Genomic DNA, 144179 nt, shown 5'->3' on the forward strand with positions numbered 1-144179 from the left:
GGACTTTGCTATAGTCCCACTAGTGCAAAGACATTTGCAGAGCGCGTCTGCCTGCATTGCACACTACAACTCATTCTAACCAAGCCATTATACTAGCAAACACTCAGTGTACCTAGTGGCATCCTATACGTGGCTATTGGACTTTGCTATAGTCCCACTAGTGCAAAGACATTTGCAGAGCGCGTCTGCCTGCATTGCACACTCCAACTCATTAAAACCAAGCCATTATACTAGCAAACACTCAGTGTACCTAGTGGCATCCTATACGTGGCTATTGGACTTTGCTATAGTCCCACTAGTGCAAAGACATTAGCAGAGCACATCTGCCTGCATTGCACACTACAACTCATTCTAACCAAGCCATTATACTAGCAAACACTCAGTGTACCTAGTGGCATCCTATACGTGGCTATTGGACTTTGCTATAGTCCCACTAGTGCAAAGACATTTGCATAGCGCGTCTGCCTGCATTGCACACTCAAACTCATTTTAACTAAGCCATTATACTAGCAAACACTCAGTGTACCTAGTGGCATCCTATACGTGGCTATTGGACTTTGCTATAGTCCCACTAGTGCAAAGACATTAGCAGAGCACATCTGCCTGCATTGCACACTACAACTCATTCTAACCAAGCCATTATACTAGCAAACACTCAGTGTACCTAGTGGCATCCTATACGTGGCTATTGGACTTTGCTATAGTCCCACTAGTGCAAAGACATTTGCAGAGCGCGTCTGCCTGCATTGCACACTCCAACTCATTAAAACCAAGCCATTATACTAGCAAACACTCAGTGTACCTAGTGGCATCCTATACGTGGCTATTGGACTTTGCTATAGTCCCACTAGTGCAAAGACATTTGCATAGCGCGTCTGCCTGCATTGCACACTCAAACTCATTTTAACTAAGCCATTATACTAGCAAACACTCAGTGTACCTAGTGGCATCCTATACGTGGCTATTGGACTTTGCTATAGTCCCACTAGTGCAAAGATATTAGCAGAGCACATCTGCCTGCATTGCACACTCCAACTTTTTTAAACTAAGCAATTTTACTAGCAAACACTCAGTGTACCTAGTGGCATCCTAAACGTGGCTATTGGACTTTGCTATAGTCCCACTAGTGCAAAGACATTTGCAGAGCACGTCTGCCTGCATTGCACACTACAACTCATTGTTACTAAGCCATTATACTAGCAAACACTCAGTGTACCTAGTTGTATCCTAAACGTGGCTATTGTACTTTTGTCTATTCACAGTATTGGAACGATATTTGCAGCACGTCTGCCTGCATTGCACACTCTAACTTTTTTAAACTCAGCCATTTATAGTAGCAAACACTCAGTGTACCTAGTTGTATCCTAAACGTGGCTATTGTACTTTTGTCAATTCACAGTATTGGAACGTTATTTGCAGCACGTCTGCCTGCATTGCACACTCAAACTTTTTTAAACTCAGCCATTTATAGTAGCAAACACTCAGTGTACCTAGTTGTATCCTAAACGTGGCTATTGTACTTTTGTCTATTCACAGTATTGGAACGATATTTGCAGCACGTCTGCCTGCATTGCACACTCTAACTTTTTTAAACTCAGCCATTTATAGTAGCAAACACTCAGTGTACCTAGTTGTATCCTAAGGCTATGTGCCCACGCTACAGGATTTATCGCGGATTTGACGCGGATTTTGACGCGGATTTAGCGCGGATTTGCCGAAAATCTGCAGCACAGCTACTCCCCAGCCATTTCAATGGCATTTTGGAAATGCTGTGCCCATGCTGCGGATTTTTCCGCTGCGGATTTTGCCGCGGATTTTGATGCGGAACAAACTGCAGCATGTCAATTGTTTGGTGCGGATTTGGTGCGGATTTTCTGTTTTGAATGGGGAAAAAAAAAAAAATAAAATCCGCATCAAAATCCGCGGCAAATCCGCGGTAAATCCGCGGTAAATCCGCGGCAAATCCGCGGGTGCGGATTTGCCGCGAAAGTTGCGGATTTTCAGGCAAAAAAATCCGCAGGGACCTTTTACTGTGGACACATAGCCTAAACGTGGCTATTGTACTTTTGTCAATTCACAGTATTGGAACGTTATTTGCAGCACGTCTGCCTGCATTGCACACTCAAACTTTTTTAAACTCAGCCATTTATAGTAGCAAACACTCAGTGTACCTAGTTGTATCCTAAACGTGGCTATTGTACTTTTGTCTATTCACACTACTGCAAATCTATGTGCAGCACCTCTGCATGACAACCTCGTGCTCTGTTTTTAATAAGCTATAATGATAGCACAAAATACTGCCATTTTGTGGCATCATAGAACTGGCTGTTGTATTCCATTAGTGCCCCACTGGTGACAAGCTATTTCTAGCACCTCTACATCACACCCTCATGCACATTTAGCTACGCTAATGTTATAGCAAACTCATGGAATTCATTGCTGCATTTCATAATTCGGAGGGATAGAAAGTCAGGCTTCCTTTAGCTTTTCCTTCTGTTCATAGACAGCATCTCCAAGACAAATTTCCCCTCCACGTCTAAGTGTGGAGAGGCAGCTAGTGCGCATGCGTGTGCCGATGTACCCCAGCTGCAGCATAATTACAGTGTTTCGCCTAGTGAGTATGCTCAGCCTGACTGTGCCATTCCTGACGCTAAGTCTTCATTTCGGGATACAGCGCATGCTCCCACACTAAGTGTGAAAAGCCTCTTTGCACAGGTGCTTGCATTCTGTGCCGGGTCTAAGTCCTGTTTTGTGCCTAGACACCATGCTAAAGCTGATAGTCTTTTTTCAGAGACTGTATTTCATGCTACTGAGCATGCTCAGGCACTTCCTGCATCAGAGACTAGGTCCGGTAATGAACTCTTTGGCCCTGGCCCTGATGTGGGGGTCCCATATAGACCACAGGGCATCAGGTGTCCTCCCAAATGGCTTGCAGAGGCCCACACCTATGACTTGTCACCGCATTATTGATGGTCAGACGATGACTGGTGAGGTGTTTGGGTCATGGCAGCCATGAGGTCATCATTGAAGTTGCGTTTCCAAATAGGACGCTAGTTATGCCACTCATGACGTGTCACTCTGCTTTTGTCTCCAGGAGGTGCATTGTGGTTCACCCTGGTTTGGGGCGGACCCAGGTTATAAAAGGGGCTGGAGCCAACAAGGAGGTGCGCAGTCTTCTATTATGCTCCGAAAGAGCACACCTCCATGTGTTGAACCCATTGCGGCTTTAGGCCAGAGGTAGGCAGGGATAGGGTGGTGGATGCAGGCCACCACCACAGTTGGTAACGCAGAACGGTTAAGACCAGCTCCTGTCCTAACAGTCCTGCTTGTGCAGCCCAGTGGCATTAACAGGCCTGCTGCTGCTGATGCGCCTGCTGTCCACAGGTGTGGCCCCTACGCACACGGTCAGCGTACTCAATGGCCCCTGTGTTGTTAACAGGGAGTTCCTGGGCTGGGTGGGCATGTGGACCCTGTGACGCTAACAGGGCTCACAGTCTCCAGATCCGAATGGCGTCTAACTCGGTTCAGGCTACTATTAGTTTCATAGCCACACAGCTCTGTATCCTCCACCAAACCTTCAAGTTGCCAACCTCTCCTTTTCCAACTGGGAGCACGGTGGACACTGACTGCTGAAGGTGATATATACCTTTCTCTTTCTTTTCTTATTAATTTTTGTTATATAGCGGTCACAGATTATATACCACTTTATCCAAATCTGCCAGTCCCACTGTAACAGATGTTGTTTCTTCAGCAAATGTTACAGTTGTTTAACCACCAAATCCACGGACCCAAATTTTTTTCCCCTTTCCAACACACCTGTTCCCCTTTCCAACAGCATCTGTCCTTTTTCAACTCATTTTGGGATATGACCAAAAGTGCAACTGTGCAGGGACACCGTACTCAACGCCATCTCAGCACAGCAGCCATCCCTCGGTCCCTCCGATGTGGACAAGTAAAAGACCATTTCCTCCTATCCATGACAAAGTGTTGAGATTCACTCTGTGCAGCACTGGTGTTTAGTGGAAAAGTAGATCTAAGATTGCGTACCACATTCTGCAGATACTCCTGTATACGTGCGTCTATTTCTATGGCAGGAATTAGTTCGCCAAATTTTGTCTTGTACCGGGGATCTAACAGTGTGGCAACCCAGTATTCAGGATTACTTCAAATTCATACAATCCGAGGGTCATGTAGGTAGTGCAGCAAGAAGGCGCTCATGTGTCTTGTGCATCCAGGAGGACCAAGTCCTTGGTGTGTTGGTGGCAGAGAGGTGAGAATCGTGCATCCTTCCTCTGCCCTCTACCCACAACCTCGCACAACCGAAATGTGAGCAAGCTCTCACTCATCTGCTGAGTCTTCCATGCCCATCGCCAGTTCGTCCTCCATTTCTTCATGGGCTCCTGCACTTTCATCAACACTTTTTGCTGATACTATGCGCCCTTGTTAATCCCTCTCCCTCACCATGACTGCCGCATAGGTGCCGCTGACCATCTGGACCTCGTAGATCTTGTTATCCCTTCCGCATATGACTCCTCCTGTACTTCCTCCCCTTCCTCTTGTCCCAACACCTGACTCCGAATAATAATTACAGTGTGCTCCATCATGTAGATGACCAGAATTGTCACGCTGAGAATGACATTGCCAGTGCTAAACATCTTCGTCGACATTTCAAAACTGTGTAGCAGGGTGCATAGGTCCTTGATCTGACACCACTCCAGCAGCGTGATCTGCACCACCTCTGGATCAACTTATCCCAGGCTATATGTCTTACCGTATTTCAGCAGGGCTCTGCGGTGCTGCCACACACGCTGCAACATGTGCAGATTCCAATTCCTGCGTGTCGGAACATCGCATTTCCGGCGTTTAACTGCCAGACCCTAAGACTTCCGGAGTGATGAAAGTTGTTGAGCTGCTGTGTGCGCACGATGGAAGTGAGCACATAGCGAGCGTGCCCGCTGCACAAGGACATGTAGGCCGTGATGGTGTTTTAAAAATTGCTGGAGAATTCGGATCAACACGTGAGCCATAAAAGGCACGTGTGTCACATTGCCCTGAGGATGGCCCGCAGCCAGGTTTGCATCATTGCCGCACACGGCTGTTAAGTCACCAACGGAGTCCGCTCCGTCAATTTGTACTCCGGTCGCCAGGTGACAACGTGTTCCTTTCATGAATAGTGCTGATGATGGGAGAGTAGTCGATGCCAGCGGCGCAGGTGGACGCAGGTTATGCTCACCCACTGGGCTGCATTACCTTGACAGATGCAGAATCTCTGGCTGAATGTAGCTGGTGGGTATCTCACAGATGAAATACCATCATTCAGCTACAACCAATGGGAAGACACCACACCCTTTTTTATGCCCATCCTGTCTGCAGACCACTGCCAGACATAGCTATGAACCTCTGGTTAATTTTACCCCCAGTTCAGTTTTATGATTTTGTGTGCTTGTTACCTGACTACTTTTCCTGCTTGCTGTTTATGTACCTTGTTGGCCGATACGCATTTCACCTCTGCTTGTTTTCTGATTAAGTCCTGGCCGTCCCATTCTGTTCCTGTTCCTCAATTAATGTTTTGACCCTGCCTGACTACTATTCTCTGTAATAGCGGTGTGACTCACATTTCCCATACATTTCAAAGTAAAACTTTGACCGCCTGATGGCATTGAGCTCTGCTGCCAGCATAGTAAGGAGGTGTGTGGTAGTCCTTGTGCGCAGTTGCAAGGAAGGGTGGCCTGACCACACAGGGTTTGCGCAAAGGTAGAGGACCCACACGAGGTTGAAGAGGCAGAAGCAGTGTATTAACTTCTACATACAGAACAAGGATTGAAACAACTCGTGGGGACGGCAAGACTTGTACAGCAGACCCTTCTCCATCTCTCACCATAGTTTGCCAGTGCCCAGTCAGTGACATGTAATGACCCTGTCTATGCTTACTGGTCCAAGTATCTGTGTTGAAATGCACCCTGTCGCACACAGATTTTCTCAAGGAAGTGGTGATGTTGTGTGCGACATGCCGGTGTAGCGCGGGCATGCTTTTCTTGGAGAAGCAGTGGTGATTGGGCATCTGGTACTGGGGCACAGCGACAGACATAAGGTCTGTAAAATCCTGTGTGTCCACTACGCGTAAAGGCAGCATTTCGGTAGCCAACAGCTTACAGAGGGATAGAGTCAACCACTTAGCTTTGTCATGGGTCGCAGTAAGTGGCCTTTTATTTGACCACATCTGAGGGACAGAGATCTGGCTGCTGTCTGTAGACGGTGTTGAGTAGGGTGTCCCTGGAAAAATGCAGGTTTGTGAGAAAAGTGCAGGCGGAGACATGATGTTGGCTTCATCTTGCCTTCAGATCTGTTCATCTTGTATCATTTTTAAAAAACACAGCAAGCAAGGGTTACTCCAAGCGGAGTCTCCCTTTTTTTCCAAAAATTGGGCCCCACACAGACACCTTATCAGTGGCAGCACTTGTGCCCTAGTTGCAAACAGGATGTTTTGATTTGCATCAAGCACATTCCAAATCCACAAGCATTTACTCTCCCCAGGATGACACAGGGGTAGTAAATTCCTTCTGGATCCATGACTTGTTCATTTTGATGAACGTCAGTCTGTCCACATTGTCACTGGACAGACGCGTGCGCTTATCTGTCAGCACACACCCAGCAGCACTGAAGACACGTTCAGAGACAACGCTGGCAGCTGGACACGACAAAATCTTCGAGGCGTAACTGGAGAGCTCTTGACATTTTTCTAGATTTGAAGCACAAAAGGAGCAAGGCTCCATTTGCAAAGTCATTGCATCGATGTTCATTTGGAGATACTCCTGTATCATCCTCTCCATCCGTTGACTATGTGTCAGACTTGTTGTCTCTGGTGGCCTTGCAAAGGAGGGTCTAAAAAAATTATGAAAAGATTCCATAAAATTGCTGTTACCAGCACCAGATACGGTCCTACTGGTACGGGTAGACTGTTGAAGATGACGAGGCCGTCCCATGTTTGTCAAGTTACAACTGGGAGAATCACTCCCTTCACCTGCACGGTTGTTTGGTGGAAAAGCCGAGCTAAGATCGAGTAACAGCTTCTGCTGATACTCCTGCATACGTGCGTCCCTTTCTATGGGTGGAATTATGTCACAAAATTTGGACTTGTCCCGGGGATCTAATAGTGTGGCAAGCCAGTAGTCATCATCACTTCTAATTTTGACAATACGAGGGTCATGTTGGAGGTAGTGCAACAAGAAGGCACTCATGTGTCTTGCGCAGCCATGCGCACCAAGTCCACGCTGTGTTTGTGGCATAGAGGTGCTAACCGTTCTTTCTTCCTCTGTCATCTCCCCCCAACCTCTTTCAACTGAAATTTGACCAAGGTCCCCCTCATCTGCTGAGTCTTCCATGTCCATGGACAGTTCGTCCTCCATATCTTCATGTCCTCCTGCACCTTCCTCAACATCTCACCTGCTACCATGCGCCCTTGTTGATCCCTGTCCCCCATGGTCCCATGCCTGCCGCGTTGGTGATGATGAACGTCTGGACCTTGGTGATGTTGTTGTGTCTTGCGCATATGAATCCTCCTGTAGTTCCTCCCCTTCCTGTTGTCCCACCCCCTGACTACGAATAGTGTTTAGCGTGTGCTCCAGCATGTAAATGACTGTAATCGTCATGCTGATAATGGCATTGTCAGCGCTAAACATATTCGTCGCCATGTCGAAACTGTGCAGAAGGGTGCATAGGTCCTTGATCTGAGATCACTCCATCAGGGTGATCTGCCCCACTTCTGCATCTCGTTGGCCCAGGCTATACATCATGACGTATTGCACCAGGGCTCGCCGGTGCTGCCACAGTCGCTGTAACATGTGGAGAGTTGAATTCCAGCGTGTCGCCACATCGCATTTCAGGCGATGAACCGGCAGGCCGAAAGACTTCTGGAGCGATGCAAGTCGCTCAGGTGCGGCGGTTGAACGGCGGAAGTGAGCACTGCAGACAGTTTCCGTGCCCTGGTCAGAAGGCCATCTAGGCCGGGATAGTGTGTTAAAAATTGCTGGACAACAAGGTTAAACACGTGAGCCATACAAGGCACGTGTGTCACCTTGCCCAGGCGAAGGGCCGCACCCAGGTTTGCAGCATTGTCGCACACGGCCTTACCAGGCTGCAGGTTGAGTGGAGACAACCATTTATCAAAATCAGTCTCCAGAGCTGCCCACAACTCAGTCGCTGTGTGACTCCTATTTCAAAGACATGTCAAGCTAAAGACCGCCTGATGCCGTTGCGCTCTGCTACCAGCATAGTAATGAGGGGTGCGTGATTCCTTCTGCGCAGTGAGAACGCTGGTGGCCTGACCAGGCAGGCTTGGGGCGGAGGTGGAGGACCCAGATGAGGTGGAGGATGCAGAAGCAGTGGCGGAACTTGGACAGACAGAGGATTGACACACAAGTCGTGGGGACGGCAAGACTTGTGCAGCAGACCCTTCACCATCTATCACCATAGTTACCCAGTGGCCAGTCAGCGACATGTAACGTCCCTGTCCATGCTTACTGGTCCAAGTATCGGTGGTGAAATGCACCCGTTCACACACAGAGTTTCTCAAGGAAGCGGTGATGTTGTGTGCGACATGCTGGTGTAGCGCGGGCACACCTTTCTTAGAGAAGTAGTGGCGACTAGGCATCTGGTACAGGGGCACAGCGACAGACATAAGGTCTCTAAAATCCTGTGTGTCCACTAGGCGGAAAGGCAGCATTTCTGTAGTCAACAGCTTACAGAGGGATAGAGTCAACCTCTTCGCTTTGTCATGGGTCGCAGGAAGTGGCCTTTTATTTGACCACATCTGAGGGACAGAGATCTGGCTGCTGTGTGTAGACGGTGTTGAGTCGGGTGTCCCTGGAAAAATGCAGCTTTGTGAGGAAAGTGCAGGCGGAGACATGATGTTGCCTTCATCCAAAGTTGGTGCTATCGATGTCTGAGAGAGCTGTACACACTCACTTGTTTCCCCTTCCAAACCAACTGACGACCTACCAAGCAAACTGCCTGTTGCGGTTACAGTGGTGGAAGTTGTGGGTGGAAAAACAGGTGTGACAGCTGTCCCCACAGTCCTAGAAGATGACGAGCGCGCGGATGCACTGGAAGGGGCAGGCGGTGGATGGTTCGCTCCGCTAGGCCGCATTGCAGCACGGTGAGCTTCCCATCGGGCCATATGATATTTATTCATGTGACGATTCATGGAAGAAGTTGTCAAACTGCTGAGGTTTTGACCTCTACTAAGAGAACCATGACAAATTTTACAGATCACATAATTTGGGCGATCTTTTTCTATGTCAAAAAAGGACCTGGCTAGGCAAGGCTTAGAGGCCATGCGACCTGTTGATCCACCCCGAATAATGCTCAGAGGCAGAGTGGTGGCTGAGGATGCAGTTGTAGACGTGCTACCAGTGCTCCGACTGTGTCCAGGAAGGCGCCAGGTTACTTCGACGTCGGTTGCATCCTCCTCCACCGCCTCTGTTGACCTCCTCGAGTGTCTGACTGTGGGTTGACAGTAGGTGTGATCTAGAACTTAATCATCAATTGTTGTGTTTGCACTCCCCTACCCCTCAGACCGAGTTTCTTCTTGCCCTGACCGAATATTTAAGTTGTCATCCCAATCGGGTATCTGCGTCTCATCTTCATCAGTATGTTCCTCATTGCCTATAACCACAGTTGTTGGAAAGGCAGCATTTTGGTAGCCAACAGTTTGCATATGATGAAAGTCAACCTCCAAGCCATTTCATGCCCTTCTAAAAGCATGTAAAACACAGCGAGGGGACTCCAACCACAGTCTCCCTCGTTGCCACTAACTGGGCCACACACACCCCACTTGACTGGCATCGGTTGACCCCCCCTTTTGACAAAGAAAAAGATGCTTTGCATGAAGCACTCTCAAAAATACGCGTGCCTTTCCCGTCCCCTGGCTGACCCAGGGGAAGAAAAGTCCTCTGAGAGCCATGACTTGTTCATCTTGGTTCTTTTAGAGACACAGCGAGGGGACTCCAACCACAGTCTCCCTCGTTGCCACTAACTGGGCCACACACACCCCACTTGACTGGCATCGGTTGAGCCCCCTTTTGAAAAAGAAAAAGATGCTTTGCATGAAGCACTCTCAAAAATACGCGTGCCTTTCCCGTCCCCTGGCTGACCCAGGGGAAGAAAAGTCCTCTGAGAGCCATGACTTGTTCATCTTGGTTCTTTTAGAGACACAGCGAGGGGACTCCAACCACAGTCTCCCTCGTTGCCACTAACTGGGCCACACACACCCCACTTGACTGGCATCGGTTGAGCACCCTTTTGAAAAAGAAAAAGATGCTTTGCATGAAGCACTCTCAAAAATACGCGTGCCTTTCCCGTCCCCTGGCTGACCCAGGGGAAGAAAAGTCCTCTGAGAGCCATGACTTGTTCATCTTGGTTCTTTTAGAGACACAGCGAGGGGACTCCAACCACAGTCTCCCTCGTTGCCACTAACTGGGCCACACACACCCCACTTGACTGGCATCGGTTGAGCACCCTTTTGAAAAAGAAAAAGATGCTTTGCATGAAGCACTCTCAAAAATACGCGTGCCTTTCCCGTCCCCTGGCTGACCCAGGGGAAGAAAAGTCCTCTGAGAGCCATGACTTGTTCATCTTGGTTCTTTTAGAGACACAGCGAGGGGACTCCAACCACAGTCTCCCTCGTTGCCACTAACTGGGCCACACACACCCCACTTGACTGGCATCGGTTGACCCCCCCTTTTGACAAAGAAAAAGATGCTTTGCATGAAGCACTCTCAAAAATACGCGTGCCTTTCCCGTCCCCTGGCTGACCCAGGGGAAGAAAAGTCCTCTGAGAGCCATGACTTGTTCATCTTGGTTCTTTTAGAGACACAGCGAGGGGACTCCAACCACAGTCTCCCTCGTTGCCACTAACTGGGCCACACACACCCCACTTGACTGGCATCGGTTGAGCCCCCTTTTGAAAAAGAAAAAGATGCTTTGCATGAAGCACTCTCAAAAATACGCGTGCCTTTCCCGTCCCCTGGCTGACCCAGGGGAAGAAAAGTCCTCTGAGAGCCATGACTTGTTCATCTTGGTTCTTTTAGAGACACAGCGAGGGGACTCCAACCACAGTCTCCCTCGTTGCCACTAACTGGGCCACACACACCCCACTTGACTGGCATCGGTTGAGCCCCCCTTTTGACAAAGAAAAAGATGCTTTGCATGAAGCACTCTCAAAAATACGCGTGCCTTTCGCCTCCCCTGGCTGACCCAGGGGAAGAAAAGTCCTCTGAGAGCCAGGTCCACATTGTCAGTGGACAGACACGTGTGCTTATCTGCCAGCAGACCCCCAGCAGCACTGAAGACAGGTTCCGAGAGAACGCTGGCTGCAGGACACGACAAGATCCTCAAGGCGTACGTGGCGAGCTCAGGCAATTTATCCAGATTGGAAGCCTAAAATGAGCAGGGCTCAAGTTGCACAATAATGGAATCGATGTTTCTTTGCATATACTCATATATCTGTGTGTCTCCCTCTTTTTCCTTGTCCAGCTGTTTTGTTTTCACATGAGTATATGTCCTTGTCACTTTCCCATGTGTTTGTGTTATGTTGTGAGTTGTTTGTCACCTTTTGGACACCTTTCAGGGTGTTTTCTAGGTGTTTTACTGTGTTTGTGATTGCCTGCCATTGTTTCCTATGGGCTCGAGTTCGGTTCGTCGAACGTTCGACGAGCCGAACTCGAGCCAGACCCCCCGTTCGGCGAACCGCCTCGAGCCGAACCGGGACCGGTTCGCTCATCTCTATTCACAACCCTCCTCAGCTCTTATAAAGAACAACCATCAGTTTAAATCTCAGCTTAAAACGCCATGCATGGCCGGGCACCGATCTCCTGACCTGCATCCTCATATATGCTATGAGGCTGCTGAGGTCAGGTCAGGAGACCCATGGCCAGTCCATGCACTGCGGCCCAAGTGCAGACCGGTTTTCACCGACTGCTGAATGAGCCTTAGGCCCCCTTCACACGAACGTGAAAAACACGAACCGTTTTTTCACGTACGTATTAAAGGGGTGGTTTGCTCCCCGTGTGCCGTGTTTGTGGCACATTCGTGTTCTCCGTGTGTTATACGTAATAACACACGGAGAACGGAAAGTCCCGCCTTACCTGATTATTCCGGAGCTGTCTGTAGTGCTGAATGACAGTGTCCGGCACAGGCCACGCTCCGCTGACGCTGCTTCAGGCCCCCAGTGAAGAAGATGCGTTGTTCAAATTCACTGGGTGTTGGATGCAGGTGACAGCCTCGGCAGAGACTGCAGGGCTGGTGGAGGTGAGTATGTGTTTTTTTATTTTTAAAATGACACGTGTGTTTCTCCAGCGCATGTCATGTGGGACCGCATCCACACTACATCCGTGTGGTACGGGTGCGGACCGTGTGCCACCCGTGCTGCTGGAGAAAAACGGACATGCCTCCGTATGGAGCACACGGGCACACGTCTGCTCCACATGGAGGCACGGGCCAATCGCTGAACACGTGCGTGCACATATACCCATTGATTTTAATGGGTGTACGTGTGCCCGTGTCTCCGGTACATGCGGAAACGGACCTAGCACGTACCGGAGGCACGTGCGTGTGAAGGGGGCCTTAAAGTGAATCTGTCAGCAGGTTTTTTTCTCCCCCATCTGAGAGCAGCATAATGTAGAGACAGAGACCCTGATTCCAGCGATGTGTCACTTACTGAGCTGTTTGCTGTCATTGTGATAAAATCAATATTTTCTCTGCTGCAGATCTAGCAGTTATACAGAGATCATGAATATGCTGGATTACCTGTAGCATGCCAAGTAGTCCTGTAATGATAATCTCCTGCTGATTAACCAGTGATGTTATCAAAATTACACTAAGCAGCCCAATAAGTGACAATCGCTGGAATCAGGATCTCTTCCCCTACGTTATGCTGCACTTAGATTAGGTGTTAAAAACCTGGTGACAGACTCCCTTTAAAGGGGTTGTCAGGTCTAAATCCACAAGTCTGCATTATCAGAATTTGGTTTCAATTAGTTTAAAAACCTGTATGTGACACATTCCCTTAAAGAAAAAAATAGATATACCAAAAATAAATATATACCAAAAAAGTTAGTTTTAAAAAGAAAAAAAAAAGTTAGAATAGAGTAGGGCCCTGCCAAAAGAGTCTACCTGGCTGCGTGTGTGACACGGAGTTCAATGTGAAGGGTTAATGTGTGATTGATGAGGTTGTAGTGCAGAGGTGAAGTTTTTCCAAGAGTGGTGGTGAGACTATGGAAGATTCGCGGGGTGGAGGCGGAGCTGGGGTGGAGGCGGAGCTGGGGTGGGGCCTCAAGGGGGCCCCGAAATGTTGTCAGTATGGGGCCCTGAAATTCCTAGTGGCAGCCCTGCAGTGGTCCCAAGTCTGACAAACAGGTCTCTAATCCATTCTGGTGCTGAGTCTAGTACTGTGTCAGGAGCGCTGACAGTCATGAGCGAGGCAGCCGACTCAAATTCCTCTGCAAGTTATGCATGAACATGCTTTTTGTTGAGTAATGGAGTCTTGCATGGCGAGCGTACATATAAGGCATTAAGATTGAGTGTATTACTTATTGCTTTCTAAGAAACAATTGTATCTGCTGAGTCCAGGTCTTTCTTTAGCTCTCCACAGATGGTCCTTAGCTCTTGGACAACGCTTCTGATAATTCTTTTCAATTCTTTGTCTGAAATCTTTTGGGGAGAACCTGGTCATGGCCTTTTTATGATGAAATTATGCTCTCTACACTTCTGGATTAGGACCCCATCAGTGCTCACTGAAACCTTTAGTAGCTTAGAAATTCTTCTGTAACCAATGCCATCAGTATGTTTTGCAAAAATAAGGTTGCAAATGTCTTGAGACAACTCACTGGTTTTACCGATCATGAGATTTTTTTTGTGTGCCACCTGATAATGGGGTATCTTTTTATAGGCCATCAGTTGACCTAGCTAATATTTTTCATTACGTGGCAGGATTGTATTCTAATCAGTGACAGAGTTCAGAGGCTATAAGGGGCTGCTGATAAGTCTTTGGCTTTGTGATCTTTTTTTTTCCTATGGTAACAAATGTTACAGCACATAAAAGCCTATGTGTCATATGATTTAAAAATGTTGTATTTGTTATGGCAACAGTGCTCTGCGCAAGCGTGAAAACAAAATGGTGGAGTTTAATGTGATATTCACAGCAACTGAGAACAGAGGAGTGATAAAATTCTTGTTTCTGCAAGGAAAGTCTGCAAAAGATATTCATAGTCATATGTTGCAGACATTGGGGGATCAATTCCCTTCATATTCCACAGTTAAGAATTGGGTTGCCAAATTTAAAATGGGCCACTTTAGCACCAATGATGAGGAACGTCCTGGACGACAGAGAGTAGTGGTTGTTCCGGAGATCATCGATGCTGTGCACAATCTCATACTGGAGAATCAACGGATTTCAACTAAAGCAATAGCAAACATCATGGGGATTTCCCGTGAACGTATTTGTGTCATTATCCATGAACATTTGGACATGAGGAAGCTATCTGCCCAAATGTCTGACAACAGATCAGAGAAGCATGCAAGTGAAAACTTCCCTATCCATTTGTCAGCGTTTCCGGACTGAAAAGAACTTCCTGTATCGACTGGTCAGTATGGATGAGACCTGGATTTATTTGTATGACCCTGAAAACAAGGAGCAGTCAAAAGAGCGGAGGCACATTGGTTCTCCTCATCCAAAGAAGTTCTGGGTGCAAAAATGGGCCACTAAGGTGATGGCGTCTGTGTTCTGGGATAAGGAGGGCGTGCTGCTAGAGGACTACCTTCAAAGGGGTTCCACCATCAATGCAAGGTATTGCATTGAACTTTTGGACCAAATGAAGGCAGCTCTGAAGGCCAAAAGGCGCAGCAAGCTGTCCAAAGGAATCTTGTTCCTCCAAGACAACGCCTCCGCTCACACTGCACAAGCGACCTTGGCAAAACTGGCAGAGCTGGGTTTCCAGCTGTTGACCACCCATCTTATAGTACCGCTGCTGCCGATGGGAGTACCCGGGGAAGATGGAGTGGGGCAGCCAGATGACGTTCCCTCCACGGGTAGGGGAGGCCCCGGGATTCGGGATGGTGGAGGTGGAGGAAAGCATGGTGCAGGCTATGCGGGCAGGCAGGACGCAGGGGAGAGCAGCGTACTCACTCAGGCCGGGTGGATGTTGGTGTGACTATTAAGCAGACTTTGACACAGGAGTAAACCAAGTCTCTGGGTGCCGCTGCCCCTCTGGGGAGCTCGTCCGGGAATCCGTCTCCGTTGGTATTGCTAGTGGTCCGGAGCCTGCCTCCATGCACTTGTGTTTAGACGTTTCTGAGTGACCCCTCGGCCTGAAGCTGTCGGGGTCCTGCTCACTATAATTATATAGAGGAGCTGTGCTCTCGATGGCTGACACTTGGGATTTCAGTGGGCCACATAAGGTGGAAAGCCCATATCCCCCTCGTTGTGTTGGTGTCTTCGATCTCTGAGCTCTTGGGGAAAGTTGATAAAGAGACTATCCTCTTCAGGTGAATTATCAGGTTGCGTGAAGCTACTCCCTGATCTAGGGTCGAGTACCCTGCCGTACTCGGTACCGGTCCGGTTACTAGATTTTCCGGTGCCGACCGGTCTCCAAAACTAAGTCTGGGCACCCTTCTCCAATACCCTGCAACCGGGTCTCCGACTCCACCGGTCCCAGACAACCATCTGCAACCTAACCGAAGTCACTCAGGGAGCTACAACTCCCTCAGCTCCTCACTCTCTGAGGGCTACTACTGTTCTCCAGGGAGCTACTGTGATGCCCTGGCAAAACCAGGTAGTCACAGATGACTGTACCTCCCACCAAGGGTACAGGAATTGCATCCTCCTTGGGAATTAACACCATTTTCCACACACAGGAACACCAGCCACAAAGCTTAGTTGCCCCCCCCCATGACAGCCGGGACACACCAGTGGGCGGGACAGGCGGGTGGAAACGCCCACCTAGGGGTCTTGAGGTGACAAGGGGAGGGAACAGCAGAACAAAGAGTTGAGACAGAACAGTCTGACAGTGGAGTTGAGTGGAAAGGAGCTGAAGTGCAGCGTGGTCAGGGTTGGAGCCCTTGGACCACGGGAGAACTGACTAGGTGGCAGACGGCAGAGTAGGGCCACAGGCGACGGACGAAGGTCGCGTGAAACCTGAAGTGGACCGGGGCAGAGTTGTAGCCCGCTGGTACCGACAACGGGAATCCGGTCCGGAGGCCGTGCACAGGCAGGGTACCTGGACCCTAGGACGAGGCAAGCTTCAAGCCCATTGTTATTTGTCTCTTTGTTTCCAGAGAGAGAAGCTCAGATAGAGCAAAACGGCAGCCCAACGCGGGTGATAGGGTGTCCGCCAAGAACCCATTAAAATCCCACTGGTCAGATTTTGCGGGCAACGGCTCCCCCTGTATACAAAACTGCAGGGGAGCAGATTTTTCCAGTTCCAAGCGGGTTTAATCAACACACAACAAGACACGAGTGCAGGAGGAAGGGTCCCTACCTTGCTAACCTGTGTGTGGGACCAGCACACCTCTCCAACGGAAACCGGCATCTGGCCTTGGTTTGCAGTACAGACTCTGTGTGGATTACTCCTAATCGTGAGTACACCGGTCTCATCCGGTCCAACCTGCCGACGGCGCCCCAGCACTGCTCCCCATCTACACCTGGGCCCCAGGACTACACCTCCCATACCCGTGGAGGGGATACCACCTTGCTGCTCACACCATCGGTCCCGGGCACTGGCACCAGAGGCAGCGGCGGTGCCACCATCTGATCACCGCAACCCACGGGTGGCGTCACAAACAAAAACTATCACCCCTGTAAATATCCCCCCTTTTCACTGTTGCGAGGATGGGCGGTTGCGCGAGCCCCGGTTCCGTCATCACTTGAGCCCCCAGACACGATCACGGATCCGAGCGCCCTGAGCAGCCCCTCTGCCGTAGAGCAGCACTCGTCCGCGACAACAAAAACCTGGCGTCATGAACAAGATTCTTACCCCATCCGTGGATGATGTGCGCCTTGCTTTGAATTCTGTGAAACGCTCCAGAATCTTGAACTGCCGCCATCTTGCCCGCCATCTTTGGCGCCAAAACAACAACGCCATCGTCTTCTTCCCCAAAAAGGGCGCGAAGCCGAAGCCCCGCTCCCTAAGAATGCGGGCGGAACCCGGTGACTCCCAAAGCAGGAAGTTGCAAAGGACAGTGGGTCCCGCGAGACTGTTGTTGAAAACCAGGGGGGAAAAACAGGAAGGATGTTGGCGCCCAATGGTAATGGTGGAGCCGCGGCTACAATAGCCATGTAGGATGACGGAGAAGTCCTGCAGGTATTCAAGAAAAAGATATGTACTGTTCTCGCCATGTATGCAATGACCGGCAAGCAGCGTGCGTCCGTGGTGCTTGGACAGCTGACAGGCACAGCCGATCAGGAGGTTGAGACATGGACTGATGAGGAATGGGTCTCCGTACCCGCCATATTTGATAAGCTGCAAGTTGCCTTCGAAACCCGTACGGAGCTACGAATGAACTTTTACTACTGCAGGCAGTGTCCCCAGGACAGCATCCGGGATACGCCCTGAGACTACAAACGACTCTGCATACTCTAAGGGGTACTTTGCACACTGCGACATCGCTAGCGATCTCGATAGCGATGTGAAATGCTAGATTGCAAGTGCGATCTTTCGAGATCGCACATACGTAAAATGACGATCTAGCATTTCACATCGCTAACGAGAACACTAGAGATGTTGCAGCGTGCAAAGTACCCCTAAGGCTAGTAGATCCTATCAACGAGCCAGAGAGAAACAAAATGCTTGTGGAGCAGTTCTTGCAGGGGCTGGGGTCAGCGGACAACCGCAAACAGCTATGGCTGTGGGCCCTGGAGCATCCAGACTAAAGGCCCCGTCACACGCAACAACTTATCTAACGATATATCACCGGGGTCACGGATTCTGTGACGCACATCCAGCATCGTTAGCGACGTCGTTGCGTGTGACACCAACGAACGGCCGTTAACGATCAAAAATACTCACCTTATCGTTGATTGTTGACACGTTCACTTTCAAAATATCGTTGATTGTTGTGGTCGCAGGTTGTTCGTCGTTCCTGCGGCAGCACACATCGCTACGTGTGACACCACGAGGACGACAAACTACACCTTAGCTGCGGCCGCTGGAAATGAGGAAGGAAGGAGGTGGGCGGGCTGTTACGGCGGCTCATCTCCGCCCCTCCGCTTCTATTGGGAGGCCGCTGTAACGCCGCACAAACCGCCTCCTTAGAAATGAGGCGGTTCGCCGGCAACAGCGACGTCGCTAAGCAGGTAAGTCCATGTGACAGCTCAAAACGATTTTGTGCACCATGGGCAGCGATTTGCTTGTGACACACAAACGATAGGGGCGGGTACACTCGCTAGCGATATCGTTAACAATATCGCTGCATGTAACGGGGCCTATAGACTTTGCAGTTGTAAGGGGTGGGCAGACCCCTTACAAGGAGGTGCGGTTTTCCCCCTGAAGATACCCCCGCTGGGGTAGACAAAGCTGTTGATGTATTATGTTGATGTTTTATTGTAATTGCACTGTTTTAGTGGGTTTCCCCTAGAGCCCGGGTGGGACGGCTGTCCCCATAGAAACTGTGCAGGAGGGAGGAGGAGCCGGCAGCTTAGGGGGAAGAGAGAGAAGTGTGTGTGTGTGAGAGGCAGTTGATTCCGGGACGGGGGAGAAGGAACAGCCAGGGGCAGAGTGTGGAGCTGAGTGGGCAGAAAGAAAGAAAGAAAGAAGGGAAGAAGAGAAGAAGTGTCCTCAAGGGTGAAGCAGAATTGGTGTGGGTCCAGTCTGTGTTAGCCGGAGTGGGAGCCTAGGTGAAGTGGAGTAGCCGGGCACATCCCCACTAGAGGAGACAACAAGGAAAGATTTCCCCGGACAGGAATTGTGACCGTGCGCTGCAAAATCCGTGCATTGAGCTGTCTGTGAAACTCTGTGCAATAAAGATGTCGTTTGGTTTATCTGATCCCTGCCTGAAGAGTCTTCCTGCGGCTGAAAGTATGCTCTTTTACACCACACTCTGCCCCACAGAACAATCCCCTGTCCCAAAAGTGACGGCGGAGCCGGGGGTAAGCCTGATAGAAAAAGGGGCCACGACTACAAGCCCCGAGGCACCCCTGGCACCCCGTTACACAGTTTTAAAGGACCAAGCTATAAAGGCTCTGCAGACCCCTGGGGCCAGTGATCCTACATCGTCATCCTGGCCGGCAGGCACCTCCCACCTGCTGGTGAAGCACCCTCTACTGGCCTTACCAGCACCTGCGGTGCCAACAGAGTCCCCAGGAGTTCCCGGAGACCTGACTTCCCAAGTCCAACAGCTGAGCAAAGACGTCGCCAGGATCCTCGAGGCCATGCAGCTACAATCAAAGCCCAAGCCGTCGGAGAAGATCCAGCTCGCCGACAGCCCTGAAGACGTCCCCTGGATGCAGAGAAGGAGCAACAACCGGTATGGACAACCCGTTTGTTACAGGTGAAACAAGACCGGCCATTACTCCCGTCGGCGTCCTTTAAATGAGCCACTCCTGAGGCCAAGGGCCAATCCTCAGGAATAGACCAACAAGGCCCAGCTGATTGGCGTGAGCGGAATGTCGGAGGCCACCCCATCATCTCCCTTACCGTGGATGGGATCCCGACGTTCGCGCTTCTGGATACTGGCTCGCAGGTAACGATTATACCCTATGTACTGTATAAGCGTTACTGGTCTGATGACGACCTTACCCCGCCAGATTCTAGCCTGACTATCATTGCAGCCAATGGACTCCCTATGACCCAAGTGGGGTTTAAGAAAGTGGCTCTTAAAGGGGGGAGAGTAGAGTTAGAGCACCAGGGCCTCAGTGGTGCAGAATGACTTTAGTGACCGTAACCTGAAAATGGCCCTAGGGACCAATGTAATTGAAAATTGAATGGGGAAAGTGTTATACTTGCTTCAACAGCTGTCTGCAACAGCAGGAGTGGGCCGGCAGATGGCTCTGCAAGATCCGAGCCCTCCTGCAGCGGCAACAGGTGAACCTATCTGGTGGAGAGATTGGCGGTGTGTGAGTGATGGATGTAGCACCCCTTGTAGTGCCTCCATGGAGCGAGATGATGATTTGGTGTAGGGCAGCTGTAGGTACCCGAGGACAAGATTATCAGGCAGTGGTGGAGCTCCTGCCTTCAGAAACTGGCCCACAGTTTTGACAGCCAGAGGAGTGATTGATGTCCGGAAGTGGAGAGTGCCCGTGAGTGTGATGAATTGCGGAGAGGAAGAGGTGAGGCTACCTAGATATGCCACTATTGCCAAGCTGTTCACAGTAGACACACATGCCATCCAAGCAGCAGCATCCATTAACCCTACACCCCAACTGGTCAGTAAAAACTCACCAAGCCGGGGGGCGTGTCCGGAACTCCATGAGGCAAGACGCCTGAGTCCTGAGCTCCTTCACCCGGGACTATAAATAGCACTTTTAAATAAGCCCGGAGGATCCGAAATGGGGAAAAAGAAGCCCCCAAAGATGTCTAAAGACCCTGGGACCCCAGCTGCATTCACCATGGACTCCTACCTAACGAGGGAGCCGCCCGTCGAGCAGGAGCAGGAGGAGGCCCGAGCCGGGGAGGCAATTCGGCATCTCTCCCCTCGCCCGACAGCAGCTGCGGAGGAGACCGCACGGGGACTGCCGGTACGTGCTGCAGGGGGCAGAGGGAATGAGGAGCGGGGACCCGCGAGCGCCGGCGAGATGGAGGCTTCCCTCGCGGTCAAGATGGCGGCGGTGGAGAGGACGCGCGGGGACTCACCTGTGGCCCAGCAGGAGTGTGGAGGCGGCGAGCAGGAGAACCCGGAGTACTCCCGATCTCCCAGGCCAGGTGAGCGACAGCCGCTCTCCCTAGAAGCGAGCCCCGGGAATCAAGTGAGGACGGCGGTGATGATGCCGCCCCTCCCCCCTCTGGAGGTGCTGGAGCGTAGCGGAGGCTTGAGCCCTGCGGCCCACGTGGACGCCACACTGAGAATAGTGAGTGGCACAGAGTGGGGCGTAGGGGAGCAGGGGCTGGAGAGCAGAAGCTGTGGGGGAATGGAGGACATTACAGGAGGCAGCGGGGAGGCTTTGGGGAGCACTTATGAGGCCCTGCAGAGTGCCGGATTCCCCGGGCCCCCATGGGACAGTAATACAGTGCCGGGCAGTGACTCCCTGTCTTCTCCACTGGAACCACCAATGCTACATAACGAGACCCTCACCCCTAGGCCCCAGAGACCCCACAAATTAATAAAGGGCCCAGGACCTCGGAGCCCCGGGTCCCCCTCCGATCCTCCAGGTGTAGATGACACCAGGCAGAGGGCCCCGGTGAGGGCAGGGGCCAGCCTTTCCATCACGCAACCTATGAGCCTACCTGCTGAATGGTGGGAGCATGTCCAACAGCTCCCTACCAAGAAGGATTTTCAAACACTCATTTCTGAGGTTAAACATGCCTGTAGATCTGAAATAGCGGCAGTCCGGCAGGATGTCATCTCCATTTCTAAAAGAATAAACCAGCTGGAAAACGACCATACGTAAGCTAGAACAGTCATCTGTCATCTCCAGTCCCAAACCTCCTCTCAGGCTGACGTCATAAGGGAGCTGCAGCGTCATATTGAGGATCTGGACAACAGAGGCAGACGCCATAATATAAGGGTCAGAGGCGTACCCGAGTCCCAAGCAAAGGAGGACGTCATAACAATTTTGCAGACTATATTCAACTCACTTCTGCAGCAACCTCCTGACCACCCAATTCCCATAGATAGAGCGCATAGGGCCTTACGCCCTAAAAATCTGAAAGGGAATCCAAGGGATATTATCTGCCATATCACTGACTTTCAACTTAAAGAAGAATTAATGTTTAAAGCACGACCACCAAAACAAGTGATGTACCGAGGTACCAAAATCCAGTTATTCCAAGATCTCTCGTGGTTAACACTACAGCAGAGGAAGGCCCTTCGCCCACTACTGTCGTCTTTGAAGGATAACAACATTCTCTACAGATGGGGGTTTCCGTTTAGCCTCACTGCACGGCGAGGAGAGAGGCAGGCCTGCCTTCAGGCCCCTGCTGATCTTGAGCCTTTCTGCCGGGCCTTTGACCTCCCTGTTCCAGATTTACCAGATTGGAGTATGCCCCAGCAGATGCCGCCACTTCCTCAGACCTGGCAACCGGCTACTACGTCGCGCAAACGGCGCCCCAAGAGTTCGAGGGAAGAAGAACCTACTTGACCAAGCTCTCACGTGAACTTATGGTTACCTGTAGAAGTTACTTTGTCCTAATGGGTCTACCTATATAGTTCCCCATATCTTTGTGATTTCTCCGTTTTAGAAAATCCCGGGGGGGTTGGGGCCAGTGTGTCAGATTTGTGGAGTTTTGCCACCTACCCACTGGCAGAGTCGTACTAAATTTTTCGCACTCTAGTTTATAGTGCAGGTTATATCCAGTGTAATACTCTCTACTCTGAGTAAATATAAGTCGGCTCTGGTATTGGGATAGTGGGCGGTTAGTTTCGACTGCCGTATACTTATCTCATAACTGAAAATTTCTATTTTATAGTTGAACATAGTTATGTTTGAGTTTGTTATTTTAGGTCTTGGTAAGATCCACAGGTATGCAACTTATCAAAATATATCTGCTATAACACAGAGGGGTTCAGGGGGATTGTCTGCCACGCACACTAAACGAAAGTCTCAGATATTAGCCTCCACACGAGCACACCTAGAGGTCACAGGATGGCGAAGATAATGAGTCTTAATGTTAAGGGGTTGAATTCTGATGTGAAGAGGAGGCTGGTCCTCCAGGAAATGCGGAAGTCAAGGGCGGCAGTAGTGTTCCTGCAAGAAACACACTTTACAAACAAAGGGTCTTTTAGCTTTGCCCGCCATTGGTTTCCTCAATCCTTTCCAGCCACAAACTCAAGGAAGAAAGCAGGGGTGGCCATATTGATTTCCCACAGTTGCCCATTTCAAGTGAGTAAGTGTGAGGCAGATCCGTTAGGTCGTTATCTGATTGTCAAGGGAACTCTGAACGGGAAACGGCTAATCCTCTGTAACCTATATGCTCCTAACGTCAATCAGCTTAAATTTGTTTCATCTGTCTTGGCACGCCTCTCAGCAGATCGGGGGGCCATACACATTATAGGAGGGGATTTTAATATGGTATTTTCGGAGAACGCTGATAAATTACATGCACCCTCACATCCCGTAAGTCAACAGAGATCATCACAATTGTCTGTTGGTTTCCGCAGGCTGATCCGTAAACACCAATTGTATGACCTCTGGAGAATAGACAACCCAACAGCAAGACAATACACCTTCTTCTCACACCCACATAATTCACATAGTCGGATAGACTATTTCTTTGGCAATATCCCCACACTTAGAGCACTTCAGCAGGCACAGATTGGTAGCATCACCTGGTCGGACCATGCTCCCGTATCGATATTTCTGAACCTGACGACTGCCCCCCTAAAGAGAACCCATTGGAGACTTAATGAATCTTTATTAACCAATATTTCCTCTCGAGAATCCCTCCGACAGGCCATACAGAATTATTTTACGGAAAACTCTCAGTCACCTCCATCCTTCCCGCTGATATGGGAAGCTCACAAGGCAGTCATTAGGGGGGAGTGCATAGCCCTCTCCTCTAGGATCAAAAAGGATTCTCAACAGCTCTATCGCCAGTATGAAAAGGATTTACGTTCAGCAGAGGAACAGCTCTGTACCCGTCCCTCTAAGATTCGCTTGAAAAAAGTAATAGACTTGAGATCTAAATTAAAAGAGATTACGCAGGGTCACGTAGAAAAACTCCTCCGGTACTCCCGCCAGAAATATTACGAATATGGGAACAAACCGCACACGTTGTTAGCCAGAAAGCTTAGAGACCAAACGATAACTACTGCCCCTTGCGCGATAAAAGACACTTCGGGTACCCCTCAATATGACCCCACAAAAATGGCCCAATTGTTTCAAGCTTACTACACATCATTATACTCTATCCCCTCGCCATTTCCAATGTCCCAACCAGACAGAGCAAAAATAGTGAATGATTACTTGGCCACCTGTCACCTCCCAAAGTTGTCCCAAGAGGCGGTGGAGGAACTCAATCGGAACATATCCCCAGATGAGATACAACAAGTGATCAAAGACTTGCCAGGTCATAAAGCCCCGGGTCCCGATGGGTTCACTTACCTATACTATAAGACTTTTGTAGAGGAGTTGTCTCCTCACCTAACACACCTCTTCAATCTGTTCATGGAGGGTGTAGACATTCCAAATACATTCCTACATTCCTATATAACTATTATACCCAAAGCCGGTAAGGACCCGATGGAATGTGCGAGCTACCGCCCGATTAGCCTCTTAAATTCGGACCTCAAGATATTCACTAAACTTTTAGCTGAACGTCTAAATAATTGGCTCCCGTACTTGGTCCATAAAGACCAAGTCGGGTTCGTTCGCTACCGTCAGGCGGGAGATAACACACGTAGGATCCTGGACTTGGTGGAGGTGGTGAACAGGGAGGGAGTGGAGGCTCTGCTTCTAAGCTTGGACGCAGAGAAGGCCTTTGACAGGCTGGACTGGTCCTTCATGTTTTCTGTGTTGGGCCATTTCGGACTGTCGGGGCCATTTGTCTCGGCATTAAGAGGCTTATACTCGTGCCCGGCGGCGACAATTCGCCTCCCTCATGCTCACTCAGAATCCCTCCCTATCAGAAATGGAACGAGGCAGGGATGCCCACTGTCCCCTCTTTTATACGTTCTTAGCATTGAACCGCTGGCAGCTCAAATTCGGCTTAACCCAGATATTATGGGGGTCAAGGTTCGGGAAAAATCCTTTAAGGTGGCTTTATTTGCGGACGATGTTTTGTTGTCCCTAACTAACCCTGTTGTCTCCCTGCCAAACCTGCATGCAGTCTTAGCCCAGTATGCTAGGTTCTCGGGATATAAACTTAATTCAGATAAAACGGAGGCATTACCCATTAACATCCCGGAAGTTAAAGTGCGGTCCCTAAAGCAAAACTTTCTGGCGCTCGGACTCCCTGCGATACTTAGGGGTTAAAATAACCCCCAGCTACAAAACAATATACCAGACAAATTTCCCACCCTTGATTCGAGACGTTGAAAATAGCCTAAAGAAATGGTCATCCCTGCAGATCTCTTTTTTGGGCAAAATAGCAGCAATAAAAATGTCAATAATCCCGAAATTTCTGTATTTATTTGAAACACTTCCGGTACGAGTCCCTATGGGGGTGTTGAAAAGAGTCCAGTCAATGTTAATGCAATTTATTTGGCACTCGGGGAGGCATCGCATCCCAGACTCAGTCCTGTGCGCACCTCGTTCAAGAGGGGGTCTGTCGTGCCCGAGCATAGTACTCTATTATTATGCCTCTCATTTACGTACACTGGCCTCTTGGACAACCCTGCCAGCATATAATAAATGGACGGAGATTGAGAAGCTCTGGATGGCACCCTTCCACCCAAGCTCTCTAATCTGGGGCCGCCCTAGTGAAACTCATTCGAGAGACCTTTTGGGCCCAATGGCATTTATAAGAGAGCTGTGGCGGCAGTGCAGGATAAAGTTCCAACTGGCAACGCAGTCTTCTCTACTGACTCCCTTCCTTTTCACTCCACACTTGACAGAGGGCATGAGCCCGGGGGTGGTGGGGCAATGGGCAAAGGCAGGCCTGTACTGTTTCCGTGATATTGTTAACCCGGTCACCTTAAAACTAAAGCCATTCTCAGACCTACGACACCAGTACAAATTACCTCTCAGCCTCCATTTCTCATACCAACAGATAGCGCATTTCTTCTCGACCATCAGAGGGCAGATGGCGTCAAGTCGTCCCTCAACTTTTGAGGCCCTCTGCTCGGGGCGCACTTCAACTAAGGGTTTGATTTCAGCCATCTACAACATATTGTCAAGAGGGAACTCCTCAGAGATAGTGAAGCACACATATATGAAGAGATGGGAGGGCTGGATCGGTCGATCTATATCAGAAGCACTCTGGTCGGTGATATGGACTAGGACATTTCGGTCCTCAGTCAGCACTCTCTATAAGGAGAACCAAGTCAAAGTCCTTATGACATGGTATCACACTCCAGAGCTTCTGCATAAGTTCAACCGCTCATATCCAGATGAATGTTGGAGATGTGGACTTGGGGAAGCTTCTTTATATCATATATTTTGGACATGCCCAGCTATCGGTGGTTTCTGGGAGGAGGTGGAGTCCCTGATGGGTAGATTAGTAGGTAGAAATCTGAGTAGGGATCCGGTGGTATATTTATTAAACGCTCTCCCTTCGTCTTTAAGCAAGTCTGAATTAAAGCTTCTCCTGCATATTCTCACCGCTGCCAAATGTTTAATATCACTATTCTGGAAGAGGGTAGCACCGCCGTCAATCTCGGATCTTTATGCTAGGATAAAAGATGTGAGAAATATGGAGAGGTTGACGGCCCAGCTCCACAATACAATGGACGGATTTATAAAGACATGGTCTCTGTGGGATGATTTTGGGAATACGTTCCAGATTTGAAGCCCGAATAAGTGGGGTTGATTTCTTTCTCCTTTTCAGGGCCGAAGTGTGCGGGGGGATACCCCCTCCCTTTTTCTACCTGACATTACATCTGTGTGTTGCATAATGTAACTAACGGCATACCTGGGAAATGTTTCCTTTACATGTCTATCTGTTTCTGTAAAACTTGTTTAAAAATTTTTTTTCAAAAATAAAAAGTTGAATAAAAAAAAAAAAAACTCACCAAGCCAGTCAGGAGAATAGTGTCAGGAACTACATGTAGGCACTGACTCCACGCCTTCACACCACAAGCAGGGGGTTTACAGGGTAGTGCAAGAGTACGAGCAGGTTTTCAGCAAACACCCGTTAGATTTTGGGAGAATCAAAGGGGTCCAACACCACATTCCCACAGGTGCACATCCACCCATCAAGGAGAGGTATAGGCCAATACCACCTGCACATTACCAGTGTGCCAAAGACATGTTGAGGAACATGAAGGAGGCGGGGGTTATTCGTGATAGCTGTAGCCCCTGGGCAGCTCCGCTGGTTCTAGTAAAGAAGAAGGATGGCACCATGCGGATGTGTGTGGACTATCAGCAGATCAATCAGATCACCCATAAGGATGCATATCCACTCCCCCGTATTGAAGAATCTCTAGCTGCATTGAAGACGGAAAATTACTTCTCTACCCTTGATCTCACTAGTGGCTACTAGCAAGTGTCCGTTGCTGAGGAAGACCGTGAGAAGACCGCCTTCGCCACCCCGATGGGACTCTGCGAGTTCAACAGCATGCCCTTTGGGTTGTGAAACGCACCAGAAACCTTCCAGAGGCTGATGGAGTGCTGCTTGGGACATCGCAACTTCGAGACGGTACTGATATACTTTGACGACGTTATTGTCTATTCAAAGATGTACGAAGATCACCTAGAACACCTTGCCTAGTCTTCGAAGCCCTCTCAAAGTATGGGATGAAGTTGAAACTGTCCAAGTGCCACTTGCTGAAGCCTAGAGTCCAATACCTCGGGCATGTGGTGAGCGCAGAGGGTGTGACCCCGGATCCAGAGAAGATCACTGCCATCCAGAACTGGCCGAGACCTACTACCATCAGAGAGTTATGACAGTTCTTGGGCCTGATGGGCTACTATCGCCGCTTCATCAAGGGCTATACCAAGATGGCAGCTCCTATGCAGGACCTCCTGCTCGGGCAAACTAAGCACAGCAAGACTTCTGAGTTCCCGTTCACGTTGGGTAAAGAGCAAGAAAGGTCCTTTCAACAGATGAAGTCGGTCCTGACCGAAGAGATCCTGGCATACCCCGATTACGGTCTCCCATTCATACTGTATACGGATGCCAGCAACGTGGGATTGGGGGCCGTCCTATCCCAAATGCAGAATGGCAAGGAGAAGGTGATAGCAGGAAGCTCCGCCCATCAGAAAGGAACCCTGAGAACTACAGTTCCTTCAAGTTGGAGTTACTGGCTCTCGTCTGGGCTGTGACAGAGAGATTTAAGCATTACCTGGCTTCTGCAAAGTTTACTGCATATACGGACAACAACCCCTTGACTCACCTGGATACAGCGAAGCTTTGAGCCCTAGAACAACGCTGGGTAGCCCGATTGGCGAACTATGACTTCACCATAAAGTACAGAGCCAGTCGGAAGAACACCAATGCTGACGCGTTGTCTAGGATGCCACACCTGCCCGATGGTGGAGTAGATGAAGATGAGCTGTAAGAGATTGAATTGCCTGCATTCCATTAACCTGATAGTCTGGAAAATACCAAGCACTACAACAGTCAGCAGGAAGCAGCATTCAACCCGTTGCCCCATCACGGTTGGCAAGAAGCAGAAGATAGAGATCCTGCCGTCAGCTTGGTCAAGACGCTGATTTCGCAGGCTGATTCCAGGTTGGAGCCCACTGCCCCAGCAGAAGCACGGAGGCTGTGGAAAAAGAGGAGCCGGTTGTACCTACAGAGAGGCAGGTTGTGCAGAGGACTGATCAACCCCAAGACGCACGAGAGGATTTGCCAGATAATCATACCTCAAGCATACATACCAGTGGTCTTGGAAGCCTATCATGATGGAGCTGGGCACTGCGGCTGGAAGAAGTTGGAGATGCTACTACGGGAGCGCTTCTACTGGGCTGGAATGAGGGAATCCATTGAAGCATGGTGTCCAGATTGTGGTCCCTGTGTGTTAAGAAGAAAGGATGGTACCAGCCAGAGAGCCCCGTTGCAGCTGATCATCACCAATCAGCCATTGGAACTCGTTGCTCTAGATCATGTCAAGCTTACACCAAGCCGGAGCAGGTATACATATGCCCTCACCATAGTGGACCACTACTCAAGATTTATGGTCGTGGTACCCATTAAGGATCTAACAGCGGCAAGGGTCTTTCAGGCGCATTTCTGCAGACCACACGGCTATCCAGAAAAGGTCCTTACGGATCAAGGCCCTGCCTTTGAAGCGGAGATCTTTAAGGAATTCTGCAGTCTGTACGGATGCAGGAAGATACATACTACACCTTACCATGCCCAAACCAATGGGATGTGTGAGAAGATGAACCATCTAGTTATCAACCTGCTCAAGACTCTACCCCTTGAAGAGCGGAATCAGTGGCCAGAGAAATTGCCCGATCTGGTGGATATGCACAACAACATTCCCGTCAGTTCTACTAAGTGTACGCCTGCTTACCTCATGAGGGCGAGGCCCGGGAGATTGCGAGTGGATCTGGATATGGATGTTGAGGTGCCAGAAACCATCTCCCCGACCACAGACTGGAATTCCAAACGTCAGATGCAGTACAAGCAGATTCAAGAATATGTGGAAGAGAATCTGAACCAAAGCTGGAAAAAGCAAGAGCAGCACTTCAACAAACAGGCAAAAGCTGCCCCTTTGTACCAGGAGACGTGGTACTGAAGAGGAAGAGAAGACTGCATAAATTGGATGACCAGTGGGAGAAGCTCCCCTATGTCATACAACCCTCTGACTCCGAGAATCAAAAGACCTATCTCGTGAGTCGAGACCAAAGAAAGACTACAGCTACCGTCTCGAGGGACCAACTGAAAAGGTGCCCAGAACCCCTGAAAGTCTTGGAAGAAGTGCCCACTCTAGTCCCGAGTGCAGAAAGAGGGAAAGAGGTGATCCACACTGTCCTAGGTGACTTCCCAGCAGATTGGCCTATGTAAAATGGGGCCGTGATCGTTCCCGTTCTAACATTCCCACAACCCATGGAAGAGCCAGAACCAGAGAGGCCTGCTGACCCTACACCTAGAGTTACACCTATACCTATGCTACGCACCCGGCGGTCTTTGCCTACCTTACCTATCACCAGGAGTGGGGAACCTGTAAATAGTCTCAGCCCACCGAGCCTAGGAGAGAACTTAGGGTTGAGGAGGTCTACACGCCCTAACCTAGGTCAGCCACCACTCAGATACAGAGAGTGAGTGAAGCCTGTATGCCTGTGTATATAGTAATGTAAAAGCAAATTCAAATGCCAATTAACTGTGTACTTCACCTGATTTACAGCTGTTTAAAAAGTTTACCCTGGTTAACAGTTAAAAACATGGACCATGGTTTCAGGACTGGCGAAACTACCCCAAAAACTTTCTTAGGTCTTGAAAATAACCCCCCATCTACCTTCTTGTTACTCACCGCCAGGAGGTGGCACCCACTGGAGAGGTCGGTTGAAGGAAGGGCCTGCAGTGGAGTCGGCCGAGGCCCAGTCACCACGGAAACCAGTGCCTACCCTCCAGGCCAAAGGGTTCCGGTCCATGGGACCCTTTGGGGTGATACAGGGTGCGGAACTTTGACCCGGACACTAACAAGGACACCCACAGGAGCCCGGAATGGTGTAGCACCTACGACTAGTGTTGACACCAAGGGAGGGTACAGGTGTTTTGGGTGGCAGGACAAAGGAAAAAGGATAGATGGTAACCGTTAAAGTAACGTTTAACACTAGAACTACTGAGGTAGTCATTTTGACTACTTTGCACCATGTATTTCTATTTAGGTGTCACGAGTCCAGTAGTTCTAGTGTTAAGCTATGTGCCTCCCATAAAGGGATGAAATGTTCAAAAGTTTTACTGTTGAAATGTTATTTATGTTGTACCTTTTGTCAGATGCCGAAAAAAATAAACACCGGTGCCGGACAGCCCACGGACGGGCTGTGTTTTACCAAGGAGGAGTGTGACGCCCTGGCAAAACCAGGTAGTCACAGATTACTGTAGACCCCACCAAGGGTACAGGAATCGCCTCCTCCTTGGGAATTAACACCACTTTCCACACACAGGAACACCAGCCACAAAGCCTAGTCGCCCCCCCCCCATGACAGCCGGGACACACCAATGGGCGGGACCAGGCGGATGGAAACGCCCACCTAGGGGTCTTGAGGTAACAAAGGGAGGGAACAGCAGAACAGAGAGTTGAGACAGAACAGTCTGACAGTGGAGTTAAGTGGAGAGGAGCTGAAGTGCAGTATGGTCAAGGTTGGAGCCCTTGGACCATGGGAGAACCGACTAGGTGGCAGACGGCAGAGTAGGGCCACAGGCGACGGAGATCCGGTCGCGGGAGACCTGAAGTGGACCGGGGCAGAGTTGTAGCCCGCCAGTACCGACAACGGGAATCCGGTCCGGAGGCCATGCACAGGCAGGGTACCTGGACCCTAGGACAAGGCAAGCTTCAAGCCCCTTGTTAACTGACCAGCGGGACAAGGTTCCAGGCCTTGTTTCCAGAGAGAGAAGCCCAGGTAGAGCAAAACGGCAGCCCAACGCGGGGGATAGCGTGTCCGCCAAGAACTCATTAAAATCCCACGGGTCAGATTTTGCGGGCAATGGCTTTCCCTGTATACAAAACTGCAGGGGAGCGGATTTTTCCAGTTCCAAGCGGGTTAAAGCAACACACAGCAAGACACAAGTGCAGGAGGAAGGGTCCCTACCTTGTTAACCCTTGTGCGGGACCAGCACACCTCTCGAACGGCAACTGGCATCTGGCCTTGGTTTACAGTACAGACTCTGTGTGGATTATTCCTAATCGTGAGTACACCGGTCATCCGGTCCAACCTGCCGACGGCACCCCAGCACTGCTCCCCACCTACACCTGGGCCCCGGGACTACACCTCCGCTACCCGTGGAGGGGATACCACCTTGCTGCCCCATACCATCGGTCCCGGGCACTGGCACCAGAGGCAGCAGCGTTGCCACCATCTCATCACCGCAACCGACGGGTGGCGTCACAGACAAAAACTATCTCCCATGTAAATATCCCCCCTTTTCACTGTTGCGAGGACGGACGGTTGCGCTAGCCCCGAGTCCGGTCACCACTCGATGCCCAGACACGATCCCGGATCCGAGCGCCCCGAGCAGCCCCTCTGCCGTGGAGCGGCACTTGTCCGCGACACTACTACTCCCAGCTCCTCACTCTGTGGGATCTACTCCTCAACTGACTATGTTCCTCCCACCAGTCTGCCAGACCCCTAGGCGGGTGGCCCTTTTCCAGTTAGACCACTTACTGGTGTGCCTGACAGAGTGTGGTGTGAGGTGTGGTTAGGATTTGAGTGCTGATGGAAGCAATACCAAAAGTTAGGATCCCAGAACCATGGGGGGGTGAGTTCTGCACCATAAGAGAAAGGAGTGCAGTTCCCTGTGACACACTGATAAGGTCAAGGGCGTCACAAATGGACATGTTCATTCTTTAAAAACTTGACTAAAAAATGCAGCTATTTGACAAAACAGTCAGGAAAAAATCCGGAGGTGGTTGTGTGTGTATGCATGAGATTTCAGAAATCTCAGACTTTGCTGAGGCTGTAAAAAGCAGCTTATTAGCATGGATTTGCATAAAACCAAAGCTAAAAAATGCTGCAAAAACGCCCTGTGTTAAGGGTGCCTTAAGGGTGCCTTACACGCTCGATAGCACCCGCCCACGTCACTGTTTCGTCTTGGAGGTGATCGCTGCCGTAGCGTACAATATCGCTACGGCAGCGTCACACGCACATACCTGCTTAGCGACGTCGCTGGAGACACTGAACAATCTCTCCTTTAAGGGGGAGGTTCGTGCGGCGTCACAGCGGCGTCAATAAGCGGCCACCCAATAGCAGAGGAGGGGCGGAGATGAGAGGCCGGAACATGCCACCCACCTCCTTCCTTCCTCATTGCCGGTGGACGCAGGTAAGGAGATGTTCGTCATTCCTGCGGTGTCACACATAGCGATGTGTGATGCCGCAGGAACGACGAACAACCAGCGGCATGCACCACCAACGATATTATGATAGGGAGCGACGTGTCAACGATCAACGATTTTTGACGTTTTTGCGATCATTGATCGTCGCTCCTTTTAGTCACACACGATATCGCTAACGGCGCCGGATGTGCGTCACGAACACCGTGACCCCGACGATATATCGTTAGCGATATCGTTGTGTGTAAAGTTACCTTAAGAGCCACTCTCTTGTTACCAAGATTTTTTCTTGTTAAACGTGTGTCTTATAGTACAAAAATACATTTCATTTTAAAGTAATTTCCCTTGCTCATTAAATTATACAAGTCTCATATGTTTTTTTATACAATTTGTTTATAAAATATATAATTTCTGATGTGAAAAAATGATTTACAACAACTGATATTTAAGTATTCCTTCTTTTTCAAATGTATGAATATATAGTAGTTTTAGCTATTTTAAGCTGTTAGTTAATACAGGGCATAATTGTAGCAACAATATGAGGGATACAGGATGAAAATCAATCCAAGTACAGTGGAACCTTGGTTAACGAGAACAATCCGTTCTGGGACTGTGCTTGTTAACCAAGTTACTCGTTCAGCAAAGCAAGATTTCCCATAGGAAATCATTGCAATGCAGACAATTCGTTCAACAACTTGTTAAATGTCCCATCCTGGTCCCCTATTGTGTCATTCCACACACACACAAGCACGCACGCACGCACACTCACATATTATGCTCACCTTACCTTCCGTTCCATCGCCGGTCTCCTGGGACTTGCTGTTCGCTAGTACGGGCTGTGTATCGGGTAACCATGACGATGAGGGAGGAACTTCCGCACCCAGAGCGCTGACGTCAAAGGCAGGAGTTGCTTGCCTCTGATTGGCCAGCATGCTGCCTTTGAGTAGCATCTGACAGCGGAACTTCCTGCCTCGTCGCGCTGCCTGCCGATACACATCCTGGAGCGGCGAACTACAGGACCCAGGAGGCCGGCGATGGAACGGAAGGTACACATATTATGCTCATCTTACCTTCCGTTCCATCGCCGGCCTCTTGGGTCCTGTAGTTCGCCGCGAGGATTCCTCTCTCATCGCGATGCACCGGCGAACTAAAAGAACCATGAGGCCGGCGATGGGACAGAAGGTAAGGTGAGCATAATACTGTATGTGTGTGCGTGTTTGTTTGTGTGTGTTTGTGCGTGCTTGTGTGTGTTTGTGTGGACTGCAAGAGCGGGTTAGAGCGCGGTGGATGTATGGAACCGGAAGTGTATGCAGTGAGAACTTTGCTCGTACAGCAAAGCTTTCTTGTAAACCGAGTTACAAATTTACAGAAAGCTTTGCTCGTTCAGCAACATTCTCGTTAACTGGGTTACTCGTTAAGCGAGGTTCCACTGTATGTAACAAGATGTATACGTCATGTTGATGATACTGATGATCTTTTTCTCTTTCTGTTCTTTGTCTTTTTGTTGTGAATTATTCAATAAAGAAACATTATACAATAAGATATATAATTTCTACCCATGTGAATTATTTTTGATGGTAAACAAAATATGATTTTCCAGTAATTTAGGTTTCAAAATGTAGGTATGACTATGGCTTCTTCCCTGTATGAATTCTCTGGTGTATCATAATATCCGATATCTGGTTAAAATATTTCCCACATTCTGAACAGTAAAAAAAACTCTTCCCTGTTTGACTGCTGTGGTGTCTAATAAGTTGAAATAGATTTAAAAAACTTTTTCCACATTGTAAACATGAAAAAGTCTTCTCCCTTGTGTGAATTCTCTGGTGTTTCACAAAATATGATTTATCTGCAAAACATTTCCCACATTCTGAACATGAAAAAGGCTTCTCCCCTGTGTGAATTTTCTCATGTGTAAGCAGATAAGATTTCTGCACAAAACACTTTCCACATTCTGAACATGAAAAAGGTTTCTCCCCTGTGTGAGTTTTCTGATGTGTAAGAAGAAATGATTTACGTGCAAAACATTTCCCACATTCTGAACATGAAAATGGCTTCTCCCCTGTGTGAATTTTCTGATGTGTAACAAGATTTGATTTATGTACAAAACACTTTCCACATTCTTTACAAGAAAAAGGCTTCTCCCCTGTGTGACGTCTCTGGTGTTCAACCATATTAGATTTCTTTATAAAACATTTCCCACATTCTGAACATGAAAAAGGCTTCTCGCCTGTGTGAATTTTCTGATGTGTAACAAGATGAGATTTCTGTACAAAACACTTTCCACATTCTGAACATAAAAAAGCTTTCTCCTCAGTGTGAATTTTCTGATGTGTAAGAAGAACTGATTTATGTACAAAACATTTCCCACATTCTGAACATGAAAATGGCTTCTCCCCTGTGTGAGTTTTCTGGTGTGTAAGAAAAGATGATTTACGCACAAAACATTTCCCACATTCTGAACATGAGAAAGGCTTATCCCCTGTGTGATTTCTCTCATGTGTAAGAAGAAATGATTTATGTACAAAATATTTCCCACATTCTGAACATGAAAATGGCTTCTCCCCTGTGTGAGTTTTCTGGTGTCTAAGAAAAGATGATTTACGTACAAAACATTTCCCACATTCTGAACATGAGAAAGGCTTATCCCCTGTGTGATTTCTCTGATGTGTAAGAAGAAATGATTTACGTGCAAAACATTTCCCACATTCTGAACATGAAAAAGAGTTCTCCCCTGTGTGTGTTCTCTGGTGTCTAATTAAGTTATCTTTCCGTACAAAACATTTCCCACATTCCGAACATGAAAAAGACTTCTCCCCTGTGTGAGTTTTCTGGTGACTAAGAAGGTGTGTTTTCTGTACAAAACATTTCCCACATTCTGAACATGAAAATGCCTTCTCCTCTCTGTGAGTTTTCTGGTGTCTAAGAAAAGATGATTTACTTACAAAACATTTCCCACATTCTGAACATGAGAAAGACTTCTCCCCTGTGTGAGTTCTCTGATGTGTAAGAAGAAATGATTTACGTGCAAAACATTTCCCACATTCTGAACATGAAAAAGACTTCTCCCCTGTGTGAGTTCTCTGGTGTCTAATTAAGTTATCTTTCCGTACAAAACATTTCCCACATTCCGAACATGAAAAAGACTTCTCCCCTGTGTGAGTTTTCTGGTGACTAAGAAGGTGTGTTTTCTGTACAAAACATTTCCCACATTCTGAACATGAAAATGCCTTCTCCTCTCTGTGAGTTTTCTGGTGTCTAAGAAAAGATGATTTACTTACAAAACATTTCCCACATTCTGAACATGAGAAAGACTTCTCCCCTGTGTGAGTTCTCTGATGTGTAAGAAGAAATGATTTACGTGCAAAACATTTCCCACATTCTGAACATGAATATGACTTCTCATTAGTATGAATTCTATCATGCCTAACAAGATCTGTTTTCCTGGTAAAATATTTCCCATGCTTGGAACCAGAAAATCTATTCTCCATTGTGTGAATTTTTTGATGTTGAACAAAAAATGTTTTGCGGGGAAAACTATTTCCATATTCTGAATGTGAAATTGGCTTGTCTGCTGTAAAAGCAGTTCGATTTTTAAAGCTTGTTTTGTGACTGTTATTTTTCTTAGCAGTCTGTAATGATTCGGAAGATAAGACCTGTCTGATAGGATCTGAGGATAGATCTTTGCTGTGAAGGCATGATGGGATATCTGGAGTCGTGGCATTTACTTCAATTGTATCCTGTGTCATCTCAAGGTCATCTAATTTAAAAATTGAAGATGTGAGTTGTCTCTCTGTTTTCCTGGTACAGTCATCTGCCAATAATAAAACCAATTATTATTTTTTTAACAAAATATCTTTTAAATATTTTTGAACAATTCTACTTAAAATGTCTATAGAAATGGCACATTAAGAAGCAAAATTGAATTATTCAGTAAGGCAATTACAGTTCAATCTAATAGAAAACCTCATAGCATGAACCAATACAGCGTGGTGTACAACTGTTTGTTCAATCTGCCTCCCATATATTGGAATAAGAAGCCACGAAAAAATATTATGTAGGTGAACATTATACCAATTCCTCATCTCTGAATGGAAAATTAGAGGGTTTCGCATTATAAGTAGCTCATAAATGCATAAAAAGCAACATGGCTCCTATAAACCAATCCAGCAAAATCTGGTCTTTCAAATTCAAATCTCTCTCACTTCTGAGCCTTGTAGTGTGCCCAAAACAGATCAACCCTTATGCGGGCTTCACACGGTACGATCTATCGTGCGATTGCACGAGCGATCGTACCCGCCCCCATCGTTTGTGCGTCACGGGCAAATCGCTGCCCGTATCGCACAAAGTTGTTAAACCGCCGTCACACTTACTTACCTGCTGAGCGACCTCGCTGTGGGCAGCGAACATCCTCTTCCTGAAGGGGGAGGGACGTTCGGCGTCACAGCGACGTCACACAGCCGCCGGCCAATAGAAGCGGAGGGGCCAAGATGAGCGGGACGTAAACATCCCGCGCACCTCCTTCCTTCCGCATAGCCGGGGGTGCCGCGGGACGCAGGTAAGCTGTGTTCATCGTTCCCGGGGTGTCACACAGAGCAACGTGTGCTGCCCCGGGACCGATGAACAACCTGCGAAAATAAGATTAAACAATTTTTTAAAAATGAGCGACGAGTACACGATCCACGATTTATAACCGATTTGGAGTCGCACGTAGGTGTCACACGAGACGACGTCGTGAATGATGCCGGATGTGCGTCACGAAAACTGTGACCCCGACGACACATTGCATGATAGATCGTCTCTTGTGACGCCCGCATTAGACGTACCACACGTCCTGGTTAGGAAGGAGTTTCCGACCTTGGACGTATGGGTACGTCCTGGCAATCATGCAGCCACCATGACAGCGGCGACGATGATCGCATAAAGGTGCCTACAGCCACTCACAGCACGTCACCAAGATTTGAAGCCATGGGGGGTTTCACCCCTCTCAAACAAATTTCATTTCATTGCATTTCAAGCTAATGAAATTGCCTGCAACATTGAGGTATGATCGGTGCAAACACAGCACCGACCATATGCTTGATCCTGGCATTGGTGGTGTCACCAGCTCCAGCGCTGATTAGAATGATCAGCCAATGACGCGTGATCGCTCTTATCAGAAAGCCTGCACGGCCCAGGCTGTTTAACCCCCTAAATGCCATGATCGATATCACTTAGGGGATTTAGAGAAGAATTGCGCTCCCTCTTCCCTTCGATCGGGACCTCCGCAATCCTAAAGCCCCGATCGTTTCACAGTTACCTGAAGTCGTCATAACTATGAAAAGCCTGAGTGATTATACCTGCAGCATGATCACTCAGTCTTTCTCTGTGCAGCCCTGAGGGGTACTTTGCATGTTGCGACATCGCTACTGCGATCTCGTTGGGGTCAAATCGAAAGTGACGCACATCCGGCACCGGTAACGACTTCGCAACGTGCAAAGCCTAGAAGCACCGATAAACGATCGCAAAAGCGTCAAAAATCAGTGATCTGTGTAGTGTCGGTCATTTCCATAATTTCGCTGCAGCGACAGGTACGATGTTGTTCCTCGTTCCTGCGGCAGCACACATCGCTGTGTATGAAGCCGCAGGAGCGAAGAACATCTCCTTACCTGCCTCCAGCAGCTATGCGGAAGGGAGAAGGTGGGCGGGATGTTTACGTCCCGCTCATCTCCGCCCCTCCGCTTCTATTGGCCGCCTGCCGTGTGACGTTGCTGTGACGCCGCATGACCCGCCCCCCTAGGAAGGAGGCAGGTCGCTGGCCAGAGCGACGTCGCAGGGCAGGTAAGTGCGTGTGAAGCTGCCGTAGCGATAATGTTCGCCACGGCAGCTATCACAAGATATCGCATGTGCGACGGGGGCGGGTACTATCGCGCTCGGCATCGCTATCATCAGAAAGGCGATGTCGCAGCGTGCAAAGTACCCCTGACAGCTGTGATGTTCTGCAGTAGTTGGACTGCCCCAAAGAAATTTGCCGTGACGTGGCAGGGTAGCTCAAGAAATTGCAAAATTTGACCGGTGCAAAAGTATGGGCACCCTTATCAATTTCTTTTTTTTTTAAACATCTTTTTATTGAATTTTAACCGAATTTCTTTTACAATCTGCTCTTATACAAAGAGCATTTCATTGATGACATTATAATCAAAACAGTCCCGCCCACCCCTCCCCCCGCTCTGCGTGCGACCAGAAGCAACTTAAAATGGTAACTTATGTAATTGGTATGTGTCCATTGAGCAGTTCAAGAAGGTACCAAGAGGTCTGTCCAAACTGAGATTTAAGTCTATCCTTAAGCACTGTAGCCAAGTTAGGTATAAATAAAGACCATGTTTCAAAGAAACGCTTAGTCAACTTCTCCTTATTCGACAGTGCATCCAGCCAGTCCATTTTGAATATGAACATTAGTTTTGTTTGGATAAACGCTAGAGAGGGTGCTTCAGGATTTACCCAGAGATGTAGGATACTTTTCCTAGTGGCCGAGGCCCAAATAGTTAACATTGCCCTGGTACCTCTCGGAAGACTTTGTTGAGCCTCCTCCAACATGTTAAAAATCGCCCACTGTGGTGTCAGAGCAAACTGAATATTGTATGTGTTTTGTAAGACTGAGTGAACGCTTCTCCATACTCCCTGTATCTGAACACAGTCCCATAAGTGGTGAAACAGGTCAGTGTCTCTTATGCCACATTTAGAACAAGAGTATAAGGCATTTGTGTCCATTTTTGATTGAATTTTTGGAGTAATATATGCTCTATGTAGAATCATCAAGGCCATATCTGTGTAGCTACTGGACGACAGAAATTTACGTTGCAACAGCGTGGCTTGTAAAAAATCCTTTACCTCGAACTCTGGCATGTCTACCTTCCATTTTGCTGGACCTGTTGTTTTCCCCTCCCATGTCCAAACTGTACGCAACATTGAATAAACCTGACTAGTCGAGGACGCCTGGCTTCTTGCCCTCCTAAGAAAGTTATCCACACTTCCTCCTAGATCTCCCTTTGGCTTGTCAACAAGATATTTTTGTGCCAAGCTACGCGCCTGAAGAAAAAGAAAAGGCTGACCCACAAAAGCTGGAAATCGGTGTGCCGCCTTCTCGTAAGAAAGCAACGACCAATCAGGCTCCATTAGATCTGCAGCATAAGCACAACCCTGCATTGACAATGTTTCATAAATCCTCGGAGGGCGACCCTGGAGGAATCTCGGATTTCCAATAAAGGGTTGAAATGGGGAACTTGAAGTGTTAATTTTACCAAGTTTCCTCACCTTCCTCCACGTTTGTATAGTATGCCATAGTGTTGGATGATCCTTGACCTCACTCGGTATTTCCTCGTTCCATAAATGCAGCAATGCTGTTAACGAGACTTGTGAACATAGCTGTTGTTCCAATTGTACATTGGCAAAGTGAGATACTCCTCGCACCCAGTCCACCACATATCTAAAATTTGCTGCTAGATTATATCTGCCCAGATCTGGAAGATTTATGCCCCCCTGCCCCTTTTGGTAATTGAAGCTTGATTAAGCTGATCCTAGTACGCCCCTTGTGCCCCCAAATGAATTTTCCAAAGGATGAATTTAGTAGCTTAATATCTGATTTGCGTAGAAGCAACGGGAGAGTCTGAAATAAGAACATTATTTTGGGGAATGCTACCATTTTAATTAAGTGACATCGGCCCGAAAAGGATATTTTCAGATGTTTCCAAGATTGGAGTAGATGTATTAATGAATTTATAAGAGGCTTATAATAATTTGATATAGTAACAAGGGGTTTGCTGGGAGCTGAATCCCCAAATATTTAATGGACCTGGTACACCACTGGAAGGGAAATAAGTTGTTATCAATTTTACCCGATTTGTACATTGCCAATGCCTCAGTTTTTTTGTAATTTACCCTGAAGCCTGAGTCCTTTCCAAAATTATTCAATGTGTTCATTATCTCTGGAATCGCTTGAGAGGGATTGGCAATGAACAATAAAATATCATCGGCAAAAGCCAAAAGTTTAATTGTTGTCCCACCGACTCTCATGCCCTGAAATATTGCTAAATTATGTAGGGTCCTCAACATTGGGTCCAGAGCTAAATTAAACAATAAAGGTGACAAGGGACACCCCTGCCTCGTTCCCCTCTGTACCTCAAATGGCTCAGAGAATGTATTATTTATAGATAGTCTGGATTTGGGTTCTGTGTATATCATCTTGACTGCTTCGCAAAACCAGGATCCCACCTGGTGACATGCCAAAAGATTATGTAAATAGGCCCAAGAGACCCTGTCAAAGGCCTTGTCCGCATCAAGGCTAACTACTATATGTTTGGTACATCTATGCTTCCTGCTATAAGAGATAGCCCCAATAGCCGTCCTGATGTTATAGGTGATGGATTTCCCGTGCACGAATCCCGTTTGGAAGGGCAGAATAAGATCTGGAATCACTTGTTGTAATCTACCAGCTAGTATTTTAGTAAAGATTTTAAAATCAGAGTTGAGTAATGAGATGGGTCTGTATCCCTCCACCTGTAGTGGGTCTTTTCCTGGCTTAGGTAATACTATAATGTTTGCCTCATTGAACCTGTCGGGAATTATTCTATCTGTGACTATCTTATTATACACTGCACATAGATGAGGACCGATAGAGGCTCCCAAGATCTTATAATATTCGTTACTAAATCCGTCGGGCCCTGGGCTTTTGGCTATTTTAAGAGTGCCAATAGTTTTTACTATTTCTGAAATATTTATAGGGGCGTTTAGTACTACTCTTTGTTCCTCTGTCAAGATGGGCGCTACGGTACCATGGATAAAATCAGCTTCCCCGTCAACCTCCCTCGGTTCCGCCTCATACAGCGAGCCAAAGAATGCCCTGAACTCCTCCACTATTTCCTCATCTTTTGTTACCATGGTACCATCTTTCTTTTTAATTTTGTGGATTCTAGTGGTGGTTCTAAAGGGTTTGGTTAAAGAAGCTAGTAATTTCCCAGGTTTGTTGCCCCATTTAAAGTATTTATGTTTCTGGTAGTCCAGGTTACTAAGTGCCATCTCATGGGCCAAGGTGTCCGCCGCCTCCTTGGCCTCTAAGAAATGTTGTTTTGTCGTATCCGTGTTGTTATTTTTAAAATCTTTATATGCCTGCGTGAGACGTTTTTGTGCTGATATAGTTTGTTCCAGGAGCTTTTTTCTCTTATGGCTGACATATGATATTATCTTACCTCTTACTACTGCCTTGGAGGCAGCCCAATACAAACCAGCGTCCCCACTATGCTCGTGATTATCATTCTCATAAAAGCTCCAGTAGTTTTGTAAAGAAGCTTTGAAATCCTCAGATTGATATAAATATGAAGGAAACCTCCACCTTCTTTCCCGTAGTATTGTGGTAGATAATAACAAATTAAAAGTAACCGGTGCATGATCCGAAATACAGATGTCTAGGATGTTGGAGGAAAGTAAATGTGGCATCAGTGCTGGGCTTAGTAGCCAATAGTCAATCCGTGTATGTAAGTCATGGACATGTGAATAAAATGTATAATCTTTATCTATTGGGTGCTGCATGCGCCATGTGTCTATTAGTCCCAATTGATTGACGAGATATTGCAAACCACTATGGAGCGCCAATAGAGGAGATGGCTGGGGACTTGACCTGTCTAAAATTCCATCATGAGCCTCATTGAAATCTCCGCCTACAATTAAATGAGTCATATCCCAACCTGTGATACTTTCGATCAATCTGGCTCTGAACTGTGGATCAGGAATATTTGGTGCATATATGTTTGCTAAGTTGTAGATAGTGCCCTCTATCTTCACTTTCACCAATAATAATCTCCCCATAGGGTCCTCTGAAACCTCCAGAACTTCATGACTAATATGCTTATTGATCAATATAGCTACCCCTCTTTGTTTTCTCGTAAATGACGCTTCTGCGCATACGGCATATTTTCTGCTGTGAAGAAATGGGTGATTGCCCTTCATCCAGTGTGTTTCCTGTAAGAAGACAATATCGCAATTTAAACGATGTAGATAATTTAAAACTTTTTTCCTCTTAATAGGAGAGTTTAACCCGTTAACATTCCAGGAGCACCAATACAGCGATTTAATCGTGGACACATTTGTGCTCTCTGTGTTAGTCATTTATCCTATTCCAGAAGGAGGAATTAATTGTAAAATTATAAACAACCTATTTGGGTTCCCTCGTCCATCCCAGCGAGTAAACGCGACAACCCATATGAGAGCTAAACTAAAGGTACGCACGCAGAGCCCCCTAACCCCTTCCCATCTAAACAAAAACCTTAATCTAATGCCAATGTCACCTGCCTCTCTGGCAGTCCTGACACTGAAAAAAAAAGGAAAAACAGAATGAACATCAGAACTGTAGCACAGTGACGTCTCCGATTTAAGTGTCTGTGTTGACTGCTGGCGAAGCTCCATTGTCCTGAAGAAGGTAATTTAAAGCCAACTTAGGATCTTCAAAAGTCCAATTCTTTCCCCCTGTAGTGAAGCGTAGAACAGCAGGATACAGTAGACTGAAGCGAATATTTTTTTCCGCCAATAGTTTGCATACTGGATTGAAGGCTTTGCGTCTTGTTGTCAAGGCTGCTGAGTAATCTTGGAACAAAAGCAGTTTAGAGTTATTGTAGGTAAGTGAGCGATTTTTTCTAAATGCTGTCAGCAATCTGATCTTGTCTTGGAAGTCCAGGACCTTAAAAATTACTTGTCTGGGTCTGACCTCTCCATCATTTCGAGGTGGGCCCACTCTGTGGGCCCTTTCAATAGCAATTGGCCCCGACTTTAGATCCAATTTCAAAGCTCCTGGTAGCCATTCTGAAGTGAGTTTCAGTAGATCAGCTTGCCGAACCGATTCAGGGATGCCCACCAACCTTAAATTATTGCGTCTGGACCTGTTCTCAAGATCATCTACCTTGTCCAGCAATACAGCAATGTCCTTATTCCTGCTCTCCAGCAACTCTGAAATTTCCTTTACAGAGTCCTCCATGTCAGAGACCCTCTGCTCCACATCTGTTAGCCTTGAACCCTGGGCAATAACTTGGGTGACTATAACATCTAATGAAGACTGGAAGGCTGCCAGCCGCCCATCAATCACCGGCATCAAGAGATCCGTGATGGCCTTAGCAGTGGCCTGGGGTGGGTCTGTAGTTGCCTCAGGGGAAGCTCCTGGTGATGGGGGTGCATTTTGGTTTTGTCTTTGCGGTCTAATTCCTTTACTTGGTTGTGTGGCATTGCTCTTACCCACAAATTTATCCATAGTAAGAACTGTAAATATGGAGCTTCTTTAGAGATTTTGGTGACGTCACAATAACATAAGCTTAATTACATCTGTGTGGTAAACTTGGCTGTTTCACAATTATTTCCACGCTGTGTATGAGAGTGTATAGATGTTACTTGAAAAAGACCAGTCAGACGGGCAGGAGGCAGGCCAGATGACTGATCCCACTTCTTTTTGTTTTTCACCCTCTTCTATACTGTCAGTGCTGGTGAAGTGGTGAAGTAGGGGTTAATCAAGTTGAGCTGTGATGCACTTCAGGCTTATCTGTCTCTGTTTACTGTTGCAGATTACAGACCTTGTGCAGCAGCCATTTAAGATGAGACCTGCAGGGATGTATCTGCCCCCTTCACAGCCCCCTGTTTATCTCCTGACCTGCTCTCACAGCCGAATGTCTCCAGGGTCTCTCAGCTCCCTCCTCACTCACAGTATCTCAGACGGTGGGCCTGTCCACGGAGCTCTGTGTGACAGGTAAACACAGCGTGCAGTCCTGTTTGCTGAGCTTGCTGCTGCTCGGTGTGACGAGCTTCTAGGACCCCCGGGGACACAGGGGCCTCCCTTATTCTTAACACTTCTTTTATTTTTAATAGGGGTTAAAGTCCTTTGGCACTAGGGTCTGTGGGCTCTGAAGATGACCCTTTATAGCCCAGCTGCTCTGGAGGGAGGCTGTTTGCTGGAGCTGTGGTTCAGAGATGGTTTATATGCTTGAATGCAACTTAGATTAGAAAGACTTCAGGGTATCTGCCCCAATTCTCTCAGGCAGCTCTGCCTCCACAGCCACTCTCCCTGTCAGCTACCTCCAGCCCCTCCGCTCTCTCCTCACAGACTTTCACTATTTCTTCTGTGGCAGGGAGGGGAGTGTGTGAGAGTTCACTGAAAACTATGGCTGCCGCTGGAAGCACTTCAGTCCCCTTCCCTGTCTCCTTCTGGATGTTAGTGCCCGATATTTAACCCCTCTCTTACCAGGTCCCGGGTGCTTTCCGTTTGCAGTGGCACAGCTGCAGGGGGAGCAGGGAGGATGGGCAGCGTTCCTCTGTGCAGCACAGCCCACAGCCTGCAGCCTGGTGCTTTGTGTCAGAGAACTCCTTTCTTTGTGGTGCAGCATACACCTTTCACCTCCAGAGTATCAGGAGAGCCGGGCCTGATGTGCGCCCCTTGTCCTGGCCTTATCCCTGCAGCCTTGAGATGTTAGGATGGGCCTGGATAACGTTTTTGGCCTAGGCTGCTGCAGGAGCTCATGATAAAAGCAGCTACCTCGTAGCTCCGCCTCCCGGAAGTCCCCTTATCAATTTCTTGATTTGAACTCTCTTAACTACTTTTTACTGACTTACTAAAGCACTAAATTGGTTTTGTAACCTCATTGAGCTTTGAACTTCATAGGCAGGTGTATCCAATCATGAGAAAAGGTATTTAAGGTGGCCACTTGAAAGTTGTTCTCCTATTTGAATCTCCTATGAAGAGTGACATTATGGGATCCTCAAAACAACTCTCAAATGATCTGAAAACAAAGATTATTCAACATAGTTGTTCAGGGGAAGGATACCAAAAATTGTCTCAGAGATTTAAACTATCAGTTTCCACTGTGAGGAACATAGTAAGGAAATGGAAGAACACAGGTACAGTTTTTGTTAAGCCCAGAAGTGGCAGGCCAAGAAAAATATTAGAAAGGCAGAGAAGAATGGTGAGAACAGTCAAGAACAATCCACAGACCACCTCCAAAGACCTGCAGCATCATCTTGCTGCAGATGGTGTCAATGTGCATCGGTCAACAATACAGCGCACGTTGCACAAGGAGAAGCTGTATGGGAGATTGATTTGAAAGAAGCAGTTTCTGCAAGCACGCCACAAACAGAGTTGCCTGAGGTATGAAAAAGCACATTTGGACAAGCCAGTTACATTTTGGAAGAAGGTCCTGTGGACTGATGAAACAAACATTGAGTTGTTTGGTCATTCAAAAAGGCGTTATCCATGGAGGCAAAATAATATGGCATTCCAAGAAAAGCACTTGCTACCCACAGTAATATTTGGTGGAGGTTCCATTTTGCTTTGGGGCTGTGTGGCTAATGCCGGCACCGGGAATCTTGTTAAAGTTGAGGGACGCATGGATTCAACTCAGTATCAGCAGATTCTTGACAATAATGTGCAAGAATCAGTGACGAAGTTGAAGTTACGCAGGGGATGGATATTTCAGCAAGACAATGATCCAAAACAACGCTCCAAATCTACTCAGGCATTCATGCAGAGGAACAATTACAATGTTCTGGAATGGCCATCCCAGTTCCCAGACCTGAATATCATTCAAAATCTGTGGGATGATTTGAAGCGTGCTGTCCATGCTCGGCGACCATCAAACTAAACTGAACTGGAATTGTTTTGTAAACAGGAATGGTAAAATATACCTTCATCCAGGATCCAGGAACTCATTAAAAGCTACAGGAAGCGACTAGAGGCTGTTATTTTTGCAAAAGGAGGATCTACAAAATATTATTGTCACTTTTATGTTGAGGTGCCCATACTTTTGCACTGGTAAAATTTTGTTTAAATGCGGATTGCACATTTTCTGTTAGTACAATAAACCTCATTTCAATCCAGAAATATTACTCCATCAGTTATTAGATATATGAAACTGAAATAGCTGTTGCAAAACCCCAAATTGTTATAAAGAAAAAGGTTAACATTAATAGGGGTGCCCAAACTTTTTCATATGACTGTATATACATAAAAATTGTACAACTGAAAACGTCATTTTGTCCAGCAAAAAAACAAGTCACCACAAAAAAACAAATTACCACACCACATCCATCAGCCAAAAAAATAAAAAAACTTATAGCTCTCAGAATATACGAATGAAAAAATAGTTTTTTTTCCTATAAAATAGTTTTTATGGTGTAAAAGTGGCAAAACATAAGAAAAACTATATAATTGTGGTATTGCTACAATTGTACCGATTTGAAGAATAAAGATTCCTTATTATTTTTAACGTTTGGTGAACGATGTAAAATAAAAAACAAAAAACTATTTGTAAGGTGCTGTTTCTTCTAGATTCTGGCTTACAAAAAGTGGAATAGAAAGCGATCAACAAATGTATATATTATTATATTATACTCATTTCGCAAAAAACAAGCCCTCTGATGACTGTCGGCAGAAAAATAAAAAGACTATAGTCTTCAAAATTCAGTGATGCAAAAAAAAACTTTATTTTGTAAAAATGCGGGTTTTTTTTTTTTTTTTTTTTCCAAACATTTTTTATTGATTTTCCAAATTTTATAAAAACCATAACAAAATGAGTATGATTAAAGGGAAGGACAATCAATTGACAGAGTATGCTATAGAAGAATAAAAAAAGGGGTACAACCCCCTCTTGCTAGTCCAGATTGTTCTTCCATGAAAAATGACATATAATGAAACCGAACTAGAAAGTCAAAATAAACCACATGTAATATAGTCTCTCAAATCCCTGTGTCATTCTTTAGTGGTTCCAAAATCAATGATGTGTCTTAATACTTCCTTGACGTCTCGCCTCCTCCTTCCTCTCGAGCCCCCGCTAAGTGAGCCTTAGGTTGCCCAAGCTACCCTGGATTTCATTCAGGAGATACCACTCCGTGTGTATGAAAGGTGTCACCAAGTTATTGATTTCTCCCCGTGTGAAGTGGTGTTCAATAACATTTTTCCATCTTCCAAAGAACGTGGCTGTCTTTTGATCCTTATCCCTTTCCGCTTCCAATTTTTCCAACTTCAGAAGAGCATGCAATTCCCCAATAACCTCCTTTGTAGATGGACCCTCCCTCTGTATCTAGGGTCTTAAGATACACCTTTTAGCTATCATGGCCAAGTCATGTATGATTGCAAATGTCCTTTTATCCCCAGTATTTGATCCCCCTTTGACTCCACCCTGAAAGAAATGGAAAATCCACACCATCAATTCTGGTCTGCAATATATCCCCCCATGTTGTTTGGGCCAACATTCTTACTCGATTCCAGAACCTCTACACTTCCTTACATTCCCAGAGTCCATGTAGCATATCTGTTTTCTCTGTTTGACATTTTGGACAACGTGCATCTCTACCCGGAATATTGAAACCTACAATAGCCCTATGTAAAATCCTAAACTGGGTGTCACTCCAACCCTCGTTGGTGATGTGTTTCCGCATTTGGACCCACCCTTTCAATTTATTTCCCACCACTTCTTGACCTTTCAGTTGTTTCTCCCATGCTAATAAGGTACGACTATCCTCCCGAGATATTAATACCTCCCTAAGTGTTAAATTTGTTTTTGTTTGTTGTTTAAATTTGGGATACATTTACATTTGTAACCTCACATTCCATGAGCTCAGCAATCGGACTTTTGTTCAGTTCCCTTCCAATCTCGCCAAGATCTCTGATTACTCCAAAGTTCAATTGCTCATACTGGATAATGTGAATGCTATTGAGGTCATATTTATCGAGCACATCCCTTCCTGTCATCCAGCGTCTCTCCTCCACATTCATAACATCTTGCATTCTCTTGATGCCCTTCTCTTTCCATCCCAGAAATAACTTGTTGTCTCGTCCCTGAGGGAAATTTGGGGATGCCCAGGGATTTAAATACTTAGACACCTTCCAGGAAAGTCCCAGTTTCTTTCTAACTACATGGTGTCTCGGAATATGATAGAGTTTCTTATGTGACCCTCAGTCCTAGACAATGGGGCGTGGAGAATGGACTTCAGGTCTCATGGTGTTGCGTATTTGTTCTCCATGTCATGATCTGAGTGTCTACTTGTTCCTCTCAACCCGTCGATCACGGGTCTCATAATACACACCAGATTATACCCCCTAACGTCCGGGAAATTGATTCCTCCCTCCTCCACTGACTTCATCAATGTGCGTAATTTTATTCTGGGTTTCCTTCCCCTCCACACAAAATCCGCATATGCTGCGTTGAGGCTGTTAACATCTTTTAGTTTTAATAGTAGCGGAATTGTCTGAAAGGGATACAGCAGCCTAGGAAAGCTCATCATTTTTATCAAGTGGCATCTTGCCAGCAATGGTAAGGGTAAGCCTTTCCATCCCGTTAGTTGTGTTATGATTTTCCTGATCAGCGGGCCATAATTCATTTTATAAATTATTTCCACCGTTCTCCCTATCTGCACTCCCAGATATTTGATTGATGTCTGTGCTATAGGGATCCCACATATACAACCATCTCTCAAATTTCTCCCAACAATACCGTCACCTCCCCTCAAGAACAAGATCTAACACTTCTTTTTGTTTAACTTAAAGCCTGAGAATGATCCAAATTTTTCAATCATGTCATGGGTTTGGGGTAAGTCCACGCCTGGGTTTCCCACATACAGTATCACATCATCAGCGAAAAGCGCTATCTTCATTTCTGCCCCCCTTATTTTGATCCCTTTGAAGCTGTTAGGACCCTGGAGAACTCTAGATAATGGCTCAATTGCCAGGTTAAATAGTAGGGGAGATAGCGGGCAGCCCTGCCTCGTCCCCTTCATCAGGGGAAACACTTCCGACAGGAAGCCCGGGGTATGTATCCTTGCTCCCGAGTTGGCATATAAACTTCTGATGTAAAGTCTCATTTTACCGGTAATTCCTATGGCCTCCATCACTTTAGCTAGCCAGTTCCAATTAACATTATCGAACGCTTTCTCAGCGTCGAGTGTAACTAAAGCAGGTTTTGCCCCTCCCTCGGCACGCCCCAATCTAACCGCATCTACCACTAAGATCGTCTTCCTGATGTTGGTAACCGCATTTCTCCCTTTGATAAACCCTACCTGATGTTCGGAGATTATCCTAGGCAAAATCAGTGCTAGTCTATCGGACATGATTTTGGACATTATTTTTAAATCCTGATTAATGAGCGATATGGGTCTGTAACTAGAGGGGTCATCTAGGTCTTTGTTACCCTTCGGGAGTAATTTAATGTATGCTATGTTGGCATTTCTAGGGATTTCTGTTCCTCCCAGGATTGCATTAAAAACTGAGGTTAAGTTCGGTGCAATTAGATCCCTAAGTGCTTTATAAAATTCGCTATTAAAACCGTCAGGTCCTGGCGCATTATTGGTGTGAAGCTCCCCAATTGCTCTTGTTACCTCCTCCACTGAAATGTCCGCTTTTAGGGCTCCCAGCTCTTCCTCCGTTAAGCTAGGCATTTGAGCTTGTCTTAACCAATCGTCCTCGTCAGTGAAATCATTGTTTCCTGACCCATATAGCTTTTTATAGTATTCCCCCAGCACCTTGTTGATATCGTAAAAATGCGTTTTTAGTGTGATAGTTGCCAAACCTAAAAAACACAATATATATCTGGTATCGCTGAAATCGTACTGACTGGAGGAATAAAGCCGCCTTATCACTTATATCGCAAGGTGAATGGCATAAAGAATAAAGTAGTGAACCTCAAAGGATGAAAACGGGGTACTTCACCTATTATTACCAAACAAAACCCCATAAAATTCAATACTTTATTAATCAAACCAAAACAAAGTGCAAATTAAAAACAATGTTGTTTAGAATGCATATTCAGATCACAGGGATGATTCTGGGCAAATTCCCTATTCTCCCCCTTCCTGACCGCGGGGGTTGGCACCCTATTTTGATGTACGCAGTGGCGCCCCTGCTTGACGTGGACTGACCCTTCAAGCCCTATCCTGACAGTCGTATGAGTGCTGCTGATCACTGTATGGGCCTTCGCATAGTATCTCAGTGAAATTCTCACACATCCATTCAGACACTTCCAAGAGCCTTATATTAGATAGATATTCCAGGTTCTACCCTTATCTATATTAGATCCAATATTGTATAAAACACATAATCAGTTTCTCCAGCCAAAAGGCACAGTCCATGTAGCCTATGTACCAAACTTCTAGATGTCAATCATGAATGGTGTAGCCAAATGACTACTGTTTCGCTACTGCGCGTAGCTCACTGCCCGACGCGTTTCTCCTCCCGGACCATAAATCGAACGGAGGTTCATCAGGGGCTGTCCATAGCGAAATCGCATAGATGGCAGACTGAAACATCAATGTGTCTACGTTAGAGGACTAAACACCTTTCCATAGAGCCAAGAATACAGTATTCCACAAATAATCCATTACTCACATTGTTATTGTGCCATGAATAATCAATTGATCCTCCAATGAGGTGCAATACCTGGCTGTATATTAACATATAATATATAAGTCTATCACATATCTCATTTAAATCCAATAAAATTCCATTTACAGCCGTACTTAGAAATTTCACTGTCCAATTATACACATTTTGTTTGTGCCACAGAACATAAAACGATCCTCCAATAAGGTGCTGTAATTAGCTGTAAACCAATAAAATGCATATACATACATCAGCCCACCTTCTTTTTGGTCAGAAACAAGTACCATTTCCAGTAATACTCACTCAGATGTCTCACTGGGTATACAGGCAGGACGCATGCCGATGGTATGGAGTGTAATGGCGCCTGATTCATTCAGAATGCTGAGTGATTTAAATCTCCCTCCAGGGACAGCGTTATATTACCTCACTTCCGGTCTGTTTCTTAGTGACAAGCACGCTATGGAGGAGGCGTTAACCTACGTCGTCCCTGGTATTTGATTGTCAGCTGATCTCACCCATACGCGACGCTCAATGCCGCACTTCCGGTCTCATCCATCAGCTGTTACCTCCCCTGGTGATCCCGTGGGATTTCCCCACTTCTTGTCTCGGAGGTCAGAGTCTTATTACTCCGTCCCATTTCCAGTCTTTATAGTTAACTGGTCCACATCCTGAAAGGGGCGTTTTTAGACTATTATACTAGCAATCCGCTGCCAGAGAACCGCTCACATGGGAGCGGCGTCATACTACTCCACTTCCGCTACTGGCAGTCAGGACGTGCGTGTACTGAGCACCACGTCATTTTGCCCTCTTTTCTTTTCAAGGGGAACTACATGATTTCCAGTCCTGGGACTCAGAATGAATCAGCTAATCCCTCCTTAGCTATACCTCAGGATTCCCAAAAGGAAGTATCCAATTAGGGATCTACCTGAGACATTCCATGAATTAAGACCTTAATCACCTCCCATTCTATACTATATCCTATTCAATCATATATACGTAACCCCTTCAAGGCTACTTACAGGCTGAACCATCACTCTCTACTCCTCATCCATCTACATGATTTTGACCTCTTGATCTAAAGAGAAGGGGGGGGGGGAGACTCTGTGGAAGAACTAGTCCATTCATTTTGTATAAATCTATTGTCTGAACATTAAGCTCAACCTGCATTTGTACATTTGGTCCTATACAATAAAATGGTAACATCGTTGGCTACCCATTCCCTGTAGCCAAAAATTTGAACACTCTCCTTCGCAGGGAAGGAGACCTATGTGTTTCCTGGATTATGCCCATAGTTATACTGATCATATGAAGCTCACAAAACTCAACTGCTCATTGAGCCCCTCTTGATGTGTGGTTCGCAGCCAAAAGATCCATCGGGTCTCCCTTTGGAGGATCATTTTGTCCCAATCCCCTCTCCTCACAGGGATCAGGATAGTCTCTATGGTCCTAAATGAAAGAGCTCCTACATCGCCGCCATGACAACTATTTATATGGCGGGCAATGGGGGTGTCTCTTTTGTTCCTTACGTCCCCTAAATGCTCACGGATTCTCGTTCTAAACTGCCTTTTAGCCTTCCCTACGTAGTTGAGTGGACATGTATATGTGCAAAGGTAGACCACACCTTCTGTCCTGCAATTGGCGAAGTTTCTGTTTTTGTATGTCCTCCCTGTGCTGAGACTTGTAAATTCTTTTGATGGAGTGATGAATTTACAAAAAGACCACTTCCCACATTTGAAGGTCCCCATTTCTCTAATGTCTCAGGTAGATCCCTAATTGGATACTTCCTTTTGGGAATCCTGAGGTATAGCTAAGGAGGGATTAGCGGATTCATTCTGAGTCCCAGGACTGGAAATCATGTAGTTCCCCTTTAAAAGAAAAGAGGCCAAAATGACGTGGTGCTCAGTACACGCACGTCCTGACTGCCAGTAGCGGAAGTGGAGTAGTATGACGCCGCTCCCATGTGAGCGGTTCTCTGGCAGCGGATTGCTAGTATATTAGTCTAAAAACGCCCCTTTCAGGATGTGGACCAGTTAACTATAAAGACTGGAAATGGGACGGAGTAATAAGACTCTGACCTCAGAGACCGGAAGTGGGGAAATCCCACGGGATCACCAGGGGACGTAACAGCTGATGGATGAGACCGGAAGTGCGGCATTCTGCGTCGCGTATGGGTGAGATCAGCTGACAATCAAATACCAGGGATGAGGTAGGTTAACGCCTCCTCCATAGCGTGCTTGTCACTAAGAAACAGACCGGAAGTGAGGTAATATGACGCTGTCCCTGGAGGGAGATTTAAATCACTCAGCATTCTGAATGAATCAGGCGCCATTACACTCCATACCATCGGCATGCGTCCTGCCTGTATACCCAGTGAGACATCTGAGTGAGTATTACTGGAAATGGGACTTGTTTCTGACCAAAAAGAAGGTGGGCTGATGTATGTATATGCATTTTATTGGTTTACAGCTAATTACAGCACCTTATTGGAGGATCGTTTTATGTTCTGTGGCACAAACAAAATGTGTATAATTGGACAGTGAAATTTCTAAGTAAGTACGGCTGGAAATGGAATTTTATTGAATTTAAATGAGATATGTGATAGACTTATATATTATATGTTAATTTACAGCCAGGTACTGCACCTCATTGGAGGATCAATTGATTATTCATGGCACAATAACAATGTGAGCAATGGATTATTTGTGGAATACTGTATTCTTGGCTCTATGGAAAGGTGTTTAGTCCTCTAACGTAGACACATTGATCTTTCAGTCTGCCATCTATGCGATTTCGCTATGGACAGCCCCTGATGAACCTCCGTTCGATTTATGGTCCGGGAGGAGAAACGCGTCGGGCAGTGAGCTATGCGCAGTAGCGAAGCAGTAGTCATTTGGCTACACCATTCATGATTGACATCTAGAAGTTTGGTGCATAGGCTACATGGACTGTGCCTTTTGGCTGGAGAAACTGATTATGTGTTTTATACAATATTGGATCTAATATAGATAAGGGTAGAACCTGGAATATCTATCCAATATAGGGCTCTTGGAAGTGTCTGAATGGATGTGTGAGAATTTCACTGAGATACTATGCGAAGGCCCATACAGTGATCAGCAGCACTCATAAGACTGTCAGGATAGGGCTTGAAGGGTCAGTCCACGTCGAGCGGGGGCGCCACTGCGTACATCAAAATAGGGTGCCAACCCCCGCGGTCAGGAAGGGGGAGAATAGGGAATTTGCCCAGAATCATCCCTGTGATCTGAATATGCATTCTAAACAACATTGTTTTTAATTTGCACTTTGTTTTGGTTTGATTAATAAAGTATTGAATTTTATGGGGTTTTGTTTGGTAATAATAGGTGAAGTACACCGTTTTCATCCTTTGAGGTTCACTAGTTGAAATTGTTATGGCTGGATTTTTGTCTGGACCCATTGGAGATAATACTTGGCTTAATGATGCCAAGGAAGCCTTTTCTGAGCTGCTCAATGAAGAAACCCCTACACAAACACAGACCCTAAGATCTATCTTCTCCGATCTATTGATTGGATACAAGGAAAACATTAAATCTTGGTGGGAGGTGCAGTCCCTTGAGAACTACATTAAAAACAGTGTTGTCCCCAGAGGCCTACGAATATCCATCATACCTGCCCCAAGATCTAGGTCAGCAGAACTACTGGCAAAGTGGGAGGAGGAATCCATCTCATCATCTGTAAGATTTATGGGGATTCTACTCGAAGAGGAGAAGAATACCCTACAAAAGACTACTGTGAGATTGCAGGAACTCATAGAGACTGCTCTCAAATATAAGACAGAGACAGACTTTGCCAGTAGGGAAGCAACCTTAAAAACCTCAGTTGAACGTTACAGAGTCAGCATTAAAGATAGGAAACATAAGAGATATATAAGGGACCTTAAGGATTTTAGGGATAAGCAGGCATATAACTTCCAGGATAATAGTCGAAACACCTTTCCGAGTGACGTCTCATCCACTGAAGCTGAGTCCTCGGATTCAGAGAATAGGAATAATAGAAATCCCTGAGTCCCAAGAGGATCAACGAGGAGGAGATGGAAGGGAGGCTTTGGAAGAGGAGGGGGAGGGGGGGCAAGATACAATCACAACACACATCAGGGGGGTGCAGATGGCTTTGGGTCATCTGGCTCTGGATTGCCCTCTACATCGGTGGCTCCGCCTCCTCCCGCCTCCTGTTTTTTAGAAAGGAGAGATGAGACCTTACGATCTAAGGGAACGGGGACCACCAAAATCGAACAGGGCCTAAGCAGGATACGGGATGAGAATGGGGTCAGGACACAGGTCATCAATTTGTCAAGTTATGAACTCTCAGAAATCGAGTTATCAGTACTTAGGGCAGGTCTGGGCTTTGTGCCCACAGTAAGATACGATGCTTTTACATGGTTAAAAGACATGAACCTCTTTATCCGGAAACTAAAGTGGAAACAATATTTCGCAGTTAACAACTGGATGAGATGTCAAAAATTGGACCTGCCATCAAATATGATCAATGACTTTGACACCCTGATGGAATTAGAGGAGGAAGGGAGTAGGACGATGGGCGAAGGCCCATTCTCCACACTCAAAAATAAAAGCACAAAGATGCCTCCCCAGGGTGAATATGATAGCATGGAGATATTTTACAAATTGGTGACCTCAGAGCTGATTAAGATTGACCCAAAATACAATCCCGCCCCAGCAAACATGACCAAACAAGAGAGAGAGGCTTTAAAGAATTTGGAAAAAAACCTCGAAATAATTGTAAAACCATCTGATAAAGGCGGAAACACAGTGGTCATGAATACATGTGAATACTTACGGATGTGTCTGACACTCCTAAACGATAAGGACACCTATGAAATACTAAGGAAGGATCCAACTGACACCTTCAGGGGTGAGCTGAAGGAGCTATTAATGATGGCTCGGGATGATTAACTAATTTCTAAAGAGGAATTTGAATTCCTACTCCCCAAACACCCTAAGATCGCAACGTTTTATACAGTGCTGAAAGTGCACAAAGGGCTTGATCCCCTGAAAGGACGACCAATCGTCTCAGGGATCGATGCCCTTTGCCAAAATAGCAGCACGTATATAGATCAAATTCTGCGACCATTCGTAACTGCCTTACCATCACACATCAAGGATACAATGGACCTACTTAGGAGAATAGAGGGTATAACTGTAGAGAAAGAGGCTATTCTAGTGTCGATAGATGTGGAGTCCTTGTATAGTCGAATCCCCCACCAATATGGACTGAGAGCCATTGACTATTTTCTCTCATCTCGTGGAATACAATATAACCCCCACAATAGATTCGTACGGGATCTGATGGAATTTTTCCTGACTAGAAACTACTTCATGTTTGACTCTAGATTCTACCACCAGCTCAGGGGCACCGCGATGGGGAGCCCATGTGCCCCCACGTATGCAAACTTGTTCCTGGGCTGGTGGGAGGATACGGTAGTTTTTAGTGAAGAGGATTCAATATGGAGCCCCCAGATTTCATTCAGGGGGCGTTATATTGAAGATATCATTGTGGTGTGGTCTGGGACCATCTCATTTGTAGATCATCTGAACATTAATAACTTAGATCTCAGGTTAACATACGAGATTGGAGGGGACAGGATTCCGTTTCTTGACATCTTCATCCAGAAAGATGCAAATGGACGATTAAAGACAGATATATACAGAAAACCTAACTCTACGAATAACCTTTTGCATTGGAAGAGTTTCCATCCATTCCCCCTGAAAAAAGGCATCCCCAAGGGGCAGTTCCTGCGAGTACGCAGGAACTGCTCCTTGGCTGAGGACTTTGATAAGCAGTCAAAACATTTAAGAAAGATTCCTACAGAGGGGATACCCATTAGAGACAGTCAATGCGGCCTGTGAACATGCCTGGCAGAGTGAGCGGACAAAATTATTGATTCCGAGAAAAAAGGATGAGGGAGAGCAGAAGACAAGGCTAATTGGCACCTTCGACAACCAAAACAGGAAAATAATGGGGATCCTGAGGAAATACTCAGGGATCCTGCGGAGTGACTCAGATATTGGGGATTCGATTACTAATTTACCCTCCGTGACATATCGAAGGGGTCGAACGATCAGGGATCATGTGGTACACAGTCTCTATACCCCCCTTCAAAAGGCGGGCACCTGGCTAGACAATAGAGAAATGAGGACCTTCAAATGTGGGAAGTGCTCTTTTTGTAAATTCATCACTCCATCAAAAGAATTTACAAGTGTCAGCACAGGGAGGACATACAAAAACAGAAACTTCGCCAATTGCAGGACAGAAGTGTGGTCTACCTTTGCACATGTACATGTCTACTCAACTACGTAGGGAAGACTAAAAGGCAGTTTAGAACGAGAATCAGTGAGCATCTAGGGGACGTAAGGAACAAGAGAGACACCCCCATTGCCCGCCATATAAATAGTTGTCATGGCGGCGATGTAGGAGCTCTTTCGTTTAGGACCATAGAGACTATCCTGATCCCTGTGAGGAGAGGGGATTGGGACAAAATGATCATCCAAAGGAAGACCCGATGGATCTTTTGGCTGCGAACCACACATCCAGAGGGGCTCAATGAGCAGTTGAGTTTTGTGAGCTTCATATGATCAGTATAACTAAGGGCATAATCCAGGAAACACATAGGTCTCCTTCCATGCGAAGGAGATTGTTCAAATTTTGGCTACAGGGAATGGGTAGCCAACGATGTTACCATTTTATTGTATAGGACCAAATGTATAAATGCAGGTTGAGGTCAAAATCATGTAGATGGATGAGGAGTAGAGAGTGATGGTTCAGCCTGTAAGTAGCCTTGAGGGGGTTACGTATATATGATTGAATAGGATATAGTATAGAATGGGAGGTGATTAAGGTCTTAATTCATGGAATGTCTCAGGTAGATCCCTAATTGGATACTTCCTTTTGGGAATCCTGAGGTATAGCTAAGGAGGGATTAGCTGATTCATTCTGAGTCCCAGGACTGGAAATCATGTAGTTCCCCTTGAAAAAAAAAGAGGGCAAAATGACGTGGTGCTCAGTACACGCACGTCCTGACTGCCAGTAGCGGAAGTGGAGTAGTATGACGCCGCTCCCATGTGAGCGGTTCTCTGGCAGCGGATTGCTAGTATAATAGTCTAAAAACGCCCCTTTCAGGATGTGGACCAGTTAACTATAAAGACTGGAAATGGGACGGAGTAATAAGACTCTGACCTCCGAGACTGGAAGTGGGGAAATCCCACGGGATCACCAGGGGACGTAACAGCTGATGGATGAGACCGGAAGTGCGGCATTGAGCATCGCGTATGGGAGAGTCAATCAAATACCAGGGACGAGGTAGGTTAACGCCTCCTCCATAGCGTGCTTGTCACTAAGAAACAGACCGGAAGTGAGGCAATATGACGCTGTCCCTGGAGGGTGATTTAAATCACTCAGCGTTCTGAATGAATCAGGCGCCATTACACTCCATACCATCGGCATGCGTCCTGCCTTTATACCCAGTGAGACATCTGAGTGAGTATTACTGGAAATGGGACTTGTTTCTGACCAAAAGAAGGTGTCAGGATAGGGCTTGAAGGGTCAGTCCACGTCGAGCGGGGGTGCCACTGCGTACATCAAAATAGGGTGCCAACCCCCGCGGTCAGGAAGGGGGAGAATAGGGAATTTGCCCAGAATCATCCCTGTGATCTGAATATGCATTCTAAACAACATTGTTTTTAATTTGCACTTTGTTTTGGTTTGATTAATAAAGTATTGAATTTTATGGGGTTTTGTTTGGTAATAATCATAAAAAATAAAGACAGGTAGATAAAGTCAATTCTTCAACAGCTATTGATTTGTTCATTCTGCCTCTAATAGATCACAGTACGGAGCAGCTCATATTTATCCTGGGCTCTATGCTGAGCGCTTACACCATGATTACGCGTAAGGGTATGTCCCCACATTGAGAAATACCAGGGTTTTGGAAGCTGCGTGTTTTTGCTGGGATCAAAACGCTGTATTGTACTGTACAAACGCAGTGGATGGAATTTATAGAAATCCCATGCCCACTGTACTTTTTTTCCTTGCAGCGTAAACTGACAATGCGGCGCAGCTTCCTGAGCTGCAGCATGCCGATTTATGCTTGCGGAGATGCAAGTGTTCACCGCAGGGAAAACAGAGTTCCACAGCACCCCAAACCCTGATTGAGTGCACGGGCAACTGCGGTCTCCTGCAGAAGAAGACACGCTGCATCCAGGATCGTGGACACATACCCTAAATCTCCACGTTTAGGGGAGGGGGGAGAGGGAGGGAGAGAGAGGGAGGGATAGAGGGAGAGAGAGAGAGAGAGAGAGTGATATGGGTTTAATTGTGTAGTTAGTTACTGGTGTTATCTTGTATTGTATTTGTGTATTATTTAGTACGTTTTTAATATGTTTACATATGTTAATATTATATTGTGTATAAGGCCCGTTTCACACGTCAGTGAAAAACAGTGACGTTTTTCACTGGCATGTAAAACACGCACATGTCCCTGCGTGTGCCGTAATTCACGGCACACGTGGGTTGTCTAAGTGCAATCCGGGCTCCGTTCTCCGTGGCCCGTGATTACACTTAGAAAACAACTCACCTGTGCGCGCTCCCGCTGTCCATGGTGCTGATCGCTCCCGCGGTGCAGCATCCGGCCGGCGCTGACCCCCGCAGCAGCTGCTTCCGGGTCGGCTGTGTCGTGCATCATGAATATGCGCGACAATAATGAGCCGGCTCAGAAGCAGCAGGGAGAACGGGCTGCAGAAGACATCGCTGGAGCCGGGTGAGTTAAAATGTTTTTTATTTTAAAAGCACGTTTTTTTCTGGCACGTGTTTCACGGACCACACCACTGCGTGGTCCGTGGGACATCAGTGATGCCAGAAAAAAATGGACATGTCTCCGTGCGGCAATCACGCACACGCGGGTACGCCGCACGGAGACACGTGCAGTGAAAAATCACTGACGTGTGAGCAGACCCATTCATTATAATGGGTCTGCGTATGTCAGTGATTCTGGTACGTTTTAAAAAAAGCACAAACGTCCCAGAATCACTGACGTGTGAAAGGGGCCTTAAGTGTAGTCTTGTTAGCGAATAAACTTATTATATTTTATTATTACAACAAAGTGTCTGACATCTGCACTTTATTAGGGTACACCAGGTAGCTAGGGAAAAGCAGAAATTGTAAGCGAAAATATACCCTTGGAAATACATACAGTATATCTGTGGTGTGGGAATAGATCCTTTATGCAGGAAGACGGGAATAAGTTATTGTATTTTCCTGCCTTTTTCCCCCTTCCACAAAGGCAAGCTAGCCTTTTATATATTAGCAGGATTATTTCCCCTTTTACATCCGTTATGTCCTGTGACCCTTGTGAAAAAGGAAAGCTTTGGTGTTAAAATATTTTTGTGGTCAAAAATGAATTTTTTCATTTTCACCGATCAAAATTATAAAATTTTGTGAAGCACCTAGGAATTCAAGGTGCTCACCTACCATCTAGATAAATTTCTTGAGCAAGCATTGTTGACCTTAGGGAGATCAACATATCCACTGCGGAGACACCATCACGTGTTTCTCAACGCAGTGATTCTAGAGCAAAGCCCCCTGGGAAGTATGCAAATGAGAAAGCCGCGGAGACACCATCACATGTTTCTCAACGCTGGCAGGAAACTAGCCAGGTCTTTCACCGGGAAGGAACAACCACGGGAAGGGCAGTCTCCAGTCAAGGAGACTACCTATACCAAACATGGTATCCATCCACAGACAGCCGTTTCGGGGTATTTGCCCCTCATCAGTGTGGAGTAGGAATCTGGCTAGTGGGGGCAATGCCTAGTAAAAGACTACTTAAGCAAGCATTGTTGACCTTAGGGAGATCAACATATCCACTGCGGAGACACCATCACGTGTTTCTCAACGCAGTGATTCTAGAGCAAAGCCCCCTGGGAAGTATGCAAATGAGAAAGCCGCGGAGACACCATCACATGTTTCTCAACGCTGGCAGGAAACTAGCCAGGTCTTTCACCGGGAAGGAACAACCACGGGAAGGGCAGTCTCCAGTCAAGGAGACTACCTATACCAAACATGGTATCCATCCACAGACAGCCGTTTCGGGGTATTTGCCCCTCATCAGTGTGGAGTAGGAATCTGGCTAGTGGGGGCAATGCCTAGTAAAAGACTACTTAAGCAAGCATTGTTGACCTTAGGGAGATCAACATATCCACTGCGGAGACACCATCACGTGTTTCTCAACGCAGTGATTCTAGAGCAAAGCCCCCTGGGAAGTATGCAAATGAGAAAGCCGCGGAGACACCATCACATGTTTCTCAACGCTGGCAGGAAACTAGCCAGGTCTTTCACCGGGAAGGAACAACCACGGGAAGGGCAGTCTCCAGTCAAGGAGACTACCTATACCAAACATGGTATCCATCCACAGACAGCCGTTTCGGGGTATTTGCCCCTCATCAGTGTGGAGTAGGAATCTGGCTAGTGGGGGCAATGCCTAGTAAAAGACTACTTAAGCAAGCATTGTTGACCTTAGGGAGATCAACATATCCACTGCGGAGACACCATCACGTGTTTCTCAACGCAGTGATTCTAGAGCAAAGCCCCCTGGGAAGTATGCAAATGAGAAAGCCGCGGAGACACCATCACATGTTTCTCAACGCTGGCAGGAAACTAGCCAGGTCTTTCACCGGGAAGGAACAACCACGGGAAGGGCAGTCTCCAGTCAAGGAGACTACCTATACCAAACATGGTATCCATCCACAGACAGCCGTTTCGGGGTATTTGCCCCTCATCAGTGTGGAGTAGGAATCTGGCTAGTGGGGGCAATGCCTAGTAAAAGACTACTTAAGCAAGCATTGTTGACCTTAGGGAGATCAACATATCCACTGCGGAGACACCATCACGTGTTTCTCAACGCAGTGATTCTAGAGCAAAGCCCCCTGGGAAGTATGCAAATGAGAAAGCCGCGGAGACACCATCACATGTTTCTCAACGCTGGCAGGAAACTAGCCAGGTCTTTCACCGGGAAGGAACAACCACGGGAAGGGCAGTCTCCAGTCAAGGAGACTACCTATACCAAACATGGTATCCATCCACAGACAGCCGTTTCGGGGTATTTGCCCCTCATCAGTGTGGAGTAGGAATCTGGCTAGTGGGGGCAATGCCTAGTAAAAGACTACTTAAGCAAGCATTGTTGACCTTAGGGAGATCAACATATCCACTGCGGAGACACCATCACGTGTTTCTCAACGCAGTGATTCTAGAGCAAAGCCCCCTGGGAAGTATGCAAATGAGAAAGCCGCGGAGACACCATCACATGTTTCTCAACGCTGGCAGGAAACTAGCCAGGTCTTTCACCGGGAAGGAACAACCACGGGAAGGGCAGTCTCCAGTCAAGGAGACTACCTATACCAAACATGGTATCCATCCACAGACAGCCGTTTCGGGGTATTTGCCCCTCATCAGTGTGGAGTAGGAATCTGGCTAGTGGGGGCAATGCCTAGTAAAAGACTACTTAAGCAAGCATTGTTGACCTTAGGGAGATCAACATATCCACTGCGGAGACACCATCACGTGTTTCTCAACGCAGTGATTCTAGAGCAAAGCCCCCTGGGAAGTATGCAAATGAGAAAGCCGCGGAGACACCATCACATGTTTCTCAACGCTGGCAGGAAACTAGCCAGGTCTTTCACCGGGAAGGAACAACCACGGGAAGGGCAGTCTCCAGTCAAGGAGACTACCTATACCAAACATGGTATCCATCCACAGACAGCCGTTTCGGGGTATTTGCCCCTCATCAGTGTGGAGTAGGAATCTGGCTAGTGGGGGCAATGCCTAGTAAAAGACTACTTAAGCAAGCATTGTTGACCTTAGGGAGATCAACATATCCACTGCGGAGACACCATCACGTGTTTCTCAACGCAGTGATTCTAGAGCAAAGCCCCCTGGGAAGTATGCAAATGAGAAAGCCGCGGAGACACCATCACATGTTTCTCAACGCTGGCAGGAAACTAGCCAGGTCTTTCACCGGGAAGGAACAACCACGGGAAGGGCAGTCTCCAGTCAAGGAGACTACCTATACCAAACATGGTATCCATCCACAGACAGCCGTTTCGGGGTATTTGCCCCTCATCAGTGTGGAGTAGGAATCTGGCTAGTGGGGGCAATGCCTAGTAAAAGACTACTTAAGCAAGCATTGTTGACCTTAGGGAGATCAACATATCCACTGCGGAGACACCATCACGTGTTTCTCAACGCAGTGATTCTAGAGCAAAGCCCCCTGGGAAGTATGCAAATGAGAAAGCCGCGGAGACACCATCACATGTTTCTCAACGCTGGCAGGAAACTAGCCAGGTCTTTCACCGGGAAGGAACAACCACGGGAAGGGCAGTCTCCAGTCAAGGAGACTACCTATACCAAACATGGTATCCATCCACAGACAGCCGTTTCGGGGTATTTGCCCCTCATCAGTGTGGAGTAGGAATCTGGCTAGTGGGGGCAATGCCTAGTAAAAGACTACTTAAGCAAGCATTGTTGACCTTAGGGAGATCAACATATCCACTGCGGAGACACCATCACGTGTTTCTCAACGCAGTGATTCTAGAGCAAAGCCCCCTGGGAAGTATGCAAATGAGAAAGCCGCGGAGACACCATCACATGTTTCTCAACGCTGGCAGGAAACTAGCCAGGTCTTTCACCGGGAAGGAACAACCACGGGAAGGGCAGTCTCCAGTCAAGGAGACTACCTATACCAAACATGGTATCCATCCACAGACAGCCGTTTCGGGGTATTTGCCCCTCATCAGTGTGGAGTAGGAATCTGGCTAGTGGGGGCAATGCCTAGTAAAAGACTACTTAAGCAAGCATTGTTGACCTTAGGGAGTTCAACATATCCACTGCGGAGACACCATCACGTGTTTCTCAACGCAGTGATTCTAGAGCAAAGCCCCCTGGGAAGTATGCAAATGAGAAAGCCGCGGAGACACCATCACATGTTTCTCAACGCTGGCAGGAAACTAGCCAGGTCTTTCACCGGGAAGGAACAACCACGGGAAGGGCAGTCTCCAGTCAAGGAGACTACCTATACCAAACATGGTATCCATCCACAGACAGCCGTTTCGGGGTATTTGCCCCTCATCAGTGTGGAGTAGGAATCTGGCTAGTGGGGGCAATGCCTAGTAAAAGACTACTTAAGCAAGCATTGTTGACCTTAGGGAGATCAACATATCCACTGCGGAGACACCATCACGTGTTTCTCAACGCAGTGATTCTAGAGCAAAGCCCCCTGGGAAGTATGCAAATGAGAAAGCCGCGGAGACACCATCACATGTTTCTCAACGCTGGCAGGAAACTAGCCAGGTCTTTCACCGGGAAGGAACAACCACGGGAAGGGCAGTCTCCAGTCAAGGAGACTACCTATACCAAACATGGTATCCATCCACAGACAGCCGTTTCGGGGTATTTGCCCCTCATCAGTGTGGAGTAGGAATCTGGCTAGTGGGGGCAATGCCTAGTAAAAGACTACTTAAGCAAGCATTGTTGACCTTAGGGAGATCAACATATCCACTGCGGAGACACCATCACGTGTTTCTCAACGCAGTGATTCTAGAGCAAAGCCCCCTGGGAAGTATGCAAATGAGAAAGCCGCGGAGACACCATCACATGTTTCTCAACGCTGGCAGGAAACTAGCCAGGTCTTTCACCGGGAAGGAACAACCACGGGAAGGGCAGTCTCCAGTCAAGGAGACTACCTATACCAAACATGGTATCCATCCACAGACAGCCGTTTCGGGGTATTTGCCCCTCATCAGTGTGGAGTAGGAATCTGGCTAGTGGGGGCAATGCCTAGTAAAAGACTACTTAAGCAAGCATTGTTGACCTTAGGGAGATCAACATATCCACTGCGGAGACACCATCACGTGTTTCTCAACGCAGTGATTCTAGAGCAAAGCCCCCTGGGAAGTATGCAAATGAGAAAGCCGCGGAGACACCATCACATGTTTCTCAACGCTGGCAGGAAACTAGCCAGGTCTTTCACCGGGAAGGAACAACCACGGGAAGGGCAGTCTCCAGTCAAGGAGACTACCTATACCAAACATGGTATCCATCCACAGACAGCCGTTTCGGGGTATTTGCCCCTCATCAGTGTGGAGTAGGAATCTGGCTAGTGGGGGCAATGCCTAGTAAAAGACTACTTAAGCAAGCATTGTTGACCTTAGGGAGATCAACATATCCACTGCGGAGACACCATCACGTGTTTCTCAACGCAGTGATTCTAGAGCAAAGCCCCCTGGGAAGTATGCAAATGAGAAAGCCGCGGAGACACCATCACATGTTTCTCAACGCTGGCAGGAAACTAGCCAGGTCTTTCACCGGGAAGGAACAACCACGGGAAGGGCAGTCTCCAGTCAAGGAGACTACCTATACCAAACATGGTATCCATCCACAGACAGCCGTTTCGGGGTATTTGCCCCTCATCAGTGTGGAGTAGGAATCTGGCTAGTGGGGGCAATGCCTAGTAAAAGACTACTTAAGCAAGCATTGTTGACCTTAGGGAGATCAACATATCCACTGCGGAGACACCATCAAGTGTTTCTCAACGCAGTGATTCTAGAGCAAAGCCCCCTGGGAAGTATGCAAATGAGAAAGCCGCGGAGACACCATCACATGTTTCTCAACGCTGGCAGGAAACTAGCCAGGTCTTTCACCGGGAAGGAACAACCACGGGAAGGGCAGTCTCCAGTCAAGGAGACTACCTATACCAAACATGGTATCCATCCACAGACAGCCGTTTCGGGGTATTTGCCCCTCATCAGTGTGGAGTTCCTACTCCACACTGATGAGGGGCAAATACCCCGAAACGGCTGTCTGTGGATGGATACCATGTTTGGTATAGGTAGTCTCCTTGACTGGAGACTGCCCTTCCCGTGGTTGTTCCTTCCCGGTGAAAGACCTGGCTAGTTTCCTGCCAGCGTTGAGAAACATGTGATGGTGTCTCCGCGGCTTTCTCATTTGCATACTTCCCAGGGGGCTTTGCTCTAGAATCACTGCGTTGAGAAACACGTGATGGTGTCTCCGCAGTGGATATGTTGATCTCCCTAAGGTCAACAATGCTTGCTTAAGTAGTCTTTTACTAGGCATTGCCCCCACTAGCCAGATTCCTACTCCACACTGATGAGGGGCAAATACCCCGAAACGGCTGTCTGTGGATGGATACCATGTTTGGTATAGGTAGTCTCCTTGACTGGAGACTGCCCTTCCCGTGGTTGTTCCTTCCCGGTGAAAGACCTGGCTAGTTTCCTGCCAGCGTTGAGAAACATGTGATGGTGTCTCCGCGGCTTTCTCATTTGGATAAATTTCTTGAGGGGTCTAGGTTCCAAAATGGGGTCACTTGTGGGAGAGCTCCACTGTTTAGGCACATCAGGGGCTTTCCAGACGTGATATGGTGTCCGCTATCTATTCCAGACAATTTTGTGCTGTAAAATTCAAATGGTGCGTACTCATGAGAAATTGCAGAATAAATTGTATGGTCCACTTTCTCTTGTTAGTAATAATAATAAAAGCTATCTGGTTGAAATAACAAAACATTTTTTTTTATTTTCACGGCTCAATGTATAAAATTCTGTGAACCACCCAGGGATTCAAGGTGCTCACCAACCATCTAGATAAATTCCTTGGTCTAGTTTCCAAATTGAAGTCACTTATGCAGGAGCTTCACTGTGTAGGCAAATCGGGGGCTTTCTAAACGCGACATGACATCCACTAACAATTGCAGCTATTTTAGCATTCAAAAAGTGAAATGGCACGCCTTCCCTTCCAAGCCCTGCCATGCACCCAAACAGTTGATTTCCACCACATATGAGGTATCGGCATGCTCGGAAGAAATTAAATAACAAATTGTAAGGTGCATTTTATCCTGTTACCTTTGTTAAAAAAAAAAAAAAAGCTAGTTGCAAATTGGTTGAAGTAACAAATTTGTGGTAAAAATGTATTTTTTTATTTTCTCCACTCAACGTTATAAAATTCTGTGAAGCACCTGGGCGTTCAAGGTACTAACCAAGCATCTGGATAAATTCCTTGAAAAGTCTAAATTTCCAAAATGGGGTTGTTTGTAGGGATGGGAGAGCATGCTCGCAGGTACTCGGTGCTCGCCCGAGCATCTCAGTACTCGAGATACTCGGCAAGCGCCGAGTACTAGCGAGATGCTCAGGCATATGCTCGGCTCCCACTCCCTGCATGTTTGCGTTCTTTACAGAGTCAGCCCACATGCAGAGATTGGCTGCCAGACACTGTAATGCCACAGCCATGTTGGTTGTGGCATTACAGTGATTGGCTGGCCATGCAGCGTCATCAGGTCTATATAAGACCTGACAACGCTGTGCTCATCCCTCTGATCCACAGTCAGCTAGTGTAGGGAGAGCTGCTGCTGAGCTAGGGACAGATTTAGTTTGTGTCTTAGGTAGTGTAGGTACTAGGTAGGGTACACAATCCATCTCAACAAACAGTCCTTTTCAGGACTAATCCAGCTGTATACAGGCAGTGTATATAGGCAGGCAGGCTATATACTGTGACACAGTGCGGTACGTATAGCATAGGAGGCTCCATTCCAGCCACATCTGGGGCTGGTGTAGCCTGTTACACATTATCCATCCCTAAAAAAAAAACCCAGTCCTTTTCAGGATTAATCCAGCTGTATACAGGCAGTGTACAGTCCCTGACAGAAGTTCTGTGCTTATCCATGTTATGTAAATAAAAGCTTATAACCTGACTTTAAATCCATCCATTGGTTTTATAACTTACTCTTTTGAAAGCTGAAACCCTCCCAAATTTGGTTTAAGTTGTGAAAATAAAGTTGCTGCTAAGCTGAAATATTGATCATTTAATGAACACAGTTCAGATTTTGGCAAGAAAAAAGTTTTGTCGCCCACAGAAAGTAATGTGAAATTCAAACAAATAATTAACTTCTAATACAAAGATATGTTGCATAACGTTGGTGAATGAAGTTGTGGTGCTATTAGAGCCAAATTTCACATTACTTTCTGTGGGTGGTTATGGTTGTCTCCTAAAAAGAGCCACTCATTGGCTAGGTCCTTCCTGGAGGGATATCTGGCTGTTTTCTGTCTCGAGACTCCAAACAGAGGCTCCACGGACCGTTTTTGATTTGCTAAACAGATGTACACTGAAAAAGTGGCAGAAGGTGGATTTCTCTGATGAATCTTCAGTTGAATTAAACCACAGCTCCCACAAATACTGCAGGAGACCTACTGGAGCCCGTATGGATCCAGAAAACATACGTTTGCTGGTGGAAAGATCATGGTCTGGGGTTACATTTACTATGAGGATGTGCGAAACATTTGCAAGCTGGAAGGCAATATCAATAGCCTAAAATATCAAGAAGTATTAGCTACCTCTTACATTCCCAATCATAAAAGGGGTCAAATTCTGCAGCAGGATGGTGCTCCATCTCATACATCCATCTCTACAACAAAGTTCCCCCTGGCAAAGAAGATCAAGGTGCTCAAGGACTGGCCAGCCCAGTCACCAGACATGAACATCATTGAGCATGTTTGGGGTAGGATGAAAGAGGAAGCTTGGAAGACAAAACCAAAGAATCTAGATGAACTCTGGGAGGCATGTAAGACTGCATTCTTTGCTATTCCTGATGACTTCATCAATAAATTGTATGAATCATTGTTGAACCGCATGGATACAGTCCTTCAAGCTCATGGAAGTCACACAAAATATTAAATTTGGCTCTAATAGTACCACAACTTCATTCACCAACGTTATGCAACATATCTTTGTATTAGAAGTTAATTATTTGTTTGAATTTCACATTACTTTCTGTGGGCGACAAAACTTTTTTCTTGCCAAAATCTGACCTTTCTGTGTTCATTAAATTATCAATATTTCAGCTATGCAGCAACTTTATTTTAATAACTTAAACCAAATTTGGGAGGGCTTCAGCTTTCAAAAGAGTAATTTATAAAACCAATGGATGAATTTAAAGTAAGGTGATAAGCTTTTATTTACATAACATGGATAAGCGACAGAACTTCTGTCAGGGACTGTACACTGCCTGTATACAGCTGGATTAATCTTGAAAAGGACTGGCTTTTTTTTTTAGAGATGGATAATATGTGTAACAGGCTACACCAGCCCCAAACGTGACTGGAATGGAGCCTCCTGTGCTATGCACAGCACTCTGTCACAGTATATACCCTGCCTGCCTATATACACTGCCTATATACAGCTGTATTTGTCCTGAAAAGGACTGTTTGTTGAGATGGATTGTGTACCCTACCTAGTACCTACACTACCTAAGACACAAGCTAAATCTGTCCCTAGCTCAGCAGCACCTAAGATTTCACTGTGTTGAGCGCCTTTGCTGGCTGCCGGCAGTGTTTTCTCTGGCTGGTCTCCCTGAGATCAGTGATTGTTTTGTCTTGCTGGTCTACTAGGCATTGCTCCCACCTAGCCAGAATCCTACTCCACACTGATGAGGGGCAATACCCCGAAACAGCTGTCTGTGGGTGGTCACCTGGCCTTGGTATTTCCCTTCTCATATCTTTAAACTCGTCAAGAGCTGGATATTGACTAGTTTGGGGGTTTGTTTGTTTGTTTTTTACACACGCCCCACACCCCCTACACAATGTCCCACATATAGGTTCTTTGGGGGTCACATGTGACGGGTTTCCCCTGTATAGGCATATCAGGGGCTCTTCAAACGCAACATGGTGTTCGCTAACGATTGCAGACAATTTTGAAAATTAAAATGGCGTTTTTTTCTTCTGAGCCCTGCCGTGCACCTAAACAGTGGTCCCCCCCCACATATGGTGTATCAGAATACTCCGGAGAAAATGCCCAACACATTTTGAGGTCCATTTTATCCTGTTGTCCTTGTGAAAATGAACAAAGAAAGAACATTTTTGTGGTAAAAATGTATTTTTTTCATTTTCACGGTGCGATATTATAAAATTCACTGGATCACCAGGGGGGTTCAAAGTGCTCAGTACACATCTACATAGGTTCCTTGAGGGTGATCTAGTTTTCAAATTGGGGTCACTTGTCAGAGGTTTCCACTGTTAAGGCACCTAAGGGGGTCTCCAAATGCGACATGACGTCTGCTAATGATTCTAGCTGATTTTGCTTTCAAAAATTCAAATGGCGCTCCTTCTTTTCTGAGCCTCGCCGCGCGCCCAAACAATTTATTTCCACCACATATGGGGCATCAGCGTACTCAGGAGAGATTGCACAATAACTTTTATGGTCCATTTTTTCTTGATATTCTTGTGAAAAAAAAAATCTACCTGGTTGAAGTAAGTTTTGTGGTAAAAAAAAAAATATATATTTTCACGGCTCAACGTTATAAACATCTGTGAATCTCCCAGGGTTCAAAGTGTTCACCAAACATCTAGATACATTTCATGAGGGTTCTAGTTTCTAAAATGGGGTCACCTGTGGGGGAGCTCCACTGATTAGGCACCTCAGGGGGTCTCCAAACAGGACATTGCATCCACTAATTTTGTTTTCAAAAATTCAAATGGCGCTCCTTCCCTTCCGGGCCCTGCCGTGCCCCCAAACAATTGATTTTTACCACATATGAGGTATTGGCATACTCAGCACAAACTGCACAATAAATTTTATGGTGCATTTTTTCCTGTTACCTTGTGAAAATGCAAAATTTTATGGTTAAAGTAACATTTTTGTGTAAATAAGTAACATTTTCATTTTTTCATTCCACATTGCTTTAGTTCCTGTGAAGTACCTAAAGAGTTAATATACTTCTTGGATATGGTTTTGGGCAGCTTAAGGGGTGCCTTTTTTAGAATAGTGTCACTTTAGGGTATTTTCTGTCACCTAGGCCTCTCAAAGTCACTTCAAATGTGATAAGGTTGATAAAAAAAATGGTTTTGTAAATTTAGTTGGAAAAATTAGAAATTGCTGATGAACGTTGAACCCTTCTAACTTCCTAGTTAAATAAAATTTTGTTTCGAAAATTGTGCTCGTGTAAAGTAGACATGTGGGAAATGTTATTTAGTTACTAGTTTGTGTGACAGATCTGTGGGATTTATAGGCATAAACTTTCAAAGTTTGAAAATTGCAAAGAGTCTAATATTTTTGCCACACTTTCAAAATTTTTACAAATAAACACAAGAAAATATCGGTTTCAATTTACCACTATCATGAAGTACAATATGTCATGAAACAACAGTGTCAGAATCGCCACGATCCGTTGAAGTATTCCAGAGTTATATCCTGTCAAAATGACACTGGTCAGAATTGCAAAAAATGGCCAAGTCATTAGGGTGTTTTAGTGGCTGAGGGTGAAGGGGTTAAGCTTATTTCATAAATTTAATTTATTCCAAAGCACATACTTAAAATGTAAATGAGGTAAATGAAAAAGAACTCTGATCAAAATTAGAGAACACTTTTAGATACCTGCAAGTTACTACTGTTAATCTGACACCTGACGCTAATTTCCTTAATAATCTGACAAACCCTATGTAACTGGCAGCCTAACTTTCCATTTTGCACTGTCTATGCAAAAATGGTGTGCCGTTCCAAAATGACTGAAACCCTCTGGTAGCAGATTGTCCAGATGAAATCCAAAGCGGTGACCCTATTAGCTATAGCAAGAGAATTTGGTCATTCCAGCTCTGTGTTTTCGGGAATATTGCATCTTTACAACATCACAAACTCTTTCAAGTCCCCCAAAAAAGCTAGTCACCCTCAAGAGACAAATGCAAGAGAGAACAGGATAATGCGGAAGAACTTCATGGGTACTCGTTTCAACACCGCAGCTGGAATTATTCGCCAGTTCAGTACTGAACAGGGTAAGGATCTGTCTCGTCATACAGTGTCACAACGTTTAAGAGCATTTGGACTGAAATCCCACTGTGCAGTGACCAAACCTCTCATTAGCAGAAAAAATTAAAAGGCTAGACTCACCTTTGGTGAGGAGCATGTTGTGTGGACAGAGGAGAGATGGTCCACAGGTTACTTTAGTGATGAAAACAAGTTTAATTTATTTGGGTCTGATAGAAAACATGTTCGTCGACAAACTGGGGAAAGACTGAACCCAAAGTGTGTTAAGAAGTCAATGAAAGGTGGTGGAGGAAGTGTCATGGTTTAGGGAATGTTTTCTACAACAGGAGTTGGACCTTTCATACAGCTATATGGCAGAGTGAATGTCTAGCGCTGGCGTCCCTGCGCTCCCTGCTCTCCTCCTCCCACATGTGTGCTACTCACCACCACGGCCAGCTCTCACATGTGTCCCAGTGTCTCTTTCTCCCTCCACATGTGCGCCCCCTGCTTCCTCCTCCTGGGAGTGTCCCTGGGGTGCGCGCGTGCGATGCTGCCTACTGCTGAGAAGTAGTGCATACGTACTGCTCTCTCCACTAGGCAAGGTGCCTGATCAACTTGTTTAGTTAGTGTTTGCCCTAGCCAGCTAGCTGACAGGTCCCCTTGCCCACTGTGCTTTGTTACAGTGGTGTACTATGCCCCAGTCTGTCTGACCCGGCCGTGCCTCCAGCCTCAGCTACCCCGGTGGCCTTGCTATACCAGAGACTGTTGCTTAGTGGTCCAAGTTGTTTTCAGATGAAAGTAAATTTTGCACTTAATTTGGAAAGCAAGGTCCCAGAGTCTGGAGGAAGAGTGGAGAGGCCCCAATCCAAGCTGATTGAGGTCTAGTGTGAAGTTTCCACAATCAGTGGTGGTTTTGGAAGCCATGTCATCTGCTGGCGTACATCTACTATGTTTTATGAAGACCAAAGTCAACGCAGCTGTCTACCAAAAAAATTTAGAGCACTTTATACTTCCCTCTGCTGACAAGCTTTATGGAGATGGAAATGTCATTTTCCAGCAGGACTTGGCACCTGTCCACACTGCCAAAAGTACCAATACCTGGTTTAATAACCACAGTATCACTGTGCTTGATTGGCCAGAAAACTTGCCTTACCTAAACCCCATAGAGAATCTATGGGGTATTGTCAAGAGAAAGAAAGATGAAAGACACCAGGCCCAATAATCAAAAGGAGCTGAATATGTAACCCACAAAAAACAGGGATGGGGAGAAAGCTCATCTTTAGTTCTGCAGATCCACAAGTGCGCAGACGTGGCTGGCTACCACAAGTCAAATAGAAAAAAGGAAAGGTCCAGCACCAAAAAATTCTGTCTTCTTTATTGAAAAAACACATACTTGATAAAATCAAATATGTCTCATGATGTGGACCTAATAAGGCCCCTGCCTTACGCGTTTTGGAAAGGACTCATAGGCATACACAGATAAATAAACATAAATCCTTATATGAAACCAACCTAGTACAAAACACACATGAATGTGATAATCAATGAATAACTTTCCAAACATTAACCCTTTTGGAAAAACACCCAACTACCTAAATCTATAAAGTCACACTATTTTTCTACCTAAAAAGCAGATTAAATACATATTTTCTCAAGAATGAGACAGATCACATAATATGCAACCGTAAACATTTCTTCTGCCTGCATACCATCTGTTGCATTGGTTACTCTGATCATTGGTTTTCTAAGATAATGACTTTTGGGTTTTCATTGGCTGTAAGCCGTAATCAGCAACATTAACAGAAATAAACACTTGAAATAGATCCCTCTGTGTGTAATGACTCTATATAATATAATATATGTTTCCCTTTTTGTATTGAATTACTAAAATAAATTAACTTTTTGAGGATATTCTAATTTATTGAGAAGCACTTATATGTCCCCATCATGGCCACATCCTGGTATATACAGCTCTGGCAAAATTAAGAGACCACTTCCAAATTGACAGTTTTTCAGATTTTTCTCTTTATAGGTATATTTTTGAGTAAAATGTTAATTGTTCTTTTATTCTATAAAATTACTGACAACATGTCTCCAAATTTCCAAGCAATACATTTTGTATTTATTCTCTGAAAATGTAAAATGGTCAAAATAACAAAAAATGCATTGCTTTCAGAGCTCAAATGATGCAAAGAAAACAAGTTCATAATCATTTAGAAATAACAATACTAATAATGTTTTAACTCACGAAGAGTTCAGAAATCAATATTTTGTGGAATAACCATGATTTTTAATCACAGCTTTCATGCGAAGGACATATGAATCAAGCCGCATACAAGGTTATCCTGGAAAAGCAGTTGCTTCCTTCTGCTCAGGCAATGTTCCCCAACTCTGAGGACTGTTTTTTCCAGCAGGACAATGCGCCATGCCACACAGCTAGGTCAATCAATGTGTGGATGAAGGACCACCACATCAAAACCCTGTCATGGCCAGCCCAATCTCCAGACGTGAACCCTAATGAAAACCTCTGGAATGTAATCAAGAGGAAGATGGATAGTCACAAGCTATCAAACAAAGAACTGCTTACATTTATGCACCAGGAGTGGCATAATGTCACCCAAAAGCAGTGTGAAAGACTGGTGGAAAGCATGCCAAGACGCATGAAAGCTGTGATTAAAAGTCATGGTTATTCCACAAAATATTGATTTCTGAACTCTTCCTGAGGTAAATCATTAGTATTGTTGTTTGTAAATGATTATGAACTTGTTTTCTTTGCATTATTTGAGGTCTGAAAGCAATGCATTTTTTGGTTATTTTGACCATTTCTCATTTTCAGAAAATAAATACAATTTTTTTTTTTTGGAAATTCGGAGACATGTTGTCAGTAGTTTATAGAATAAAAGAACCATTTATATTTTACTCAAAAATATACCTATAAAGAGAAAAATCAGAAAAACTGACAATTTGGAAGTGGTCTCTTAATTTTTGCCAGCGCTGTATGTTCCCATCATATATATGTCCCCATCATGGCCTTATCCTGGCATATATGTCCCCATCATGGCCCAATCCTGGTATATATGTCCCCATTATGGCTCCATCCTGGTATATATGATCCCATCATGGCTCCATCCTGGTATATATAACCCCATCATCCGTCCTGGTATATATGACCCCATTATGGCTCCGTCCTGGTATATATGACCCCATCATGGCTCCATCCTGGTATATATGACCACATAATGGCTCCATCCTGGTATATATGACCCCATAATGGCTCCATCCTGGTATATATGTCCCGATCATGGCTCTATCCAGGTATATATGTCCCCATCATGGCCCCATTCTGGTATATATGTCCCCATCATTGCCCCATCCTGGTATATAAGTCCCCATCATGGCCCCACCCTGGTACATATGTCCCCGTCATGGTCCTCATCCTGGCATATATGCCCTCATCTTGGCCCCATCCTGGTATATATGCCCCCATAATTGCCCCATCCTGGTATATATCCCAATCATGATTTATATTTACATCATGGCCTAATTTTGGTATATGTCCAGATTATGGCCCTTCGGTGGTATATCTCCACATCATAACCCCATCCTGGTAAATGTCCAAATCATGTCTCCATCCTAGTATATGTCCCCATCATGGTCCCATCCTGGCATATATCCCCATCCTGGTTTATGTTCACAACATAGGCTTATCCTGGTATGTGTCCACATCATAGCCTCACCTTGGTATAGGTCCACATCATGTTCCCATTCTTGTAAATGTCCACAACATGGCCCCATCTTGGTATATACCCAAAGCATGGCCCTATACTGGTACATATGATCTCCATCATGCCACACACAGTAAAAAAAAAGAAGAAAAAAAAAACAATTATGCTCACCTTCTCTCTGGTCCTCTGATGCTGATGCTGATGCAGCACATGAGGTCACTTCCATGCGTGGCCACTTACACCAGCATCAGCTGCCGACATATTCGCTGCTCCACATGCCCGGGATTATCATCATAGGGAGCAGTGAATATTCATATTCTTTAATAGATGTTCACGTGATCGCCCAGCCGCTGCAGAAAGCCAATGCTGGGTGATCACGTGTACTTCGATTAAAGAACCTGATCTTGTAGGGACATTATGAGCACATTCAGCAGCACAGAAAAAAAGAAAAGGTAGATTCATCAATTAAGATATCACGATTCTAGGAAGGTAACAGCATCATTGCCCATCACAATATTTTTCTTCAAATGATTTTCTAACTTGTCACAGCATTCTATGTACAGTGGAGACAAAAAGTAATTAGTCAGCCACCAATTGTGGAAGTTCTCCCACATAAAAAGATGAGAGAGGCCTGTAATTTACATCATAGGTAGACCACAACTATGAGAGGCAAAATGAGAAAACAAATCCACAAAATTAATTTGTATGATTTGGCAAGATTTTTTGGCAAACTATGGTGGAAAATAAGTATTTGGTCAATAACAAAAGTTAATCTCAATATTTTGTTATATATCCTTTGTTGGCAATGGCAGAGTTCAAACGTTTTCTGTAAGTCTTCATAAGGTTGGCACACACTGTTGGTGGTATGTTGGCCCATTCCTCCATGCAGATCTCCTCTAGAGCAGTGATGTTTTGGGCATGTTACTGGGCAACACAGACTTTCAACTCCCTTGAAAGGTTTTCTATGGGGTTGAGATCTGGCTAGGCCACTCCAGGACCTTCATATGCTTCTTTCAAACCCCCTCCTTCGCTGCCCTGTCGGTGTGCTTGGGATCATTATCATGCTGAAATATCCAACCACGATTCATTTTCAATGCACTTGGTGATGTAAAGTTTACAATCAAAATCTCATGATACATGGCCCAATTCATTTTTTTATGTACACAAATCAGTCGTCCTGGTCCCTTTGCAGAGAAACAGCCCCAAAGCATGATGTTGCCACCCCATGCTTCACAGTAGGTATGGTGTTGATTGGATGCAACTGAGCATTCTGTCTCCTCCAAACACGATGAGTTGTGTTTCTACTAAACAGTTCTACTTTGGTTTCATCAGACCATACGACATTCTCCCAACACTCTTCTGTATAATCCAAATGCTCTCTAGCAAACTTCAGACGGACCCGGATATGTACTGGCTTAAGCAGGAGAACATGTCTGGCACTCCAGGATCTGAGTCCCTGGCGGCATAGTGTGTTACTGATAGTAGCCTTTGTTACGGTGGTCCCAGCTCTATGCAGGGAATTCACTAGGTCCCCCCATGTGGTTCTGGGATTTTTGCTCACTGTTCTTGTGATCATTTTGACCCCGCGGGGTGAGATCTTGCGTGAAGCCCCAGATTGAGGGAGATTATCAGATGACCTTGTATGTCTTCCATTTTCTTATTATTGCTCCCACAGTTGATTTCATCACACCAAGCTGTTTGCCTATTGCAGATTCAGTCTTTCCAGCCTGTGGCAGGGCTACAATTTTGTTTCTGGTGTCCTTCGACAGCTATTTGGTCTTCACCATAGTGGAGTTTAGAGTGTGACTGTTTGAGGTTTTGGACAGGTGTCTTTTACACTGATAACAAGTTCAAACAGGTGCCATTACTATAGCTAATGAGTGGAGGACAGAGGAGCCTCTTAAAGAAAACGTTACAGGTCTGTGAGAGCCAGAAATCTTGCATGTTTTTAGGTGACTAAATACTTATTTTCCACCATAATTTGCAAAAAAAATCTTGCCAAATCAGACAAGGTGATTTTCTGGATTTGTTTTCTCATTTTGTCTGTCATAGTTGAGGTCTAACTATGATGTCAATTACAGTAACTCTAGACTGTGCTCTCTCTTTCAAGCCACACGTCCAAGACCTGCCGCCTCCAACTCAAAAATATTTCCCGGATTCGTACATCCCAAATAGCTGCAAAAACCCTAGTGCATCCCCTTATTATCTCCTGCCTGGACTATTGCAACCTCCTCCTCTGTGGCCTCTCTTCTAACGGTCTATCACCCCTACAATAACTTCTAAACTATGCTGACAATCCACCTGTCCCCCCACTACTCCCTGACGTCTCCTCTCTGCCAATCCCTTCACTGGCTTCCCATTGCCCAACGACTCCAGTTCAAAACCCTAACCATGACCTACAAAGCCATCCAGAACCTGTCCTCTCCCTACATCTGTGACCTAGTCTCCCGGTACTTACCCGCACGTAATCTTCGATCCTCACAAGATCTCCTTCTCTACTCCCCTCTTATCTCCTCTTCCCACCATCGCATCCAAGATTTCTCCCCTGCATCCCCCATACTCTAGATTGCCCTGCCTCAACGTATCAGGCTCTCGTTTACCTTGACAGGCTTCAAAAGGAATCTGAAGACCCACCTCTTCCGACAAGCCTACAACCTGCAGTAACCCTCAAGTCTGATATAGAGCCGCACGACTATCTCTACCTATATCTACAGTATCTTCACCCATCCCTTGTAGACTGTGAGCCCTCGCAGACAGGATCCTCTCTCCTCCTGTACAAGTCTGTACCTTGTTTTGTTTATGATTATTGTACTTCTCCCTACTATGTGTACCCCTTTTCACATGTAAAGGGCCATGAAATAAATGGTGCTATAATAATAATAATAATAATAATAATAATCATCATCATTTTAAGTGGGAGAACTTGCACAATTGGTGGCTGACTAAATACTTTTTTTCCCCACTGTACACTGTTATTTGCTTTTGCAGCAGGGAATGGTCAGCATCTTATTAATCCAGGGGAAGAGGATCCTCCAGGTTGTAAGCTCTATAGAAGGGCTTTCAGAACCCAAATTAAAGGGGTGGTTCACCCATATTTTTTATTGTCTAGATCAATATTATATTGAGAAACAATGTTTCTCTCAAATACCTTATGTTGGCAACAGTACCTGTGAGAGGCGCTATTGCAGACCGCTGTTCCCCGCTCCGTGACCCCCGGGCTCTGTGACCTTGGGGATCCGGTGACGTCACGTCAAGTTCATGACACCGCGGCGGGCCGCAGTGTCCGTGAGTGACTGGGTATTGGGCGGCGTTTCACCGCTCATCACAGCCCATCAGCTCCCTCCTCACTCACAGCAAAGCAGTGCAAGCAAAAGACACGCTGAGCTGTGACAAGCGGTGAAACACCGCCCACAGCTCAGTGAGTCAGGAAGACTGGGGCTGGCCGCAGGGATGTGATGTGTCCGGGACTAAACATGACGTCACTGGATCCCCGAGATCACGGAGCCCGGGGGTCACAGAGTGGAGAACAGCGGTCCACAATAGCGCCTCTCACAGGCACTATTGCCAACATAAGGTATTTGAGAGAAACATTGTTTCTCAATATAATATCGATCTAGACAATAAAAAATATGGGTGAACCACCCCTTTAATTTGAACAATTCTGGGTAGAAGACAATGTTGTGATCTAGCGGCATAATGGTTATCACACAATTATGATATGTCTGGACAACACCACTGATAAAGCAGCCACAGCCGGTGACTGAGAAGAATCTGTGACTTCTCTGTATTTAGTGGTCACTACTCACCTGGGTAGTCATATGTAGGAATCTCCTCTTTACACCGCTCATCACCCCTCACATATGTCTCTGTAGTATTAATATGGGTCAGGTCTTCCCCCTGAAACAAATATTGTAAAAGTTACAGACAGATGGAGAAGTCCCATCTATGATCAGCTCTAATCCTGTCATCTCCACCGTTCTCATTACACAAGTATAAAACATATAATACTGGTGGATAAAACAAGACTGAGCACAAGACCTTCACAGCCGTCTACACATCGTAGGGAGATTTCATGACACCTTCTCTCCATCTACCTGATGGTCCTGAGGAACATAGGGATCTTCTTGTTTACAGTTCTGTGGAAGAAGAGGATGGGGACATCTCTCTGGTGTTGTCCTCTTACTGGATAGAACTGGAGGAAACACATACAGGGACTGAATTAATTCTTTACATACAGATATAGGCGGTGTGTATTTAGTCCTGTCTATTACCTGGTGATGTGAGGGACTGGGGAACCTCTATCATCACGTCCTTGTACAGATCTTTGTGTCCTTCTAAATACTCCCACTCCTCCATGGAGAAACAGACGGCGACATCCTGACACCTTATTGAAACCTGACACATACAATGATACCGTCATCCCCTGATCCCTTTATAGCGTTACTGTATAATGTCCCAGCATTCTCAGCAGTGTCACCTCTCCAGTCAGCAGCTCAATTATCTTGTAGGTGAGTTCTAGGATCTTCTGGTCATTGATGTCCTCATGTATCGGGGGGTGAGGTGGAGGCCCCGTGATTGGGCTCCGGGTTCTTCCCCATCCCTCAGATACAGGGGCCTGACAGCGCTCACTAGAGGTCTTCTTTACTACTGTGTAATCCTGGTTATGGAGAGACACATTAATAAATCTTACTAAAGACATTTCCAGAGTCCTCACCTCTCCAGTTCTGTCCATCTGTTATTCCCATAGATAAGAATGATGGAATGTGACGTCATCAGAATCTCTCACCTCTCCAGTAAGCCGGAAGAGGATCTCTAGGGTGAGGTGGAATATCCTCTCTGCCATCTTGTCCCTGTCCTCGTACAGAGATTTGGGTCCTTCTAAATACTCCCACTCCTCCATGGAGAAATAGATGGTGACATCCTGACACCTTAAAGAAACCTGACACATACAATAATACAGTGATCCTCCGAACCCTTCATAGTGTTACTGTGTCGCCCTGGGCAAGCCAGGGGACACGAGTAACAACACCACCACACCCCCACACTCCAGGTAGGCACACCTGCTAACCAGAAATCCTTGTTGCCTTCCTCCAGAGGTTGATGATGCACACCAGGGGGTGGGCCAGGCGGTTGGCTCCGCCCACCGAGGAGCTCACAACACTGGAGGCAGGAAGTTTCAGGCAGTCTAGTCAGGGAGGAGGAAGTGGAAGGAGTGAGGAGTAGCCCAGGCAGGGGCTAGAGTAAACAACCAAGAAGTGAAAGTGGAGGAAAGAAAAGGAGTAAAGAAGGAAAGAAAGCCTGAGAGCCCAGCTGTGTGTAGGGCTAGAACAGCAAGGTCAGCGACGGCGGTGACTGTTTGGAGGGGGACAGTTTGGAAGTTCCTGGAAGGACCCCGTTGGCTGTGTGCCCGGTGGTCTGGAGCAGTGTTCCGAAGGACAGTCAGCACCAGGGCAGGGGCCTCTCAGACCCCGGCAAGGCTAGGAGTCGCCGAATTTGCCAAATCCGTCAGTGACGGGGACGCAGATCCCCCAGCAACCAAGTCCCGATTGACGGCAACAGCCCGACCATTACCGGGGAGACACCGCCACCGCCAAGGCACAAGTTTCCCCAGGGCCAGCGCCTGCGGGCAAAGTGTAGGGCTCCTCCGGCCCAGATTGCAGCCGGGGAGCGGGTAACCGGAGGGAATCCACCGCTACCATCAGACAACATAGGTGCAAGGAAGAGTAACGTCACCGTCACCTATCGGGAGTGCAGGTGCAGCTGTCTGTGGGACCGTCCTACCAGCCGTTGGTTTACCGTACAAACTGTGTCCGTGTGTCAGGCTGAGTGAGTACCATAGTGCCGCAAGGCACAGTGCTGCCCCCGCGCCCCTGCGCCCTCCAGGCCCTACACTTCACATCTCATCACCGGGCCCCGGGATCACCAACCCCTACCCACGGAGGGGCAACACAACACCTGGCTGCTCCGCATCACCATCCCCGGGACCCCCACACTGAGCAGCGGTGGTGCAATCACCACAACCGTGGGTGGCGTCACGAACTATAACAATCCCCACACCCAACAAACACCCCCCTTTCACTCACGGGCGAGGAGTGTCGCTCGAGACACCCCGGGATCCGGCCCACGGCTCGAGCCACCAGGAGCAGCTGCCGGACCCGAGCAGAAGGGGTGAGCGCGGTGTGCTGACACCCTCCTCCCCGCCCGCGACAACTTGGCGTCACGAACAGGATCTTACCGCTCTGCCGTCAGGTAGAGGTGCGCCTTGTTACCGCCGGAGGCATCCGGCAGAAAAATTTCAGAAGCCGCCATCTTTGGCGCGAAAAGTTCCCGCTCGAGCGTCTTCTCGAGCAGTAGAAGCGCGAAGGCCAAAACCCCGCCCCGAGAGAGGAGGGGCCGAAAAGAGCTAAGGGGGACGAAATGGCGGCTGGCCGCATGTAAGCGCGGCTATGGAAGCAGGGATGCCAGGACCCTGCGGCCATTTACTGGTTCCTGGAAGAGGCCGCTGCTAAAGATGCTGAGTCCGACCAACAACACCGTGGTCCCCGCGCCTGGCATGGCGGCGTGGGTGGAAGTCCGGACCGTCCAGCTAAGCAGCCGTCTGCAGGTCCACAGGCAGCTCCTCCTGGAGGAGCGGGAGGCCGACATGGCGGACGTGGTGGCTGCTATGCGGAGATGCGAGGTGGAGGAAGATTTGGAGGAACGGGTAAGAGACCCACGTCCCTGTATTCCCGAGGGATCGGCCGCTGCGGCTGAGGGGCCCGGCCTACCCCCGTTCACCCTGCTGCCTCCCCCGCTACCCGCGTTAGCTGCTGCTGCCCCGCTACTAGGCCCGCTACCACCACCACCGGTAGCGGTACCCTGCCAATCCGCCCCGGCGGACCGACCTGCAGCAGAAGTTCATGACCACCCTGACCCGCTTCTATGGAAGAAGCCAAAGGCTGAGCCCGTCAGCAAAGATGCACCGGAGGCACGGCGGGGATGCAGCTGCCAGGAGGCAGAGGAGGCCATGTCACAGCGGGGTCCCTCATTACTGAAGGTGCCGGTCGTAGCCGACACAGAGGGACTCTGGCTGGGTCCGTCCCCCGCACACGCTGAACCGGAGCAAACAGAAAGTACTCCCGGCTGGGAGCGGCGGCAACAGCAGCTGCGCAGGGAGATCGATGCCCGAGAGGGGCATAGAGCGGATGTGCATGCCCGCATGAATATGGAAGAAGATCGCCTGCAGCTAGCTACCATCGGGGTCCAGAGCGGTGCACCATGTGAAGGTGGCACTAGAGCCCCACGAGTGAGAATGGACTGTTGAGCCGAAAAAGGTAGCGGAATGCCGCTGCACAGTCCCCGTTGGGACCACCAGTCAGCATGTTTACAAGTTTGTTTGTTAAGTTTGAAAGTTTGAAATGATGAAAATGAAAATGACCGAGTACTTCACCTGATTCACCGTGTGATTTGCAACCGGCTGGAGCCGGCACCGTTGTCCCCGTAGGGACCATTTAAGTTTATTTGCATGGGAACTATCCATGGACAAGCCCGTGAACTCTGCAGGGCACCACAAACGTTAGTGGCTTGTAAATATGTTGGGTACCGTTACCGTTTCCGCAATACCGCCTCCGGAGAGGCAGGTTGGAGGGAGGGCCCTGAGCAGAGCAGGCTAGGGCCCAGCCACCAAAGAACCGGTGGCCACCCTCTGGAGGGGAAGGACAGATCCCGCTCGGGTGACTTGTGCTGGACTGTGGGTAAAGGGATGCTGCCTGGGTTTTAGGGGCAGCATCAGGGCCAGGTTGCTTGGGTGGGAGAGAGCGGAAACCGTGACCGTACACCGTTGCAACTTTTAAGTAAATGTGCCTCCCGTTTGGGAAGAGTTTATGATTAAAAATGTTATTGATGTTTGCTTAACCCTTGTTATCCCCTTTTACAGAAAAATAAAACCGGTGTAGGACGGCAGCCCGCGGACGGTCTGCATTTTGCTAAGGGGGAATGTGTCGCCCTGGGCAAGCCAGGGGACACGAGTAACAACACCACCACACCCCCACACTCCAGGTAGGCACACCTGCTAACCAGAAATCCTTGTTGCCTTCCTCCAGAGGTTGATGATGCACACCAGGGGGTGGGCCAGGCGGTTGGCTCCGCCCACCGAGGAGCTCACAACACTGGAGGCAGGAAGTTTCAGGCAGTCTAGTCAGGGAGGAGGAAGTGGAAGGAGTGAGGAGTAGCCCAGGCAGGGGCTAGAGTAAACAACCAAGAAGTGAAAGTGGAGGAAAGAAAAGGAGTAAAGAAGGAAAGAAAGCCTGAGAGCCCAGCTGTGTGTAGGGCTAGAACAGCAAGGTCAGCGACGGCGGTGACTGTTTGGAGGGGGACAGTTTGGAAGTTCCTGGAAGGACCCCGTTGGCTGTGTGCCCGGTGGTCTGGAGCAGTGTTCCGAAGGACAGTCAGCACCAGGGCAGGGGCCTCTCGGACCCCGGCAAGGCTAGGAGTCGCCGAATTTGCCAAATCCGTCAGTGACGGGGACGCAGATCCCCCAGCAACCAAGTCCCGATTGACGGCAACAGCCCGACCATTACCGGGGAGACACCGCCACCGCCAAGGCACAAGTTTCCCCAGGGCCAGCGCCTGCGGGCAAAGTGTAGGGCTCCTCCGGCCCAGATTGCAGCCGGGGAGCGGGTAACCGGAGGGAATCCACCGCTACCATCAGACAACATAGGTGCAAGGAAGAGTAACGTCACCGTCACCTATCGGGAGTGCAGGTGCAGCCGTCTGTGGGACCGTCCTACCAGCCGTTGGTTTACCGTACAAACTGTGTCCGTGTGTCAGGCTGAGTGAGTACCATAGTGCCGCAAGGCACAGCGCTGCCCCCGCGCCCCTGCGCCCTCCAGGCCCTACACTTCACATCTCATCACCGGGCCCCGGGATCACCAACCCCTACCCACGGAGGGGCAACACAACACCTGGCTGCTCCGCATCACCATCCCCGGGACCCCCACACTGAGCAGCGGTGGTGCAATCACCACAACCGTGGGTGGCGTCACGAACTATAACAATCCCCACACCCAACAAACACCCCCCTTTCACTCACGGGCGAGGAGTGTCGCTCGAGACACCCCGGGATCCGGCCCACGGCTCGAGCCACCAGGAGCAGCTGCCGGACCCGAGCAGAAGGGGTGAGCGCGGTGTGCTGACACCCTCCTCCCCGCCCGCGACATTACTGTGTAATTTCCCAGCATTCCCAGCACTGTCACCTCTCCAGTCAGCAGCTCAATCATCTTGTAGGCGAGTTCTAGGATCTTCTGGTCATTCATGTCCTCATGTATCGGGGGGTGAAGTGAAGGCCCCGTGATTCGGCTCAGGAGTCTTCCCCATCCCTCAGACACAGGGTCCTGACAGCGCTCACTAGAGGTCTTCTTCACTACTGTATAATCCTGGTTATGGAGAGACACAGTAAGAAATCTCACTACAGACATTTCCAGAGTCCTCACCTCTCCAGTTCTGTCCATCTGTTATTCCCATAGATAAGAATGATGTAATGTGACATCATCAGACTCTCTCACCTCTCCAGTAAGCCGGAAAAGGATCTCTAGGGTGAGCTGTAATATCCTCTCCACTATCTTGTCCCTGTCCATATCCATCCTTGAGAAGTAAATCAGAAAAATTCTCTAAATATAGAAAATTCCCACTGAGGGGGATCAGATATTGTAGGGACCTGAATGGGGAGAAGATAATGATGTACCATCATAAAGAATCCACTGTAATAATACAATTACTGGAGATAATAAAGGGAAACATATGAGGATATATACGTTAAGATTAAGAGTATCAAACACACCGCAGGCCTGTGGCCACCTTGATAATCACGGCCTGTGCAGGAGGACGCTGCATTCAGTGCTTTATTTCAGATGACTGACTTGCAGGCGCTGCGTAGAGACAAGTTCTGTGCACAGGTAGTCCACTGACAGCTGCTGTCCAATCAGAGTCAAGCAACTGATGTCATACGCATCAGCTGCTGCCTCTGATTGGTCGGCGGCTGCCATTGAAATAGCTGTGCACAGAGCTTGTCTCTATGCAGTGCCTACAAATCAGTTATCTGAAATAAAGTGCTGAATGCGATTGCCCCCCTGCACCGGCTGTAATCATCAAGGGGGCTGCGGGCAGCAAGAAGCAGGAAAGAAGACACTGTGGAACACAAGATAGGTGAGAAAAATTGTTTGTTTTTTTTTGTGTGTGTCTGTGTGTGTATATGTGTGAAGGATGGCACAGTAGGTGACACTTCTAAAGGATGAGGCATTGCTACAAGAAGAGGACCAGGAAAGGGAACATCACTACAAGAAGAACACCAGCACGGGCACATTACTAAAAGGGGACAATGATGGGCACATTACTACATGATGGGGACAAGGATGGGCACATTACTACAGGATGGGGCAAGGATAGATATATTACTACAGGATTGGGCAAGGATGGGCACATTACTACAGGATGGGGCACAATGATGGGCACATTTCTACAGGATGGGGCAATGATGACCACATTACTACAGGATGGGGACAAGAATGAGCACATTACTACAGGATGGGGACAAGGATGAGCACATTACTGCAGGATGAGGCAAAGATAGGCACATTGCTAGAGGATGGGGACAAGGATGAGCACATTACTACAGGATGGGGACAAGAATGAGCACATTACTACAGGATGGGGACAAGGATGGGACACATTACTACAGAATAGCGAACATGATGGGGATATTGCTACGCGATGGGGACAATGATGGGGCACATTACTTCAAGAGGACAAGGATGGACACATTTCTACAGAATTAGACCAAGATGAGACACATTTCTACAAGAAGTGGAACAGGATGGGGGACATTACTAAAAGATGTGGACCAGGATGGGAACATTACTACAAGATGTTGGCCAAAATTACTATATGGTACTAATTATAAGACTTTATTATTTACAAGAAGGGGATAAAAAAATAAAGTAGGATTTATTTATTTTACCATTAAAAATGCTTTTTTTTTTAATATATATATATATTTTTATATATATATATGTATATATTGTGAGGCAGTGACAGGGGTAATATTTGAAGACCGCTATGTGTCCCCCAGAATGTGTCTGGAAACCCTCTGAGTTTGCTATAGCTATTACTGGGAGTATAGCACAAAGGGTAACAGGGAGACAGATCCCTCCTCCCAGTCCAGGTTTTGTAGCCATCCTCATGTCCGGCATTTTCGTTTAAATCATGCAGAGCACAGCAGGGTGTGTCTCAGTTGAGAGCCAGGCTTGGTGAAGCTAACACATGCTGTGTGAGCTGGGCTGGCTCTGTGTGGAGTGAACACAGGCCAAGAGTGTGAGCCTAGGAGAACCTTACACAGATCCCTGCGGTTAACGGTGTCCTAAGATAACAAGACTTTTTGATGCAAAGAATTTGTCTATATGCACCGGCTGTGATCCGGAAGAGACTTTGACAGTGGGAAATTGGATCTATTTATGCTGCAACAATAAATAGACTATTGGTGTGAACACGCTGCTGCCTCACTGCCTCACGTTTTTGCCCAAGCAACGCTGCTACCTCACATTATGGTGGAGAATGCGGGCATGGCAGCCTGGTTGCTAAGGGCAATGGCCTAAGAGGTACTTACCCGGAAGAAAAAAAAAAAAAATTTACTGACTGTTTGCGGTGGATCGGCGGGTCCACGAAGCTTACAGGCGTTGCAGCCTGGTTGCTAGGGGCAACAACCCAGTTTTCACATGTTTATGATCAAGCCTGCAAAGTTACAGTTTAACTCAGCAGCCACTATGGAGGATCTTGTAAAGCAGCTGGCCCAGTCTACTGCTCAACTACAGCAGGCTTTTGCACAAACCAGTGCACAACAGCAACAGGCTAATGCTCAGCAGCAACAGGCTAATGCTCAGCAGCAACAAACCAATGTCCAGCTCCAGCGGGCGTTAGTTCAGCAACAGGAGACAAACAGCTTGTTGACTAAGCAGCTTTCTGCTCTGCGAGAAGCGCTCCCGGCGGTAACTCCAGGTCATCCAGTCCTTCCAGCGGCCCAGGACAGAGTAAGGGCGGCACTTACGAAGATGAGTGCAGAGGATGACCCAGAAGCCTTTCTCTCCGTGTTTGAGAGGACCGCTGAGCGAGAGAAATTGTCTATCGACCGTTGGACTGATGTCGTGGCCCCGTTCTTGGTAGGTGAACCCCAAAAAGCCTACCTGGATCTCAGCACGGAGGATGCCAAGGACTATGGCACACTGAAAGGTGAGATCCTTGCACGAATGGGGGTTAACACTTATCTCCGGGCCCAACGAGTGAATCAGTGGTCCTTTGAGGAGGGAAAACCTGCACGCTCACAGGCCCATGTCTTACTGGACCTTGTAAAAAAATGGCTGCAGCCGGAGACCTTGAACCCCGGACAAATGATTGAGCGGGTGGTGATTGAACGGTTTGTGCGGACTTTGCCAGCCCCCATTCAACGGTGGGTGGGACAGGGGGACCCCGGTACCCTAGACCAGCTAGTGAATTTGGTGGAACGCTACACAGCTACCCAGGAGTTGGTCCGGGACTCTGCTTCACGGCGGGCACTCCGTAGGGATACGCCCCCTTCACAGTTGGTAAAAGACTCCCGTCCCTCCTCGGGTGCTGCCCCGTCTTCAGCCCTGGCAGAGAGTAAACCCCAGACTAAGGTCAGCCGGAGTCCCGGTTCCCCAAAGTCAGACACCCGAAACAGGGACACCTCTGCTGTTATGTGCTGGCGGTGCCATCAGCTCGGGCATGTGATGGCACAGTGCCCACTCACATCAGAACCCATGGACTGCCGGTACGCTCGCCGGGTATCAATGTATGCCCATACTGTTTGTACCGTAAGCACTGTTACTATGGGGGAGGAGCCCCATCTCTGCAAAGTACGTGTTAATGGCTATACAGCAGAGGCTTTGTTGGACTCAGGAAGTGTAGTGACTCTTGTACATGCCTCCTTGGTCTCCGGGGAAAACCCTACGGGACATAAAGTAGGGGTACTTTGTATTCATGGAGACCTACGTGAATACCCTATGGAAAGGGTCACCATTGCTACCTCGTGTGGAGAGGTTCAACATGAAGTGGGGGTGATGAAAAGACTTCCATATGCTGTTATTTTGGGAAGAGACTTGCCCCTGTTCTGGACATTATGTGGGAGGCGACCTAGCCCTCCGAGGTGTATGATTGAACCAGGCCCTGAGCCGGACGATCCCGACTCAGGGATACCTGCCGTAGAGGTCACCAGTATGGGTCTGCCAGGTTCCCCCTAGAGGTAATGACAGGAGAGGTTGAGCCACCCGAGGCAATCCCGGAGTTGAACGTGTCTCCAGATAATTTCGGAACAGCACAGCTCCGGGACCCCACATTGGCTCCTGGACGTGGAAATGTACAGGTAATTGATGGGGTACCCCAGCGGCCTGGTGCCAGGCTGGAAACTCCCTACATGGCTCTAAAGCGAGAGTTGCTCTATCGGGTTGATACAATCCGGGGGGAAATAGTGGAACAGTTGGTAGTCCCTCAGCCGTACCGCCGTCAGACCTTGGAATTGGCTCATAACCACCTAATGAGTGGGCACCTAGGTGAAGAGAAAACGCGGGAACGCATGTTTCAGCGGTTTTACTGGCCAGGGGTCGGCGCAGAAATTAAGAGGTTCTGTGAGTCCTGCCCAGTTTGTCAGTTGACCGCACCAACGCACCGTTTCCGTAGTCCTCTGATACCTTTACCCATTATAGAGGTGCCTTTTGAGCGGATTGCTATGGATCTGATCGGACCCATTGTAAAATCAGCCCGTGGTCACCAGCACATCCTGGTAGTGATGGATTACGCGACACGTTATCCGGAGGCCATTCCACTACGTCACACCTCGGCGAGGCTTATTGCTCGGGAGTTGTTTGCTATGTTCTGTCGCGTGGGGTTACCCAAAGAAATCCTGACCGATCAGGGCACTCCCTTTATGTCTAAAATTACAAAGGAACTGTGCAAACTCCTCCAGATCAAGCAGCTACGCACGTCAGTGTACCATCCCCAGACTGATGGTCTAGTGGAACGTTTTAATAAAACTCTGAAGGCTATGTTGAAAAAGGTGGTCTCCAAAGAGGGGAAAGATTGGGACATGTTATTGCCCTATTTAATGTTCGCTATCCGCGAGGTCCCACAATCTTCCACCGGGTTCTCGCCATTTGAGTTACTGTATGGCAGACATCCGCGGGGACTGCTGGATATAGTTAAGGAAACTTGGGAACAGGAGCCCACCCCTCACAAAAGCACAGTGGAATACGTTATGGGTATGCAGGATCGTATCACGGCAATAATGCCCATTGTTAAAGAGCATTTGCTGGATGCTCAGGCAGCCCAAAGTACTCAGTATAATAGAAAGGCCTCCATCAGGTCTTTTAAACCGGGAGATCGTGTCTTAGTCCTAATACCTACTGCAGAAAGTAAGTTCTTAGCCAAATGGCAAGGTCCCTATGAGATCCGGGAGAAAGTGGGGGAAGTAAACTATAAGGTGTATCAGCCAGGTAGAAGAAAACCAGAGCAAATCTACCATGTAAACCTGCTGAAGGCATGGAAAGACAGGGAATGTATGGTGGCTGACGTAACGTTGGACCTAACCTTTTCAGGTGCCTTGACAACAACAAAGGAGGAGTCCCCTGATGATGAATTGGGAGTGAGGATAGGGGATTCTCTCTCAAAACAGCAGAGACGGGAGTCTCGGAGCTTAGTGCAGCGGAATACGGATGTGTTCTCAAGCCTACCAGGCCGAACAACCGTAATCCACCATGATATTGTCACCGAGCCTCAAGTAAGGGTACGCCTGAGGCCATACCGGGTACCAGAGGCTCGTAGGCAAGCCATTGCGGAGGAGGTAAAAAAGATGCTCCAACTAGGGGTTATTGAAAAATCCACGAGCGAATGGGCCAGTCCCATTGTGCTGATCCCGAAACCAGACGGTTCTTTAAGATTCTGTAATGACTTCCGAAAGTTAAATGAGGTTTCGAAATTTGATATGTATCCCATGCCCAGGGTCGACGAGCTGATAGAGAGACTGGGACGGGCCCAGTACTTCACGACTCTCGATCTCACTAAAGGTTACTGGCAGGTGCCGCTGACAGAGGCGGCAAAAGAAAAGACCGCTTTTGTCACGCCAGGGGGGCTCTATCACTATGTCGTCTTGCCATTTGGTTTACATGGGGCTCCGGCCACGTTTCAGAGATTAATGGACATAGTGTTAGAACCCCATCAACCATATGCCTCCGCATATTTGGATGACATCATCATCTATAGCAGTGACTGGAGCACCCACTTATCTCAGGTACAAGCGGTAGTGGATTCGCTCAGAGCTGCTGGTCTGACGGCGAATCCAAGCAAATGTGCTATGGGTCTCAAAGAAGCCCGTTACTTGGGGTATGTGATAGGCAAAGGGGTTATCAAGCCACAAGTAAACAAAATCGAAGCCATTCAAAACTGGCCTCGTCCCCTTACCACAAAACAGGTAAGAGCCTTTCTGGGTATAATGGGGTATTACCGACGATTCATACCCAATTTTACTGGAAGGTCGGCGCCTTTGTCCGATCTTTTAAAAGGGAAGAAGTCGGTCATGGTCCACTGGAATACACAAGCAGAGGAAGCCTTTCAGGTGCTAAAGGTAGTCCTATGTGGTCAGCCTGTCCTTGTCAACCCTGACTTTCAAAAGGAGTTTATAGTACAGGCAGATGCCTCTGAGGTGGGTCTGGGTGCAGTTCTGTCCCAGGAGGTAGATGGAGAAGAGCACCCGGTCACCTATTTGAGTAGAAAACTCACCCCGGCAGAGAAGAACTATAGCATAGTGGAGAAGGAGTGCCTGGCCATAAAATGGGCTCTGGAATCCCTACGCTACTACCTGCTGGGGCGACACTTTCGCCTGGTGACAGACCACTCCCCTTTGGTCTGGATGAGGAATGCTAAGGAGAGAAATGCTAGAGTCACCAGGTGGTTTCTCTCCTTGCAGAACTTTCACTTTTCTGTGGAACACCGGGCTGGTAGGTTGCAGGGCAATGCGGATGCCCTGTCCAGAGGTCCCTGTATGTTGGCAAAAGTTCAACCCCGTCCGTTTGAACTGAGGGGGGGGATATGTGAGGCAGTGACAGGGGTAATATTTGAAGACCGCTATGTGTCCCCCAGAATGTGTCTGGAAACCCTCTGAGTTTGCTATAGCTATTACTGGGAGTATAGCACAAAGGGTAACAGGGAGACAGATCCCTCCTCCCAGTCCAGGTTTTGTAGCAATCCTCATGTCCGGCATTTTCGTTTAAATCATGCAGAGCACAGCAGGGTGTGTCTCAGTTGAGAGCCAGGCTTGGTGAAGCTAACACATGCTGTGTGAGCTGGGCTGGCTCTGTGTGGAGTGAACACAGGCCAAGAGTGTGAGCCTAGGAGAACCTTACACAGATCCCTGCGGTTAACGGGGTCCTAAGGTAACAAGACTTTTTGATGCAAAGAATTTGTCTATATGCACCGGCTGTGATCCGGAAGAGACTTTGACAGTGGGAAATTGGATCTATTTATGCTGCAACAATAAATAGACTGTTGGTGTGAACACGCTGCTGCCTCACTGCCTCACGTTTTTGCCCAAGCAACGCTGCTACCTCACTATATATATATATATATATATATATATATATATATATTTATATGAACAAAAAAGTGCATGCTTGTTATAATAAGCAAGCGAAAAATGTTCAAAAACAGTGATTCACAGGTGTATAAAAAAAATAATGGTACCACTAAAAATGTCACTTGGCCTTGCAAAGAATGCGACCCCCAAATTAACTTTTTTTCTATTTGCAGCCCATATACCCAGCCGAGTTGAGACCCCTGGTGTAGGTGTAGATGATTTATTCTCTCGTGTCTCATACAGACTGGAACATAAGTTAAATTACTGACTAAGACATCTCCTCCATGCTCCCAATCACTGGCTAGCTTGGCCACTGCTCCAGCAACTGAATGGCTGTAGGAATCAGAAGTTCTATGGGACAGGCCAGGAAATACAGAGACTGGCGGGACACCCAAGCAGCGATGGTATTTTTATTATTTCACAACATTTTGTTTACGCTACCTTGCAAAGCTCCCATACACATGGGAGCTGAAACCTCTCATTTCAGGGGGAATTAGTTTACTAACATATGTGATGGTCTCAAGACAGATGATGTCAGATGAACGAAGGATGTGTCATGCTGAAATTCAGAAGTTGATTTGTTTTTTCTTCGTGGAGATTATCCTTTGCTAGAGGAACCTGCCAATTGGTCTCTCATGGAGACCACAGTAAATCCTGGCTGAGTAGAACAGTTGTCTGTGCCTTAAAGGGAAGGTGTTGTCCAAAAAAAAAAAAAATTTCAATACCTGAAAATATGTAAAGTATTAATGTTTTAATGTTTTGTTTAAATATTATTATTTGTTTTTAATTGAGCAAAGTAAAAAAAATGAAAAAGTTTGATATTTTCTACTCTTAAACACTAGGGGGAGCAGCTGCTGAAATCCTACTGCAGAACTACTATAGAACTAGCTCACATTACAACTGCAGTAAAAGTGGGCAGAATCTGTTCTCCTGTGTGTGATGTCACTGCTCCCCCTCCCAATCTGGGTGTTTCCAAAAGGATAGGGGAAGATGAAGTTTAGGATCACAGTGCGGAGCCATTTTGTTGGTGACCACAAATGTCTAAAGTGTCACCAAGGACAGCTGCATAGTATTCCCCACATGGTGCTCTGCACGCCTCAGTCCAACAATGCTCTGCCGCATGCACGCCTACCCGCAATATTCTGCCACAAGCATGCCCCCAATGCTCTGCCACATGCATGCCCGCTATGCTCTGCCACACACACGCACACACACAATGCTCTGCCACATGCACACGCGCAATGCTCTGTCACATATATGCCCGCAATGCTCTGCCACACGCACACACACTGCTCTGCCACACGCCTGCATACACACAATGCTCTGCCACACGTACGCCCGCAATGCTCTGCATGACCCATGCCCAGATGCAATGCTCTGCCACACACATGCACACAATGCTCTGCCACACGCATGCCCGCAATGCTCCGTCACACGCCTGCCTGCAATGCTCTGCCACACCAACGCACAGATGCCCGCCCGCAATATTCTGCATGCATGCACTACCGCATCCAATGTTCTGCATGCCCACACGCAATGCTCTGCATGGACGCACGCCCACACGTATTGTTCTGCATGCATGCACGCCTACAATGCTCTGCATGCACGCACGCATTGCTCTGTATGTATGCACGCAATGCTCTGCATGCACGCACCCCCACATGCAATGCTCTGCCACACGTATGCACGCCCACAATGCTCTGCCACACATACACCAGCTATGCTCTGCCACATATACGCCAGCAATGCTCTGCCACATACACACACAATGCTCTGCCACATATACATGCACGCAATCCTGTGCCACACACATGCCCACACACAATCCTCAGCCACATGCATGCCCACAATGCTCTGCCACATGCATGCACACAGTGTGTGTGTGTGTGTGTCAAGTGTGTATATACTGTGTGTGTGACCGAGCACCCAGCATGGGGGGTATGGAGCCAGTGTGTGTGTATACAACATACCTTGTATTGTGTGTATATACGGTGTGTGTGACCGAGCTGCATGAGGGCGGCAGAACCAGTGTGTGTATATATACTACATACCGTGTGTACTGTTTGTATATATACTGTGTGTGTGACCGAGCAGCATGAGGGAGGCGGAGCCAGTGTGTGTATATACTATATACTGTGTGTACTGTGTGTGAATATACTGTGTGTGTGACCGAGCAGCATGAAAACAGCGGAACCAGTGTGTATACACTATATACTGTGTGTACTGTGTGTATATGCTGTGTGTGTGACCGAGCACGCACCATGAGGGTGGCTGCGGCAAGGAGAGTGGGGGTTGGAGAGTAGTGGCGGCGCAGGGAGGGGAGAGCAGGGGGGGCTATTGGAGATGGTATTGGCGGGAGAGGGGCACCGGTACTCACACAGGCCGAATGGGTGACAGGGGAAAAGTGCAGCATACAACATATGCTGTGAGCTGCACAAAGATGGCGCCGATCTCCTCCCTCTGCTGTGATCTGGACAGCCCAGGGGGCGCGTCCATTTCACAGCAGACGCCTTCTCTATGTTACAGTATAGGGTCAGAGTCCGACAAAGGTCTTCTATGCCCAGGGGGCTGCCATAAAGGAGGTGAGTAACTGTCGTTACAAATACCAAATCCATGATGGCAGCCCCAGTGCTTCAGTAAAACTAGAATTAAATAAAAAGTAACTAAACAGTGAGTTTAATTTTGTATTAAACATACTTGATTTCATAATCACTATTATTAATACAAAAATAAAAAACGCGACTCCTTCCCTTTAACCCCTTAACGACCCATGACGTACTAGATACGTCATGGATCGTTTTCCGGTAAGCCCCGCCCCCTGCCGCCGGCGGGCGGCGGCGATCGGCGCACATATCAGCTGTTATCAACAGCTGATATGTGTGCCTGCTAGCCGCGGGTGGAATCGCTTCCACCCGCGGCCATTAACCCCTTACATTTCGCTGCCAAAGTCTTGGCAGCGATATGTATATGGGCGCCGCCATTACAGTGACTTACCCCGCCCCCGCCGGAAGTCACGTGACATGATCACGTGACTTTCGGCGGTTGCCATGGTAGCACAGGGTCATGTGATGACGCCTGTGGCTAACATGAGTCACTTCCTCTCAATGCCGGAATACAGCCGGCATTGAAAGTGAAGCAGCAAATCTGCAGTTCTCAGCTCTGTAGCTGAGATCTGCAGATAGTGCAAAGCGATCAGATTGCTGATCGCAATAGCCCCCTAGGGGGACTAGTAAAATAAAAAAAAAAGTAAAAAAAAAAGTTTTAAAAAATTAAAAAAAAATAAAAAAACCTAAAAGTTCAAATAACCCCCCTTTCACCCCATTGAAAATTAAAGGGTTAAAAAAATAAAAAATACACACATACTTGGTATCGCCACGTTCAGAAATGCCCGATCTATCAAAATATAAAATCAATGAATCTGATCAGTAAACGGCGTAGCGGCAAAAAAATTCCAAACGCCAAAATTACGTTTTTTGGTCGCCGCAAATTTTGCGCAAAATGCAATAACAGGCGATCAAAACGTAGCATCTGCGCAAAAATGGTACCGTTAAGAACGTCAGGTCAAGACGCAAAAAATAAGCCATCACTGAGCCTCAGATCCTGAAAAATGAGAACGCTACGGGTTTTGGAAAATGGCGCAAAACGTGCGCCACGTTTTTCGGACAAGCTTGTGAATTTTTTTTAACTCCTTAGATACAAGTAAACCTATACATGTTTGGTGTCTACAAACTCGCACCGACCTGAGGCATCATACCCACACATCAGTTTTACCATATAGTGAACACGGTGAATAAAATATCCCAAAAACTATTGTACAATCCCAGTTTTTTTCCAAATTTTCCGCACTTGGAATTTTTTTGCCATTTTCCAGTACACTATATGGTAAAACTTATGGTTTCATTTAAAAGTACAACTCGTCCCGCAAAAAACAAGCCCTCATATGGCAAGATTGATGGAAAAATAAAAAAGTTACGCCTCTCGGAAGAAGGGGAGCAAAAAACAAAAACGCAAAAACGGAAAGTGCCCGGGGGCTGAAGGGGTTAAGTAGCTAGTGCCTCTCAGCGATAGGCTGAGAGGCACTTCCAGGAAATGACATGCCTGCCCTTTCAGAGCCATGCTCACACATGGAGGACCAGAGGCGTCTCTGCTAGGGAGAGAAAGAGCAGTGCAAGGCTGCCAATGCTACAATAACTTTGTAATCCCCCCCAAAAAAAGATGGACACACAAGAAAAATATTTTTACACTACCCGAAACTTTCCCACATTTACCATATTATTTAAAAAAATATAAAAAAAATGTGGCACCACTGTAGTCCACAGAATCAGTCACAGTCCAAACAAGGATATCTGAAAAAAAAAACCCCACAAACATACATAGAGAAATAAAACAAGACTTTTGTCATGATTGACTCCTGGCTCAGCTGGAGCTGAGCCTTTTTTTTAGTTTCCCTTCTGATGCAAGTCACGTTAGGGGTTAATCCTTTCTGCCTCGTTCTGGAGATCAGGCTGCTTTATTAGGGCACTGTTTCTCTTGGACTTCGCCAGTGATACTTCTGGCTCTGCTGTGTTTCTGCTCTTGAGTGACCTGTTGTCTGCCCTGCCCACTCCTGACCTCCGTGTTCACCTGACCTGTTAACCTCCTCTGTTGTCTGTTTCCATCAGTGTCTCTCCCGCTGTTTCCCTGTTCGTTCCTTTTCTGTTTACCTTTATTCTGTCTTGTCTTCCCACTCCCCCCTCGCTTCTAGGCTCTGATTTCCTGGCTACTGACTATTTGCTTCCCTCCGACTACGTTTAGACTTTGCCCTTGTGTACTTACAAGACCTCATGTTGTGACACGGCTTTCTGACGATTCTACTGCCATCTGGTGGGCTTGACTAGTATTACCTCTGCTAGGGAATTATTCCCTGCTCATACGTTTCCTCTACTTTTACGCCCCCTAGTGGTTTACCAGCTAACTACCTTCTCAGATTGTTTCAGGAATCCTCTCAGTCCCACATTACTGCGCTGTACTGCTATTGTACATCTTAGAGTACAGCGTGACATTATCACTGGCCCTTACATTTTTACCCCTATGGATCCGTTACGTATCCTTACGGATCAGATGTCTAATTTGACTCAAATGATCCAGGACTTATCCATTGAGCATAGAGCCCTAGCCTCTTCCCATACTCAACTCCAGGGGGAGCTTGCTGCTGCAGTAAAGGCTTTCCAGGGTTCCATGACTCAATCACAGCCCGGTCCCGTAGATGTATCATTCTATTCTCCAGAACCCACGGTCATGCTCCCGGATAAGTTTTCCGGAGAGAAGGAGAGGTTTCACACGTTTCGGGAGAGCTGTAAATTACTTTTTTCTCTTAGACCCCATTCCTCTGGGGATGATAGTCAGCGGGTGGGGATAATAATTTCCTTGCTTAGGGAGGGACCTCAGACTTGGGCCTTTTCTTTACCTCCGACAGCCCCTGAGCATATGTCTGTGGATAGGTTTTTTGACACCCTAGGACTTATTTATGATGAACCGGACCGGGTCATGGTGGCAGAGGATAGGATCATGGGTCTCTCTCAGGGTAGACGCACTGCAGAGTGGTATTGTTCTGAGTTCAGGCAGTGGTGTACGACGGTTTCCTGGAATGATTCTGCTCTGAGATGCCAGTTTAGGAGAGGGCTCTCTGATCATCTCAAGGACGCTCTGGCCCTTCATCCTCCACCCAGTTTTTTGGAGGAGGCCATGACCCAGGCAGTACGGATGGATCGGAGGTTGCGGGAGAGAGGAGTGACCCTGCGGGAAACCTCATTATGCCCGGTCAAAGCTGAGGTTGTTTCACTTGCGGAGCCCATGGAGGTCAGTGCCACAGATTCCAAGGAGAAGGAGAGGAGACGACGACGGGAGTGGAAATTGTGTTTCTACTGTGGAAGTCCGGGACATTGGAGGAAGGACTGTCCTACCTGTCCTCCTGCTACCAAACCGTCGGGAAACGCTTAGGTCTGGGTGATGTTCGAGGAGGTCACCCAGACCCTCAGGTACCCTTTTCCTCTTTCCAAAAAATTTTGCTTGAGGTGGAACTTGTAATAGGAGACTATTGTATTCCAGCCTCTGCTTTCGTGGACTGTGGTTCCTCCATGAACTTCATTGACTCCAGTCTGGTTTCCAAAGCTAAGATAGGGACAGTTAGGCTAGAGACTCCGGTTCACATTATTGCTATTGATAGGACACCATTGTCACGAAATGTGGTTGAATTTGTCTGTGAGGAATTTTTGCTTAAAGTGGTTTCCCTTAATCAGGAACTTATTTCATGTTATATTATGGATATTCTCCCTGCGGGACTGGTGCTGGGATTCCCCTGGTTGCACATGCATAATCCTGTAATTAACTGGGACTCTCGCGATATTGTTAAATGGGGTCCTAAATGTTCTAATGGTTATCTTATCACTGTTCAGGTGTCTTCAACTAATCTGGAGGGTATTCCGGAGTACCTGAAGGACTTTGGAGACGTGTTCTCTGAAAAAGAGGCTGAGGTCCTGCCACCCCACCGTCCTTACGATTGTGCTATTAACCTGGTTCCAGGTGCCAAATTACCCAAGGCCCGTTTGTATAATCTTTCTGGCCCGGAACGCACTGCCATGAAAAACTACATATCCGATAGTTTACGTAAGGGACACATCCGTCCTTCTGTTTCGCCTGTTGCTGCTGGGTTCTTCTTTTGTTAAGAAGAAGGATGGTGGCCTACGCCCTTGCCTCGATTTTCGGGAACTTAATAAGATCACGGTGAGAAATACCTATCCACTTCCACTCATCCCGGACCTCTATAATCAGTTATCTGGAGCTAAATGGTTCTCCAAGCTTGATCTCAGGGGAGCCTATAACCTCATTCGCATTCAGGAAGGGGATGAGTGGAAAACAGCATTCCTTACCTCAGAGGGCCTTTTTGAAAACTTGGTCATGCCTTTCGGCCTTACTAATGCTCCTGTTTCAGAATTTTATGAATGATATTTTCTCTGAATTTATTGGCCGTTTTATGGTTGTGTACCTAGATGATATTCTTGTCTTCTCGTCCAACAAAGAGTCTCATATTGATCATATAAGTACAATACTTCATAGGTTACGGGAGAATTCCCTATTTGCTAAACCTGAAAAATGTACTTTTTGTGTCCAAGAAATCACCTTTCTAGGTTTTATTCTGTCTGCTGATGGTTTTCGGATGGATCCCAGAAAAGTACAAGCCATTTATAATTGGGTGCAACCCAGAGACCTCAAGGGTCTGCAGCGTTTTCTGGGTTTTGCCAATTATTACAGGAAATTTATTAAAGGGTTTTCTCAAGTGGTCAAGCCACTCACGGATCTCACCCGCAAGGGGGCTGATCTTAGGGAGTGGTCACCGCAGGCAATAGACGCATTTCTGAGGTTAAAGAAATGTTTTATGACTGCTCCTGTACTTGTTCAACCTGACCTCTCTCAGCCGTTTATTGTGGAGGTTGATGCTTCAGAGGTGAGTGTGGGGGCGGTGCTCTCCCAAGGACCCGCTACTTTAACTAATTTAAGACCGTGTGCCTTCTTCTCCAAAAAATTTTCTTCTGCTGAGAAGAATTATGATGTGGGGCATCGAGAGTTGTTGGCCATAAAGTTGGCCTTCGAAGAATGGAGGCATTTTTTGGAGGGGGCTGTTCATCGGATCACTGTTATTACGGACCATAAAAACCTGTCTTACATCGAGTCTGCTAAACAGTTGACTCCTAGACAGGCTAGGTGGTCACTTTTTTTTTCCCGTTTTCACTTTTCCATTACTTTTCAGCCCGGTTCTAAGAATGTTAAGGCGGATGCGTTATCTCGCAGTTTGGATCCGTTTTCGCCTCCCGAACCTCCTTCCTCCATTCTTCCTCATGGGGTAGTCGTTGCTGTTTTATCCTCCGGATTGGAGGCTGAGATTTGTGTTGCACAGGCATTGGCCCCTCCTTCATTGCCCAATGCCAAATTGTTTGTTCCTGTCTAGTTTCGATTACGGGTTCTCCAGGAATTTCATGACTGTGTGCTTGGTGGTCATCCGGGGGTCTCAGCTACTCGTAAGGCTATTGCCAGGTTGTTTTGGTGGCCCTCTATGTACTCCGATGTCGCCGTGTTTGTGACTGCTTGTGATGCGTGTGCACGTGCTAAAGTTCCCCATAACCGGCCGGCCGGGGAATTAGTGCCCTTACCAATTCCAGATAGGCCCTGGACTCATTTGTCCATGGATTTTATCACTAATTTACCTGTTTCCGCTGGCAAGACTGTTGTTTGGGTGGTGGTGGACAGATTCAGCAAACAGGCGCATTTTGTTCCCTTGTCGGGATTACCTAATGCTGAGACTCTGTCCAAATTGTTTATTGAACAGGTGGTTAGATTGATGGCATCCCTGTTAACATTGTGTCCGACAGGGGGGTTCAGTTTGTTTCCAAATTTTGGAGAGTATTTTGTAGACGGCTGGGAATTGAGTTGTCCTTTTCTTCATCTTACCATCCCGAGACCAATGGGCAGACTGAGAGAACTAATCAGTCATTGGAACAAATTCTGCGGTGTCTGGCTACGTCTCAGCAGGACGATTGGTGTTCCTCACTGCCTATGGCTGAGTTTGCTTTCAATAACCAGGCCCATCAGTCCACGGGTACTACTCCATTTTTTTGTAACTATGATTACCATCCCCATTTTGGTGAATTTTCCAGACTTGATTCTGGGTGTCCTGGGGCTGATTCTGCAGTTCAGCAGTTGGAGGAGGTATGGAGGGAGGTCCGGCATAATGTTGAAGTGGCTTTAGGGCAGCAAAAGCGCTCTGCTGACAAGAGACGATCGGTAGGATTTAATTTTCAGGTGGGGAATAAAGTTTGGTTGTCTACCAAAAACATTTGTCTGAGAATTCCTTCCACTAAGTTGGGTCCAAAATTTATTGGTCCGTATGAGATCATCGAGATTGTCAACCCAGTGGCTTTTCGTCTGCGGTTACCGCAGTCCTTTCGCATTTCTAATGTGTTTCACAAATCTCTGCTCAAGCCTTTTGTTCCTTCTGTTTCCGAGTGTCCTCATCCCCCTCCTCCCGTTTCGGTGGTTGGTCAGATGGAACATGAGATTGAGCGCATCATCGATTCTCGGCGGGTCCGTAGTTTGCTTCAGTACTTGGTATATTGGAGGGGTTACGGACCGGAGGAGCGATCCTGGGTTCCGGCACAATCTGTCCATGCTGACCGACTTACTCGTGCCTTTCATAGAAGGTTTCCTGGGAAACCTGGGGGTCCGGAGGCCCCCCCTTGAGCAGGGGGTACTGTCATGATTGACTCCTGGCTCAGCTAGAGCTGAGCCTTTTTTTTAGTTTCACTTCTGATGCAAGTCACGTTAGGGGTTAATCCTTTCTGCCTCGTTCTGGAGGTCAGGCTGCTTTATTAGGGCAGAGTTTCTCTTGGACTTCGCCAGTGATACTTCTGGCTCTGCTGTGTTCTGCTCTTGAGTGACCTGTTATCTGCCCTGCCCCCTCCTGACCTCCATGTTCACCTGACCTGTTAACCTCATCTGTTGTCTGTTTCCATCAGTGTCTCTCCTGCTGTCTTCCCTCTTCGTTCCTTATCTGTTTACTTTTATTCTGTCTTGTCTTCCCACTCCCCCTCGCTTCTAGGCTCTGATTTCCCGGCTACTGACTATTTACTTCCCTCCGACTATGTTTAGACTTTGCCCTTGTGTACTTACAAGACCTCATGTTGTGACACGGCTTTCTGACGATTCTACTGCCATCTGATGGGGTTGTCTAGTATTACCTCTGCTAGGGAATTCCCTGCTCATACGTTTCCTCTACTTTTACGCCCCCTAGTGGTTTACCAGCTAACTACCTTCTCAGATAGTTTCAGGAATCCTCTCAGTCCCACATTACTGCGCTGTACTGCTATTGTACATCTTAGAGTACAGCGTGACAACTTTATTCAAAAGTAAAAAAAAAAAACCCAGCTAGTCAGACGTAGTAGAGGGATTCAGACAAACAAAGTCTAGCATCATTCTGATATTCTATAGACTTTGCTTACAGGCACTTCTGGGTCACGCTGTGTGGCGCCCCTGCGGCTCCAGTCCCCACAGAGTATTGCACCTTATTTTAGGTGCGGTATTCACCTCGGGTAAGGAGGGAGTTAATCACCGGTGTTCCATATTCACACTTTACCTTTACAGCTTATGAGCCTTCTCACTGGGGAGCTGTGCTAGGGTAGGTAGGGGGTTGGCCATCACGAAGCATGGGAATTTCCCGGTCACTAGGACAACCACCTGGGGGGCGGGTTCCACTTGGGGTAGAAGTAGGAGCAACTTCACACAATCACCAGTCAGTCTACCCAGAACTTCAGTTCTGGGACACGACACCATCTTCTCTTCATTTTTTTCTTCTAGTGGCCTAGGCTCGGAGCAGAACGCTCAGCCCAGGTTTCTCACTACTGGAAGGGCAACTCTTACAAAGAACATTTTCCAAACACCGGTGACTTCTTCCAACTTATCCGAGGTCGACGGAGCCCATCACAGCAACTGGGCTACTTAAAGAACAGTGAGTAAAGACACCTGGAACCGCAGCAGCCGACTAAGACTCTTTTTACTGGTGCCCCGCACCTCAACGCCAACGGCCACCGCCACCAATACCCCTACTCCCCTCATCATCCTACCCGGGACCCGCTTCACCTGTGGGGAGTGACACTGTCTCTGCTGCTATTACCATCCGCCCCAGGGAACAGCGACAGCAGTGGGAGCTAATCTTTGGCCGCATACCACAGGTGGCGTCACGACATTCCTAACCTCCACCTCATCATCCCCCATTTATTGTGGACACCTCGGGGCACAAAACCGGGCAGGCTAAATCGACATCCCCGACCTCCGCATCGGCCCGGTGACTAGTAAAAACAGGTACAAGACCCGACCTGGACCCCCTGCCCCCTGGATGCTACACTGTGCTGTGTGAGACCCTGCACCTCTGATAAGCAGTGACATTGGTAATGTTACCGCTGTTCAGGGTCTCCAGGTCACGCTGTGCTGCGCTTGACTAGGCGACTCTGATGAGCAGTAAAGTCAATGATATCATTACTCAAACGCTGGGTCACGCAAAACGTAACTCAGAATGACCTGAAGCGGCAACCCTGAGCATCTCTAACATTACTGATGTCATTGCTCAGCAGATAGCCGGGTCTCAAGCAGCACAGCAAGATCTGGAATTCCCTGTAAGCAAAGCTTATGGAGTGTCAGCACGATGTTCTATAGACTTTATTCATTGGATTCGCACTGGACTATGTTGAACTAGCTGGGAAATTTGTTTTGAATAAACTGATGAAGGAGGGTAAGTGTCTTGTTTTATTTTTCTATGTTTTAATGTTTGTGGGGGTTTTCAGACATCCTTTTGGGCCAAGGGCAGGAAAACGGACAAGGACCGAGGGCAGGAAAAGGGCCGAGACTGAGGGCAGGAAAGGGACTGAGGGCAGGAAAAGTGCCGAGGACTGAGGGCAGAAAGGGGTCGAGGACTGAGGGAAGAAAGGGGCCGAGGACTGAGGGCAGGAAAGGGGCCGAGGACTGAGGGCAGAAAGGGGCCGAGGACTGAGGGCAGAAAGGGGCCGAGGACTGAGGGCAGAAAGGGGCCGAGGACTGAGGGCAGAAAGGGGCCGAGGACTGAGGGCAGGAAGGGGCCGAGGACTGAGGGCAGGAAAGGGCCAGAGAACGGAGGGCCAAAAGGGGCCGAGAACTGAGGGCAGGAAAGGGGCCGAGGACTGAGGGCAGGAAAGGGACCGAGGGCAGGGACCGAGGACTGAGGGCAGAAAGGGGCCGGGGACTGAGGGCAGAAAGGGGCCGGGGACTGAGGGCAGAAAGGGGCCGGGGACTGAGGGCAGAAAGGGGCCGAGGACTGAGGGCAGAAAGGGGCCGAGGACTGAGGGCAGGAAAGGGGCCGAGGACTGAGGGCAGGAAAGGGCCCGAGAACGGAGGGCCAAAAAGGGGCCGAGAACTCAGGGCAGGAAAGGGGCCGAGAACTGAGGGCAAGAAAGGGGCCGAGGACCGAGGGCAGGAAAGGGACCAAGGGCAGGAAAGGGACCGAGGGCAGAAAAGGGGCCGAGGACCGAGGGTAGGAAAGGGACCGAGGGCAGGAAAAGTGCCGAGGACTGAGGGCGGAAAGGGGTCGAGGACTGAGGGAAGAAAGGGGCTGAGGAGTGAGGGAAGAAAGGGGCCGAGGACTGAGGGCAGGAAAGGGGCCGAGGACTGAGGGCAGAAAGGTGTAGAGATAGACCTGGCTCACTCAACGTGGGGGTGCTCTGGAAAAATAAGTCCAGTATAACAAAAATATATCCGGCACACCACTATGTAAAAGAGGAATTTTAGACTTGGTTTGAAAAAAACATGGATTTATTGTGTATGTACAGGAAAAGTCCGTCCAACGTTTCGATCCAAAAGGATCTTTCACAGGGACAATGGGACTAGTGTGAGAAAACAAAAAACATACATAGAATTAAAAAACAAAAACAAAATATCATCAGTGGTACACTGTTGTGATTATGTTTAGGTAATTTACAGATATTATGAAAACAGCAGATACTGCAGCGACAAGAGAAACAATATGAACATTTAAATCCATAGATTTCATAGGCACCAATTGATGGAACATGTAGATCTCCATTAAGATGTAAAATAAATGACAATCTGTTGAAACATGAAAGAGTTTGTTAGAGAAGTGACCATACATGATAATAAGACACGTACCCTGAAGTATAAAAGGGTTGTCAAATCGTATCGGTACAGGTAATGATGGTCATCAAAGTATACCAGAAGGATGCGTAAGTGGTCTATGAAAAAGGTAAATGAGAAAATAAGATGATGATTTGAATAAAAAAAAGTCTGATTACACAAGTCAAAAAGTAGAAAGGGAACATAGGGAACATACCTCAGTAATTCTACTTAGTGATATAGTGCTAGGGGAGTGTCCAACAAGAACGTGCTGTGGTCTTGTGTATAACAAGGAAGAATCCTAAAGGGGATACATCGGAAAAGAAGAGAGGTGAGGGGTAATATTATGGTCCTATATATAGAAAGAGAAAAGGTCTTTTTTACAAAGGTCTTTTGTATAAAAGTGCAATAGGGCATGTATGTATCAACCTACCGGATCAATGGGACTAATCAATGTTAGTCACACAATGTCAGATGGGGAAACCGATCATGCCACTGGGGGGGTCACATTACTGTAATTCTTTTATATAACGTGATCTGTATAGGCAATAAAATGTACACTGTGAGTAACCGAAGAGAGCAGACAGAAAGGAAAAAAGAGAGGAAAAAAGAAGCAGAAGAAATCACGGTAAGAGGGTGAACATACCGGAGAAAAAGAAACCTTGCTGGTAGATAGGGCATTAATATTGGGCGTGGAGTGGCACTCTGACGGTCACTAAGATAAGAGCGAATAATAAACAATAGGTAGTATGTGATACATGACCATGTATCTCAATAAATGTCACAGAAAGGAACAGTTGGGAGTAGGTAATTCACATATACCTGTTAAGTGCGTATCACTGGGTATATGACTGGTTTGTAGGTAATGGTTTTTATTGAAAAAACATATAACAGTTCCCTACAGAAGAGGGATCCAATTTGTCTGAAGGAAATTCCCTTATATCTACGCCAATATCTACATGGCGCATTTCGAGGCGGTATACATTTATGACCATCCCCGGTGGGTACAGCACACTTTAATGTGGAAAAGATATATAGACGACATATTTGTCGTCTGGCATGGCAATCTTGACTCCCTGAATGAATTTTATCAGGACATTAATTCCTATAGACCAGGGCTCACGTTTACGATCCACAGTGATTCAACACAAATTAATTTTTTAGACACCATGGTTCTTTTATCTTCCAACGGCATAATCAGCACAGATCTTTTTGTGAAGCCAACAGACAGAAATAGTCTTCTGCATTTTTCAAGCTGCCATCCCTCTCACACTAAGAAAGCATTGCCATTCTCCCAATTTAAGAGAATTGAACGTATTGTCTCCGATCCCGTGCAGCGCCAAACCCGACTGCAAGAAATGGGAGACAAGTTTGCCTCCAGAGGCTACCCAAGTAAAATTGCCCACAACTATACACAGAAACCACGATCTAGACAGGACAACAACCCACGTGTCACCTGTGTCCAAACATACCATCCGTTCTCATCTCTTTTCAAAGGCATAATTTCCAAACATTGGTCCCTCCTTCAAACAGCTTACCCCTCGATTACTGAATTTTCAGCTTTACCTCTATTCTGTCACAAAAGGCCTAAGAATCTGAGGGACAACCTCGTTAAAGCTGACATAGGGTCTGCACAGGCAGAATTACGACAGACCTTTCTTGGGACTCCGAAAGTTGGAAATTTTCCATGCTTACATTGCTTTCAATGTAATAACCTCACTCGGGGCAGTATGTTTACACATCCACATACAGGTAAAACTTATCCCATCAGAGGTTTTTTCACATGCGATTCGTCCTTTGTCATTTACCTGATTAAATGTCCTTGCGGTCTCGGATATGTTGGGGAGACTACCCAACATATCCGAGACCGGATTAGTAAGCATAAGTCCACTATACGGTGTCAACAAATTTTATTACCCGTTCCACATCATTTTGTGACACATAAACATACAGTGGCCCAACTTAGATTCCAGGTCATTGAACATGTTCCTCCAATACGTAGAGGTGGTGACAGAATCAAGAAACTTAAGGAAAGGGAGTCCTTTTGGATTTACACTCTAGGTACGTTGGAACCAAAGGGCCTTAACCGGGAATATGAGGTACAGGCTTGAGTCCTGTACCCTATCAGTATATATCACGTCCTTTCAACACGCAAGCAGTCTCCTTTTGATACATCTCTCATTACATTTTTCTACGAGTTTTTATGTACCTTTTTTGACTTAATATATACATTTTGTCTGATTACCCTGTCTAATTGTGATTTTGTTTACCTTCCAGGTTCCCTTAGCCACGTGAATTCCTTCGATGCACTCCATCACGTTCCACTTCTCACCACAGTAGTCACGTACCCCACTTCCTATCTGTCAGCACTATATAGGTTTGTATTAGGAACACACCTGTTCTTGTTCTTCAATCGTTCCTTCATCCATCCAACTGTTTTTATTTGGTTCTGTTAGCATATATGTACCATATACGTCCCACTATCCCTACTCTCTCCTCTACACGTATACCACCACCGCACAGCTAAACCACCACATACCACCACTGCACAGCTAAACCACCACATACCACCACTGCACAGCTTACAGCACATATTTACATCTTTTCCCCAGACACTTTTATGTTACTCACACCACCCCCTCTTTCCCTAGTCACTATATTATATTATATTTTTTTCCCCCTTTTTTTCCCTTTTTCCTCTCTCTCCTTCCTCTCTTTCCTTCCTCTTCTTTTATACTTTTTTTACTTTTTTAACATCCACACTATTCTCACTTTGTAATCCCATGCGGCCTGCCCCCTCATGTGTCCCTGCACATATCCTACGTTTTCATAATCATATGACCCATCCGATCATTATGATCTTTATATCATAAACACAAAGCATAACGTCCACATATGCCCCTGACGCTATTTGCGCATATCATTCATTCATTTTTCAAGGTAGCTGACAGCAAGCACCTAACACACTATCACAACGCCACACCTCCCTCATCTAGAGACAAACGCAGTTTCACATTCGCTCTGCGCATGCGCGGGTTACGAGACCAATGCGCATGCGCAGGCGTGCGTTCCACACACCACACTGCGTTCCACTCCGGAAGTGGACGCAGCGTCCGGCACAGACGTGTATAAAGATCCCCCAGAGGTGCACACACAGTGCTGACGCCATCACTGGAGACCCACATTCCCACCAACGCAGGTACAGCATGAATGGCACCGCATGGTGCATTCATATCCCTTTATGCTTGTTTGCTTGCTTATCATTTACAATTATATTACCTTAGTTGCAGGCTTCCGTTCACCTAATCCCAGCCGGCAGCATTGCTATTCCTCCTCTCTGGAAGGTATACCATTACTACTTCACACTTCTTTTCCATCTGATGAGCCTATATGCACCAGTGGGATATTGTATAGTAATTACAGGTCTCCCCCTTTTTTTCTCCCTTATCTAGCATTCCTGCTCTGCTTGTGTGGCGCCCCTGACCTGGTCAGGCACCACTGAGTACTGCACCCATGCTGGGGACAGTACAATACAGGTAATCCAGAAGGCTGACCGGGGTGTGGAACACAGGCGCATAGTGATCAGGTCTCACACATGTACCCATGAGAGGACCCCTGGGGATCCCAGGAGGGGGAAAAGCCTTGACCTTCACTGGAATAGTGGAGGGGGCCAAAAGCCTCCATCTCCTCTCAAGGGGTGTGGTGGAGAGTCTGGTTGCTAGGTGGCGTAGGCAAGAACAGGAGAGGAGGAGCAGTGAGCCAGTTCAGTGTAGAGTCCAGGGAGCTCAAGTGAGGAGCAGATCCCTGGAGCTGTGCAATCTGACAGCGTCCGCGCAGTGGCTACAGACGGGGGAGAACGGTCAACTAGGAGTGCTACCTGAAAGCCAGCTTCAGCTAGAGAGTGCAACGGAGTGGGAAGTAAGGAGACTGCTAGAGAGCACCAGGCCCAACCGGGCGGCAGATCCCGAAGCGAAGATAGATCCAGCTTTCTTCTGCTAAACCTGCCGGTGTGGGGCTCTCAAAGCCCACACCACAACACCACAAAAGCCGCAGCCACGTAACCGCAGTGAGGGCCCATAGGTCACAGGAGGCAAGCAGCTGGAGTGGCCTGGTCCGGGGAACAAGCAAACGGCAAACAAAAGGGGGAGAGAGGCTGCAGCATCTTCCCTGGGTGACCCCCATAGGGACTCAAAGTCGGGGTCACCCCAAACCACCAAGGGCTAAGGAAGGCGAGTCAGTAGTCACCCTCATAAAGTCAGCCTGAAGGATACCTGGTTCCCATCTGGTTCATCCCAGCTACGCCCGGGTTACTCACCCTGCCATCAAATGTGAGTAAAAACCCTAAAAGACATCCTGCCTGTGTGGTCATTCTGCGACTTGTGGTACTACGCACCTACACCGGGCCCTGGGGCTTGCCTCACTCTCAGGAGGCTATTCCAACTAACTGCACACACCATCAGCCCCAGGCGACCCTCAACCTGCAGTGGCGGTCCCTATTGGCCGCAATACTGAGAGTGGCGTCACGACTACAAAGAAGATCTCCTACCTGTGACCAGAACCAGCTACGTGGAGTCCCTGAAGGTAATGCACCGACACACCACCTGTGGGGCTTCACATCTGGCGTCACGAACAGGATAAGGACTAGACCTGTCCAGACAGGTGACCATGTGCCTGGGCGGTCCGCTTGAAAAATTGGAAGCGCCGCCATATTGCCACCATGAAAAGCGCGCTGAAAAACAACAGCAGCCCGCGCTGGAAGAAGTTACCGCCCACGAAGAGGTGTGGTTACCCAGAGATCCCCTGCAGAGTTCTGACCTTGCCAGCTATGAGAGGGGAAGCGTCCAGAGACGGCGGGAAGGAAAGAGAGCCACAAGCCTGCTGCTGGGAGAGGAGCTGCTGAAAGAGGCAGAGCAGAAACTGAACAGCTTGCTATCAGAGGCAACGGCGAGTCCACGGCTGGGAGATCGTGCAGAAGACGGCGCAGAAGAAATGGCGTCTGATCGCAGGAACCCAGAACCGGGCTCCGCTGCCTGGTGGTATCGGGAGCTGGCCCAGTTCTGCGACCGGCTGGAGAACCGGGTTGTGGAGCAGATCCGGGAAGAACGGATGGAAATGCTGGAGATGGCTGCCGCGGTTCGGGCCTATGAAAGGAGAGCCGCGCGCCGAGTGCCAGACAGGACGGCGATGACGCAGACCCCGATGCTGCCACCGGTGGGTGAGTCGAGTGATGCCCCGGCCAGCGCAAGTGCCCCGACCCCTGCTGCCACGCCCGCGGTCCCCGAAGAGGCGTCCGGTGCGGCGACGCTGAAGCAGGCCGCAGCCACGCCAGGTGCGGCCTTCCAAGCCCCAGCGGCCGCAGCGATGCCCTGCTCGGCCCACCAAGACCCGGCCCCTGCAGCAACGCCCAGTCCGGCCCGCAAAGAACCGGCTGCCACCGCGACCCTCATCCGCGTCGCAGGCGTAACGCTGACCCAGGCCGCCGCCCTGCTAGGCCCGGCCCGCCGAGACCCCACCGCCGCAGCAACGCTCGTCCGCGCCGCAAGTGAGGTGCTGAACCAGGCCGCAGCCACGCCAGGCGCGGCCCGCCAAGCCCAGACTGCTGCAGCGACGTCCAGCCCAGCCTGCACAGATCCCATCGCAGCTGCGACGCCGATCCAGGCCGCCGCCATCCAGGGCGCGGCCCGCCAAGACCAGGCCGCCGCCATGCCGGGCGCGGCCCGCCAAGACCAGGCCGCCGCCATCCAGGGCGCGGCCCGCCAAGACCAGGCCGCCACCATGCCGGGCGCGGCCCGCCAAGACCAGGCCGCCGCCATGCCAGGCGCGGCCCGCCAAGAAGAGATTACCTCATCATTTACCCCGGCCTGCAAGGCCAGAGCAGACACCGCTCCCCAGTCCAGAGAGGTCCCTGCTAGGAAGACTCTGATAGGAGAGGACCCCGAATACTGGAAGCTGAAGGCTGACCTAGAGGCCCAGTTCCCACAAGAGATGGTGGATCGGTATCTGCTCCCTCCGCATACCCCCAAGGAGATTCAGGCAACCCCTGCAGCCGCGCCAGAGAGTCCACCGCCCAGACCAGCTGAAGAAAGCCCATCCCCAGCACTGCCACCAAAGGAGTGCCAGGAAGAACTAAGGGGGAGAGGAGGCCAGGAAGCTGAGGAGCTGACTCCGGAGCCACCAGCAGTGGATCTATACTCAGAACCGGAGATGTTGCCCTATTCCCGCTGGGATGAAGAGGATTTGACACCGTCTGCAGATGAAGAACTGCCCAAAAGCCTTACCTGGGAGTTTGTGAGCTGCACCCAGCAGAACCCAGCCCGCAAGACACGGCGCAGCAGAGCAAAGTATCCTTCAACACCACAGTCTCCAGAGCAGAGAGAGGTCACAGCCAGAGACCTGCAGGAGAAAAGATTACTGAGAAGGTCTAGAGCCCAGGTCAGAGGACCCCTTTACAGAGGAGTAGTAGAGGACTTCAATTTGAAAAGCGGATACAGCTTTATTGTAGCAAGAGGAATAAAAGAGGGCATATTTGTGAATCGGAGAGATGTTCAAGCCCACCTGCCCAGAGGACATTCAGGCAGAAATTTGAAAATTGGAGACGCAGTACAGTTCACCTTGCATCAAGGAGAAAGGGGCTACTATGCCTTAGACGTAACACCATGTCCCAAAGAGGAAAGAAAAGACAGAGATAGAGACACAGATGAAGATCAAGAGAGAAAAGACAAGGAACCTACAGAGGAAACAACCACAGACGACGACAAAGAGCCAGAAAGCAACAGGTGCCGCAGCCATACAGGCTCAAGCCCTGGTAAAGAGGAGTAGAGAAAAGTAAAGGAAAGTAAGAAGTTACTGTTACGACCAGTTTGAAAGTTTTGTTTTGCAACGTTCAAGTTCAAGTAATGTGCCCACAAAAACTATTGTGAGAAAACCATAAACCTTAAGGCTATGAACTGGCTATAGCCACAAACTCTCGCAGTGTAAATAGTTACACCAAGAGGGCACCACCGCCACCGGAGTCAGCCTGTTTAGGGGCTTGGCTCGTCTGCAACCAGGAGGAGCCCGTCCGTATATAGGGCCTTGGCTCACCTGCAACCAGAGAGCACGCCTGTTTATGGGGCCTTGGCTCACCACCACAAAGAGGGTACCTGGTCAGCACCAACTGTGGAGGCCGCCGCTGCATCCTGCCAGAAGAGGCTGAAGGCGCGGATCCACCAGGCCAGGTATACCCTGAAACCACCAGCCCATGTAAGCCGCCTCTACATCCTGCCAGAAGTGGCTGAAGTCGCGGCCAACGTGAGAGGGTTTTGGGTGGGTTAACGGACTTGTGGGTGGAGGGTGGTGATGTCTAATACCTGGTGGTTTTAAAAAATGTTTTACATGTTTTAATGTTTTATGCATTTTAAAAATGTTGTCTTGCAGCCCGAGGACGTGCTGGTGATAACTAAGGGGGAATGTGGCGCCCCTGACCTGGTCAGGCACCACTGAGTACTGCACCCATGCTGGGGACAGTACAATACAGGTAATCCAGAAGGCTGACCGGGGTGTGGAACACAGGCGCATAGTGATCAGGTCTCACACATGTACCCATGAGAGGACCCCTGGGGATCCCAGGAGGGGGAAAAGCCTTGACCTTCACTGGAATAGTGGAGGGGGCCAAAAGCCTCCATCTCCTCTCAAGGGGTGTGGTGGAGAGTCTGGTTGCTAGGTGGCGTAGGCAAGAACAGGAGAGGAGGAGCAGTGAGCCAGTTCAGTGTAGAGTCCAGGGAGCTCAAGTGAGGAGCAGATCCCTGGAGCTGTGCAATCTGACAGCGTCCGCGCAGTGGCTACAGACGGGGGAGAACGGTCAACTAGGAGTGCTACCTGAAAGCCAGCTTCAGCTAGAGAGTGCAACGGAGTGGGAAGTAAGGAGACTGCTAGAGAGCACCAGGCCCAACCGGGCGGCAGATCCCGAAGCGAAGATAGATCCAGCTTTCTTCTGCTAAACCTGCCGGTGTGGGGCTCTCAAAGCCCACACCACAACACCACAAAAGCCGCAGCCACGTAACCGCAGTGAGGGCCCATAGGTCACAGGAGGCAAGCAGCTGGAGTGGCCTGGTCCGGGGAACAAGCAAACGGCAAACAAAAGGGGGAGAGAGGCTGCAGCATCTTCCCTGGGTGACCCCCATAGGGACTCAAAGTCGGGGTCACCCCAAACCACCAAGGGCTAAGGAAGGCGAGTCAGTAGTCACCCTCATAAAGTCAGCCTGAAGGATACCTGGTTCCCATCTGGTTCATCCCAGCTACGCCCGGGTTACTCACCCTGCCATCAAATGTGAGTAAAAACCCTAAAAGACATCCTGCCTGTGTGGTCATTCTGCGACTTGTGGTACTACGCACCTACACCGGGCCCTGGGGCTTGCCTCACTCTCAGGAGGCTATTCCAACTAACTGCACACACCATCAGCCCCAGGCGACCCTCAACCTGCAGTGGCGGTCCCTATTGGCCGCAATACTGAGAGTGGCGTCACGACTACAAAGAAGATCTCCTACCTGTGACCAGAACCAGCTACGTGGAGTCCCTGAAGGTAATGCACCGACACACCACCTGTGGGGCTTCACACTTGCTATAAGGGAATTTCCTTCAGACAAATTGGATCCCTCTTCTGTAGGGAACTGTTATATGTTTTTTCAATAAAAACCATTACCTACAAACCAGTCATATACCCAGTGATACGCACTTAACAGGTATATGTGAATTACCTACTCCCAACTGTTCCTTTCTGTGACATTTATTGAGATACATGGTCATGTATCACATACTACCTATTGTTTATTATTCGCTCTTATCTTAGTGACCGTCAGAGTGCCACTCCACGCCCAATATTAATGCCCTATCTACCAGCAAGGTTTCTTTTTCTCCGGTATGTTCACCCTCTTACCGTGATTTCTTCTGCTTCTTTTTTCCTCTTTTTTCCTTTCTGTCTGCTCTCTTCGGTTACTCACAGTGTACATTTTATTGCCTATACAGATCACGTTATATAAAAGAATTACATTAATGTGACCCCCCCAGTGGCATGATCGGTTTCCCCATCTGACATTGTGTGACTAACATTGATTAGTCCCATTGATCCGGTAGGTTGATACATACATGCCCTATTGCACTTTTATACAAAAGACCTTTGTAAAAAAGACCTTTTCTCTTTCTATATATAGGACCATAATATTACCCCTCACCTCTCTTCTTTTCCGATGTATCCCCTTTAGGATTCTTCCTTGTTATACACAAGACCACAGCACGTTCTTGTTGGACACTCCCCTAGCACTATATCACTAAGTAGAATTACTGAGGTATGTTCCCTATGTTCCCTTTCTACTTTTTGACTTGTGTAATCAGACTTTTTTTTATTCAAATCATCATCTTATTTTCTCATTTACCTTTTTCATAGACCACTTACGCATCCTTCTGGTATACTTTGATGACCATCATTACCTGTACCGATACGATTTGACAACCCTTTTATACTTCAGGGTACGTGTCTTATTATCATGTATGGTCACTTCTCTAACAAACTCTTTCATGTTTCAACAGATTGTCATTTATTTTACATCTTAATGGAGATCTACATGTTTCATCAATTGGTGCCTATGAAATCTATGGATTTAAATGTTCATATTGTTTCTCTTGTCGCTGCAGTATCTGCTGTTTTCATAATATCTGTAAATTACCTAAACATAATCACAACAGTGTACCACTGATGATATTTTGTTTTTGTTTTTTAATTCTATGTATGTTTTTTGTTTTCTCACACTAGTCCCATTGTCCCTGTGAAAGATCCTTTTGGATCGAAACGTTGGACGGACTTTTCCTGTACATACACAATAAATCCATGTTTTTTTCAAACCAAGTCTAAAATTCCTCTTTTACATAGTGGTGTGCCGGATATATTGAGGGCAGAAAGGGGCCGGGGACTGAGGGCAGAAAGGGGCCGGGGACTGAGGGCAGAAAGGGGCCGGGGACTGAGGGCAGAAAGGGGCCGGGGACTGAGGGCAGAAAGGGGCCGGGGACTGAGGGCAGAAAGGGGCCGAGGACTGAGGGCAGAAAGGGGCCGAGGACTGAGGGCAGGAAACGGGCCGAGAACAGAGGGCCAAAAAGGGGCCGAGAACTGAGGGCAGGAAAGGGGCCGAGGACCAAGGGCAGGAAAGGGGCCGAGGGCAGGGACCGAGGACTGAGGGCAGAAAGGGGCCGAGGACTGAGGGCAGAAAGGGGCCGAGGACTGAGGGCAGAAAGGGGCCGGGGACTGAGGGCAGAAAGGGTCCGGGGACTGAGGGCAGAAAGGGGCCGAGGACTGAGGGCAGGAAAGGGGCCGAGAACGGAGGGCAGGAAAGGGGCCGAGAACGGAGGGCCAAAAAGGGGCCGAGAACTGAGGGCAGGAAAGGGGCCGAGGACCGAGGGCAGGAAAGGGACCAAGGGCAGGAAAGGGACCGAGGGCAGGAAAGGGACTGAGGGAAGAAAGGGGCCGAGGACCGAGGGCAGGAAAGGGGCCGAGGACTGAGGGCAGAAAGGGGCCGAGGACTGAGGGCAGAAAGGGGCCGAGGACTGAGGGCAGAAAGGGGCCGGGGACTGAGGGCAGAAAGGGGCCGGGGACTGAGGGCAGAAAGGGGCCGGGGGACTGAGGGCAGGAAAGGGGCCGAGAACGGAGGTCAGGAAAGGGGCCGAGAACGGAGGTCAGGAAAGGGGCCGAGAACGGAGGTCAGGAAAGGGGCCGAGAACTGAGGGCAGGAAAGGGGCCGAGGACCGAGGGCAGGAAAGGGACCTAGGGCAGGGACTGAGGACTGAGGGCAGAAAGGGGCCGAGGACCGAGGGCAGAAAGGGGCCGGGGACCGAGGGCAGAAAGGGGCCGAGGACTGAGGGCAGAAAGGGGCCGAGAACGGAGGGCCAAAAAGGGTCCGAGAACGGAGGGCCAAAAAGGGGCCGAGAACTGAGGGCAGGAAAGGGGCCGAGAACGGAGGGCCAAAAAGGGGCCGAGAACTGAGGGCAGGAAAGGGGCCGAGGACCGAGGGCAGGAAAGGGACCAAGGGCAGGAAAGGGACCGAGGGCAGGAAAGGGACTGAGGGAAGAAAGGGGCCGAGGACTGAGGGCAGGAAAGGGGCCGAGGACTGAGGGCAGAAAGGGGCTGAGGACTGAGGGCAGAAAGGGGCCGGGGACTGAGGGCATAAAGGGGCCGGGGGACTGAGGGCAGGAAAGGGGCCGAGAACGGAGGTCAGGAAAGGGGCCGAGAATGGAGGGCCAAAAAGGGGCCGAGAACTGAGGGCAGGAAAGGGGCCGAGGACCGAGGGCAGGAAAGGGACCTAGGGCAGGGACTGAGGACTGAGGGCAGAAAGGGGCCGAGGACTGAGGGCAGAAAGGGGCCGGGGACCGAGGGCAGAAAGGGGCCGAGGACTGAGGGCAGAAAGGGTCCGAGAACGGAGGGCCAAAAAGGGGCCGAGAACTGAGGGCAGGAAAGGGGCCGAGGACCGAGGGCAGGAAAGGGACCGAGGGCAGGAAAAGTGCCGGGGACTGAGGGCAGAAAGGGGCCGGGGACTGAGGGCAGAAAGGGGCCAAGGACTGAGGGCAGAAAGGGGCCGAGGACTGAGGGCAGAAAGGGGCCGAGGACTTAGGGCAGGAAGGAGCCGAGGACTGAGGTCAGGAAACGGGCCGAGAACAGAGGGCCAAAAAGGGGCCGAGAACTGAGGGCCAAAAAGGGGCCGAGAACTGAGGGCAGGAAAGGGGCCGAGGACCGAGGGCAGGAAAGGGACCGAGGGCAGGGACCGAGGACTGAGGGCAGAAAGGGGCCGAGGACTGAGGGCAGAAAGGGGCCGAGGACTGAGGGCAGAAAGGGGCCGAGGACTGAGGGCAGAAAGGGGCCGAGGACTGAGGGCAGAAAGGGGCCGAGGACTGAGGGCAGAAAGGGGCCGGGGACTGAGGGCAGAAAGGGGCCGGGGACTGAGGACAGAAAGGGGCCGAGGACTGAGGGCAGGAAAGGGGCCGAGAACGGAGGGCCAAAAAGGGGCCGAGAACTGAGGGCAGGAAAGGGGCCGAGGACCGAGGGCAGGAAAGGGACCAAGGGCAGGAAAGGGACCGAGGGCAGGAAAGGGGCCGAGGACCGAGGGCAGGAAAGGGACTGAGGGCAGGGACCGAGGACTGAGGGCAGAAAGGGGCCGAGGACTGAGGGCAGAAAGGGGCCGAGGACTGAGGGCAGAAAGGGGCCGAGGACTGAGGGCAGAAAGGGGCCGGGGACTGAGGGCAGAAAGGGGCCGAGGACTGAGGGCCAAAAAGGGGCCGAGAACTGAGGGCAGGAAAGGGGCCGAGGACCGAGGGCAGGAAAGGGACCAAGGGCAGGAAAGGGACCGAGGGCAGGAAAGGGACCGAGGGCAGGAAAGGGACTGAGGGAAGAAAGGGGCCGAGGACTGAGGGCAGGAAAGGGGCCGAGGACTGAGGGCAGAAAGGGGTCGGGGACTGAGGGCAGAAAGGGGTCGGGGACTGAGGGCAGAAAGGGGCCGATGACTGAGGGCAGGAAGGAGCCGAGGACTGAGGGCAGGAAAGGGGCCGAGAACTGAGGGCAGGAAAGGGGCCGAGAACTGAGGGCAGGAAAGGGGCCGAGAACTGAGGGCAGGAAAGGGGCCGAGAACTGAGGGCAGGAAAGGGGCCGAGAACTGAGGGCAGGAAAGGGGCCGAGAACTGAGGGCAGGAAAGGGGCCGAGGACTGAGGGCAGAAATGGGTCGGGGACTGAGGGCAGAAAGGGGTCGGGGACTGAGGGCAGAAAGGGGCCGATGACTGAGGGCAGGAAGGAGCCGAGGACTGAGGGCAGGAAAGGGGCCGAGAACTGAGGGCAGGAAAGGGGCCGAGAACGGAGGGCAGGAAAGGGGCCGAGAACCGAGGGCAGGAAAGGGGCCGAGGACCGAGGGCAGGAAAGGGGCCGAGGACCGAGGGCAGGAAAGGGGCCGAGGACCGAGGGCAGGAAAGGGGCCGAGGACCGAGGGCAGAAAAGTGACCGAGGACCGAGGGCAGGAAAGTGACCGAGGGCAGGAAAGGGGCCGAGGACCGAGGGCAGGAAAGTGGCCGAGGACCGAGGGCAGGAAAGGGGCTGAGGACCGAGGGCAGAAAGGGGCCGAGGACTGAGGGTAGACGGGTTTCCTCACTTCCGGCCTCTCATAGTTGGGGCGTCTGTATCTATCAGAGGAAAAAGGAACAAAGACCTCACGATTCATATAAATCAGCAAGAGGAAAACCCCAAGAAAGTCTCAGAGCTGAAGGGGTTAATTCCCCCTGCCCCAGTAATGGGGAATCTCCACATACCTCCTCCTGCAGAGCCGCACACTAGATATATGGCTGCTCTGTGCTTCCAGGACCTGTGATGATGTCACATGGAGGGGGAGGAGTCAGGGGTCACATGATCAGTTTCCTCAGTGTATATAAAGAGTGAGCTCTGCGGCTCCTTCGCACTTTCGCAGTGATATCTGGAGTGAAGTTTCTACATGGACATGGCTGCTTAGTCAGTTACGTTTCCAGCATTATTCGCTCCTCACGTCTCTCACTATTCCCTCGCTCCACCTTTTCTAGGCAGTTTTATGTGTGGAATGTAATATGTTATTTTCCTTGCTATAAACACGACACAACTGAGGTAATTATTACCAGTAATTGGACGTCTACTATATGGCGGCATTATATTTTTGAACGTCCTTTTATTCTATTCATTTTTAAACTGGTTTAGTTGAAGATTATACAACATAACAAAGTTACATCGTAGAACAAAAGAACAATCAGCATTTCTCATTGTTTATTAATATTGTCTGACAAGCTAACCTTTGCCATTGGCATACCATGGGTCTAATATTTTAACCAATAGCATAAAACACCAAATATCACATTTTAATCATGCGAGAATATTCCTCATCGCCTGGGGACTAATGTGAGTCAAAGGAGAATCAAACCAAGGCTTCCATATCTTATCGAATTTTTTATGTACCACTCTCTCCTAGGAAGCGGCAGTATTTACCATATTAAACAAGTGTAAATTTGGGTGGTCTATCTATCTATCTATCTATCTATATCATGGCTATAACCTTACAAGTCAAAATCAGTGTTTCCAAGAGAAGTGTTACGGGGGGACCGGCAGATTAGGACCAGGGGGTATATATCCTAATCGCCAGTCGGGGCCCACCGTGCTCCAGATGACAAAGGAGCTGCTGGCATCTGAGGGTTAGGCGGAGACTATAGAGCTGGATGGCTCTGAGATAACCCAGGAACTCTGGGAACCGGTCACGTGTGTTGGGACACGTCAGACCGGACGACAACCCGATTCGCGTTTTGGTGCACCTAGCGCTACACCAACCACGTGTGCAGGAAACACGTCAGGCTGGGTGGTAACCAGGTAGCGTTGACCGGAAGACCGCCACGAAAGCGCCCTGTTGGCCACGTGTGTAGGACACGTCAGGCCGAGCGGTCCTCCGATTAGCGTTTCTGGCCACCTCTCGACTGGCCACGTGTGTGTAGGACACGTCAGGCCAGATGGGTACACCAGTAGCGTTGACCGGGAAGCTGAGGAGGATAAGGAACACCCTGTTAACTCCACAGGGGTCCTGGGGTACGCTGTCCGTGCGCGTAGGGGGCACAACCAGACAGGTGGCGCAGCAGGTGCGTTGTCCGTGTGCGTAGGGGGCACAATCGGACAGGTGGCGCAGCAGGTGCGTTGTCCGTGTGCATAGGAGGCACAATCGGACAGGTGGCGCAGCAGGTGCGTTGTCCGTGTGCGTAGGGGGCACAATCGGACAGGAAGCACAGCAGCCGCAGCCCAGTTAACGCCACTGGGCTGCTATAGCAAGACTGGAACGGCAGGAGGGAAGCACGGCGCCTGACCCTGATGTGCCGAGCCACGAATCTTGGCGTGACAGGCACCGTTCGCCTAACCCTACCTACCACTTCCCAACATAGGCTTATGCCGCAATGAGGCTCTAACATGGAGGTGTGCTCTGACTGAGCAAAAGTGAAGACTGCGCACCTCCATGTTGTCTCCAGCCCCTTTTATAACCTGGGTCCGCCCCAAACCCAGGGTAGAACCACCAAGGTCCTATAGCAGAGTGCCATGTCATCAGTGACGTCACATGCGACCTATCCGGAACCGCCACGTTATTGATGACCTCATGGCAGCCACGCCCCAATCACTTCACCAGTCATCGTCTGACGACCAATACTGAGGTGCCAGATCATAGGGGCGGGCCTCTGCGAGCTAGTCCGGAGTTGCCACATCATCAGGACACCTGACACCCTCTGCCCTATCAGGGCCTGCCACCTCACGGACATGCTCAGTGAGGTCCTTACCGGACCTAGCCTCTGATGCACCAAGTGCCTGAGCATGCTCAGTAGCCTGAGCCACAGGCTTAGAAAGCAGACTATCAGTTTGAGCATGCTCAGTAGGCACATCCCAGAACTTAGACACAGCACGAAGTCCAAGTACCTGTGCAAAGAGGCTGTTAGGGTTAATTGTGGGAGCATGCTCAGTAGCCTTAACTGAGGACTTAGTCTCAGACATAACACAAACAGGCTGAGCATGCTCACTAGGCAAAACACCGGGCTTAAACTCTGGCTGGGGTAAATCGGCGCACGCATGTGCACTAGCCGCCTCTCCACACTTAGACGTGGTGGAAGGAACAGCCAACTGGACGACCCGAGGCACGGCCAAGAACGGCAGCCGGCGCCTGGGCGCAACAGGAACCGCAGCAGGCTGCTTGCGGCTATGGCGGCGCCGGTTCGTAACAAGAAGAGAGCGAGGGTGGTGAGTCCAGGTTGTCTCTTAAGGATCCCTAATAAATACACCTTAGGGAAGAGTAAAGGGGGTGTTACACGCAGCAATAGCGCTTGTGAAAGCACCCACCCCCGTCGTTTGTGCGTCCCGGGCAAATCGCTGCTCGTGGCGCACAATATCATTCGGAGCCGTCACATGGACTTACCTGCCTAGCGATGTCGCTGTTGCCGGCGAACCGTCTCCTTTCTTAAGCGGCTACCCAATAGAAGCGGAGGGGCGGAGATGAGCGGGACGTAACATCCCGCCCACCTCCCTCCTTCCACATTGCCGGCGGCCGCAAGTAAGCTGCAGTTCGTCGTTCTCGAGGTGTCACACGTAGCGATGTGTGATGCCTCGGGAACAACAAACAACCTTTGTGCTCAACAATCAACGATTTTTTAAAAAAGGAAAGACGTGTCAACGATGGACGATATGGTGAGTATTTTCCATTGTTAACGGCCGTTCGTGCGTGTCACACGCAACGACTTCGCTAACGATGGCGGATGTGCGTCAAGGAATCCGTGACCCCAGCGATATATCGTTAGATACGTCGCTGCGTGTGACGGGGCCTTAATACAGGGAATTGTATGATCTTGAGGATAGCTATGCTCTTTTATCTAAAGTCTGCAACAGGAGATCAATGCCACATCAGGTGTATAAAATCTTCCCCACACCTATGGCAATCTGAAGTGGTAGATCTAACCATTTTATATAACCTGTTAGGTGTCAAGTAGCATTGATGAACTATATATCTATTGGATTAGCATGTTATTAATTGCCGGTGGAACAAATTGTGTGGAGGTGAAGACCTTGCTTCAATCCTCCTCTGATAAGGAGGGTATTACTGTTCTTCATTTGGCCTCAATCAACAATTGTGATGAGCAACATCTCCTGCTTAGTAACTGGGTGTATAAAAAGGAGATCAGCCCCTTGTGTTCCTGGCTCCTTAGAATCCCATTCAGGGGGTTTGAGTATATTAGAAAAATTCTAAAGTCTTGTAGCTGGATATGTAGGACCTCAGGTTTTTTAAATTGCAAAAAGGAGCGTGAGTGTTGTTTTGGTTCCTCCAAGACCCCCTATAGACTCTGAAGGCTGAAAAAGTGTGCAAGGTGGTGTTCAGAATTAGGCCAATAATTATCTGCTATTCAGTGTTGTAGAACTGAAGTTGGCCAGCTAAGTAGTATAACTAGTCCGGGAGTGCCCCACCTGCCTCATCCATTGGACTCTGAAGAGTAGTCAGTTTCATTTTGTGTCTGTTTAAGCACCATGTGAGGGATGCTAAATGAAAGTTGATCATGTCAAAGACCGTTAGTGGGTCAAAGGAGGCTGAATTGAAATAAAGAAGTTTTGTCAGCTCACCCCTCCTCACTCCTGGACTCCACACCGATGCAAGGAACGCCCTGGCCCGGGCGGAGATGAATGTAGCAAGAATCAAGTATCCAGCATCATGGAAAGTTGAAAAAATAAAACTGACATTTATTTGTATAAATATAAAAACATACAGACTGTGCAGTGGGCACAGAGGCACAAGTGCAAAAGGGTGGATTTATCCGACGCGTTTCGACCAGGGAGTCTTATTCATGGCATGTGTTTTATCCAGACTGATTCAGTATTTAAAAGGTACACATAACTCGTTGAGGGGTGGGATTAGTGATCAATTAAAACTAAAAAACGTGCAGGTGTGAAATTCTTAGACAACACTACCATCAGTCACGTAACAAGAATAAAAACATACATGTAGGAATCCACAATGAAAAAATTGATAAATAAATATCACAGCAGAAAACGTTGTAAGAAACTGAAGTTCTCTCTCAAAATATACATGCTTAGTTGATTAAGCTAAATGTAGGGGAGCATTAATACGTGTCTTATGTGTTTCTTTCTCCGGCTGAACATAGTGGTTGACCAGTGAGCACTCTCAGTTCTTTTAAACAATTTTTTTATCTCTACTGGCTAACACGGTACAAAGATATATTTTACTTGTATCAAAATGGAGGATACCAGAATGTACCGCATCTTTATGGAACCAATCATTGAGGACGCTCAGTTCTTTTAAACAATTTTTTTTATCTCTACTGGCTAACACGGTTCAAAGATATATTTTACTTGTATCATATTTATTTATTCATTCATACGGAATACTGGATATAAAAATATATCTTCAAGTTTTGAGTAGATTTTAGTATTCCATATATGAGATAAATTGAGGATTTTATATAAACAAAGTTTGTAACTGTATGTGGCAAAAAGGGGAGATGAAAGAAGCCAGGGGGAGGAGGAGAATTACTGGTGGTGTATTTATGTATATTGAAGAATTAGATCCTGTCGGGTATTCAGACCGTGCGGCATCCTCGTGCCGAGCCTGAATATCCAGAAGGATTCTCTGTTCAAAAGTTTTCTTCTGTGGTCTCCACCCCTGTGAGGCCTGTTAACCCTCTCGATACCCATGAATGTGAAGTAGTCGGTACATCTATTGTGTATACTGGCAAAGTGCCATGAAACCGCAGAGATGTTAAGCGCATTCACATTCAGGGTATCTGATAGGTGTCGCCTAATTCGTTTCTTTAAAGGATTCCCAGTACATCCTACATATTGAATTTTACATGCTGTGCACTCAATCAAGTATATGACATATGATGTATTGCAATTGATATAATTTTTGACATCATATGAAAGACCTGTATGAGTAGAAACAAATTGCTTGTTAATTTTAGCAAAATTGCATGCTTTACATTGATTGTGACCACAGCGGTAAAAACCTGAACAGGAAAGCCAATTTTTATTTGTTGTTGGAGCAGAAATCGCACTTGGGGCAAGAATATTAGCAAGATTTAACGCACGTTTAGCTGCAAAATTAATTTGATATTGATTAAAAACTCTGGAGAGGTTTTTGTCCTGATACAATAATGGAATGTGTTTTTAATGATTTTAAAAATGTGTCCATATTGTGGTGAAAATGCTGTACTGAATGTGATTTTCTTTGAATTTTGATTCCTTTGCTTGTTTTTATTTTTTAACAGTTCTGCTCTGTCCATGTCATGTACAATTTTTTGGGCTCTATCCAGGCTCCAAGTAGGATAACCCCGTTTTTTTAATTTGTCAATGACTTTATTGGATTCCTGTGGGAAGAGATCTGATCTGGAGCAATTTCTTTTGGTCCTGATCAGTTCCCCCACAGGAATGTTTTTAATAGTATGTGTCGGGTGACATGAACTGGCCAGTAAGATTGAATTGCAATCTGCTTCTTTATTGTATGGTATGATATCTATACAATTCAAATTCCCCATCAACGTTACATCAAGATAGTTGATTTTGTGTGAATTAGTCAAATAAGTGAATTTGAGATTGAAAGGATTACAATTAATATAGTTTATGAATTCCTGGATAATTTGGGAGTCACCCCTCCATATTAATAAAAAATCATCGATGTATCTGATGTAAAAAATAATCTAATCTGAAAAGATATTATTAATCAAAAAAATAAAGAATCAAAAATATACATTTCTTCAAAAACCGCAACTACAATGTTTGCTAAAGATGGGGAGAATTTCCCTCCCATGCTGACTCCACATTTTTGTAAATAAAATTCTTTATTAAATGAAAAATAATTATGGGTCAGAAGAAAATTGACTGCTGTCACGATATAGGCCCGGATATCAGATGGATAGGGACTATATTTAAGAAGGAATGACTCCAAACACTCCAGTGCAACATGATGGGGAATAGAAGGGTACAGACTTACAATATCACAAGTGATCCAAACATACTCAGATTGCCAAGCAAAAGAATCAAGATTAGACAAAAGAGCTTTGGTATCTCTGAGGAATCCAGGGAGTTCTTTAACCAAAGGCTGTAGAAAGTGCTCGACCCAGGACCCCAATTTTTCTCCCAGTGATATATTCACCCTTTTGCACTTGTGCCTCTATGCCCACTGCACAGTCTGTATGTTTTTATATTTATACAAATAAATGTCAGTTTTATTTTTTCAACTCTCCATGATGCTGGATACTTGATTCTTGCTACAAAGGAGGCTGAATGTTCCAGAAGATATAAGAATTTAGGGAGGACTATCATTTTAATGACATTGATTCTCCCATCTACTGACAGAAGTGGACTCCCGCGCTGTCGTAGAAAGATGGTAAGCAGTAATTGTTAAATTGTGATTTTATTATGCATTTCGGAGATCACATCTCCTTCCTCAGATAAATCACACATGTACATGGTTGCACTATACAATGGAGTCTGAATAATAAAAAGACAGGGGGCACCTTTTCCCTCTTGGGATCTCCAACAGCAACAAGGAACAAAAGACAAATGTAAGAGGAAAGAATTGCTGTATAATAGGGATCAACCATGCAACTCCGTATATATAGACAAAAAATATATATTTAATTGGTTAAAAAATAAACATACATAAATAGATGTCATATGAAGAGAAAAAAGTGCAATATTAAAAACATTTAAAAAACGTCACAGATTGACCGTTAACATGAATATAACCCATGCCATATTAATAGACCACTTTAATTGACACCACCAACCCTGTCTCAGTGTAGGATAAGTAGTGAGTCTGGGTGGAGTACACTAAACGGGGCTTTACACGCAACAACATCGCTAACGAGAGGTCGTTGGGGTCACGGAATTTGTGACGCACATCCGGCCTCGTTAGCGACGTCGTTGCGTGTGACACGTATGAGCAACCGCTAACGATCAAAAATACCTAATCGTTGATCGTTGTCACGTCGTTCAAATCCCAAATATCGTTGATGATGCTGGACGCAGGTTGTTAGTCGTTCCTGAGGCAGCACACATCGCTACGTGTGACACCCCAAAAACGACGAACACCGTACCTGCGTCCTCCGGCAACGAGGTGGGCGTGACTTTCCTGCGGCTGCTCTCTGCCCCTCTGCTTCAATTGGACACCTGCCGTGTGACGTCGCTGTGATGTCGCACGAACCGCCCCCTTAGAAAAGAGGCAGTTCGCCGGCCACAGCGACATCGTTAGGCAGGTAAGTATGTGTAATGGGTACTAGCGATATTGTGCACCACGGGCCCATGAGCAACAAACGACGGGGGCGGGTGCTTTCACCAGCGACATCGCTAGCGATGTCGCTGCGTGTAAAGCAGCCTTTAGAGTAAAGAACTATGGTGCAAACACCATCGGTATAAATCAGTAAGTCAGACCAAATAATTCCACCCTAGGTCCAGACCAAAAAAAAAAATAAAAAAAAATGACAATCTAACTACCCACTGCCATGCAGGGAGAGGTGCGTGTTCCACAGATCAGCTTACATACGGGGTGTTTCCCCACGCGTTCCGTCACCAGAGATGTGACTTCTTCAAGAGCCAAAAGGAATGTGTGGAAAAGGATTATGTGGTCTGACTTACTGATTTATACCGATGGTGTTTTCACCATAGTTCTTAACTCTAAAGGCCGCTTTACACGCTGCGATCTCGCTAGCAAGATCGCTAGTGTGCATACCCGCCCCCATCGTTTGAGCGTCATCGCTGCCCGTGGCACACAAAATCGCTCGGACCCGTCACACTACTTACCTGCCTAGCGACGTTGCTGTGACCGGTGAACCGCCTGCTTTCTAAGGGTGCGGTTAGTTTGGCGTCACAGTGACGTCACTAAGCGGCCACCCAATCAAAGCGGAGGGGCGGAGATGAGCGGGACGAACATCATGCCCACCTCCTTCTTTTCTCATTGCCGGCGGACGGAGGTAGCGATGTGTGCTGCCGCAGGAACGATGAACAACATTGTACCTGCTGCTGCAACGATATTTGGGAATAGGAAAGCATGTCAACAATTAACGATTTTAAACGATTTTGCGACCTTTTCTGATCGCACGTAGGTGTCACACGCAACGACATTGCTAACGCGGCTGGATGTGCGTCACGAATTCCGTGACCCCAACGACATCGCTTTAGCAATGTCGCTGCGTGTAAAGCGGCCTTTAGTGTACTCCACCCAGGCTCACTACTTATCCTACACTGAGACAGGGTTAGTAGTGTCACATAAAGTGGTCTATTAATATGGCATGGGTTATATTCATGCAGGTTTAATTGTGCACGTGCTTGCATGTTTGCCTTTTGTATCAAATTTGCCATTTATTATCAGCACATCAGCACACTAGTATTTTATTATAGTACTAGATCTGGGGTGTTTGTTAACGGTCAATCTGTGACGTTTTTTAAATGTTTTTAATATTGTACTTTTTTCTCTTCATGTGACATCTATTTATGTATGTTTGTTTTTGAACCAATAATATATATATTTTTTGTCTATATACACGGAGTTGCATGGTTGATCCCTATTATACAGCAATTCTTTCCTCTTACATTTGACTATAAAATGGAGGCTATATATTGCCTTGTGAAAATCAAAAAAAGGCGCACAAGATAACAGAAAAAGCCTATGACATGTAAATTCTACAGTTCAAAAGATATACACTATACAGTGTGTCCACCCATATCCAGTCCACCGCAATTAACTTGAGAACGGCGGCAGCTATAGGCATAGAAGTGGTGTCTAGGTATAGTAAAGTAGCCATGCGCTACGGAATGAAACCACCTATAGCGCCACCTGGTGGAAAACAACGGAGTTAGTATTTTTATCTCAAAAACGGAAAGAGATAGAGAAAAAAACGTAAATTACAAAGTTGTAGGGCATCATCAATTCAATACGAATCAAGACCTTGCATACAGAAATGCTATGATTAGAACGTGTAAAACGCACATGGCTGCAGACGTGACGCGATACCTCATGGAGACCTTCCTACAAGTCATTGAGTATGGTGGCTGCGTGGAGGGGCCTCCACGCTCACCTGACATGACAACATTGGACTTCTATGACAACGTATCACAGATGCTTGTGCAAACGTGTCACCTACCATATTGCACAACGTGCAGCAAGATACAGTATGCTGTCCAGAGTCCAGATGTGCATTGCAGTTAACGGTGGCCACTTTGAGCATCAAAGTTAAATGAGCGCCATATGCGTGACCAGCATTCAATGTTTTGGGGGAGTCATGGGTTTCACATCATAGCATTTCTGTATGCAAGGTGTCGATTCGTATTGAATTAATGATGCCCTACAACTTTGTAATTCACTTTTTTTCTCTATCTCGTTCCATTTTAGAGATAAAAATGCTAACGCCGTTGTTTTCCATCAGGTGGTGCTATAGGTGTTTTCATTGCGTAGCGCATGGCTACTTTACTATACCTAGACACCACTTCTGTTGAGGATGAGAATTGAGTATCCAAAAATACTTAATTCAGCCATTTCATAGACTCAGGTATATAGTTTAGTAGATGTAAACTATCGCACATATTTATGAATGCTTTTGTTTTTTACTAACACGTGTATATGTATATATATTGCATATTTAGTGATTTTCTTTTAACACAGTATATACTAGCTCATGTAATTCTCAAGATGGCTGCCATATCCTGTTTGCACCTGGGATGATGAACAAAGAAGAAATTCCTGGAGTCTCAACTGACCAATCCAGAGAGGATATGCTAATTTCTACATATGTTTTGAAGCCCCGACCTACGATACTTGATTGGACTGTATTTTGTCCACACCCTTCACTTCTGAAGAGCTGTGAAAAGTTTTAAACAATAAAGACCACTTGCTTCAGGGTCTGTCATGGAGAAGGTCCATAACCGATATAGTGTCTGTTATCGTTCATTCTCGCGTGCACTCATGACATTATGATTTGAAACAGCGGTCAGATCCAAAGTGATCATTTAGGTCCTATCCTTAACAGTTGGAGGCACTGCTGAGATTGCCGTGAGAAAGATTGGCCAAACTTCTCTCTCAGATCTAGGAGGCCATTTCCCAGTAGCCGGAGGCCCCCGACAATGGGAATTGATCACTCTCAATCACAGGTATGTTTCATGCACACTGTATATGACGATTTACCTGTGGCTCGGTGGCCTTTGGCGACAGGTTTGACCTCTGAACTGAGAGGGGTATTGATGCTATTGACCCTTAGCAGGCCTATCTTTTGCCTGTAGTCTATAACAAAGAAAATAACCTAGGCCCATAGGTTCTGGTTCTGTAGGGTTAACTGATCTGACTGGCTGTCTGTATTATTAAGTTGTTGTAAGTGAGGTAGAAATCAGGAGGGCTTTGAGTAGCTGCTGCCCGCGGATTTGTATGTAGTGTATGTGATTAATTTGGCTTGTAATTTCTCCGTTTTAGCTTTGACTTAGTTCTTGAAGAGTTTATTGTTTGCTGCTGTACACAAAGGACTAGCTGAGAGGAAGAGAGGGGGTCAGTCCCCCACTGACTGCTTGAACAGGGACAGACTGGGGGTCTGGAAACTGCGCAGCTATGTCCCTGCATTCTTTAACTGAGAGTGAGGAGGAAGGAGGGCTAGCAATCCCCCACTGCCTAGTCTTTACATTGAAGGAAGAGTTAGGGGGGCCATTCACCCACGCAGCTGCTATCTTTGTTCTGTGAAGAAGAAGAGGGGGGTCAGTGGCCTAGTAATTACCTACGTAGCTGCAGCTTTGTGTAGCAAAAGCAAATGATGGAGCTGTAGTGATCTGTAAGAAAGACAAGTGCTATTTTGTTTGGATTAGAACAGAAACTAACTGGTTTATGCGTGCTCAGTATTTGCAATTGTTTGTTTTTGAACAGACGTGTTTGAACCAGCGTATCCCCCCTGTGTTTGTTTACTAATAAGCACATGCCACTGCTTGCGTGAAAAGTTATACGCAAGCGAGGTGGGGGAAGGGTTCAGGTAATTTAAAGTTCTGAATCAACGTATCCCCCTGCGTTTTACTAAATGCGTGCCACTGCCTGTGTGTAGGTTCATACACAGGCGAGGTGGGGAAGGATTCAGGTAACTTAAAGTGGAATTAGCGGATTCCCCTGCGTTTTAGATGTGAGTCACTGTCTGCATATTAAATACGCAGACGAGACGGGAAAAGATTCCAGTTTGGGTAAGGTAAAAGTGTTGGAATTAGCGTATAGCCTGCATTTTAGTAATAAACTTGAGCCACTGTTATGAGGGGGTAGGTCTTCATAACGACACGGGAAGGATTCCGTTGGAACCAGTCGGTCCAATTAAAGCCCTATATACACTCTCTGTTCAAAAAGAAATATGTTTTTTTAGTAGGAGCTGAGAACGCTGTTGCCCTAGTTAGGAAAATAAAAGAAAAAAGAAGAGTGAAAATGTATACAAAAGATTGTAAGAAATTGTGTAAAGTAGTTGGATTACCACCAGGTGGCAGGTTGCAGCCCAATGTGCGGAAGTCCATATTAATCTCCGGTGAGGGTATAATGAAGAACAAAGACCCCATTCACTGTCTGTTGCTGTTTCTAGAATCACAAAATGTCTTTCTCTAGCTGTGTCTCATTGTTCTCCTTTAGAAGTCATCATATCTGGAACTAATCAAATCTCTCCTTTGTATGCTGGAATGCAAATTGGTTTACAGGCACTAAAAGTAACACCCCTGGTTCACTACATAGTTCCAGCCACTCCCAGTACACCCAGGGAGTCACAACATGGATGCTACACCAGGAAGTCAGGTGCCTGGAACTTCCTGTGGCGCCATCTTGCTGCACCCACTGATGGCAGTACACCTCATAAGCCACGCCCCTCACAATGGCTCTTTTTATCCAAAGCTCTCCACCCATCCCCGGTGGGAGGTGTTGCCTGGTATATACGTAAAACATTTAAATAGTATATTTGCTTACTCAGCTATCCAATACATGCAAGTCTAAGATAAATAAGTGAAACTTTTACAGAATTGATAAGTAGAAGGAGGTATTTGTCCACATACAATAATTGGTATTCTAAAAGTCCAGTAATATAACATAAAATAGAATAGAGGTAGGTAAATACGTATCTTTGTATTGTGTTAGCTAATCTAAAAAATCTTGGGAGACTTACCCTCAGAAGGTATTAAATCCATTTGTTTTGTTTTTTTTTTTTAATCCAATCAATTTTTATTGTAGGAAGTTACATTACAAAAAAAGGAGAAATTCAGGTATCATTGGCAATAATACACAAAGAAAACAACGCTGTAACATGTGGTAGTATCACCTTTGATTATGATTCACATTTCCTGTCACACCACCACCAATCATGTCTGATGCAAGTTGCAACTTTTTAGGTTAATCAATACCCAATACGTATAGAGTCAACCTACCAATTTACTCTTTAATCCTCAAAATGAGGGATCCAAACAACCAGAACCAGAGAGTAAGAAAGGAAGATAAGAAAGGGAGGGGAGAGAGAGGTGGGGGAGAGGGGGAGAACCATGGATGGTTGCAAGGAAGCAACCAGGGAGGGGGAGGGGGGAGGGAGGGAATTGGATGGCGTTTTGGGGTAGCCCGAGCAGTAACAACAACAGAGATTTAAACACCTTGACTATTGACATGTGGTATGGGTGAACTCCCTGCGTAACACACACTTTGAGCCTATTTGACCCGTTTTTAATTATCAACAGTTTGCCCTGGAAACAGATGCCTGACAGGGGATGCATATACAGAGTTTAACCACGTGTCCCAAATCTGAAGTATTTTGTTTTTGGCGCGGATGGAGTGAGCCAGACAGAACTCGTATTGGCATTGGAGATTAATTCGGTTATATAGTTCAACTAATGTAGGCGTCTTTGGGGATTTCCAGTGCAAACTTATGCAATATCTGGCAGCTACTAGAATGTGAACTAATAAACCCCTGGATTCCCAAGAGAACTCCTCTATACCCACGTTTAGCACTGCCAGAGCCGGATTCGGATTAATACGATTGCCTGTCAGCTCACCCATCAGGCCAAACACCTCCAACCAGAACGAGAAAACCTTGGGACAAGCCCACCAGCAGTGACCAAGAGTACCCCTTTGGAGGCAGCCCTTCCAACAATGTGGCGAATAATTTGGGAGGAACTGTGCTAAGTTGTCTGGGGACCGATACCATCGCAGGTGTACTTTTTTCAGTTGCTCCAGATGATTTATACACTTGGAATATTTTTGGATATTTGCTGATGCCGAGTGCCAGTTTGAAGGTGAGGTAGAGACACTCAACTCCACGTCCCATTTATTCATATAAGGAGATTTTTTCTCTTCGGGGGGGTTATTGAGCCATTTGTATGTCGAGGAGATACCTTTGGATTTAATTATCTTTTTAAATACCAAAGCTTTTGTTGTAGGTAACAGAGGCTTTGACTTTGGAGGAAATTTAGAGGCCAGAAAATGACTAATTTGGATGTGTTGATAGAAACAGCCCTTTAAAGAGGGGTGTTCCCGTACTATTTCATTAAAGGGGTTAACACCCAAATCAGAGTATAGATCCGCCAGCACTGTAATGCCCGATCCCTCCCACCTGGCCAGATTCAAAAAGGGGATTTGAGATTCCAACGACTTGAGGGAAATCTCTGAAAGAGGAATCTGAATCTTATGAATCAAGTCATTTCGCCAGACCTCCAGGGAGGCTGACATGGTGGGAACACACGGGGAGAACCGTGAACGGCTCAAATATTCTGCTTCCATCATTCTTCTGACCGAGCCCTGGCGGGACAGGAAATTTTCAATCTGAGCCCATCTATGTGAATTACCTGGACGCCACCATTCCTTTAGTGATTCAATTAGTAAGGCTTTATAATATGCCTTTATGTTTGGGGTGCCCAATCCCCCTAAGTCATATGGGGGGTATAACACTTTACCTGCGACCCTAGCCCTTTTATTACCCCAGACAAATTTGTTAGTCAACGATTGAAGTTTCATCAGGGTTTTGTGAGAAATTTTGATGGGAAGGCATCTGAGCACATACAATATTTTGGGTAAGAAAACCATTTTAAAGGACTGTATCCTGGCCATCCAGGACAATGATATTTTTTCATATCTTCCCAATTCCTTTTCTAAATTTTGGATCAGAGGTTCCAAATTTTCTTTAATTAACATCTGCGATGGTGTCAGCTTAATACCCAAATAAGGTATCCCCCTGTCGCACCATTTGAATTGAAAGGCCCCCTCCAGCGCACTCCTGGCCTCCGCCGGTACATTAAACGGCAGTATCAAAGACTTTGCCGCATTAAGCTTATAATACGACACTTTAGAAAAGTTTGATAATGTGTTCACCACTGCTGGAATTGACACTGCAAGGTTAGAACAGGAAATTATCACATCGTCTGCGTATAAACCAAGTTTGTGTTCAAATTCCCCAACTCTTATACCAGAAATGGCTATGTTTTTTCGTATAGCTTCCGCCAGAGGTTCTACCACTAAAGCAAAAATAGCGGGAGACAATGGACACCCCTGGCGGGTGCCATTACTTATTTGAAATTTAGATGACAGAAACCCCGATGCCAACACTGACGCATTTGGGTAAGAGTAGAGGGCTAGAATGGATGACTTGATGTTCCCCAAGAACCCGAATTTTGTTAGAACTCTCTCCAGGTATCCCCAGTGCACCCTGTCAAAGGCTTTTTCAGTATCAAGAGACAGGAATGCACTGGGTTCACCCGATATCTCCACCAGTCCAATCAAGTCAAGCATCCGTCTGGTGCCATCCTTAGATTGCCTGCCTGTCACAAACCCAACTTGGTCTGGAGCCACTAAGGTCGGGATCACTTTATGAAGTCTATCTGCCACTAGTTTGGCATAAATTTTAACATCACAATTTAGGAGTGAAATGGGCCTAAAATTACCCGGGGTGTCTGCAGGTTTCCCTGGCTTTGGTAGCGTGATAATTATCGCTTCTAAGTTGTCTGGGGAAATTGACCCTTTATTTTGCCAAAAATTGAAGGTTTTTGACATAAAGGGGGACAGAGTGGATGTAAATTGTTTGTAATATTCGTATGGCAGCCCATCGGGGCCCGGGGCAGAGTTAGACTTAGTCATTTTAATGGCACCTAGGATTTCATGTGTAGTAAAGGGAAGATTAAGTTCCTCTAATTGCTCATCTGAGACCCGGGGAAGATCCAGGGTGTCTAGGAAACCCTGTATATCCACTTGAGTCGGCTGTGACGTATTGGAATCATATTTTAGATTATACAGGGCCTCATAGTATTTCGCAAATGCTTCTGCTATTTCAATGGGATGTCTAGTGATTGTTCCGTTCGGGTCCCTCAGGAATTCTATTTTAGATTGGATCTCACGTTTTTTCGTCCTTCTTGCCAATAAGGACCCCGCTCTATCCCCCATAGCATAAAATGTCGATCTATTTTTTTTAAGATTATGTTCGTATTTTTGCAGGAGTAGGGATCTTAGTTGGAATCTATGGGTTACAATTTCTTTAGTCAAGTTAGGGGATGCTTTGGCTTTATTCAGGGATTCAAGGTGATGAATACGGGTTAATATATATTTAATATCTGCGTCTTTTTTCCGTTTTTGGATGGAGGCTATTTTTATGAGCTGCCCTCTGACTACGGCTTTATGAGCAGCCCACAGGGTCTCGTCAGAAATTTCCCCATTATTATTAAGTTTAAAATATTCTGTTAACACTGACTCTACTTCATCATGTACCTTCTGCCTACCAAGCAAGCTGGTATTCAGTCTCCACCTAGGGGAATTTTGAACATTAAAGCTACCCTGAACAGACAAAGAGATCGGCGCATGATCTGTCCAAGTAATTAAACCAATATCAGCTGCCACACAATTACTTATAGATTTGCTGTCGACCAAAAAAAAATCAATTCTACTGTATGAGCGATGCCTGGAAGAGAAGAACGTATAGTCTCTTTCTGATGCGTGCAAATATCTCTAGATGTCATGAAAATGGAATTCATTGATGAGATGCTTAAGTTCCTTAGCATGTGGGATGCTGGTGTTGGAGCAATCCATGGAGCGTATTACAGGTATATTAAAGTCTCCACAGATGATTTCCGCCCCTGTGGCAGTATCTTTGAATGCTTGGAAAAATTTCCTAGCAAAGGTCAATTGTGATGAATTTGGGGAGTAGACCGTTGCCAAGGTATAAGGGACGCTGTTGATATAACAAGACAAAATAATATATCTTCCATCCGCTCCATAACTGACATTTATCAATTTAAAGGCCACTGAGTTCTTTATTAAAATGGCCACTCCTCCTCTTTTTTTTGAGTCATTAGCAAAAAAGGTGTGTTGGAAGCTTGGATGAAGTAGCCGTTTATTATCTGTGGAAAGAAGGTGGGTCTCCTGAATGCACGCTATATCACAGTTAGATGCCTTCACCTCTCTCCACATCATTGACCTTTTTGCTGGGGAGTTGAGTCCGTTCACATTAATAGACAATATCTTAATTCTCATATTGGAGCCGCAGGGGGGGTTGAATTCCTAGGAACGCCATCAGGGATGAGAGGGGCTAGACCAGCAAGGAATTGAGAGAAATTTCCAGAAAAAATTAAGGAACATTTGTGAGAAGAGGAACAAAAACAAAAAAATTCCAACAACACCGGTTTGCCCCGAGTAGGGTGCCCGGTGTATAACCGCTCGCCATAGGCGAGAACATCAGGGGGGCTACGTGACATCCCGTGTCACAGGAGCAGGGACAGCAGGTGCCATAAGCAGGAAGGAGTCCCAGCTAAGCTACTGACCATTCAGGGTTAATCCTGTCTGGAGGGCCTCTATGATTCTCCTGCCCACCAGGGTTTGGTGGGTGTGCTATTCCCCAGTCATCCAGCAATTTGCCCAGCTGAGAAGGAGTATGACATATGTGAGTGCCTCCATCTTTGAAAATTATCATCTTCACCGGAAAACCCCACTTGTACTTGATGTCTTGATCTCTAAGGAGTTTAGAAAGGTGGGCAAATTCTCTTCTTTTATTAAGAGTTGCAGCAGAAAGATCTGGGAAGATTTTTAGTCCCATGAAAGTGTCTGGCAGGGCTGGATTTCCCCTCAGTGTGTGCAGCACAGCTTCTTTTGTTTTATAGAAATGAAGTCTAGCCAGGACATCTTTAGGCAGAGCTGGATCTATGCCTTTGGCTTTAGGGACTCTATGAATCCTGTCCACTATCAGGTCTCTGGTGTCCCATCCAGGGAGTATAAGCTGCAGAAACTTGTGGAAGTATTCCTGGAGGTCTTTATCTGCTACTGATGAGGGAATCCCTCTGATTTTTAGGTTATTTCTTCGGGATCTGTCCTCTATATCACTGATTTTAAGTTTTAGTGCCTCCACCTCCTTTTCCAAAGCTGTGTTAGCATCTATCAGATTGTTATGTGATGTTGCAAATTCAGCCATCTTAGTTTCTACATGCTCTGTGCGAACCCCTAGAGACCTGATCTCTTCCTTCAACTCTCTTACTATTTCTCTGAGATCAGCCTGCAAGGAAGCCCTCAGCGTTTTCAGCAGAGCTTGCATTGTTTCCTCTGTCAGAGGAATGGCTGTGCAGCCTCTTAAACAGCCTGTTTCTCCTTGTGAGGAGTGGGAAGAAGCTGAGTGTGAAGCCATCTTGCTTGGTGAGGAGAGATCCCTATCCAGGGGGTAGAAGTCTGTCAGTTTGGCTGGAGTGCCAGTCTTTTTAGGTCTCCCCTTAGGCATAGCTGGGGGCTGGGGTTACTCACACCTCCTGTAGCTGGTAATCCTGTTATCTGTGAGCTGATAAGAGCCGGTTTATCCTGCTGTCAGCACAGAGCTCTCCTTCAAGCAGCCATCGCCATCAGCGTGCAGGCCACGCCCCCACCTTTTTCAAAAAAATCCATTTGTAAGAGTACTGAGCGGTGTGTCTGAGGAGCGGAGCGAAAAGTTTGTCCAGAGTTTAAAGCATAAGATGAGTTTTTTTTCCTTTTTTTTCCTCTCTCGCTTTTAAGAGATAAGGATGGAATGTGTCTTTCTCCAATAGTGACGTAAGTTCTGGTTAACCCCTTAGAGTTTAGGATTTCACATTTTTAGTTTCCTTAATGATTCAATTAATTTTGTAAGGAAAATTGGATTTCATGAGATATGCGAATTAATTTCTGTGCTGTTTTCTTTTTTAGTGGCGATTTATTCGAACAATATATTTTTATTTTTGTGACCCTACCCCCTTTTCTGTTTGTACGATTTTTTCCTAAACAAATTTATATTTTTTGCAGGTTAGCCACCCAGTTATGGTTGTCACCTAATTATGTCTCAGTTATTTTTCCTACCAAAGGTTTTCTTTCCTTGTGGATACAGTATATATGGATACAGTGTTGTTTATCGTAAGGTTTTAAAATTCCCCAGCAATGTATATTGTTGTAAGATATACGTTATTTTCAGTGTTTGTCCAATTTTAGTTTCTAGTATGTAGCTAATTTATTACCTGCTGTCTTATTTTTTCTTTTAGGGAATACCAGCATAAAAACTCTGAATTTTGTTACATTGGTAAATAAACAATTAACCAAGGGGGGAAGGTATTAATTATACTCTCCAACAGTAGAGGGAGCAGCAGGCTTATTAGATTTGGTTTTGAAATTGGTTTTATTATTATGAGGCATAACTGAAATAGGAAAGTCTTGTCTTATATGTTTATTTGTTTATTTATTTAGTATTCTCAGTCATGTGAAGTATAGATGACCACTAACTGTATTATGGTCAGAGTTAAAGTTATAAGAATGATCTAATGTATATTTTTTAGTTTTTTTTTTTCATAGATGGAACAAGATGTTGGTCGATTCTACACTGGATATGCTGTGGTTTGCACAACATGAGGTAGTCTAAATTCGAACCACTTCTTCCCTTACTATTGGTACAGGTGAAAGTGATGCATAAATGCCTCTCTAGATGGGTAGAACAGGAGTGGGTAAGAGTCTTTAGAGGTGTTTGTAGGTTGTAGATTTTTTCCTGTTGTCAAATGAGCTAGGTATGCTGAAGAGAAAGTCTAGATCTGAGCTGATGGAATCAGATGTAGATCCCCACACAGGTGCAGCTGACTAAGAAGCAGTGAACGGGCCTAGAGTTGAGAGTCTTTCACCAAGACCAGTACCATACCTCGGTGGAACTTGTCACATCAGTGACTTTTGTCACTCCTTGTGTTCTTAAATCCCTACAGGAACAAGAAAAACAACAAGGAATGGAGTATGACATGCAGGGAGCCAACTGATTGAGGAAGATCTGTGGATAAAGGGTGGTAAGCTTTCTCTGCCATGAGAGCTCTTCTTAATGATGGCCCAGGTAACATATGGACTAAAATCTGTGTAAGACAATTGTCAGTGTGTGCTTTGGTGACGTCAGGGTTCAGTACCCAGGTAGGCAAACTCACCCAGTCTTGTAAGACATGTGCCTAAAACGAAGTGAGAAAAAAACTGTAAAGAATCCGTAGAAATACCCTGTACCTACTCTACCCATTTTTAGAGAATGCAGACTGATTATAGATGTATATCATGAGCACATTGTAGATTTCTCTCCAGGTTTGGTCAGAGGCATTCCAGTGCAGAAAACGACGTTATTGCTGAGAAGCACTTGATGGAGGTACGTAGAAAAAAAAAAAATAAGTTTACAAAAGGTGTATATTTTATAGAAGAGTGGAACCTGGCAAACCGTGCACAAAATGTATGTTTTGTTTTCTTTTCATAATTAACAGGTTTTTATGTAAGATGTTTTTTGGTTTAGCACAGGCACGTATATTTTTATATGATTGACTAAATAGTGTGATAATTAGGTGTATTTTCCAATTCCAGATCTTAAATCAGAGCTAGTAGCATATGGTTTTTAGTCTGGAGACTGATTGATTCTAAAGGACAAAAAAGAACCATGAGTCAACACTAGATGAGTCGATCCAACCGCAGAAAAATCTATGGATCCACACCTCGCATTGCAAAAGGGCCGACCAACCAGAGCTGCACTGAGCGTTCTGCTCATACTTATCCTTTTCAAAAAACCTGTACAGTCTCAGACCATTATTGCCAGAATAGTTAGAAGAGAGGACTTAGAGAATCTTGAGACATGGGAAAGTCCAACTACAAAGGATGAGGACTCGCCTAGGAGTCCTTGGTCTCAAACCGGTGAAGAAAACCCCTTTCCCATTTCCGCCCATGCCTCAACGTTCAGTTAGGCAGGTTTTCCGATAGGTCTTTCTACCTCTCTTCCTAAGGGAACACAGTACCCTTGGAATACAGAAATGACAGAAATAAGTCTTTAGGGGGGACTGTTGAGGATGAGAATTGAGTATCCAAAAATACTTATGAATGCTTTTGTTTTTTACTAACACGTGTATATGTATGTATATTGCATATTTTGTGATTTTCCTTAAACACAGTATATACTAGCACATGTAATTCTCAAGATGGCTGCCATATCATGTTTGCACCCGGGATGATGAACAAAGAAGAAATTCCTGGAGTCTGAACTGACCATTCCAGAGAGGATATGCTAATTTCTACATATGTCTTGAAGCCCCGACCTACGATACTTGATTGGACTGTATTTTGTCCCCACCCTTCACTTCTGAAGAGCTTTGAAAAGTTTTAAACAATAAAGACCAGTTACTTCCGGGTCTGTCATGGAGAAGGTCCATAACCTATATAGTGTCTGTTATCGTTCATTCTCGCGTGCACTCATGACATTATGATTTGAAACAGCGGTCAGATCCAAAGGGATCATTTAGGTCCTATCCTTAACACTTTTATGCCTATAGCTGCCACCGTTCTCAAGTTAATGGCGGAGGACAGGATATGGGTGAACACACTGTATAAAAATCTTATGACAAATAATCAAATAAAAGTTTATGCATATCAAGTTAAAATATTCTCTAAAAAAACAAACAAAAAAATAAAAAGGACTGTATCAAAATAAAGATATAGCAGGATGCGAACTCAGAGTATGTGGGTAGAAAACTTTATATTAAAAGTAGAATCCGAGAGTGGATTTAATAGGATACAAACTGGTGTTGGTGTGTATATGGGACCTTAGGGAGAGTGTGCATGACCACAGAGCCATAATAGTGTTTGACTAAAATATTTTTTTCAAAAGTACATGGTTAAAAATAAAATATTTGCAAAAAATCTTCATGTGTGAGTTATTTAAGGTGAAGAAGATTGACTTCGATAGAGGCCGTTCAAAAAGAAAGATCTAGCCCTGAAAAATGTATCAAAAGAAGGGGTTAACTATATAATTTCATATAGTAGCTGAGAATAGGTTCAGTGTGTTATAAGAAATAGGCACCGAGATATAGAATAAAAAATTCTAAGGAGAACCGATTTAGTCAAAAAGGTATAACAAATTTTATTATTGTAGAAAAATAGAAAATTTCCAGCGCCAGGAGTAGCAGGTTAAAAGTCCATTTTATTAAATATAAGGTAAAAATCCAGCAGGTACAGCATATTATGTCGGATGGCTTGCAGAACAACGCGTTTCGACGCTCAGGTCTTAATCATGTTCTGAGATTGAATGTGACCAGCTTCCTTTTGTCGGATCTCTCCACCATTAGTAATCTTAAACACATGTGTAAGTTGCACTGGGCAACTCCCAATATGGTGGTTATAAGAGATCCGACAGAATGGAAGTAACAATAATATGTGTATATAAATAAAAATTATTTTAGCATAAACAACACACTCATATATATTTAAAAATATGAATATTCCCTATGATTTAGGTACATACAGTCCTATATATATAATTCGTACATATAATGATATATTTAAAGTTGAATAAATTGCCGAAAAAATTCAGGACAAACTATATATTGACTGTATCCAATGAACAAAGTGGCAAAAAGGAGATATATATATATGTTATTGCAATGATCGATCTATATCAAACTCAGATAATGATAATTAATCCCTAGGGAGATTTGATAAGTAAATTGATCGATCTGCAAATACACATAAAGAGTATATAAAACGCACAGTGTAAACTAGGTTATAAGGAGTATTTGTTTGATATATTTAAAGCTCTTTGAAGTTACCTATATTATTATTTAAATATATATATTGATAATGAATCAAGGACTTCCGTTCATACTTTTATAATAACCAAATTTTCCCCTTACATAATAGTTAATATAAGTTTCAGAAGAGCGTAGAACAAAGGGAAGGAAAAAATAATAAAAAACAGGATTGATTTAATTTGATATATTTTAATTTAATAATGTAGTATTAAATCCTGGCGGCTATTCAGACCATTTGGGTTTCTAGTATTAAGGGTGAAGATCCAGAAGGATTCTCTGTTTAGGAGTTTCCTTCTGTGATCTCCACCCCTGATCGGTCTGTTTACCTGTTCAATACCCATGAACTGGAAGCCGCTGACATCTCCCTTATTAACAGAGGCAAAATGTTTAGATACTGCGGAAATCGCAAATGCGTTCTGTTTAAAGACATCTGAAAGGTGTCTTCTGATCCTAACTTTTAATGGGTACCGCTCTGTAGTTGGCGCTTTGGGGTCACTGTGCCTGTAGCACCAGCGGTCATCACATGCCAGATGACTTGCCCTCTAATAAAGGTCACTGATGTCGTCCTGATGTTACTAGGACTGCTAAATTAACTAAGAAAGAAATCTGAAAGGATCGGACATGAAATCTTTAGTTCTTCCCCTGATGAACCCCTAAGATAAATATAGGGGGGAAACGCGTCGGGATTTGCTACTGGTTGATCCTAGCAGATAAGTCATCCCTGCTGGGATTCTCTACTATTACCTATGTTAGATTCCATGCTATTATACTAATTAATATCATCTTGTGTATGACTGTGCAGGAATATACATACAGTATGTACAGTTTCATCATGGCTGTCACATTTATGACAACCAGACTCTAGTAAAGATCTACTATCCATTTATTTCCAGATCTAATGTGACTATATTAATAAGCATCATTTTTTGTATGACTGTGCAGATAAATATATAAATGTACGGTTATATTTTGGGTGCCATTTTTTATGGCAGCCAGATCTTGGTAATGACCTTTGACTACTTGCACTAACCTATTTCTTGGTGGTGGGTGCATTCCTTGCGACTTACGGGTCGCAGGGATAGAATAGGGAGAGCCGACGTGGAGCGGGGGTACCTAATAACTTACGGTGCATCTCCGTTGGTAGGTAGGTGAAAGGGAGAGACAGAATATCCTTTCCCTATATTCCCCATAACTATAGGGCAACTACCTGGTAAAAAATTACAACGACTAAAGTTGTTTTACCCAGAGTGTAGAGACAATCAGCACTCCTTTTCACTAGTCGGCTCTACCATTTCTTTACACTCACCTCACGCGACCAGTCTACATTCTAGCTATTTAAAAGTTATCATGCTTTTAGGATAAAAAGTATTTTTAATATTGTATATGAATAAATATTTACATAGTTACATAGTTACTTAGGTTGAAAAAAGACCTAGATCCATCTAGTTCAACCTTCCTCCACCAGTTCTACATTTAGTCACTAAGTCATTTATAACCAACAATGTTTTGTGTACTGAGGAAATCATCCAGCCCTTTTTTAAAAGCTGTTATAGTATCTGCCATTACTACCTCTTGTGGTAGGGCATTCCACAGTCTAACTGCTCTAACTGTAAAGAACCCTTTCCTATTTAGCTGTTGGAATCGCTTTTCTTCCACTCGCAGTGAGTGCCCCCTGGTCCTTAGTACTGTCTTTGGAAGGAATAAGTCATGTGCCAGTCCTTTATATTGACCACACATGTATTTATACATATAAATGAGATCTCCTCTGAGACGTCTTTTTTCTAAGCTAAACATATCTAACTTTTTCAACCTGTCATCATATGTGAGGCCTTCCATTCCTTGTAATAGTCTAGTTGCCCGCCTTTGAACTGCCTCTAACTTCTGAATGTCCTTTTTAAAATGTGGAGCCCAAAACTGGATCCCGTATTCCAGATGTGGCCTTACAAGTGATTTATAGAGGGGTAACAATACGTTGGGATCACGGGATCTAATCTCTCTTTTTATACACCCTAAAATCTTGTTTGCTTTAGCAGCTGCTGCTTGACATTGAGTGCTGCTGCTCAGCTTATTTGTAATGAGAATACCCAAGTCCTTCTCCTGTTCTGTAGTCCCAAGTTTACTTCCATTTAATGTATACGCAGCTATAGGATTACTCCGTCCTAGGTGCATTACTTTACATTTATCAACATTAAATCTCATTTGCCAAGTATCTGCCCATTCTGACATCTTATCCAGATCTTTTTGTAATATTGTACTATCCAGGTCAGTTTTTAATATCCTACATAGTTTGGTGTCATCGGCAAAGACTGACACTGTACTATCAATCCCATCCACAAGGTCATTAATAAAGAGATTAAAAAGAATCAGTCCAAGCACAGATCCCTGCGGCACCCCACTGCGGACTATAGCCCATTTAGAGAATGTACCATTTATGACTACTCTTTGTTTCCTATCTTTTAGCCAATTCCTTACCCAGTTGCATATTGTGTCCCCTAGTCCTTGCTTCTGGAGCTTTAGTATAAGGCTATTATGTGGTACAGTATCAAATGCCTTTGCAAAGTCCAAATAAATCACATCAGCTGCATTACCAATATCCAGGTTTGCACTTACCCCCTCATAGAACCCCAACAGGTTGGTTAGACACGACTTATCTTTCATGAATCCATGCTGTTTGTCAGTTATCATATTATTTTCTGCAATATATTTTTGCATGTCATCCCTTAAAATGCCCTCAAAAACTTTGCATACTACTGATGTCAGGCTTACTGGACGGTAGTTGCCTGGATCTACCCTCTTACCTTTCTTAAATATCGGTACCACATCAGCAATCCTCCAATCCTGAGGCACCAACCCTGTTACAAGTGAGTCTAAAAAGATGAGATACAGCGGTCTGTCGATTACGGAGCTCAATTCCCTCAATATTCGTGGATGAATGCCATCTGGCATTGATTTTCTGAGTTTTTTCTTTGGTTTCCTAACTTTTAATGGGCCCATTGTGCAACCTATATATTGAATATTGCATATTTTGCAAGTTATTAAATATACGACATAAGTCGTATTGCAATTAATCAGGGAATTAATATGAAATGTTTTTTGATTAGAGATGGAATAAAAGGTTTTTCCCTTTTGGACATAATTGCATGCTTTGCATCTAGTTGCACCACATTTGTGAAAGCCCTTCAAAGTGATCCAAGAGGATCCTTTATTGTTTCCGCTATCGCTCAAAAAGAGACTTGGGGAGAGAATAGTACATAAAGTCGGGGCTCGTTTAGCAACACATTTTACGTTGTTTTTTATCACTTGTTTCAAGACTGGGTCCTCATTTAAGATAGTTAAGTATTTTTTCACAATATTAGCAACCAAATTATATTGATTACTAAAGCTAGTAGAAAAGAAAATATTGTTGTTAATTATTTTCTTCTTTGTATGTTGTGATTTATTTTTGTGAAGTAAATCTGCTCTGTCTATTCTACTGACTATTGTTTTAGTTCGATTGAACCGATTCTCGGTTTGAAAGTGGAGGTTGTATATTTATTACAGGTTTGTCTAAAGAAACCCCCAT

General features: G+C 46.8%; 1 protein-coding gene across 1 annotated transcript; it reads right to left on the reverse strand.

The window, feature by feature from the left end:
* Positions 1–33855: 33855 nt before the first annotated feature.
* LOC142312229 (uncharacterized) lies at positions 33856–118395 on the reverse strand. The gene is made up of 9 exons (XM_075351137.1): positions 118348–118395; positions 85221–85372; positions 84912–85091; positions 80465–80617; positions 80156–80335; positions 79950–80073; positions 79773–79870; positions 79485–79575; positions 33856–36556 (listed from the first exon to the last, which is right to left on the reverse strand). Exons 2-9 carry the CDS (start codon positions 85296–85298, stop codon positions 34371–34373), a joined length of 3090 nt encoding a protein of 1029 aa, XP_075207252.1. The 5' UTR covers positions 85299–85372; positions 118348–118395; the 3' UTR covers positions 33856–34370.
* Positions 118396–144179: the final 25784 nt, after the last annotated feature.

Source organism: Anomaloglossus baeobatrachus, chromosome 5 (assembly GCF_048569485.1).
Source record: "Anomaloglossus baeobatrachus isolate aAnoBae1 chromosome 5, aAnoBae1.hap1, whole genome shotgun sequence".
In the NCBI taxonomy this organism is placed as follows: Eukaryota; Metazoa; Chordata; class Amphibia; order Anura; family Aromobatidae; genus Anomaloglossus; species Anomaloglossus baeobatrachus.

What these genes read in the sequence shown, in the direction of transcription:
- LOC142312229 (XM_075351137.1), bottom strand. Translation starts at nt 85,298, where the DNA reads ATGGATATGGACAGGGACAAGATAGTGGAGAGGATATTACAGCTCACC. An exon ending in TTGAGCTGCTGACTGGAGAG is followed by an intron (nt 80,618 to 84,911) that starts GTGACAGTGCTG and finishes TGTATGTGTCAG; the next exon opens with GTTTCTTTAAGGTGTCAGGA. An exon ending in ATGTTCCTCAGGACCATCAG is followed by an intron (nt 79,576 to 79,772) that starts GTAGATGGAGAG and finishes TATTTGTTTCAG; the next exon opens with GGGGAAGACCTGACCCATAT.